Source organism: Pecten maximus, chromosome 12 (genome assembly GCF_902652985.1).
Source record: "Pecten maximus chromosome 12, xPecMax1.1, whole genome shotgun sequence".
Classification (NCBI taxonomy): Eukaryota; Metazoa; Mollusca; class Bivalvia; order Pectinida; family Pectinidae; genus Pecten; species Pecten maximus.
Genome location: NC_047026.1, coordinates 37272367 through 37416545, shown reverse-complemented (window position 1 = coordinate 37416545; position 144179 = coordinate 37272367). Strand labels below are relative to the sequence as shown.

Genomic DNA, 144179 nt, shown 5'->3' with positions numbered 1-144179 from the left:
AAAGACCACGTGGCTCAGAAATTTGTTCATGTGGGCTGCTTGGTAAATTGTAAAACTTCAGCATTAAATTGTAAATTAACTGGTGAAATCTCGAAGGAATTCCCAGTTTATCATAGTGAATGGAGGATTGGATGGTTTATTCTTAGTGCTGCTTGGTAAAATGTACAACTTCAGCATAAAATTCTAAATGAACTGGTGAAATCTCGAAGGAAATCCTAGTTTATCATAGTGAATGGAGGATTGGATGGTTTATTCTTAGTTTTGCCCTTTTGTACATAAACAGTCTAATAAGTCAAAGTTATGTAAAATATAAATACATGTAATTGTATCGCTTATATTTCCATTCCAAGATAACGACATCCAGGATGGATTATAACCGTCTGTAAACACGATTTATAGCCCTACCTCACTGATGCACACTGACGTTGACACACAGCAGGACACCCCACCCGGAAGGATTATGCTTATAACGGGCAAACTAGTCGTCCCGCTCCCACTAATGCTAAGTGCTAAGCAGTAGCAACTACCATTTTAAAAGACTCTGGTACAGTATGTCTCGGCCAGGGGACAGAATTCAAAGCCTTCCTCACAGAGGCGAACGCTCAATCAAAGGCCAAAGGTGAGACAATGTCAAGGGAGACACTAGGAAGATGATAGTTGTTTAAAAAAGGAGAGTAAAGATAAGATACCAAATTAGTCGCCTCTTACGATCATGCAATGGGGGCAGAATGTACAATTCTTACATCCTACCTACAAGGCAGCTATTTCCGGGTTTTGCTCTGTCATGGTTGTATGTCAGATAACAAGGTTAGGTTTGTTGTTTAATCAATTAGATTTCATTATTGCAGAATTAATGTCGTTCAGGTACATTCCCATCAGGAAATCATTCAACTATCTATATATGGTATAATATTTTTTCATCATCTAGAAAATGCTGTTTTGGGCAAATTACATGGGGATTTTGTGAAGGAAAATTTAATCAAATGTAGCAATGTTTTCTATCTTCCCTGACTATAAATCTTACTCCAAGTCCAGACATTTGTTTCCGCCATCTGGGGCTGAGAGGTGTTGGTCCAAAACAAAAACTGATTGGATGTTTAACACTATCAGTCTCCGTGGAGCTCAGGAGACGGAAGGCCAGCCAAACAAGTCACTGCTAACTAAATCAGATCTAGGAGACAGAGTATTGTCTCCAAAAACCCTTGTCACAATCGACAGACAAAATGGTTTACGGTCTCAGACGGATGGCATTGTCCATCAACCTCTCGGCAAAGTTCCGTTAAATCTTCTCCGAGATAGTATCTAAGGAATTGAACAACGACGAAAAACATCAGTTTGAGTGTCAAATTAAATCAGTTCGATTGTTTTAAACTGCGTGATAAACCACATTAATAATGAATTACCCAAAATACAGATGTTTTTCCCGGTGGATTGTGGCGTTGTCAGCTGTCACGAGAAACTCTGCCACATACTTTGATTATCAACAATTTAAAGACTATACTATGTCAGGTGTACTTTATTGCCATTATTACATTGGTCATAAAAGTTTAAATATATCCTACATTGTCGGTTGGCGCAGTGGTAAGGCAATCGTCCAGGTGAACTGGTTTCGATTCTTAGACAGGGCGTGACGAGACATGTCAGACCACGTGACTTTCCTCCAGGTACATGTATTCCGGTTTGTTCCACCAATTAATACTTACACGTCACCATCGCGTTATCGAAATATTGTTTGGTATTTATATCCGTACCCAATGTTCGTTAAATCAGATTCAAGGGCCTTATCATTGTGTTGAGATTTGATTGTCTGCAAAACAGTAGTTCTTGTTTCAACTCGATAAAATGATGAATAATAGCATGGGTAATACTAGACTAGATAGTCCGGAAAGGATAAGTGTCTTCTGTTTTACCTACAAATGTCGTCATGTACATCTAGTTAAAATCCACGATCTCAAAATGTGAATTGGGGCAGTGATATTGGAACCCTATCAAAATCTTCGCTCCCATGTGTATGTGACCTAATACCCCCTGTCGTTATGGTTTATGGATCAGTAGTCGATGGACCCAAGTAACGTCAATTAAAATGTTTCACTGACAGACATGTGTTTGTGAATGTTTGTGGTCAATGTTTTGGGTTAATGAAGTTTCGTATCAGGGTGATTATAAACACCTATCGAATCAACACTCTATTTCTATTTAATAATCGATTGTTTATGCCTCATCTTTGTTCCTCTTTGTGTAGGTGATATTTTGTTTCAATTAAATACAAAGGAACGACCATCTCGTACTTCGTGACTGATTTCATCTAATGATATAGCTGATTATGATATCGTAACAATATACATTTCCAGTTAAGTATTCATTAGTCTGTGTCCCTAGGGAACATACATCACATGCTCAACTCCCTATTGTTAAATATGTAGGAAGAACAATGGACGTCTATAACAATAACATGCTCAGGACGGGTAATTGTTGACTTCGTAAAAATACCAATACATCAGACACACAGCATCGGGTTGTATTAATGAAAAGCGATGTCCATATATATTGACAAAGAACCTCAGGGTCACGGGCAGGTTAGCCATTTCATTGTCGTCTCATTCTTTGGATGATTTCCAAAGATGTCAACAGTAGCGAATTTAAGACATGAATGGCCGGTCCCCAAGCATTTCTCATAGTTGCTGATATTTATTGTGGGATACTTGACAAACTGGCCATACCGCTGACTATTAATTGTCAAATCACATGTTTTATAAAAGAGCTATGAATAAAAAAATGTCTCATTTCATTAACCGAGAATTATTTCTTTAATTAAACCATGGAGTCAAACGCTGTTTTCACCCTTTAACTGTCATAGCTGCTGCTGACAATAGGTGAACTACAGAATTAGTGAACCAGGGAATTACGTTTATAGGACCATAAAAGCATTTGTTTAACATAGTAAGGCCCTTTTAGAGGGGTTATATACTAGTTCCTACAACAGCATCCTAGCTGTATCATATTCTACAAAGGGAATATTCGGAGCATATGTAAATACAAATTCCATAAGTTATGAAAGTTATAAAAACCACAAATAACAAACCAAGTAAAGCCTATACCTAACACTAATTATAGTGTGTAAATGCGTAGTTTGGTTTATTATTGTTTAACGTCCTTTCAACAGCAATAGCTAAGGTCATTTAGGGACGTCGTCCCGTGCATGCGACATGCATACCTGTGGTGAGTGCGCATGTGTTTTTTGGAGGATGCGGTATGTTTGTGTTATGTCTCCTTGTGATAGTCTGCAACTTTTGCCGATTAATAGTGCTACCTCACTGAAGCATACTGCCGAAGACACCCAGCAGGGCATCAAACCCGGTAACCTTATACTGACAATGGGCAAACCAGTCGTCTTAGCAAGAGTAGCGGCTACCATGTTATCCTAACAGCATCAGCTAAAAATACTTTCTCAGCGTCTGTCGTATGATATATAAGACATAGTGCGGAATTAAATAGATTAACAAGGTTATATAAGAACTTGCCAAAGTAGAGGAAACACGGCGAAAATGTAAACAAGAAAACAAAACCGAATAACACTACAAACTGACAATGCAATGAATTCTAGCGGATGATTTGATTAATATGTATTTGGTACAAATACTGCAGTCTTGTTAATGTGAAAAAAAAATAGTGCAAGGTTTCTTATGATCCTCTAAATAGATTTAGTTGATACGTACCTTCAACACGTTTTAAATCCGATTGAATAATAAGTGGTCATCGATAAAGGTTAAAGGTCAAAGGTCGCACTATGTACAAGATGTTTAATGAGTTTCCGAACATATTATTTTATATCCACACCACAACGTTACGTTCTACACCTGACTGAATTCATCGGTCAAAGGTCAAACGTCGCACTGTGAAAGAGATTCTCACGACCTCGAGGACATGTTACTGATGAGGAGGTGAGGTATGTGAGTCCTCGCTGGCTTTGGTTTTATTGAATAATGCCGGTGGTTATATCTTTTACAAAATTACAAAAACAATCCTGTTTAGGCTGGAACACATAATTGATGATAACATAATAGAATAAAATAACCAACAGATTCGTTGATATGTGTAGAGTACAGGGGTCCGGGGTAAGAATCCCGGTCTTAGTTTCTTGCTACTATTTGCAATGTTCCCAATCATATGCTTACCGTGTTATTTTAGTCCATTGGTGACCTACAAATTGGGACGGAGTTCTTTTAAAGTTTTTGTCCAAATCCTGTGCTTTTAAGATATGAAAAAAAAAAATTCTGAAATGAAAAATGTAACCAACCTCCGCCCATACTCCATATGTATAACGATGACTCTATGTACTGATGTACAGACGGACAATTGATAGTATCCCCCATTACCTGTTGGTATTCTTCTTTAATTACCACTCGTCACAGTTGATTATCTTGGATACGAAGACGCTTAACATTCTTGAACACCTTTTCACTGTGAACTTTGCAAATGATTTGTGTATAAATATGTCTTCATATTCTAACCCTCTTTTGTCGAGTTTGAGATCTAATTTCGATTTTCTTTACACGTTTGTTTCCCTATTATTAAAACTCATTCGATATGATTTTTCAGGGAACAAAATGGTATGGAGTGCCAAACAATTTGACGATTAGTATAATGTTTCTTGTCTAAAAAAAGCTTAAGTTAAACGGGGAGCATGTGGAAGTTACTAGACAATTTGATGTACCAATATCAGTAGAGTGATAAAATGTTCACATGACATGGAATTTACCGAAATACAGCGATCTCCAGGGACATGATTGGCTGAAAAGTAGCACGTGTATGTCAATATATGTCACTGATGATATCCACGTTGGCATTATATTGAATTTAAAGGCGGTAAACTTGAAATATAATTGTATTATATGTGATGACAACAGGGAGTGATAACTCGGGGTATTCTCGTATGTATTTCAGTGACAAGAACCACCGTCGGCGATTATATTACACTGTCCACAAATCACAATTCAGACACATCTATATTTAAACCTTATCGAGTTATACAATTTCTGCTGTAACAGCCACTGTCCATCTACGTATCTAATAATCATACTTCTGCAATGGCGACAATATAGCGACACTTTTCTGGTAACCATCTAGAGCATGGGCATTACTCTCTCTCTCCCCCCCCCCCCCCCCCCCCCCCCCCCCCCCCCCCCTTTTTTTTTTTATCAAATACGCAACGAACGCGCCGCCACATGATTTCTGTAGAATGTTACAACAATAATTTTGTTCCATGACCGGTCTGAATTTAATGATTACGCCATATATTCTCTTATACAAGTGTAAGATGTTGAAATTAACAGGAAATTATATTTCCACGGACTCCACATGTCTAAAGCGTATAAATCAATGCTGAAACTTAAAATCCCTGAATTAAAAGATTTGGTCAATATCATCAATGCGAACAATATCGTCAATATCATCAATATCACCAATATTCTCAATGTCATCGATGCTATCAGTATCGTCAATATCATCAGAGCTATCATTATCGTCAATATCATCAAAGCTATCAGTATCGTCAATATCATCAGAGCTATCATTATCGTCAATATCATCAAAGCTATCATTATCGTCAATATCATCAAAGCTATCATTATCGTCAATATCATCAAAGCTATCATTATCGTCAATATCATCAAACTATAATTATCGTCAATATCATCAAACTATAATTATCGTCAATATCATCAAACTATAATTATCGTCAATATCATCAAAGCTATCATTATCGTCAATATCATCAACGTCATCAATATCGTCAATCATCAATAATTTTCCATGTTAATTCCCAAAGGTTATCAGACACAGTTTTAGCCAAGCCTCTTATAATGTAACACTTAAAAGGGACGCGAATATGAAAAAGTTCGAACATGATGGACAGCTAATGGATTTTAAACATTGTACCTGGACGGCTCGTGCAAGGTAGTAAAATGTTCAAATACTGCCGTAACATTTAACTTGTTTTCCATTTAATTCATATGTGCTGACATTGATCCACGATAAGGGGTCGATACATCATGCACACAAATAAAATTAATAACGTCAGCCCCCGTCGTATCGAGCATAGGCAATACGTGTGATTCCTATCTCTCTATACAATTGTTTTGTGTATCTGTCTCCTGAAGGCAACCTATAAATACGCTACCATTTCCTGACGTATTAAAGCGTGCAAGGATATATTTGAAACACTGTTTACGAGGTAATGGCATTTACAAAGCTATTGAAATCGTTTTCCAAAAACAATCCTGTTTGTCTCATTTTGTCATATCCTTGCATAGTGCTTTATCTTTCCTCTCGGACGAAGATCCTATTAATAACATATATCGTCACGCTTTGTACCACCTTTATGTATACAGATGGTATTTTAGCTGTGCTGTTATTTATTGCACTGTCAACGTTTTGTGCACTTAGAATCCTTGTAAAGACATTTTGTAAAACAGGAGAACGAATATAAATCGCGTATTTCAATATAAATCACCATAAACTGAATGGTAAGTGTTATTGTCTGTACGGACTCCACATGTCTAATGCGGATAAATCAAAGCTGAAACACAAAATCCCTGAATTATTAGATTTCAATTTCGAACCGCAGTATATTTTAATAGAGAAACTTGCCTAGCCTCATATTGGGGCATAAACTGTGTGTAATTCTGTTTAATATGCTATTTGCATACACAACCTAAAATGGTTGTTGTTAAACCTGATATAGCCCGCTTATTAATAAATAATGAGATATAAAACTGCCAGCTTCACCATGATTAAATACTAGTCAGAAGCTCGAATGACTTTAACACAAGACATAATAGCTATTGGCACCTTGAAATATAAATTTAGTAGTAAATACACTATGTGCAAAAAATGATACAGTCACTATCCTAGCTCTCATTTAAGAATGGGACTTATCCCGGCTTTGATCTAGACGTGTATGGCTGTTGTCGATGAGACAGAAGATGTTTACCATTCGGAACACCCGGCCTTATACTCCTGAGACTTTTTGTCTTTGCTCGTAATTTTCAGACGTTTTATCGATTTTCAGTTTAGGTCTGATTCATATCATTTAATCATTTATCAAACATTAGCCCTAGTAATAGTTGGATCTAAGATGGACATCAGTGATCGAAAATTCATTCAATATATCCAAATATTCATGGAGGATTTTAATATTCCATTTAATCAAGCGATAGTATGCTCAAAGACTTTTAAAGAACGCGCAATACTCGAGCAGTTAAAAATGATTATAAGTAAATATTTTGGTGACAACATCAAACTTTGAAGCGATTTATGTGCCCTCCGACAGATTGTCTGAGGTAGCCCTCTATAGAACAATCTGTGTGAGATTATAATACATACAGGCGTTGTGGCCTACCCATTTGACCTAGGCTTTAAACATGATTGTAATCATGTAAAGGATGCCCGCATTTTTGTCATTGGTGTCTTGAATTTTGTAAAGCTATCTGATGCAAAGCAGGCAAACATCAGATGGAATTTGTTCCAGTAAGCGATGAAATTAGTCTCAAGTCTACCAAAAGCACTGACAGCAATTGAGAGTGTGATGCTATTTTCAGCAGTGGAAATTGCATTGTATTGTAATCTATGGCTCATAGACCATAATATACCACGTCCTTATTAGGTAACATTCAGCGAAAAGTTGAAATAGTCCTAAGAGAATCTTTCAATGTTATGCGCTAGGTCTACGATTCTTAAGAGGCGACAAAATTTGACTTCTTAGATTTTCTCTTCTTCCTTAACTTCGTTATGTTTCTTTTGACACTGCTTCAGTTATGGCCGTTACTTTAGCGTTCGCCCCTTTGAGGAAGGATTCCTTCTCCTGGTCGAATTTGAAGAGTGAAATCGGTAGTTGCTACTCCTGCTTAGTTCTCGGCATTTTGGGGGTAGCACGACTGGTTCGCTCGTTGCCGCTTGTATGTGCCCGTTTGGGTTGTCCTGATGGGTGTCTTCGACAGTAGGAACATCAGTTCCCCACTATCACAAGGAGACAACATATCGCAGCCTCCCAAACACACACATTTACCACACGCTTGCGTTTTGCACACAGTGGAGGCCGTCTTTAAATGACTATAACTATTGCTAGGACGTTTTGATAAGCAATACAAAACCAACTAAAACGTACCGGTGTCTGATACGGACATTGGAGACTAGCTTTGAAGACGTCAGCAAGAATTGGTCAAAACATATGTTGGACACCGAACGGATCAGGACAGTGTTGTTTGGCTCATCATGTCATTTAAGAAATATCGGAAGATACTAGAAAACCTCTTAAGGTAGATTAAGCATGTGTAAGACGTGATTTTCATGAGACAGCGTTCTTGACTGACGGTATTTAAATACATATAGACATCACCAGAGGAAGTTCAAACGCTGTGTACAGATAATTATATTTATTATTACACTTCTACCATCTTTTACAGAGAACTATATTCACACTTCTACCATTATTTACAGAGAACTACATTCACACTTTTACCATTATTTACAGAGAACTATATCCACACATTAACCATCTTTTACAGAGAATTATATTCACACTTCTACCACAATACGCTGTGTTATTCCACTCTCAAGCCATTGTATAAATGTGCCGATTGTTAGATATATATATATGTTATATACCACGAGTGGAATATGACCTTCCGGTCTTTTGATTAGTCAATAATTCGAACTTTGACCTGAGCTGCAATTGTTATTGACGTCATCAATAATCGAATGACTTGACATCACCGGGTTCTGGTCGTCATCTGTACACCTTATTTGCATACGCGAAGTAAGACTTGGCCACGTTTCCCTTTGATTAAAGCCGATATTGTTGTGGTGGAAGCAGGTCACACAACTCATGATTTTTGGATATGGAATTTATTTCACACTCGTAAGTTCTTTTTTAAAAGTTTCAAAAGCTCGTGTCTTAGTAACTTTAAAACAATAACTTACTCATGTGAAATAAATTCCATATCTAACAACCACTCATTGTGCAACCTCTATTTCTACCATCTTTTACATAGACTTATATTCACACTTCTACAATCATTTACAGAGAACTATATCCACACTTCTACCATTATTTACAGATTATTGTAATCACACTTCTACCACTTCTACCATTATTTATAAAGAATTATATTCACACTTTCACCATTATTTACAGTGAATTATATTCACACATCTACCATTATTTACAGTGAATTATATTCACACATCTACCATTATTTATAAAGAATTATATTCACACTTTCACCATTATTTACAGTGAATTATATTCACACATCTACCATTATTTACAGTGAATTATATTCACACTTCTACCATTATTTACAGAGAATTATATTCACACTTTCACCATTATTTACAGTGAATTATATTCACACTTTCACCATTATTTACAGTGAATTATATTCACACTTCTACCATTATTTACACAGAATTATATTCACACTTTCACCATTATTTACAGAGAACTATATTCACACATTTACCATCTTTTAGACAGAACTATATTCACACTCTAACAATCTGTTATAGATAGAGGAAATGACGATATTTTCACGGGTGCGAAACAGGAGTGGAAAGTATTGAAATAATCCGTCATTCGAGTAACGCATTTGTTACATTCAACGGAAACCATTCAATTGTCTTTTCATTGCACTTTCATGATAAAAAACAAAAACAAAAAAAAAAAAAAAAAACATCCGTATCATAATATTTCCCTGTAATGCAGGCTGTCGTTTCCTATCTTAGGGTGGGACATACATGTATATAAAACGCATTCCTTTTCGCTGAAGCTTGAGCACCCGCCTCAGTACATGGACCATTTACCGTTAAACAATTTGTTTGATTGCATTGATCTATACCATACAAGAGAAAGATTTTACAACAGCATATCAAATCTAAAAAAAGTTATAGGGTTTGTTCCAATGATATTCCAAAAAATGGCCTAGGGACTCTTCCAGTAATACTCCAAACAATGGCCTAGGAATTGTTCCAATGATGTTCCAAACAATGAACAAGAATCTGTTCAAGTGATATTTCAAACAGTAGCCTATGGACTGTTCCAGTAATACTCCAAACAATGGCAAAGGGACTGTTCCAAAATTATATCCCAAACAATGGCACAGATTCTGTTCCAATGATATTCCAAACAATGGCCTATGGACGATTTCCATAATACTCCAAACCATGACATAGGGACTGTTCCAGTGATATTCCAAATAGTGGCCTAGGGACTGTTCCAGTTATATTCCAAAAATAGCCAGGGGAGTGTTCAGATAACAGTGATATTCCAAAACAATGGCCTATGGACGGTTCCAATGATACTCCAAATAATAGCCTAGGGGGTCTTCCACACGAAACAATAGCTAAGGGACTGTTCAAATGATACCCCAAACAATAGCCTAGGGACTATTCAACTGACACACCAAACAAAAGCCGCCTAAGGAATTTTCCAATGTCTCATGAAACAATAGTCTAATGGACTGTTCTAATAACACGAAACATTAGTCTAGGGAAATTTCAATTGACACACAAAATAACAGCAGAGTGACTGTCCGATGAGACACTAAACAATAGTCTAGGGACTGTTCCTTCCTTAAGTAATATCGGTTACATTTCTATTGTAATACAGTGATTTCTACGTTTTTGCTTTATCAATAAATATATCAGGCAGTATCTATTACGACAGTAATCTGCTTACAAGAGATTATATTAGTAAAATAAAACTTATCCGAGGTCATTACTTTGTCGCCTGTAAAATTAAAAGGCTGATGTCAAAATATAATGTCTTACAAAAAGAAAAGCAGATTCCAGCTACTAAATCAAGCGCTCTGATTAAACTTCAAACATGGAACTGCCACCTTATTCTATAATAGCGCAAAATGATAATAATGGAGTTATTTTCACAGGCATTTTGTTGATAAAGAAAATTATCCGGGGTTTTAAGTGGAATTCCGAACACGGCTTTGCGTTCAAATAAGAGTTCTTGTTGACTCAACTACTTGACCCATATAGATATGTTATCAAAATATATTGTACCCGGAGCTTACAGAAGACTTTTTGGATCATGTGATAATTTTGTTAAGGCCAGGCGGTTTCCTTTAGCGTAGTTTTCCTCTACATATGGTCGAGTTAAATAATTTTTAAAATGAAAATTTAAAAAAATGTTTTGAAAATAATTTGATACGTTAAAAACAAAAGACCTTCATGATTCCATGGGTGTCAAGGTATCATTAAAGTCGCCTCTTCATTTTTGCCAGATCAGAATTCAATTATTGGTAATACAATATTGGTTATATTAACTTGATTACATGTATTTTTTAGTACATGTACATACAAGTGTGTTACTAAGTCTAATGTCGTCGCTGTTACTACAGTTTTGATAATATCACGGTGACGGTTTTTGTCAATGGAATACGGATGCCGATATTGAAGAGTATATTGAATCCTCCGTAATGGTTCGTGTCTCCCCATCTGGCAGAACCAATGCGTTGTAATACTTAAGTACGTGATATTGAAGTGAAAACAAGTATAAAATCGATAAATCGGTCCAAACTTGAAGGTAACTTTTTTGGTGTTTATTCGTTATAATGCTATTTATCGTCTTTAAAATAAAATGTTATCAAATGTTCTCACATATCAAATGTCTGGAATATGTAATAAGTTTTTTTCGATATCTGCATGAAAAATTCAAAACTCCCTTTCATAAATAATAAACATTTCAAAAATGAAACCACAAGATCTGCGCTTTCGTTATCAATCTAGGGGTTAATAAAACCTTACATTACATCCTGCCGAAATGCTTATTAAAGTATTAAAGCACTTCTATTCATTTAAGTAATTTTCACGGAACAGTCCGCATGTCTGTTACACAACGCATCTGCTTTGAGAATTGTCTGTACTTATGCGGAATTAAGTAGAAGTGAGTAGCTTCGCCATATTCGATTACATTCAATAGAGAAAATCTGCTGTCCGTAAGTAACCGGCCATTGTACATTCTTCCTTCTGGGAAATAACGACATGGGGAAATGCATGGTTGGTCAGACACGATCTTCGGATGTAGAATGTCTGCAGAAAGACAAGTGAAATTCTTAATAAATTGTTCTCTTGGAAAAAAAACCCTATTGTCTGTGTCTGAACGTTATAAATTCATCTGTATTATTTCCTGTGGATAGTTATAAGACAATGATTTAATTTTGAGCAGACAGGTCGTGACAGAGAAAGCCTAGTCTCGCGGCACCGACTCATCCCTCCGAGGACTGTGTGACATTACACCGAACGTGGAGACCTGGGTTGTATTATAAACACTTGTAATAACGTTTGGTGGTCTGGCGTGACCGAAGTGGTAGGTATTGGGAGGGTCGGATGTACTTATAACAACCATATGTTCTATTATATACACATATATAGCAATACTCGAATAATTACCTGTCATATTGCACTGTTCTCCAATCTGATTTGTTCCATTTTACGTTTATTACCGTTTTCATTTTTGATCAATGTTGAAAACAAAATATGCAGAATAATATGTTTTTTATCACTTTTTTTTTCTTTATTTCGTCCTTTTTAAAAACATCATGTATTTATTTTTTTCCCTGTAAGGACTTTAGCATTGACTCTTCTTCCCCTTGTTAATATCTTGACATATGTTTTTCTAAGTTTTGACTGCAGTATCTTCTGTGTATACAACCCAAGTAGTGTAGTTGAAAGTTGTTAAACGTTCTCGCTATACGCTGTTATTGAGTTGTGTCGATGTTAAGACATAGGGCTCATGTGCTTCGAAGAGAGCATCACATATTTTGTTTCTTCCATGAATAACAGGTGTTTTTGTCTCCTCCATCAAACCATAAAGAAAATTACAATTATACAGGGACACATACAAAAAAAGCCGTTGGTAGCATGCAATGGGATTCATCACGAGTAATGTTTAATTTAGAATTTTATAGGTTGGATCTAACCTGTATGCCAGTAATTCCTGGCACTTTATAGTACCCTTTTAGTTACCTTTAGATAGCAATTAAGTCCCGCTTTGTTGCCTAGCGTATACCTGTATAAAATAACACTCTGGATTAACTTTTACAACGATTATTTGTCAGCGATATCCATCTCCTGTGATTAATTACTCCGTAATATCATTTCTACAGCTTTCAGCTTCGCCTCATACCGTTATCGCTTTATGCATTCAATACATGAAGGCTGAAGTTCCCTGAAGACCCCTTATGGACAGGAATGGTGTCTTGAGCTCAAGAGTGTTGAAATTCCACGAGCTTTGTACTCGCCATTTTGACGCCAGGATGAAATGATAGAGATCCAATTACAAATGTGTTATGTTCGTTCAGCAGTGAATGTAGTATGTTAAATTCATAATCAAACTTAAGTAAATAAATATAAAAGTTATAAAAGCAGTATTTATACATTCTCGGATATCCCTTTGGGACTTTAATAATTGCATGATTATTTTAATCAAATCTTGTCCATATTAGAAATGCTAATAACTTGGTTTGTTATAGTTTAAATATCTTTGTTGACACCTATGATGTTAAAGCTAATTTAGCTCAGAAATTACATGTGTCAGTTAATCCCCTCCCACAAGATTTCGGAACAGATATTTATAGATAAATAATATAAAAAATGTCCAACAAGGCTGATAATCCATGTGTAAACCCAATTACACTGCATTTTTATTAGGACAGTGTAATACCGCTTAATATCAAGCATACCGTTAACAACCATACCAGGGTGATATGAGGCCTACTTTTTGTTATATTATCATGTAAATCAGAGACTACCGACACACAAACCGGAATTCTATCTCAAAATCAATAAAACAATAGCAAGGTAAGAACATAAATCCTTTTAAACACGTTCCGTATAGCGTATATTGTCACAGGGTTTGCTTGGTTTTAATTTTGAGTAGCATACTCTATTTGTAAATAACAGCAAAACAGAAACTCCAAAATTAATTCACATTATAAAACCGAATTTTAAAAGGTTTCAGAGAGTATCTAAATACTGGACTTTTTTATGCTGTGGTATTTCAATGTTGTCGTGTCGTGGAGCTATATTTTATGTTGCGATATACGATGGGTAGAACAATATGATTTGTAGAACAATATGATTTGTAGAACAATATGATTTGTAGAACAATGTCATTAAGTTGCAATCTAACGACGGGAATTTTAAATTGGTTAACATAAATATTGATGAAGGAAAGTGAACTTAATGCAAAATGACGGGAAGTTAACGTCGCGCAAAAAAAGTAATCACAAATAAAGTGAATTGCTAACTTTGGTTTGGTTTGTTTTGGTTTGTTTTTGTTTAACGTCCTATTAACAGCCAGGGTAATTTAAGGACGTGCCAGGTTTTGGAGGTGGAGGAAAGCCGGAGTACCCGGAGAAAAACCACCGGCCTACGGTCAGTACCTGACAACTGCCCCACGTAGGTTTCGAACTCGCAACCCAGAGGTGGAGGGCTAGTGATAAAGTGTCGGGACACCTTAACCACTCGGCCACCGCGGCCCCAAAATTGCTAACAGCATTGACAATTAATATAGAAAATACAATATATCGCAACTTATCGTATACCGTCCATGGTATTGTTGACAATAGAGTTAAAAGTAAAGATGTGATGCCGTAACGCTTTTACTATATATATGGTGGTGTGACTGGTTTGGTTGATGTTTAGTTTCCCTGGCCTTCAGACTGAAATAAATAAAACCATTTAATGCGTGTCATTTATCTTGTTTACCTCTGTAAGTAACATTAATGTCTTCTAATGCTGAGGTGTTTACACTGACCTTCCAAGACATTCGCAAACTTCTCCATCATATGCTAGCTTTGGATGAAGGTCGGACAACCACCTGCTAACCTTTAATAAATACCATATGTAAGCGTTTGTTTTGACACACAGTTAACACTTCACGAAAACAAAATCTCCTATAACCATTAGTGCAGCATTTCGGAAACGCAGCGTTATAAAAAGTGGTAAATGCTATCGTATATAAAGTTGCTGACCTGGAAGTAAATTCTGACTAGAAACCTTTTAAGAATGTATCCTTCAGAGGTGACAAGACTTTCAAATAAAGCGAACAAAGCATCTATGATGAAGAAGCAACAGAAACGATAAATCGTGGTTTTATTAAAGACGACGAACTGCCATCATGGACTTTTCGGTAAATGATATTAACAATTACTGTATGACATCAATGGGTTAATTTAATCCTAAACAGAAGACAAATACCCTTCCGGAACGGATGCTCTTATTCTCATTTTTTTTTTTTTTTCAATATCATTTTGTCCATGTTTTCTCTTCGTTTTATCGATTTCGAATGAAGAAATGCGGTTTTGTTAACATGAAGGCCTGCGTGTTGTCTTATTTTTGAAATACTTTCGTTTATACCCTCCAGAATTTAGAAAAATTAAAACTAACATTATGTTTATCGTTAAAATCTGTCTCCGGTAACCTTGCAAACGCTAATTGCTCGGACGAACATTCCTTATTACTTAATTACGACACTTCAACGTGTAATAGAATAATCATCAAGTACAGTATACAATACTAGGACGATTCTAATACATGCCGACATTTATTTGTTCCGGTTTATATAATACAGATATCACGGGCCGTCGATATCCAAAATATTAAAAGTTTAAATAGTGTATCGCCCAAAACATCGGGTTAAAAAAGGGTTTCATCTTTTATTGTCAAGCGCGACATTAGGAAGAAGAAAGTTGTTCAGAAAGAAGAGATCATGCAATGGGGGCAGCAAGTACAATTCTTACGGCTTATGCCTCACTTTTGGCCTTCAGTTGAGCGTTCGCCGCTGTGATGAAGGTTTTGGGTTCTGTCCCCCTAGCCGAGACATACTAGAGTCTTTAAAATGGTAGTTGCTACACCTGCTTAGAGCTCAGCATTTGGGAGTGGGACCACTGGTTTGCCCGGCATGTATGCTTCCGAGAGGCAGCACTATAAATCGGCAAAAGTTCCGGACTATCACAAGGAGACTTAACACGATCATACCGCAGCCTCACAACACATATACGCACGCATGTCGCACGCAACTTAGCTGTCGATGGGACGTTAAACAAATTAAACCAAATCAAATTAAACATATCTTATTGCTGAGTATAACTTTCCACTTTGTTATTTGCACAGTTTAAACCCCAAATTGTATTTGTTGATAAGTTTAACAATTTGATATATGTATTCAACAAATTCATTATCAGCAGAAACCTAGATATAATGCGAAGGAAACTAAAGATTAATTATATATAAGCATAACCGTATCTATGAACAGTGAACACTTTACTCACAGGCCCTTGGAAAGGTAATTGGCTTCTTCTTCACAAACGGTACAATGCAGGTACAACTTTGTTAGTAATGCTTCGTTCTCAAAGTTAGAACTATGGTGATGTCAACGAATCAACTTAGCGTGGCGAAATTATGGAATCAATATTCATGTCGTACTTAGATATAGGATATTTCAAAGGAATTTTTTATGGTGACCATACAATATGCTCGGTATTCATCAACATTCATATTTCACAGCCTGTTTTGTTAAGTTTGAGAAATCAGTATTGACATTTTCGCAGGAATTTCGTGAGGTGATTGATGACTACGTCTGGCGCAGTACTCTTCATTGGAGTGGTACTTTGCTTCCACTTATATTGGGAAGGTTTGACCTTGAATAGCTGTCTACTTAACCTTGAGAAATAGGCTGTTACATACAGACGATTTAATTGGGAGAGCGTTAGAAGAACACAACAGTATGCCACATTAGTTTTTCGCTAATGCTTTAGTATCTAAACGTTAAGAGCAATCTTACCATTAAAGTTATTTTACAGCAGCATAAATAAAGAAAACAATCCATTTTTTAAATCATTTATCTTGAGTTGTGACTGTGCTGAGAGTGGAAATCAAAATAGGTGTATCCCCAATGAGGTAATTTCCTTTTCTAATAGACCCATTACGTCGCCTATTGCGCTACTTTCATTTGAATTTACGAAAGTTGAAAATACTTCAAAGTAGTTCAAGTTTGACTAAAAGAAGGAGGGCGGGCATTTGCGTGCTTCGTCAAATTGGAAGCATATAGGTAGTCATTGATTACAAACCATGTAAAGTATTATGTTATAGAGTAACGGTATTATAGAGAGCAATGGTTTGAAATAAAGGTAGAGGCCTTTGTCACTTTCCTGCATCATACAGTCTTTAAAACATATGTCCCTACTCATTTTGTGTAATTTATATTTATACGATGTATTTTATAACATAGATTACATGGGGTGTTTACTATGTTAGAGCATTTATATATTACTTCAACTAATCTTGTATAAGTTGAAAGATAAATAATGATTTATATCAAACATTAACATAAACATACATTGTATTTCAACAACAAATCTGATAACAATAAAGCTGAATTGTGTATCTACTGCACATGGCCAATGGAACAATATGCCTCACAATTCTGTGGTTACAATCGTTCCATGTACCTCATCTGTCCATGGTTGATCCGTGTACCTCATCTGTCCATGGTTGATCCGTGTATCTCATCTTTCCATGGTTGATCCGTGTACCTCATCATTCTGTGGTTGATCCGCGTACCTCATCATTCTGTGGTTGATCCGTGTACCTCATCTTTCTATGGTTGATCCGTGTACCTCATCTTTCCATGGTTGATCCGTGTACCTCATCATCCCGTGGTTGATCCGTGTACCTCATCTTTCTATGGTTGATCCGTGTACCTCATCATTCCGTGGTTGATCCGTGTACCTCTTCTTTCCATGGTTGATCCGTGTACCTCATCTTTCCATGGTTGATCCGTGTACCTCATCTTTCCATGGTTGATCCGTGTACCTCATCTTTCCAAGGTTGATCCGTGTACCTCATCATTCTGTGGTTGATCCGTGTACCTCATCATTCTGTAGTTGATCCGTGTACCTCATCATTCTGTGGTTGATCCGTGTACCTCATCATTCTGTAGTTGATCCGTGTACCTCATCATTCTGTAGTTGATCCGTGTACCTCATCTTTCCATGGTTGATCCGTGTACCTCATCATTTCGTGGTTGATCCACGTACCTCATCATTCTGTAGTTGATCCGTGTACCTCATCTTTCCATGGCTGATCCGTGTACCTCATCTTTCCGTGGTTGATCCGTGTACCTCATCTTTCCATGGTTGATCCGTGTATCTCATCTTTCCGTGGTTGATTCGTGTACCTCATCCTTCTGTGGTTGATCCGTGTACCTCATCTTTCCAAGGTTGATCCGTGTACCTCATCATTCTGTGGTTGATCCGTGTACCTCATCATTCTGTGGTTGATCCGTGTATCTCATCTTTCCATGGTTGATCCGTGTACCTCATCATTCCGCGGTTGATCCGTGTACCTCACCATTCTGTGGTTGATCCGTGTACCTCATCTTTCCGTGGTTGATCCGTGTACCTCATCATTCCGTGGTTGATCCGTGTACCTCATCATTCTGTGGTTGATCCGTGTACCTCATCATTCCGCGGTTGATCCGTGTACCTCATCATTCTGTGGTTGATCCGTGTACCTCATCATTCCGTGGCTGATCCGTGTACCTCATCATTCTGTGGTTGGTCCGTGTACCTCATCTTTCTGTGGTTGGTCCGTGTACCTCATCATTCCATGGCTGATCCGTGTACCTCATCATTCCGTGGTTGATCCGTGTACCTCATCTTTCCGTTGTTGATCCGTGTACCTCATCTTTCCGTGGTTGATCCGTGTACCTCATCTTTCCATGGTTGATCCGTGTACCTCATCTGTCCGTTGTTGATCCGTGTACCTCATCTTTCCGTGGTTGATCCGTGTACCTCATCTTTCCATGGTTGATCCGTGTACCTCATCTGTCCATGGTTGATCCGTGTACCTCATCATTCTGTGGTTGATCCGTGTACCTCATCATTCTGTGGTTGATCCGTGTACCTCATCATTCTGTGGTTGATCCGTGTACCTCATCTTTCCATGGTTGATCCATGTACCTCATCTTTCTATGGTTGATCCGTGTACCTCATCATTACGTGGTTGATCCGTGTACCTCATCTTTCCATGGTTGATCCGTGTACCTCATCTTTCCATGGTTGATCCGTGTACCTCATCTGTCCATGGTCGATCCGTGTACCTCATCATTCTGTGGTTGATCCGTGTACCTCATCATTCCGTGGTTGATCCGTGTACCTCATCATTCCGTGGTTGATCCGTGTACCTCATCACTCCGTGGTTGATCCGTGTACCTCATCATTCCGCGGTTGATCCGTGTACCTCATCATTCTGTGGTTGATTCGTGTACCTCTTCATTCCGTGGTTGATCCGTGTACCTCATCTTTCCGTTGTTGATCCGTGTACCTCATCTTTCCGTTGTTGATCCGTGTACCTCATCTTTCCGTGAATGATCCGTGTACCTCATCTTTCCATGGTTGACCCGTGTACCTCATCATTCTGTAGTTGATCCGTGTACCTCATCTTTCTATGGTTGACCCGTGTACCTCATCATTCTGTGGTTGATCCGTGTACCTCATCATTCCATGGTTGATCCGCGTACCTCATCATTCTGTGGTTGATCCGTGTACCTCATCATTCTGTGGTTGATCCGTGTACCTCATCTTTCCATGGTTGATCCGTGTACCTCATCTGTCCATGGTTGATCCGTGTACCTCATCATTACGTGGTTGATTCGTGTACCTCATCATTCCGTGGTTGATCCGTGTACCTCATCTTTCCATGGTCGATCCGTGTACCTCATCTGTCCATGGTCGATCCGTGTACCTCATCATTCTGTGGTTGATCCGTGTACCTCATCATTCCGTGGTTGATCCGTGTACCTCATCTTTCGGTGGTTGATCCGTGTACCTCATCTTTCCATGGTTGGTCCGTGTACCTCATCTCTCCATGGTTGATCCGTGTACCTCATCTCTCCATGGTTGATCCGTGTACCTCATCTGTCCATGGTTGATCCGTGTACCTCATCATTCTGTGGTTGATCCGTGTACCTCATCATTCCGTGGTTGATCCGTGTACCTCATCATTCCGTGGTTGATCCGTGTACCTCATCATTCTGTCGTTGATCCGTGTACCTCATCATTCCGTGGTTACAATCGAGCCGTGTACCTCATCATTCCGTGGTTGATCCGTGTACCTCATCATTCTGTCGTTGATCCGTGTACCTCATCATTCTGTCGTTGATCCGTGTACCTCATCAGTCTGTGGTTACAATCGAGCCGTTGACCTATCATTATGTGGTTTCACGAATGTTTCTTAACTCAAATGATTGCATAGGAAAAGCCTTCTGTGGTTGTTTTTCATATTCTATAAATAAAAAAATAAAATCAAAGACTGCTACTGAATAAAAATCCTTTTGAAATTAGTTTTAATGTGTAACAATGCGAGAATGATTGAAGGAATGTGTAAGCATTCTAGTCAAGCGGATTTTAAACTAAATACCAAACCTTTATTTGTTTATGGCGAATTGCCATAATTATTACACTTAGTTGTTGTGAATTCGTTCGGAACTATCATAATTATGAAATGTAAAAATATTGTCAGTATATCCAGCAAACAATTTATTTTTTTACAAAACTTGCAAATACTTGTGCATTTCAAAGTTATTTTGAAATTAAACATTGAGGCTAAATGTGGTTGTATCAATAAAACTGGAAAACAAAGGAGACAAATTAATTGTCTCTGTATTCTTAGTATACACAGAAAGACAGCTGAAAACGAACTCCGAGAACATGTAATCAACGGAAATTCCATTACGTACATAATTCATATAAAATGATTTATCCATTACATGGTACCCCCAGACTGCTCAGAATTTGTCTATAACGGGAACGATATATATATATATATGACTACTGGGCCTATCTTTTATTTTGACAAAGCTTTCCTTGTAACCCTCAAGATACTCTTAAAACATAACATATTTGCATATTTTTTTCCATTTTATTTGAAGTTACCCTTGAAAACCGATATTAAATAAATGTTTGTGGCGTCCATTCTCGTAAGCTTAACAATGACTTGGATGATATAAGGGTGGATATTTCCCTGTTGGCAGACATAACGGGTAAAATACTAGTTATTAAATAACGCGGAAACGTTTATTTTTACATTTCAAAGGAACAGACAATCGCTATCATTTTTTTCTGGTATACATCATAAGATTTTGAAGCACACGACCGTAGTTATTATATACATAGTATATACAAAATTTTTATACGAACCTTCAAATCGAAACTTTATTTTTCGCTTCCAATGAATGAAAAAGGAGAATTAGATATTAAAGTTACGAGATAAGAAAACCTGTTTAACCAACCGTTCCAAGGGTAATAGCGTGTTTTAGAACTCTCACTATACTGTAGCAGACACTACTCTATCAGCAAATTACTTCATAAGAAAAAAAATCACATTATTCTGCGTTTGATTTGTCCGTTTAATTATCTAATCTATTAAACATAAATCATATCAATTTAAATTTTTCATTTATCTCGTCGTTCCATTCCATTACATATGTATATAATTATTCTGTAAGCGTTTGATGAATGACAACAAGTATGAATATTGGACATCTATTGATTTGTACTGGTTCGCGAGGCGCACGTACAAATGTATGCCTATATATATACCTCTCTAGTCCTAGGAGATTTGATTTGTACTGGTTTGCGAGGCGCACGTATGCCTATACCTCTCTAGTCCTAGGAGATTTGATTTGTACTGGTTCGCGAGGCGCACGTATGCCTATACCTCTCTAGTCCTAGGAGATTTGATTTGTACTGGTTCGCGAGGCGCACGTATGCCTATATATATACCTCTCTAGTCCTAGGAGATTTGATTTGTACTGGTTCGCGAGGCGCACGTATGCCTACTTCGAAATTCTCTAGTCCTAGGAGATACACCAATGTTTGCCTGACGCATGGTCCGCCTGAATACGTTCTACACTCTTTCTGTAGTACCTTAATACAACTGAAGTAGTATGATACCTAACCTAACATATGTATATTGTATCTATTATGTAATTAAACTCGCAATGTATATAGGTTATACATAATGAGTATAAACCGGTTCACCGTTGACAACCCTTTTATTATCCTTTATGCGATACATATCCCAACATTATCCAAATTATGATTTGTAGACAAATCAGCAATGATTTTCTTTATAAATATGTCTTAAGGTTATCATATTAAAAATTAAAAACATGAGTACAATAACTTGTTGTTTTCACCTCAACCATTTTATTGATATAGAGAGGAAGCATATACACATGTACAAGGTAAATATCTTGATGAGAGTGGATTTTCACCGAGTGATTTAAGTTAAAACGTGTTAGAATCGGTTTCTGACAATTTCCCTTTCCCATTTCGTATACAAATAAAGCTGTCTTGGTTCGAATATATCAATATTGAACTTATGTGCTCAATTACAAAAAAAAAACCTATTCACGGACAACTGAATGGCTTCTATCGTTAGCAAATCCTTGTGAAGACCGTGGGAGGGGTCACCTTAACCAATTAAATCCCTCATTAGGATTCATACCGAGACCTTCCTCATAAACGTGGTAGGTAAATAAATAAGTTTAATACATATGCGTACGTTACTGAGACAGGTGGTTTATAGACAAACCATGAAAAGTCCTGCCAATTAAAAAACATGTCAAAGAAAGACATTTTTATGGAAGTATGTTTACAATATCTATATATACTTAATATCCACGAAGATCATTAATGCAGATAACGGCACTGTGTGGCCTTCCTGTTAGTCAACATGTCTGCGCGCATCGACATTTCATAATTGTGTAAAAGGAAAGCCAACAACTTTATTTTATATATACGAATATTTTGTTATAGAAAATTGCATGGGATTGAATTTGCGCGTATTTCGATAAAATAATAACTGTTATGTTAAATAATGAATGTAGAGGGAAAAGAATACCGGTCAGTTTACAAAATGTTATTCTAACCAAAAGCGATAAAAAGCGGGGACATGTCAACAACTCCGAAAATAAGACCCGATGTGGCTTCTGTTTCACTGACGATGCCCAATCATTCTAACGATTATAAACTGTCATCTTCATTTACCTCGAAAACCGATATTGCAGATATGCAGGGATGTACTATTTGATACATTATCAACGGTAGTATATAAGCACCGTTTTCTGTTAGGGCTGGAATGTTACTCGCAATGGACAATTCACAAAGGCAGAATTGATTACAGCAGTTAGGAATTTCTATAAAAATAAAAATGATACAAAACACCTTAAACTATTGATAAATCAATCTCGTAAATACATGTTTGTTATACATTATTGTTAAGTCATCATTGGTCCTTACCTACTCGAGCATTGCTATCTATTCGTGTGGTTATAATATAATTTTATCACCGTGATCAGCATAATAACTATCACAAAAACGAGTTGGCTATTAAATATCCTGTCCGGGACACAAAACCAGTTACTCATAAAACACTTTATAAACTTTTAAAGTATTCAGATAATCTTAAACCGTTGAATTCGCATTGAATCGTCGTCACCTGTCAATTTATAAGTTAATTACTTTTTAAACTTTTGCATCTGCGTATTGCATATACATGAATAAATTTGCGTGTATTTGCATTTAATTCTTAGTGAAAAAGTAGCTCTGTTTAAATATAGAAGTAAATAAAACACCACAAACAAGAACTATCTTTAAAAAAGATAAACGGCAGAGTTTAATGCTGGTGGTTATAATGTAAAACTGCAGGTGTGTGATTTGAATAGATACATTCACTTATTCAGCTTGCATTCAATCTTAATTTTGTTTCGTTTTTAACTGCATATCTGCATTTTCCATTTACCGATACATTGACCAATCACATACTTCATCTTGACCAGTAACGCCACCTTTCGCGTCATATCCGGGGCAAAAAGAAAATTATACGGCTATGACGAAAAATATTAAAATATTAAAAGACATCAAAGCATATGATTAGATAGATGACATCCGGAAGTATCATGTTGTGCCGGATAAAGGGTTCAGATAAGTGGGAGAAGGCGGCCTGATAAAGGGTTCGGATTATTGGGAGAAGGCGGCCGGATAAAGGGTTCAGATTAGTGGGAGAAGGCGGCCGGATAAAGGGTTCAGATTAGTGGGAGAAGGTGGCCGGATAAAGGGTTCAGATTAGTGGAGAAGGCGGTCGGATAAAGGGTTCGGATTATTGGGAGAAGGCGGCCTGATAAAGGGTTCAGATTAGTGGAGAAGGCGGTCGGATAAAGGGTTCAGATAGGTGGGAGAAGGCGGCCTGATAAAGGGTTCAGATAGGTGGGAGAAGGCGGCCTGATAAAGGGTTCAGATTAGTGGGAGAAGGCGGCCTGATAAAGGGTTCAGATTAGTGGGAGAAGGCGGCCTGATAAAGGGTTCAGATTAGTGGAGAAGGCGGCCTGATAAAGGGTTCAGATAGGTGGGAGAATGCGGCCGGATAAAGGGTTCAGATTAGTGGGAGAAGGCGGCCTGATAAAGGGTTCAGATTAGTGGGAGAATGCGGTCGGATAAAGGGTTCAGATTAGTGGGAGAAGGCGGCCTGATAAAGGGTTCAGATTAGTGGGAGAATGCGGCCGGATAAAGGGTTCAGATAAGTGGGAGAAGGCGGCCGGATAAAGGGTTCAGATTAGTGGAGAAGGCGGCCTGATAAAGGGTTCAGATAAGTGGGAGAAGGCGGCCTGATAAAGGGTTCAGATTAGTGGGAGAAGGCGGCCTGATAAAGGGTTCAGATTAGTGGGAGAAGGCGGCCTGATAAAGGGTTCAGATTAGTGGGAGAAGGCGGCCTGATAAAGGGTTCAGATAGGTGGGAGAAGGCGGCCTGATAAAGGGTTCAGATTAGTGGGGAGAAGGCGGCCGGATAAAGGGTTCAGATAGGTGGGAGAAGGCGGCCTGATAAAGGGTTCAGATAGGTGGGAGAAGGCGGCCGGATAAAGGGTTCAGATTAGTGGGAGAAGGCGGCCGGATAAAGGGTTCAGATTAGTGGAGAAGGCGGCCTGATAAAGGGTTCAGATAGGTGGGAGAAGGCGGCCTGGATAAAGGGTTCAGATAGGTGGGAGAATGCGGCCTGATAAAGGGTTCAGATAGATGGGAGAAGGCGGCCTGATAAAGGGTTCAGATTAGTGGGATAAGGCGGCCGGATAAAGGGTTCGGATTAGGTGGAGAAAGGCGGCCGGATAAAGGGTTCAGATAGGTGGGAGAATGCGGCCGGATAAAGGGTTCAGATTAGTGGGAGAAGGCGGCCGGATAAAGGGTTCAGATAGGTGGGAGAATGCGGCCGGATAAAGGGTTCAGATTAGTGGAGAAGGCGGCCGGATAAAGGGTTCAGATAGGTGGGAGAATGCGGCCGGATAAAGGGTTCAGATTAGTGGGAGAAGGCGGCCGGATAAAGGGTTCAGATTAGTGGAGAAGGCGGCCGGATAAAGGGTTCGGATTATTGGGAGAAGGCGGCCGGATAAAGGGTTCAGATTAGTGGGAGAAGGCGGCCTGATAAAGGGTTCAGATAGGCGGGAGAATGCGGCCGGATAAAGGGTTCAGATTAGTGGGAAAAGGCGGCCGGATAAAGGGTTCAGATTAGTGGGAGAAGGCGGCCTGATAAAGGGTTCGGATTATTGGGAGAAGGCGGCCTGATAAAGGGTTCAGATTAGTGGAGAAGGCGGCCGGATAAAGGGTTCAGATTAGTGGGAGAAGGCGGCCGGATAAAGGGTTCAGATTAGTGGGAGAAGGCGGCCTGATAAAGGGTTCAGATAGGTGGGAGAATGCGGTCGGATAAAGGGTTCAGATTAGTTGGAGAAGGCGGCCGGATAAAGGGTTCAGATAGGTGGGAGAATGCGGCCTGATAAAGGGTTCAGATTAGTGGGAGAAGGCGGTCGGATAAAGGGTTCAGATTAGTGGGAGAAGGCGGCCGGATAAAGGGTTCAGATTAGTGGGAGAAGGCGGCCTGATAAAGGGTTCAGATAGGTGGGAGAATGCGGTCGGATAAAGGGTTCAGATTAGTGGGAGAAGGCGGCCGGATAAAGGGTTCAGATTATTGGGAGAAGGCGGCCTGATAAAGGGTTCGGATTATTGGGAGAAGGCGGCCGGATAAAGGGTTCAGATAGGTGGGAGAAGGCGGCCGGATAAAGGGTTCAGATTAGTGGGAGAAGGCGACCTGATAAAGAATACTGAAATATATCAAGGAGAAATAATTGTTGGGGAAAAATCTCCCTTAAAAAAAACACAACTGAATATTTGTATTTGTATTTGGTACTACTGGTGCAATAAAAAAAATGTATGCATGCACCAGTTGGAAATCCTATAGAATGTCGACCCCAAAAGCTGACAAAGATTCATGGTATTTTTTAGTTACTATGAACCTTTTCAAATACATTTAGGTTGGACACATCTCTAGGAAATCCACACAGAAGATTTTAGAGGGTCATTTATAACATTACCAATATGAAAAATCGATGACTTTCCATTCAGAGGGTAAGGGAACAAGAATGTTAATATATATTTTTATATCATAACTATCATATAACTTAGATGCAGTAATTATTATGTCATGACATTATCTTTACATTTGCTCCGCATTTCCCATTGACACAATGTTAAGAGGCAGTTGCCACCATATGCCTATAACTCCCAGTGCCTCAGGCTATAACACCTAGTGGGTCATGTGACGTTAAATGTCAAAAGTTTTGAAAAGAAAATTGTTCAGGTTGGGTAATACGTCAAGGTCATATAAAGTTTTATAGCGAATAGACGATTTTTTTTATCTCAGTTATCGTTTAATAATGCTGTTGGCTCAAGGTCATGTGAAAGTAAAAGTTCAAATTTTCCAAAAGGAAAACTTTTTTTTTTTCAAAATCCATTATTTGTTTTTTATATTTTATAAGTCAAGATAAATACTAGTATACAATTTGTATTTATAAATATGTGAACCTGTCTGTTACAAAACACACGTATTTAAAAAGTCAGCTGTTAATTAATCATATAGATCTACAGGTATACTGTAGTAATTGATAGCCATCAACGCTCGGCTCTTGGAATGTGATCATAGATTTTAGAATTTCATTTTGCAATTTAAACGTTAATGGTAAGTCATCATCATCATTGAGTTAAGCGAGAAAACATCTTTACACGTCCAATACAATACTTATTTTCATGACAAAAATCATCAGTCAGAATTTTAACAAAAATAATATTAGAGGAACAACAAGAGATATGCTATAAACAGTATAGAACGTTATAAAATGTTAACTTCTATTGTCTTGGTTTGTTCTGTGTTAACTTTCAACGTTTTGCTCTTTGTGTTCTGAAGTTCCAAAGAAAGTTTTTAATTTCACTACAGGTAATTTCTCCTCTCTTCCATCAAGACATATTTTAATGCCCTTTCACTAATTTCTTTAATGTGTGTAAGATCACGGCAAACTTCAACGTCAGTCCTCTCTTCAGTGGCAATAAACAGTGCATTCACGCCCAATCATTGAAGGTATTCCTCATCTGCATTTGGAATGATTTTAATGCTCTTTGTTCAGAAGCAGGTGTGATGTCATGTAAACCCTGTTTCTGATTAACATCTGTATTATATTTTTGCTCAAAGACCATATCCGACCTTCGCACAGAGAAGTCTCCAAGGTCAACATATCTCCTGTAAACATGTGGCTCAGTGCTCCGGGAGCATGGTCATCTCCTTCGGTTAAGAGATAGATATATTCAACATTTGTGGTGCCCTATAGCAATAATGTATGGAAGCATATTGCCTGCCTCTGCTAAGTACTGTAACCACTATCCGGAGCGTTATACATATAGGAGCAAAATCCCCCATCATATCTATGAAGGTGTCACACAAAATGTTAGTAGCAAAAAATCCCGATACTCAATACAGGCTCCACATCATGGAAAGGTTAGCTCATTTCATCTTCGTCTTTGCCATTGCTTGGTTTGGAGTCCCAAACTATTATATATACGTCCGGGAGGCTATTGGTGATGTGCACATACAGTTGATGTCATTTCCCTCATGTATGCACCATTCTTCAAAGACATCCCACTTAAGAGAAACCATGACATTCATAAGTATAGCAAGTGTCCGCAGTGTTTGGTAGCAATCACATTTGTCACCAAAGATTTCGTTTGTAGTTCCAGCCAAAACGATGTCTGATGCCTAGAGTATATCCCCTCCTCCTCTACCTCTTAGAACCATTGTGATTTACTTCAAGTAGTTACGGCATAGGTGGAAACCGCTGATAATCATTCAATAAAACTGACGTTGGTATTGTTCTCTGATTTCGTATGCAATTTCATATCTAGCGTCATCACACGTTATAACTATATGCTCCATTCCAATTTCTTAAGTCATGTTTAAGATTTAGTCCATTGTTGCTTTTACCCCGGATCTGTCGATGAGTAGGGAATGAGTGGCAGATATATTATAGCGTTGACTTCACCACTTTTGGATATGTTCGTGCAAAATGCTGTGAAACCGGGAAGGGCACTAATTTCTTCTACATAAACGTCTAATAATCGTGTCGGCATCATCCGTGGCAATTCTCAAAACAGAAGCAGATGTTCAACACTTGTTCTACCCTTCATCATAATTAATGAAACATTTTGTATTCCACCAAGGGACTGTGATGCCTTCCTGTCAGAAGGAGCAAGGCGACATCTTGACGCATATAGATGGTACTTCAGAGATTGTCCTATACCTAGTCCAATGGAAACATCCCTATTTTCCATCTTACTATTGCTTCTAGAATGTGTAAAATTGATCCCTTTAGCTGTAACAACCGGTGGGTTTTGCCTGGTTTGGTTTGGTTAATCATAGATTAACGTTCTATCAGCAAATGTCTTATAAGTACGGCCTCCCGTGTGTTGTGGGAGGCTGCGGTATGCTCGTGCTATGTATCCTTGTGATAATCCGGAACTTTTGCCGATTTATAGTGCTACCTCACTGAAGCATATTACCGAAGACACCAAGAAGGATACCCGACCTTGTCACATTATACTGACAACGGCAAACCAGTCGTCCCACTCCCAAAATGTTGAGCGCTAAGCAGGAGCAGCAACTACCATACATATATATGTATACGTACACTTTAGTATTTCTATATGTTATAAAAATGAACATAACGTCATTATGACAGTACACAATCTTTCTTGTACGTTATAAATAGACTAACATATATAGCAAATAAACAATTAAATGACGTTACTATGTTGTTTTGTCACTAAATAAAGGAATTCCCTAGCTTACTCAATTCAGAAACATTTTGAACACTTAATAATTGTATCAACTAAAAAACACTTGGTCTTCTATAATAATATAGCTTAATGTATGTACTTCGAATATTGTTATAAAAGTTACATTTGAGAATAAAATGATATTCATCTTCAATATCATTATCTTGACATAATGTACATATTCTTTACTATCTCTGCTGATTTCTGTATCTTCCTTGTAAGCGTGAAAGCATGTACTTGTAATAGTGTATTGTGTCATTCTATATTACATTGTATTGTGTCATACTATATTACATTGTTTTGTTTTGTAATGTCTTCTCTCGGATGTGTTGAAAAACACAAAGAAATTAAAGAATTCTGAATTTGAAAACTACCATTAACCGTGATTTCGGGATATATGTTTTGATACAATTGTGGTACGTGTTCAATGTATATAAACAAAGTAGATTGCGAGAGCTGTAATGTTAATACCAAGAAATGGACAATTCACAAAAGGAGAATTGAAAACAGCAGTAAGGAAGTATCTTCCAAAACGTTTCTTAATGCTTTGCATCTGTTCGAACATGATTGATAAAAAAATGCCATTTGAAGGCCTGAAATTATCGATGATAATTTAGAAAATTAATCTCGTAAATAAAGGTTTGTTATAATGCATTATTCATAGGTCATCATTGGTCCATATGTATTGATGCATTACAATTTGTTCGTGTGGTTTTAATATACTTTTATCACCATGATCAGCATAACAATCGCAAAAACGAGTTGGCTATTAAATATCCTGTCCGGGACACAAAACGAGTTACTCATGAAACTCCTTACAAAGTGTTTTATGAGTATGTCATAGATTTTAAGTATTTAGATAATCTTAAACCGTTCAATTTATATTGAATCGTCGTCACCAATCAATGAAGAAATTATTTACTTTATTAACTTTGCATCTGTGTATTGAATGCACATTGAATAAATCTGTGTATATTTGAATTTAATTCTAAATACAAAAGTAGCTCTGTTTAAATATAGAAATACATAAAGCACCACAAAACGATATGAATATGTAAAAGACATATAAGGATGTGATTAAGTAATTCACCTCTATAAATATATCAAGTTGAGACTAAACCACCCCGGCATATCTATGTGGGGGATACGGTTGCATGTTTGTACACAGGCCGCGTACTTCCTATCAAACATGACAGATTAAGGACCCCGTCTCCCACAAACCACATTGAAGTAAAGTGAATAATATAATTATAGAATGATAAATAAGGGATTATGCATTGAATTAGACATATACTTTTTTGGGATTAAAAGGAATATTAATTTTCACTATTAAAAGGAATTGTTTGCTGTGGTAATATTTTGTTCGTGGAAAACTTTTCGATATTTTAAGAATATGCCTGAGTGGTTTTTTTTCAAATTTAGGTTAGTTTCAGTTATCACGTCTCAAAGTGAGAGTGAAAGCAAGCATGAAATGTAGCCATTTTCAAATTCGAGGAGAAAGTCATATTTCCTAATCAGATCACCATGGCGACCAAAGTATGCACAAGTCAGAACATCTTAAGATCTGATATTGTAAGTTAGAAATATAACAAGAAAATAGAAAGATTCGGAAAATGACCTTAAATATCAGAGAATGCAACTGTTTTTATTAGATATTGTAGGTACGGGAAGTAGTTTTTGGTTACAGAAATGTATCTAATCAACGGACAAAAATATAAAACTAGATATATAATTAAAACTAAAAGCTTTCCGTACACGCAGTATAACTACGACAGTAAACAACTAAGTGGATAAGACCCCTCACTCCCCTCCACAATATGTGTGTTTGATGTTAACACCTGGGTACGAGTTGCACTTGATAACCTTCCTTATTTACCTATAAGATATTTAGCTGTAATGTCCATCTGATGAAGTCTAGAGAAATTTAACATATGTCGTATATAATCAATAGAAACACTCGTATCGTGTGTTTGATGATTTTGTCATGTTAAAGATTAATCTGTGAAGAGAATAATTTACAACTCACAAGAAAATATTACAGATAAAAGGCATTGTTCTTTAAACCATCTTATCTTTGGTGGTGATAAATGGTCTGTAGATTACATTTGTATGCTACAATGATAATAAATGATCAACAGACTTGGGATTATTCCCTAGTGTGAGCGGAATGTTCCCTCAACATCTCATTTTCACGAAATTTAGGGAAAACATTAATCAACACAGAAAATATTTGTTGAAAGGCTATTATTATCTATTGCATATATTTTATATATTATGTTCATTGCTTTTTTAAATATGTTATGTCCATGATTTTTTTCTTTGGTCAATTGTGATGTCATTAAAATCTCATTTGAGTCCGTCGAAGGAAGCTATCTAAAGTATTGGCACACAATGTATGAGATTGTCTGGTTTTCATGCTAATTCATTTAAGAAAGAAATATTGAATCACGTATACAGAAGAATGATATGTCGAGGGTTAGTTAAAATCATCTATTCATATATAACAAATGAAATTATCATGAAATGAAAATGTAAACATTTTGATTAAATATATATATTTTTTGTGGTGTTTTACGTTGTAGAATAATTGTTCATTTGATCATAACTAAAAGGACATGCAGATTTATACAACTTACCCTTAAATAATGTCAACTTCGAAAGCATTTATTGAGAAGTACAGGTGATACAGTATTTACAGGCGATACACACACTATTTACAGGTGATACATATAGTTTGGTTTGATTTGATTTGTTTAACGGTCTATTAACAGGTAAGGTCATTTAAGGACGGCCTCCCGTGCGTGCGACATTCATGCGTGTGGTGAGTGCGTATGTGTGTTTTGGGAGGCTGCAGTATGTTTGTGTGAAGTCTCCTTCAAATAGTCCGGAACTTTTGCCGATTTATAGTGCTACCTCACTGAGGCATACTGCCGAAGACACCCAGCAGGACACCCCATCCGGTCACATTATACTGACAACGGGTGAACCAGTCGTCCCACTCCTAATATGCTGAGCGCTAAGCAGGAGTAGAAACTACCATTTTAAAAAAGACTCCGGATTGTCTCGGCCAGAAGAAAATTGTTCAGAAAGAAGAGAAAAGATTATATCCAAAATTAAGTCGCCTCTTACGATCATTCAATGGAGATAGCCGGTACATTCTAGCGCCCTACCTGCAGGGTAACGGTATTTACAGGTAATCCATAGAGTATTACATGTGATACATCAGTATTAAGGTAGCAGTGTACAGTAAAAATGCCAAATTCTGAAAAATATGGCACATGCTTTAGATATGTAAACATTGCCAGTTAACCTTACATATAACCTCTAATAAAGTATATATATTTGAAATCTGTACAACATTTGCAATTTTAATAGAGCTCTGAAGGATAAGTAAACTGATATTTTCTGTGATTTTTAGAGCTGTGAATACCATGGTAACAGCTTAAAAAATTCTCAAAAATTGCAAAATATTATGATATTTGACCCAAAATGGCACAATTCTCTACACAATTTTTTTTCTGAAACCTATTTAAAATTAAATATCTCTATCCCAAAGACAGAATTAATCTTGTTTGGACATATGTTGTAAATTAAGTTTTTACGCTATCTTACCTTTTCTGTGGGCTTCCATTTTGCGCTGTAGGCCAAACTAAATTTCCTGTGTAAACACACGTTCGGAAAATCCGGATATTTAAAATCCGGAACCAATTTATTGATTTTTGTTTTGATAAATGTGAAGCCTGTATGTACTACTTCATACTGGATATACCAATTATAGTGTACATTTATTTTTTCATTTTTTATACATATCATAATACAGGAGTTATTTGCTTAACAAAAAAATTGCCCATGGCCAGGCTGTCTTACTGTGGTGTGCTACCTAAAGGTGATTGAATCAATATTATAGGAGATACATTGGTATAACAAGTAATACATAGAGTATGTGCAGGTGTAACATCAGTATCTCAGGTGTAACATCAGTATTTCAGGTGTAACATCAGTATTTCAGGTGTAACATCAGTATTTCAGGTGTAATATCAGTATTTCAGGTGTAACATCAGTATTTCAGGTGTAACATCAGTATGCCAGATGTAATATCAGTATTTCAGGTGCTACATAATGTATAAGTGATACATAGAGAATTTACAGACGATACATCGGTATCACAGGTGAAACCTACTTTTGCAGGTGTTACATATAGTATTACAGGTTCTACATTGGTTTGGTTTTTATTGTTTAACGTCCTTTCGACAACTAAGGTCATTTAAGGACTGCTTCACGTGTGTGGGACATACATGTGCGTGGTCGGTGCGTATGTGTGGTTTGAGAAGCTGCAGTGTGTTTGTGTTAAGTCTCCTTGCGATAGTCCGAAACTTTTTGCTGATTTGTATTGCTACCTCGCTGATACATGTACATACAGTATTACAGGTGATACATACAGTATTACAGGTGACACATACACTATTACAGGTGACACATACAGTATTACAGGTGATGCATACAGTATTACAGGTGATACAGTATTACAGGTGATACAGTATTACAGGTGATACACTATTACAGGTGATACAGTATTACAGGTGATACATACAGTATGACAGGTGATACATACAGTATTACAGGTGATACAAACAGTATTACAGGTGATACATACAGTGTTACAAGTGATTCATACAGTATTACATGTGATACATACAGTATTACAGGTGATACATACAGTGTTACAGGTGATACATACACTATTACAGGTGATACATACAGTATGACAGGTGATACCTACAGTATTACAGGTGATACAGTATTACAGGTGATACATACAGTATTACAGGTGATACATACAGTATTACAGGTGATACAGTATTACAGGTGATACATACAGTATGACAGGTGATACATACAGTATTACAGGTGATACATACAGTATTACAGGTGATACATACAGTATTACAGGTGATACATACAGTATGACAGGTGATACATACAGTATGACAGGTGATACATACAGTATTACAGGTGATACATACACTATTACAGGTGATACATACACTATTACAGGTGATACATACACTATTACAGGTGATACAGTATTACAGGTGTGATACATACAGTATGACAGGTAATACAGCATTACATGTGATACAGTATTACATGTGATACAGTATTACAGGTGATACAGTATGACAGGTGATACATACAGTGTTTTTAGCTGAAACATTCAATGTTACTGGCGATGCATAAATTATTACAGGTGATATAAACTGATAGGACAAAGTTACAAACCCATATACACAATCCAATGCACTTTTAAAGGCTTCTTAAGTTATACACACGCAGTTATAGTATCTACTATGAGTATTACGTAGTAAGAAATTAATAAAATACAAAGGAATCCCTGTACAATGCGACACATTTTCTATGACAGATATCCTGTCTCCCCGAGATACGCATGACATTTTGGAGTTATGGTGAAAAAACAGATTTCGTTATGACAAAACGTGATATAGATCCTATAGAGTGGATAGGATGTTATAGATAATTATAAAAATGGAAGACGAAATCTCAAGTATCGGGGGGAGGGGAGAGGAGGAGGAATACTGACATTAAGACGATACGTCGGTGTTCAGTCAAACAATGGAACCAAGAAAGCTGCAATAGAGAACTAATACATGACGAGTTGTGTAGAGTATGATAGGTCGTGTACGTGAGGGAGTTCACGTAACAAGGTGTTTTAACTTGCGAGGACATTTTGGCATCACATAAACAATTCACCACGAAACAAATAAACAGAAGTACAAAAATATATCTGCTTGGCACCCCGACAATTCCAGCCTAAACGATACAATGAGAAAGAAAATCAAGGAATCGTTAATGAACAAATAATTAACAACAAATTATGTGAATAGACATCAATACGGTGAAACTAATTAGAAAAAATCTACAAAAAAACAACTTGACGAATTATTCATTTTTAAACGGATAAAAGGCAACCTTTAAGCATTAATGACTGAGTTTGTCGTACAGACATCAAAGGGGAGACAACCAGAAACAAGCCAGTATGCACAAAAGGTCATCGCTGAGCATTAATGACGGAGATTGTCGTACAGACATCAAGGCACAAACAACCAGGAGCACGTCTGTATATATCAAAGGCCGATCGCTCGACCAGTGCTTCCTATCTCAAAAAATGTTATTTAATAAATAATCAAATGGCAAAACATCTCTTTCTCATGACTTGACCGACCAAAATAGTATCAACAATTAGCATTTTTTATTGTGGAGATATTACCACTTTAAAAGGCGTTTCCACATCTTGTAATAAACACCCTACTGTATGAACATAAAGTAGTCCCTTAGTCTCGTTCTTATAATGCTACTAAAACATGTTCTAGTGGAATAAATAACAAATACCCGCCCTCGCATCAATGGTGTCTGTATACTCCAAAACATGAAATCTGATGTTTCCAATTAATACATTGTACATCTATAATGTCCCCATAATTGAATTTCAATATTTACATTTTCCAAATATGATATATCCCTTACGCCTACTTTTAAATAGAAAATCTATATTCGAACATCTCAAACATTTATATTGTAATACAACCATTTTGAAGCATTTGTCGCCGACAAATTGGATCCAATTCCGTGCCTGGTCTATATAAAGCCATGTTTCCGCTAAATAAACATGGCGGACAGCATTCGTTCAATAATGGCCCTTCAATGTCCGCTCAAACTAGCTGGACTACTTGAGCTAAAACCGTCTATCGGTTTCGGAGTTATTAAATATTTACAGCTTTGAGTATAGTATTGGCCTGATCAAACATGCCGAATAACGATTACCTCCCCTGCCTTTTTATGAAATCAACTCCAAGCCACTTACGGTCGATCTGCTATGTGCTGGAACACCATTATTGGGTGGACGTTCAAGAGTTCTATATAGGAATTTTACACTTGCGACCGAAGCAATGTCATTTTCTTTTAATGCTGAGACTTAATAACGACAAATCGGATCATATCGGATTACATGAGGTAGTTCGCATGAAAATTCACAGATTATGAATATCATATAAAACAAAACAAACAAAAACAAATAAACAAACAAACAAAATAACTACTTTTTACAGATGGCTACCAGGTATTTGCCCCTTCAAACGCGTTTAATGTTAAATGTTTAATAGCAATCACTGCTTAATCCTTGGCGTTTGTGCCATACACATATGGCCAATGTATTACTGCATGGAAAAACAGCAGAGCGGCAATGTTTTAGTTCAGTCGAGTGTCAACTAATTCGCCTGCTTTCTTCTTTAGAAAACAAGAGATCGAAAATTAACTAATGCTCTGAAGTTTAAGGTCCGTCCGTTATACATGTTCAGCCTACACTGAGCAACCTTTTTGTCATTGTCTTTTCCTTCCCGCCGATAACTAATCAATGCTAGCAGACTGGACCAATCATTGACGTTCTGGCGAGATCACCCGGGGAATGGCGATCGGGCAAACCCTGCTCACCTTTATAGGAAGAGATTGTCCGATTTTTTGTACACTTCGTTTGGGGACCAACGAGGCATAACCATGCTTAATCATGCATGAGATAGCACAAGCAGACATAGACTAAACACAGTCAACTGTAACCAATAGAGCGCGAGGTTACGGAATATTGACAAAGTTTTATTCAATTAAGGCTATTGTTACGAATTAGCATGTACTTGTAAAGATACTCCTTTTTTAGACTTATTGAGTTTAACATTATCACGGCTGATGATGCTATTATTTATTTATATATTCACATCAACAATTAACACTCTTGTTGCTGAAGTTATAATGCTGAATTATTAATCAGATACTTAATTACATCCTTATCACACATTAAACGAGACACGCAATTAACATTGATTATATAATATACTAAAGCTACCCCTAATGATTTTTAATTAATTTTCAAATTTCGTAAAGCCTTGTTAGCACTACATCAGAGACTAAACAAATCGTGATATAACTGTAGCCTGGAAGACAGATCTACGTAACACGCATGTCATCACAACATACCGATGTGGAGATCAAATTTACCCCTCTCCATTACCAGCGCTCGGATTGCTTAAATTTATCGTTATGCTAACGCTTTCGTTGTATATCTTTGAACAAAAGTCTGTAGAGAGGTCGATAACTAACGGAGGATTTGGTGCTAACCCCTCTTAACACGTAACGTCTTCGTTAACGTAACCAGAGTGTTGAACAACCGGAAGTAAATTAAACCCTTATTACCAAAAGCCAGACACATACTTTAACGTCGTGTATGTAACCACGTGTTCCTTATGTTTTTGACGGCGCAATCGAAAGTCATAAAAAAAAACCTCTAATCATAGCACGCCACATGCTTGACCCCATGCTTGTAAACAGTTTTCAAAACTTCATTTTCGTCTTGACGGCATGGTTATTGTCTTTGATTAATACATTTATATGTCATGTATCAACAACTTCTCTGAATGGTAGGTCATGATGGTAGGGAATCTTAGAAGCATACAGCCTGAAACACCCTGCAGGACATCCCACCCGATCACATTATACTGACAACGGGAACACCAGTCGTCCCACTCCCTAAAATGCTAGTAGGAGTAGTGACTACCATTTTTCAAGAATCTGGTATGTCGGGAGACCTCAACGGTTACATCAATGGTAATCACAGCCCCAGCCTAACGCTCAGTATTTTGGGGAGTGGGACATGTGACCGGTCGGGGTGTTTTGCTAGGTGTATTCGGCTTATGCTTCAGTGAGGCAACACTACAAATTCGACATCAGTTTCGCGTTATCACAAGGAGACAAGCACGAACCTACCGCAGACTCCCATAATACACCGTCATACATGTACACTACACACATGCCGTTCTTAAACAATACGAACCAAACCATACTGGCATTATATTCCTTGATACCGTTTATTTTCCGTAATTTCTTGTATATTGTCCGCGGGCCATATGATTTTAAATATTAAGCAAATGTCTTCGAGGGGCTTTTTGACAAAATATTTTCCAAAAGACATAAAAACGAACTGCAGCAATACGATACTTGTTGTATCCATGTTATTAACTTTTTTGTGTTTTCTCTGGTGGACTATCAGGTGTCGACATTGCGTTTTCGTCCGATGTGAATATGAATTGTATGTTTAACTTTGCGAGGCCATATCAAGTAAAAACAACTCACAAGTACATCTAGAAATACGTTCATTGCCATTGTTCACACGTCAAGGTAGGCAATATAGGTCTCAACTTTGAGAGATAGACCCATAGCGAGGACTTTCCTTGATAATGGACACTTTTAAAAAAAACCAGGTAATTCCACATTCTCAAAATGAAAACTAATGCATAATACAACGACACCAACATGAATAGCCAAGTATCAATAACATCGATCTCCATATCGAGTATAAGGGGATATAATGTCGTGATGACAACATTACATCTAGCCCATAGTCTTCCCACAAAGTGCACTTCACACTTATCACCGACTGCTGATTTAGGATTGGCAGCTGTAGATGGCCGCTTTAACAGATACAAAATTGACCAACGGATAGGGTTATATGGCAATAATTAGCTCCAATACATCATCAATTTTCTGGATAAAAACCTCAATCTATCAGACTTAATTAGGTGGTGTAGAGCCAGCCGAGTGAACTGGCCTGGAGGGGAGGGGGGCGGATTAACGGGCTCGGACACACCCCATACTCCAGCCGACATCAGTTCTACGTGTAATCAACAACTGTCTGACCCCAGGAAAATAGAGCCATAAATAACACCTACACATCAATGCATTTATATCGGGCTCCCTGTATGTGGATTACCAATATATAAGTTAAACAGCTTAAAAAATGTTCATTAAATTGAAAGGACTAGTTTCATATAATTTGCTTCATTTTTTAAACAAATCAATAGTGAACATTGTTGAGTCATGTTGGCAGATGTAACTGACTCGCTCTTTATAGTGTGCACCTACTGAAATGTGAGGCAAAATTTCTACAATGGGACTTTTTCACTATTATAGTATCCCTTGGAAAGAATGATAACAATAAAGGATAAATGATTTAAGACGTCTTAGCGCATTCGTTGACGGAGCAAAAATCAGTTTAAGACTGGTCGGATAACTTCGGATGAAAATGTGACAATTTTTGTTTTCTGGTAGTGAAGATCTAACAGCACAATGGAAAGCTGATTGAAGCGCAAGTATCGAGTTTCTACAGTTTATAGCCACGAAAGCTAGTGGTCGATCGAAGCGTCCGTCTCTACTATATGAGGTACATTGTCTTTGACTATATCGAAGCGTCACCCTCGGGTTTCTTCAAAGCAGGTGCCGACAACCACAGAAGGACTCTATCACAGTCGTCGGTCGACTCCTCCCGTAAATGCAATCAAGCGACCTGCCACCACACCACCCCAGGACCAAAAAATACCATAACCTAGGGTACGGATTAATAGGCATCCTGCCGTCCTATCTCTCTGACTAGTTGTGAATGTAAAACTTAAGAACGAATGAACAAAAAGCTATGTTTGGTTTCTTGAGACAAACGATATGATACCACTTCTTCAAAGTGGTTTCAGAAAAATGACCATCTCATCAGACTCGATATATTCATTACAGAGGCTTTAGCCTAGAAGGAAACCTTGAAGCAGTGTTCTTCGACCTTGAGAAGGCCTATGATACAACCTGGCAGCATGGGACCATAAAGGGATCTTCATGACATTGGCGTTCGTGGAAACCTCCCCTGCTTTATATCTAATTACTTACCAGATAGACACTTCAAAGACCGTGTCGGCTCATCTTTTTCTGAAACGGCCAAACAGGAAATGGGAGTCTCACAGGGTCGAATCCTATTAATTTCCCTGTTTGGTCTCAAAATCAGCGATATAGTCAAATGTCTTGTTCAGCCAACTGAAGGGTTGTTATTCGTGAATGACTTCTTGATCTGTTACAGATCTAAGAACATTAACACAATAGAACAACTTTAACAGTATTTAAAGAAACTACAAAATTAGGCAGACGAAAACGGCTTCAAAATCTCAAAATCCAACATTAGTTGACTATATCGAAGTGTCAGCGTCTGGTTTCTATAGGTCAGAGGCACGAATGCTAGTGGAGGATCGTCCGTCTCGACTGAAATACATAATATATTTTTTTATGTTACAGAGTGGATTTTCATTCCACAAATAAGAAAAAATTCCTGCGTATAGTTTTGGACCATTTATTTATTGACGACATATGGAACTTTATCATCATCATACGATCAGATTAACAGATTACAATCAGAAGACCAGACACTACAAAACAGAATTAAAAATCACTATAAGTACAAATTACGTTAACAGATTAGCACAGTGTATGTTAACGTCTAACATTACTGACAGCACGACGCACTTAACGTTTTACTCTATAGCTACTAACACAATGACGATACAATATCTAGCATACGATAAATGTATAGAACTTGATATGACTCAGTAATAAGCAGACATCAATTAAGTTACACACGTATAAACATATAATCTCACAATACATATAAAATACATAGATGTGTCCAAGGTAAATTCTGACGTATACGTAATCAAGAGTATAGATCGATATTACAATTTCATGTATATACAGCATGAAGACAAAATTACATGTGTGTGGCACAAAATCTATGATTCACGTAAAAGGTTACATGTAAAGTCACAAATAAATAAAGATAATCGATAGCAGAACATAATCGACATTGACAAAAAAGATAACAAAATAAAAAAAATAAAAAAGAAGAAGAAAACCCGGACCAATCAAAATGTAAATACATTGATGAGGATGGTATGGTGGCGCCGGCTGTAGTGGTGGAGATTTCACCATTATTCACCGGACGTCATCCTCGTCTTCGCTAGAGGAAGATTCAGAAAAATCATGTGTTGTCTTTAAATTTCTTAAACGTATACTTCTAGGTCAAGGTACGGGTACAGGCTTCTCTAAACTGATGATAAAATTGATAGGAAGAAGGTTCTCGTAAAGTGTACTGTTTCTTCCTTCACCGTTCTCCTTCCTGACGAAAACTATGGGTACTTCTAGATCAAGTTGGTCGACGATCGTGCAAAGCTCTGTCTTCCACTTGTTGGACAAGTTTGGTCTGCCATCGAAGGAGACTATCTTCACCAAACTTGGGTCAACAACTTTTACTTTTGATCCTTTGAAGTTTTTGTCGTATTGCCCTTTCTTTCGGAATTGAGACATAGATGGCTGACCCAATCTCGTATGTTCGCTGGAAACTCTTGCTAAAGTCTTCCACGTACGACGTCAGGTCCTCGTATGTTTTTTCCTACGTCAATCCCGAATGCAAGATCAACCGAGAGTCATGCCAAACATGAGGTAGTATGGTGACTGCCCGGTAGAGTCTCTTGCACGGGTATTCGCATGAACGCGTGCGGGGAAATGCTTTTGAGGTTTTTTTTATTATTATTATTCTGTTCTCTCTCCAGCGTACTATGCAGGAGTTTCGTTACTGTTCGCAGAGCCCGTTTCCCATAGGATAAGGAGTTGCTTTTCACCAAGGCGGCAAGGGTTCTATTCTGGGTAGCCTTGACATCGAGTCAGCATCAGAAGTGTTTAGCCCCGTTCGGTACTTATTTCAAAATCCTATGCGGCTAGGGCGGCGACCCATCGTTGTAATATTGCGTCTAGTTTGGCAGATGCCAGTTCTTATGCTAATGGTTGTTAGTAACAGCGGTAAACTAGTGGCCGTACAGAGAGAGAGTTTTTTTTATCTTCTCTGTGACTACCCACTTTAAGGCAAGGAACTCCAACTGGTGGGCTGGGTATCGTTGAATTCACATCTTGCATACGCGATAACCGTCTTCCTGACTTCTTGTTCTTGGTAGAGGATAACACCGAGTTAAAATCTGGATGCATTGCTATGAAGGAAAGGGGGATTCTTAAATTCTGGGTGGCTAAGGATGAGTCAGACTTCAGCTTGTTGAAGTCTTGCTCCTGTTCCTCGTCCACGATCAACTTAGGCCTTCCGGTGTCACAATATTTCTGGTAGACTTCTTGATGGTCTTAGGTTGTTTTGGTGCCGATAGTAGCTTACGAATCCCGAAAACTTTCTCACATATTCTGGCCTTTCTAGGCGAGGCCATTGAAAAACAAGTTATGTTTTCGCCGGGTCTCGTGTAATGCCTTCTTCCTATACGACGTATCCAACATAAGCGATTTCCGACTTTCAGAAAAGAGCACTTGTCTTGAGAAAGTTTGAGACTCTGACTTTTCAGATGCTTGACAACTTGTTTCAGGCAAGATTTATTTTGATAAAAAAAACGGCACAATATCTAGTACACTGTATATCGTCAATATAAACAAATCATATCCTCGTATGCAGACCATGCAAACACTCCTCCGTCAGTCGTAGGTTAGTGACGGGCGCGTGGGCAAGTCTAAATATAACTCTACATTGCGAACGTAACAATACTAATTACAACTAGATATTTACGGGACACTTTCGATGCAAAAAATAAAACCGATCCCGATCCTGCCACACTAAGTTGGTTGACTACATTATATCGAAGTGTCAGTCTCAAATTTCTACAGTTCAGAGAGGCTTACAGGATGTAGCTGGTTGACTAAACTGAACTGTCCGTCTGGGAATTCCCTTCGCTCAAGTGTCTGGAGAAGAACCGTCAGGACCGATTTCCGTTTCCCTTGTGTCCCTTGAGTTACTTATGACGCGCTGAAAAAAAATAAGTAAATGTACATGTATTATTTATGCTTTCGAACGTGCGTCTGTCTGTTTGTTTATCTGTATATTATTGCAGATATTGCACAGCATATAATTATTAAACTTAGTTAATAAGTTGTAGTGACTCGGTATTAATGTGATTGTGGAGTTACCGCCCGTCTCTCAGTTACTATCAGTGTTCTGTATGCTTGTCATGAAATATGTATGACTGTTTCCATGTATACCTGTTGACATTTGAATATGTTTGCAGGTCGGGCGTAAACATTGTACCTGCTGAATTGCATGATCGTAAGAGGAAGGATTTGGGAATTGTCCCCTGGCCGAGACTAGCTAGTTTTTATAACAATGGCTACACCTGCTTGGCGCTTAGCCTTATGGAAGTGGGACGAAAGGTTCGCTTTTGTCAGACACAAAACCATCTGTTAACAGGAACATGTTCGCGCCGACAGAACACAGACTATATAATGTTCAAGTACAATGAGTAAGAGCGGGTCGCGATAGCTCAGTCGGTTAGAGTGCCGGCCACGTAACCTCAAGTGAGAGGGCCACGATTGCTCAGTCGGTTAGAGTGCCGGCCACGTAACCTCAAGTGAGGGGCCACGATAGCTCAGTCGGTTAGAGGGCCGGCCACGTAACCTCAAGTGAGGGGGCCGCGATACTTCAGTCGGTTAGAGTGCCGGCCACGTAACCTCAAGTGAGGGGGCCGCGATACTTCAGTCGGCTAGAGTGCCGGCCACGTAACCTCAAGTGAGGGGGCCACGATACTTCAGTCGGTTAGAGGGCCGGCCACGTAACCTCAAGTGAGCGGGTCGCGATAGCTCAGTCGGTTAGAGGGCCGGCCACGTAACCTCAAGTGAGGGGGCCGCGATAGCTCAGTCGGTTAGAGGGCCGGCCACGTAACCTCAAGTGAGGGGGCCACGATACTTCAGTCGGTTAGAGGGCCGGCCACGTAACCTCAAGTGAGGGGGCCACGATACTTCAGTCGGTTAGAGCGCCGGCCACGTAACCTCAAGTGAGGGGGCCACGATACTTCAGTCGGTTAGAGCGCCGGCCACGTAACCTCAAGTGAGGGGGCCACGATACTTCAGTCGGTTAGAGGGCCGGCCACGTAACCTCAAGTGAGGGGGCCACGATACTTCAGTCGGTTAGAGGGCCGGCCACGTAACCTCAAGTGAGGGGGCCGCGATAGCTCAGTCGGTTAGAGGGCCGGCCACGTAACCTCAAGTGAGGGGGCCACGGTACTTCAGTCGGTTAGAGGGCCGGCCACGTAACCTCAAGTGAGGGGGCCACGATACTTCAGTCGGTTAGAAGGCCGGCCACGTAACCTCAAGTGAGGGCGCTGCGATAGTTCAGTCTGTTAGAGCGCCAGTCATATAACCAAAACTGAGTGAATCGCGATAGCACAGTCGGTTACAGCGCCGGCCATTAACCTTAGGTGAGGGGTGGTTTGTGTTTCTCAGAAAGCTGCGAAACGGACCGGTGTGTGATGTTGTGGTTGTGTCCTTGGTAAGACACTTTACCCTAGTTACTCTGGGTGGCATTTGACGGCCCTCCCCTACGCTGTTCAGTGAGGTAGTCACTAACTACACTGTACTAAAAGTATACCCTTCCTCAAAATGACCCTGGCGGTTCACAGCGCGATAAACCAAACAAACAAGTAATGGGTAAAAAGAAATATTCTTGTATGGATATACATTGTGTACGTACGGAATTGAAAAACGAAGTAAAAATCGTCAAGGTTACAGGTAGAGCATGACTAACATCAAATGTCACATTTAGGTGATAATACAGCAGGAAAAGAGGTGTAATAGGGAAAATTGATATCTATATATGAAACTTCCTTTGTGTGGCGGCATGTACCGACGGATGAATGTAATGTGTACAGCAATGTGTGGACGCACCAGGACATTTCTCCTCTATACAAATATAGCTTGACGAGAGGGTCGAAACATGGTTATAACTCTAAACCGATTTAATCCTGTTTCAAACATTGAAATTAGAATTCAAAACTGGGTACAAGGAAGAACATTTTTTCTTCTAAACTAATCTAAAATTTTAAAAATTGAGGAAGTTGTTAATATCCGCCATAGCATTCATAAGCAGATCACATATTACGTGATGTAATTGAATAAGATTCAATATTTCAACAAGTTAGCGATAGAAAATATTACTTGAACGTTTGAAATCACGAATAACGTAAAGCTACATGTAAGAGAAACGTGGCCGTTGTTGTCATATGGTGTCATTTTTACCTGCCTGGTGATTAATTACATCACCTGTAATTTACATACTGCTCGACACTTGTCATTCAGTCTGATTTTTATCAGCAAGGACGATCTGCGGTATAGTACGAGGTACACACGGTTAATAGACCACAGCATTGTGTGGTGCATTGATTAGGTTTATTATGTTACCAAAACATGTAACGCGAACAATCAGAAATATAAGACATCCTACATGTTTATTTCAGCGAATAATTAATTGTACATATATTATACGTATATTAATCACTGGGAGACATTATCGTCAGTAAACAATGCATGGTAACATACGCTTAAGTGTTCCGAAATGATTAATTGACAGGGTTCCAAAATTTCATAGAATAAATGTAAAGAGCTGCAGGTATAACAAGTAATGCTGATATACAGTTATATAGCATTTTAAGGAGTTATCGTGGGTTATGTGTACTGTAAGTCAGTAGTATACATATACTATACATATATTATAGCTTTACACAATGTACATCCGAATGAACAGTGGACATTTTACTTATTAGTCGTTATTATTGGTTTGGTTTGGTTTGGTTTTGTTTTGTTTTGTCATATCAACAGCTAAGGTCATTTAAGGACGGCCTCCCGTGCGTGCGATATGCATGTGTGTGGTGAGTGCGTATGTGGGTTTTGGGAGGCCGCGGTATGTTCGAAGTCTCCTTGTGATAACCCTGAACTTTAGCCGATTCATAGTGCTACCTCACTGAAGCATACTGCCGAAGACACCCAGCAGGACACCCCACCCGATCACATTATACTGACAACGGGCGAACAAGCCGTCCCACTCCTATAATATGCTGAGCGCTAAGTAGTAGCACCAATTATTGGTGTGATTTTCATAAATATTATAATAGTGAGTATAGACATCATGATGGTTCCAGAGACGAGTGAGAATCGGCGGAATCCCCAGATCATCTCCAAATATTCATACTGGCCACTATATTTATATACACATTTATCAGAAGTGACCTGTCCTAAATTCCAGTCCAGCTTATTGATCTAATTATCGATAGTTGTGTGTAATAAATCATACACGGTATTTCACCACCGTAAGGCTATGAGCTCGGAACGTGTGAACGCCGATCAACAGTTCCAAACAGGATCGAACCCCTGGGCTTTCTTCCTTCTTATACACAAGGGCAAATTCCCCAGCGGTGTGACAACACTCGGAGATTTACTGAACAAATGAACACTGGTAATATAATCAAAACAATAACGTGGTTAATGCCACAGCGACATTGATCCCTGAGCAGACACCTCAGTTTCAAAATTGTCAAGTAAGTGGGCTTATCAGCGAACATAATTAAGTTATGTTCCCATGCCAGTAACCATTCAAGAAACAACGTATACATCGCTATACCTTATCGTACCAGTCAACAAGTCCGATTTGCCACTGTGGCTATCAGTTTGAACGTCATTATGTAGTCGGAGCTTCCTCTATAAACACAAAGCATGCAAGGGCGGCAAAAGAGTGCGTCCCCGGTTACTCGTCCTCGTAGGATATAGACCGTTGCGAGGACTAAACCCCAAACAAACCTACAAACAATGTTAATTCACGAACTATAGTGCCAACTCGACAATCCGGACCTTATCTCTAACCAATAATGCCGAGCGTTAGGCAATGAGCAGTAAGTCTCGGTCAGGATACGGATCACATTACCTTTCTCGCTTAAGCAAACGATCAACATGGAAGACCAAAGTGTCAGAAGGAAACGGTCCCGAACTTTAAATTGGGTGCAGCATGTACAGTACACTTTGGTCGCTACCGTGTCACAAGTAGAAGGACAAAAACAAATTCTAAATTATGCATGAAATTTTACAGCCTCCTCAAAATGTATTCTTGCAGGTTCACTCTGGACAAGTACCCATCTTCAATACTATTTGGTACAATGAAACATTTCATTTACTGTCTTGATACACTATCGGTAATGAGACCGGTTTCATACCCTGCGGGTTCGTTCTAGGAATACCAGTTTGCCTTAAAAATCAAATCATGTTGTCTGCCTCCTGATCTTCTCTCCTAGTTTGGTATGTACGTTACTAAAATGAATTTTCTGCAGAAGACACAGGGACTTGGTACGGATTCCCAAACCCACGGTTCATATAGAAATTGAACGGTGCTTTTATTGCGTTTACGGTGGTATGAACGCAATCGGATACAGACATATTCTATATAACGCAGCGCTTTATAGAATATATCTGCATTCCACTGCGTTAATACCCCCGGGGGGCCGCGGTGGCCGAGTGGTTAAGGTGTCCCGACACTTTATCACTTACCCCCCCCCCCCCCCCCCCCCCCCCCCCCCCCAACCCTCTGGGTTGCGAGTTCGAAACCTACGTGGGGCAGTTGTCAGGTACTGACCGTAGGCCGGTGGTTTTCTCTGGATACTCCGGCTTTCCTCCACCATGCATATATTTACATCAAACAAATTCGTTGAAATACCGTACGAAGAAAATAAAAGTCGTGATGTGTTGTGACGTCGGTAACTACGGCAGTCGTGGTTGCTAAGATAATTTAGTTCCAGTGAATCTACGTAAAGAAAACATAATTGTTTACAAAATTAAAAGAAACAACTCAAAAATATTGTTTAATACATTTTACGTTTTCAATTAGTTAATATTTTCACAATCCACAATTTCCGCCTCGCATGTTTGTCAAGCACAGCAAGTCTTGACACAGATTTAGTAGTGACGTGGTCGATTGTTCTATAGGAATTGTGCGCTTCAGTCATTTGTTGTTAGCTTACCTCGTGGAGAATTTTAATATTCACTCATTTCTGCAAACTTCAATTTAGTTGTCGATAAAACTCTCACTTGAGATTAGTCTTTTTTGTACAGAGATCATCGGGTAACAGGAGAAAACGCTAAGATTGCGTAGATCAGTCCTTTGAACATGGCGCCGTCTAGTTGACGTTCTGGTAACGTCACAAAGAGACGACGTCATGATTATGTTACGGATTCATGCGCTTATTAATCCGCTGAGCCTTTTTTCACTGTTTTACGCTAATTTTAACGCAGTCAGAGTTTACAAATCTGAAGAAGGGAGAGATGTTAATATATATAGATCATACTGGCCATGGGTAGGGAATTTTATATATTTACACCGTTTTCACAAAATGAGGTACAATCCTTAAGTCAATGGTAAAGGAACTGTACCAGGAGTGTGAAACGCAAGTTGAATATTTGTCTTTTTTATTATAGTTTTACGGTTCAATATCTTCATTCCCACAGTCCCCGCAGACAAGCCTTGCATTATTATTACATTAACGGTAGGGACGGCATTGTAACTGCTACTATATTGTAATAATCATTATGCATCTTCGGTCCTGTCACAGACAACAAAAACAATGTATAGATTGAAAATGGCCACCATACATGGCATATGGTGACATTTAATATGAATTCTAAACATATTACAATTCAATAATACAAAATTAACATAGCATAACACAATCATTAAAAACGTCTAAAAATAAACATCTCAAAATGCCAATGGTAGTCAATTACAACAAAAGCCTGTGTGGGGGGTTGCCAAACTCCGCCACAAAACCAGCGTTGACGGTAGGAACTATACATTTTTTTTTATATAACTAGCAACAAAGGGCGCCATTATATTTATCTGTCACCCAGATTGCATTTATATTGTCAATAAAAACAATCTAATAACCGTTTAATTGTTAAATATAAGCGTTTTCCAATAAGAGTTATTACATTAAGAGTTGTCATTCCAATAAGATTTGTCATTCCAATAAGAGTTATTACAGTAAGCACTGTTATAACAATAAAAGTTGTCATTCCAATAAGAGTTATTACAGTAAGCACTGTTATTACAATAAAAGTTGTAATTAAAATAAGAGTTATTACAGTAGGAGTTGTCATTCCTATACAGTTGTCATTACAATAAGAGTTATTACATTAAGCACTGTTATTACATTAAACGTTGATATTACATTAAGAGTTGCCATTACAATAAGAGTTATTACAGTAAGAGTTGTCATTACAATAAGAGTTATTACAGTAAGAGTTGCCATTACATTAAGAGTTGTTACATTAAGAGTTGTCATTACATTAAGAGTTGTTACATTAAGAGTTGTCATTACATTAAGAGTTGTTACATTAAGAGTTGTCATTACAATAACAGTTATTACAGTAAGAGTTGTCATTATAAAAAGGGTTGTCATTACATTAAGAGGTATTACAGTAAGAGTTGTCATTACATTAAGAGGTATTACAGTAAGAGTTGTCATTACATTAAGAGTTGTTACATTAAGAGTTGTCATTACATTAAGAGTTGTTACATTAAGAGTTGTCATTATAAAAAGGGTTGTCATTACATTTAGCGTTGTCATAACATCTACTCAAAAGTTCAGGAAGGCTTGATGTATTGATAGATATAACAAGACTGATTGATATCTATAATGTATGTGTGTGAGTTGCCATTGCAACGTCAAAATATAAAACCGTGATGTAAACAACAAAATTTGATTACTGTGCCTCACTCCATCGACTTCATTGTGAATTGAAGACAAGTCATCAGACTTAAGGAGTAGGCTGCTAGGTAATGGGCATGGCGCTACTCCATCTCTGGAATCTAAAGTCCCATTCCAGATGCTATGATGATACTATACACACATCATGTAACGTCGTCAAACTTAAATTGATATATCTGTTCAAGCCAAGAGAGATAACTGGAAGAAATTTACATGCAAGAAAGATGTCTGAGATGGTAACAGACACTGATATTACACCTCCTGAGAGAGGGCCGCGGTGGCCGAGTGGTTAAGGTGTACCGACACTTTATCACTAGCCCTCCACCACTGGGTTGCGAGTTCGAAACCTACGTGGGGCAGTTGCCTAGGCCGGTGGTTTTTCTCCGGGTACTCCGGCTTTAATCCTCCACCTCCAAAACCTGGCACGTCCTTAAATGACCCTGACTGTTAATAGGACGTTAAACAAAAACAAACAAACCAAACCTTCTGAGAGAGAATGTGCCGCTTTCAAGAATAACGTAATCAATTGTTTACGGGGCAATTACAGTTGTACTATCTCCTAATGATATTAACACGATCGTTCATATCACCGGGAACATAATAAAACTATGGTTTATTAGACGCCATTTCACCATTTAATCATTGTTTACTATATCAAAAACTCGAAAACTTTGCCAGTTATAAAAAAGAAACACATTTTTCTGACACATGCATAAACAAAAAGGTGAAAACAAGATTATTTATTCTTTTTTTTTCTTTTTTCATATCATTCTTTTTAATGATCAATTTGACTTTTTATACCTAGAAATCATTTTTTTATTTCATTTTTATACAAGTATTCAATTTTTTTTATATGTATAGAAAAAACACTGCTTTTTTATCAGAAAATAACGTCGATTTTTTTTATAAATCAGAACAAATATTTCTTGATGAGAAGAATTCAGTTATTTTTATGAAGAAATGACGATTAAACAGTATTATTTCAGAAAATTCAGAAATAATGGAAGTTATTTATACAACCCCCCACCCTGCCACCATACTATTGTGTGCATGAGATGATATTTTATACGTGTATTTCAATATGACATAAGTTAAACCTTAATTTCCCTTAAAAGTACCATGTTATGTGGAAACTTCTACCAAAACATTTAGCAATTAGATAAAAAAAAAACCCACAAAATCAAGAAAAAATACCCCAAAAAACCCAACATATTTCTGTTGTTCAATATCGTGGATTTAGCCAATCTGTGGTATGTGTGCATAATTTGAATATTGCTCAATATGGACTTTGAAACAGCTTCCAGTCAGCCTCTCAAGCCAATTTTGAACATTCATCAATTCTAATTTGTAAAAGTAAAACATTTGAGTACACAAAATCATGTTCATTAATCAATTCTAATTTGTGAAAGTAAAATATTTGAGTATACAAAATCATGTTTCAATGTATCAATGTCTCAATTGTAATGTATTTCTACAAAGACATATTGATACGGATTGATTCAATATTCTGTCTTACAACTGCAACAAAAGCTAATTCGTTCTTTAATTAAATGTTAATCAGTAATATTCAGTGTGGTATTTTCCAGTGCTGTTGTTTTTATTCTTCTTCTTCTTAAGCTAATTATTTACTGAGTAATTGCAAAACTTAATATTTATGCTGGTAAATATTAATGTTCCTTATTTTATATTTATTGGGAATACTATAACGTTCTCATATGTAATTATGGTGTGGTTATTTAACACTGATATTATGTGTCGGTGTACTGATGTACGGGTATTATGTGAACCATATTCATATAGTTTTCTAGTCTTCATATCTTTAAATGGTTGTTTCATCGCTTCATAGTTTTTAAATGTATCGTACGCTACAATGTGAATTGTCCATATGTAAATGTATTATTAGGCGAGTTCGTTTTGTATATTGTCTCGCGTGTGTTTTAAATTGTTACAGGGAAAATAAATTACTCAATGACTCCAGATACGGTTTTGGTATTTTTCTGTAAAAGAACCCAGACACCACATTCTTCTTATTATTTTAATCTGTACTGTACAATAATTGGTCTTGCAATACAATAAATTTCACCTATTCAATGTTACACAAGAGGTTGACGCCACTTCAACGCTATCCAGTACGCAATTATAGTGCTATTTCGGATGAAAAAAAAGTATTACCTCAACGATCGATTTTGGAGGCTTTCGCTCTGTTACACAGTATGTATCGATCTGTATGAAAATCTAACAGTACACTTATGTTGCAATCAGCTTGAGGTTAAACCACAAGATGACAATGTACTGGGCAGTTAGAGTGTTTGATGTCGTTTATATGCCTCGTCATTGCAATAGGCCTTCACTAAACCGTGTTAATTTACATTTAAAATATTCTCTTCTTTCCGCATAAACCAGATTTAAATCACATGTTCAGTAAAGAGTTTTTTTAACTATGTACTTGAAATAAACTTAACTTAAATTAATTGAAATGTAACCATTAGTCCTCAAAGCTTCAACCAAGTTTTCAACGACACAAAGTGTATCATCCGGATTATTGTATCGGTTGCCTTACTTGTTTATACTTTCAATTACATTTCCGGTGTAAACATGGCCGAAAGAGTCGACTTTGCCGAGGTAAACATTAGATATGAGAAGAGATATTATATGAGAGCTGTAACTGTTATAAAATCAATATGTTTGTTGAATATGTGGCAGTTCTTGTATGGTGTTTGACATACATCGCGCATGTTTTGGTACATAGCGTTTTCTTCTTTCGTTACATATACACGTCTCCAGTTTCGACGGATAACGTTCTGGTGTAATCGATCGTTACCACTGTATGTGTGGGCGTTTGGCAAATACAGTTGTTAGACTTAATACTTTCAATTTTTTTTTCACAGATTCAAGTTGCGGGAGATTATGGCTCTGAATTTGAATACGATAGTGAAGCTGACAGGCGAAGGTTTGTTTGTTACGCGTTTGACTTACCGAGTGTTTTCACAGGCGTTTGAAGTTCTGACTGTAAACTGAGATATAAATAAGGTTATTTTCTTTTTTTTATAGTAAATACCCTTATTTTTTATATGGTATTATATCACAATTTACAGTCAGAACTTCAAACGCCTGTGCTGGTTTATTTAATGGTGTGTAATAAAAATCTTCTTAGCATCATTAGTTTAATATATTGTTGTACAACGTTTTCAGACAACGAGATGATAATTTGATGAAGAAAAGGAAAAGGACTACAGATGGAAAACCTAAAAGACGAGAGGCTGAAAATGAATACAGCAGGTACATATGTATGAAATACAATATACAAGCTTCAAATTCAAAATGATCTTCTATTATTATTTCCATGGAAAATCAAGTTAAAGTTATTTAAAAGTAAAATGTTCATGTAGATCTGTATTTCAATTTACATTGTATGTACGGTACATGTTTTTTTAACTTAATAATTATATATTGTATATGTTCTTTGTAATCATACATGATTATCATTTATTTTGATTGACTTGAATGACAAAAATCAGCTGCAAGCATTTGAAATAATTGCATCTTTTTGTTTAAATTATGAATTACAAACACGATTTAATGTCTTCATTTTTTTATCGTGACTATCTGGATTAGGTTGTGGACACATTCCTATATATTCATGTTCACTTTTTCTGATTGTAGAGAGGAAGCGAAAGTGCAGAGATTTCACATTGTCAGCTTGGATGCTGTATCCTTCCGTAAAATATATCGATGTCAGATGAAGTCTTATCATCATTACAGCAACTTGTAGATTTATGAGTTATCCAACCTGTATAGTGTAATCATAACAATATTTTGTACAGTTACAACTGTTACATTAACTATAAATTATGTATTTTCAGTACATGACAATACCTGATACATAGACTTCTAAATATATGTTATTGAACTATTCAGTAGCCTGTCGGATCACACTTCAGAATTCAATAAAAAAAAAAAATAACAAAAATGTACAGCATCTAAAATTTTAAGTCAGTTGTATAAGAAAGTGATGGTATGAGTATACAGTTATGACACAGCTGTAAGAGTGGTCAAACTTCTAATTATTAGTAATAGTTAAATTTGAAACATTAATTTATTGATTGCAGGGACAATCATGTAGAGTTTATTACTGTACCAGGCACTTGCAGTTCATATATCTCTGACTCTTTGGAAAACCTCTGGTAGGAATGCAATTTGTAACTGTATGAACACAAGCTCTATTTTAAAAATATTTTGCTACCATTTCTTAACATTTGAAAATGTATATAGGTTTTATTGGATTCAAGAACCTCTTGATCATTAAGCAAACAGTTAATCATTATCAACAATATGACTGTGGTGTATGTTTTAATCTAGTTAGATTACTAGGAATATATTTTCAAAATTTGCAAACTCCCTGAAAAATTTTCAAACTCCCAAAAAGGCTGGCAACTCAAATCTTTTAAAGATAAAAAAAGTGTCAATATGTATCCCAGCTGTTTTGAATGTGAATTGAAAGTTCTTAGATATACATATGAACATGTATGTATTTTCCTGAGCTTTAATGATAGTTTTCAAGACATAAAAAGTTTGTTAATGACTACATGCTGTATTATGGAGGGAAGAAAGAAGACTTCAAACGGGACACGTAAGGTCACACTTTTACAAATTGAAAATATCTACTGATCAGAAATTGATCATGATTAAAAGATACAGTAATAGTTTTGCAGGTTATTGCATCATTTAAAGCACAATACATGTCCTTAATTTATAATTGTAGATTCAAATGAAACTTATAAAGAAAATTCTTTTATGATATAAAGTTTGTTTTCAGAAACATAAGTTTGCTATGAATATCACATGTATAAATGTACAGTCAAAAATTCTTCTATTGGAATATACCTACAATGTACAGGTATGCATGTCTCAATATCCTTAAATTGTTATATACTTATAGGTCCAGAGACAAGACAGATATTGATGTGATACGAGAGAACCACCAGTTCTTGTGGGATGAAGACGAAGGAGAAAATGATGATACTTGGTAATAAGGACATCTGTGTACAAATGGCACCCCATTAAAAATAAGACACATAACTCTAAAACCTTTAGATTGTTTTCCTCAACTGTTGATAACATATTTATCCCTTATAAGTCATTACTGCACCGACAACCAAAGGCTTAAGCTGTCAGTCATAATGTTTGAATGATTAAGATTTTGCAAGAAATTGAAGTATTCAATTACGTATTATAAGTAGTTATAAAAAAGTATTTCATTTATTATTTGATAAAATTTCTGAATTTCTTCATTATGAAGAAAAGATGTTTTTATCTACACAAACAGTGATAAACCTTTAGTAACTACTACATGATTTACAGACTTTTCTAGTATTCTCCAATCTTACCTCTCTTTAACCATATACATTTGTACATAAACGGTATATTTTCAGGGAAAGGCGATTGGCCAAGAAATATTTTGATAAACTTTTCAAAGAGTACTGCATTACAGATCTTAGCCGATACAAAGAGAACAAGGTGAGAAACTTAACAATGAAATGCTTTTTACCATCATATACTTTAATAATATAGTTCACTTCCCTTTATGACATTCTGTTTGTTATAAGCCGAATCCCTGTTTTCAATTAGATACAACAAACCCTGATCAGAGATTTCTTCGAACCTTTCTAACTTCAAATTAGCAGTCATCGCTAGGCATTGCTAGAGATACTGTTTACAAATCACTATCAGAAAGACGCTTCATCATAATCATTGGGTATTCGGGCATGTGTAGGTATTCCTTGTTAGTTAACAATAAAAAATATTGACCTGTCAATAATTTTTGAGCACTGTCAGGTTTGTTACGATTTTTTAGCATTTTTGCTGGAAAACAGTCGAAAATACTTAATTCAGGTTTACATAGAGTCGGGTAACAACATACTATCAGATTTGGATCACCTAAAAAGAGGCTAGCTGACATGCTATATATCTCACCGTTCCCTTCAAAGCCAGTGTTCAATTTTTTTATTCTTTAGTAGCAGTTTGAGGAAAACAAGTAATCCAACTTCTCAAACTAATTAACACAACTTGATGTCATGATTATACAGCCTACAAAGTTTCAAAGAAATTGATAAAACAAAACTGGAGAGGGAGATCACCAGACAAGATTAGAATACCAGAAACAAACAAAGGCTAATAACTTATGCAGATCTCTGGACAAAAATCAAATACTGAAATTGAAGAAAGGGCAATCAATCACTTTTGAAAAACTAATCAAATCAGAATTTTTTTAGGCAAACACAACATTGTATCATGATTATAATGTATACAAACTTTCAAAGAGATATGTCCAAAAATGAAGGGGATAATTATCACACAAACCGAAGTTATGCAGGATGAGTGGGTGAATGGACAGAGGGACAGACTGACAACACCATACCATAATGCTCCCGTCATGACGGGTGTATAAAGATAAAATATATGCGGTATTTTGTTGCATCAATCTGTATCGACATGTAAATCACATTTTGGAATATATAGTCATGTTTTTCTCCTGATCAAACTTCTGTTTTGTCACACAGGTCGCCATGAGGTGGCGTACAGAGCAAGAAGTTGTAGACGGCAAAGGTTTGTTTACATTCTTGTCCAAAGTTCTTGTTGTACCAGTATCTGTTTTAAATGTAACCATGGAATTTTCTATCATTAAAACGTAAATAGCTACTTTTAATAGAACAATTAGAAAATGTGTTTATATGTAAAACTGTTGATTTATTCCAGTTCATTAAATGTAAATCGAATGGCTCAATAACAATACACAACATAATGATCGATACTGTATACACTGCATTTGATGGGTTTTTGTTTCTTCTTGCATTGCATTGTCAAATGAGAATTTGTTCGCATGCAGCCTGCAGTTAACAATTAAAAGTGTAAAACTGAAAATCACACCAACAAATCTAGGGTACATAAAATCTAAGGCCATTTGGCCTGTCAACAAATAAAGTGATTTATGATCATTGTTTTTAAAATCAAGCAACAGTAGATCTAAATGACAATCACTTGTTTCAAATTTTTTAAACAAATGATTAGAAATTACAAAGGACACAAAATGGCTTGAAATGGAGGTGTAGACTACTGACCCTTGGTCAGCAAAGTCTAAACCTTTAACTGATCCTTCTCACTGATGTTATGAGTTTTCAGCTCACACTGGGAGTGAGTAAAATACACTTCCATGTAACATACATGTATCTAATTCTACTGATGTACAGGTCAGTTTATATGTGGCAGTAGAAAGTGTCCGGAGAAAGAAGCACTTAGGAGCTGGGAAGTGAACTTTGGATATCTAGAACATGGCACCAAGAAAAATGCACTTGTTAAATTAAGTAAGTACAGATAACAGCTTTAATTGGCATGTATAGATATATACCAGCACAGCTGGTAAACCTGAAACATTACTTTTATAGGGTTGAGTTAAAGGAGTATGTCAGTAGTGTTACCTGTACATTACCTAGAAATATTAGATACAGTCTACACTCTGTATATCACACACCAGATGGAGCACGCTTCTTTGGCTCAGTTGGTTTAGTCGTCGATTATCATGGCCAATTCTTTCACTGTTCTCTATATTGTTGATACCATACAACTTATCGTTATTGTTTTAGGGCTATGTCCAGACTGCTCCTACAAACTCAACTATCACCACAAGTAAGTATACACTGTATACAATGTGATTCAGTAGGATCTTGTACTTATTCAAAAGCTGCCATTTTATCGGAGAAAACAATTACTGATTGCGAAGCTCAACAGTGGCAGCTACTGCAATATGCACTATACAAACGTACCTATAATAATTATAGACATCAAATGAGACTGGTTTGGTATGTTTACTGAAGCTGATGGACTTTGAAGACTTTCAAAAACTTGGGTGGGGGGATGAAGGTTATACTTGAATCAGGGTGTTTCATGTCCCTCTACCTGAAGGCTCCATACTCTCTACACCAAATTTTACGGGACTTCGTACATTTATGGTGAATGTTATATTGAGGATTTCCCCCCCGACAGTGATGGGCCTTTTATGATACCAAAATGTAAATCTAATTATATTAGCTCTCACTCAAATTTTATGAAACTCGACACACAAATCTTCTGACAGTATCTAAAGTAGTTGATTGTTTCAAATTTATAGTTCTCTTACAGTTATGCCCCTTTAACTATTTTCCTTATAAAGTTTGATTTAGTCTGCAGCCTTAGGTTTACAATTCTAGTTCATTTTAAGTCAGACTCTGATCTGTTAAGTCAAAATGGGAAATATGTTCTACTTTTCACAAATCTGTTTTCACCACGTAATTTATACATAACGTAAAGAAGGTCATTGGCATGTTTAATTGTTCTCTGGTTGTTAGGAAAAAAGAAATTTTACCAAAAAAGAAAAAGAAGAAAGACAAAAACTCTGAAGAAAGTGACAAGGTCAAGAGACACAAGACAGACCATGATCATTCTGGAGTTGGTAAGAACAATATCTTAAATTATATTAACTCAGGGATGAGAGCAGCTGAATGTAAAGACGTCTGAAATCCCAATTTGTAGTGTGTTTTCTATGATGAAATATTAAAATTAACATTACGGCCAACATGAGAAAAAAGTCTGAAATCAAGATTTTTATCCGAAAATTCTCATGCCTGTTTTAGTGTTAATTAGTCTACTGTAAAATCATTTATTTTTGTTGGAGTAAAGTTTACACTTCAAGACTAATTTGTTGGTAGTATCTTTCATGGCTTGTTTGTTTCATATTTCCACACATCTTTTATATATTGTTATGTATGTCTCTTATATTCGATGGGTTGTATAAGAACTTGTATACTGTTAAAGCCACACAAAGTAATAGGAGTATGCCAGCTCTCAGAAGTATAGTATCTCCAAAATAAATGAAATTAATAGTAAATCCACAACAAAATTTCATGTTTTTACAGTATATAACTTTGATAGCCAGGGCCTATATAGCAAGTGAAAATCAAAGTCATCTCAACATTCAACCTGTTCAAATATTATTTTACTGAATTTGTTTTACTGGTTTAAAAAATGTTAGTATCATGTTTAATTTCCAGAAGTTGTTAAATAGCTGGACAGGTCAGTAATGAAATAAGGGAGCATCTTAAGTTAATGATATCTGACTGAATTATCTCTAAATGTTAGGGTCCAGAGTTGAAACATGAATTATCTCTAAATGATGTCTATGACAGGGTCAAGAGTTGATGCATGAATTATCTCTAAATGTTAGGGTCCCGATTTGATGCATGAATTATCTCTAAATGTTGTCTATGACAGGGTCCAGAGCTGATACAACAGAACCTCCAGGAGGGTCGGAAGAGCCAAGTCAGTCAATCTGGGCGGGACCGGCAAAAATCACAGAAGAGAAATCACGGTATGTGAAATTTTGATGTAACCAGGTATTAAATCTTCCTATTCAGTTCATAACATTAGACACATTGATGGACCGAGATATATTTGTCAAAAGAGACAGTCGAGAGCAAACTCTAGTTGATGTCTATGAAATAGCTTTGGTCAGAAAATATCTATACTTTAACTGTTATGTCCCGAAATGATATATTTTATTTTAAACTACAGCAATATCAATAATCTAAAACAACAAGATTATAAACAAAATTGTAATCTCTGGTAATTGTAGTTTAGAAATGTCCAGGTACCATAATTGTGTTCCTCGTAATCGGCCGCGATGGCTGAGTGGTTAAGGTGTCCCAACACTATCCCTCCACCTCTGGGTCTCTAGTTCGAAACCCAGGTGGAGCTGGTTCTCCTTCGGTTACTCCAGCTTTCCTCCACCTCCAAAACCTGGCACATTCTTAAATGACCCTGATTTTTAATAGGATATTAAACAAACCAAAACCAAGGTCATTCAAAAAATAAATTTAAAACAATAAGATCATTAATAAAATAATTGCTCAGTCGAAATATCTTAAATTTTTATTATTTTTTTTATTTTTATTTTTAAAATGTGTACAATGTTGAAGGATTGACATTCACTAATCCATATTTTACATCTGTTGTTTCAGAGAGGAAGAGTTTGATGATTACTTCAATGATATGTTCCTTTGACGACGAAGATCTCTTCAACAGAACTTCAATATCGCACTTTTTTTTTTATTATGAAGAACTATAGAGTATTAAATTTTTTTTGTTTATACACATGAAGTGTGTTGTTCTCAATAAAATGGGAAGATACAGATACAGTATACACAAAGTGAAAGGAGTGAAAATGAAAAAATAAATCTTGTGTTATCTTCTCATTAGTTCTTTATTCTTAAAATAAATAATATGGTACATTAAATACACTTGTTTGACATCAATTAAAATGTATTTTTATTTATTCTGGGCACCGTTAAAAGATTTGCACCTATAGACCTTGCCTCAGCACTACTTTGTTAGCACGACAGCTGTATTGATACATTACACTGCAGTGTTTCAATAGTTTTACCATCTTGGCATGTTTTACAGTTAAATTGTCTTCTCTAGACTCATTGTTAAAATTCAACTTTGTTTTGACTGAGGAACACAGCGGCAAGTAACTCATTGGGAGTTAAACATATGGGGAAATCTCCAGTAACAGAAATTCTCTAAGAACCAATGTCCTACTATTAAAGTTCATATGTGTGTTGTTGTACATGTACTAGACTCCAGGATCCCTAGTGGATACAGAGCCATCATAAAAACAGAGTAAACAATTAAAGCAAGAAGAGGGCCTCCTCAACTCCTGAAGCCATGTTCTAATTAGTATATTCTACTTTCTTCTATAGCTGGTTGACGACATGTTTCAGCTTTAGACAGGCCATCGTCAGGGCACAGGAGTTTGTTTCGTAGTGGTATGAGCGACATATCACAGGCCATCCTCAGGGCACAGGAGTTTGTTTCGTAGTGGTATGAGCGACATATCACAGGCCATCATCAGGGCACAGGAGTTTGTTTCGTAGTGGTATGAGCGACATATCACAGGCCATCGTCAGGGCACAGGAGTTTGTTTCGTAGTGGTATGCGCGACATATCACAGGCCATCGTCAGGGCACAGGAGTTTGTTTCGTAGTGGTATGCGCGACATATTACAGGCCATCGTCAGGACACAGGAGATTGTTTTGTAGTGGTATGCGCGACATATCACAGGCCATCGTCGGGGCACAGGAGTTTGTTTCGTAGTGGTATGAGCGACATATCACAGGCCATCGTCAGGACACAGGAGTTTGTTTTGTAGTGGTATGAGCGACATATTACAGGCCATCGTCAGGGCACAGGAGTTTGTTTCATAGTGGTATGAGCGACATATCACAGGCCATCATCAGGGCACAGGAGTTTGTTTCGTAGTGGTATGAGCGACATATTACAGGCCATCGTCAGGGCACAGGGGTTTGTTTCGTAGTGGTATGCGCGACATATTACACACTCGTGTGGATATTATAATGGTAGACCTTACCAAGCTTCAATAATACATGTATTTGATCAACTCTACATGACTTCACTATAAACACTTGAAGTTGCCAATACATCCACAGATTTTTGTGCGAAAGGATTTTAGGAATTCACAGCTTCAAATTGTTTGTCATCAAGCACCCTATAGACAATACATTTTTTCATTTAAAAATCTTAGTTTAGGAATAAAATCATAATTTAAGAAATTAATCTTAATTTTTTTTCTTGATATCCATCAGTTACTGCAGAAACTTTATGTTGGTACATAGTTCAGCATTTAAATTATATCATGATTGTGTGTCCATCATATTGTACCAAATCTGTAACACTAAGATATGACCTATTAAGAGTATCACATTAATTGATAATAACATTGCTCAGAGCAGTTCACAAATTAACTGTTTTATATCGGCCCAAGTCTGTTACATCAGGTTTCAATGATCCTGCCACAACTCTACCAATACGGCCATCACAGATATCAATATGGAGATCAAATTTTAGTTCCACTTCAAATGTTTTTTCTGAAGTCTGCAAGTTACACTCCAAATATCATTCTGAGGTCTGCAAGTTACACTCCAAATGTCATCCCGAGATCTGCAAGTTACACTCCAAATATCATTCTGAAGTCTGCAAGTTACACTCCAAATATCATTCTGAGATCTGCAAGTGTTAACTTTGTCTTGGACACACCAGATCTACAACAACAGAAAAGGTAGAAGTTGATGACATCAAATTACAAAGAAATCTCAGCGTGGAAGTTATTTTCCTTCTAAACATAAACAGCAGATATTGTTTATCTCATTATAAATGCACTTGCATTCCTAAATCTAACACAACGATCTAACAGAAATAAAAAGCTTGCTAGTAACTCAATCAATTACAAGTGCCATACAATATGTAGTTCATAAAAGAATGCGTGGTAATTACTAGTAATTTAAACAATACAGCAAGACATCTCAAGCCATACAAATCCTGTTTGTATTAAACATTGAGAAATACCCAACAAAAAAACATACAAATTATCTTATTTCAATGTCGCTCAGAAAAACACTGCTAAACATCATAACAAGAGACAATAGTTTTGAATAAGAGTTTCAAGTAACAACTATACATATACCATGATTACTAAAAATTGGCAGATCAAGGATGTCGAAAACCTATTTATAGTAAAAGTGACCTCATTTTGGATCCCAGGAACATAAAATTCAAATCAATTCAAGGGATCATGGTTTTGTAGCAAGTGTGTGACGATGATGAACATGATGTTGGGTAACTCTATGTTTTAGGACAATCACAATGTCTTATTATTAATGGAGTCATGATCAGTAGAGTGAGGATGTTCAACATCTATTTATAGTAACAATGGACTCCAATTTGACCCCATGTGGGCGAAATCTGAATTTGTACAAGAGATGTTGGTTGCGAGTAATTGCAAGAAGTTTCAGCGCAATAGGATAAATAATGCAATCTACTGAGCATGGACTTCAAAAATATATTTATAGTGACAGTAATTATAACCTCAATTTGATCCCAGGTGGTTGAAATGCAAATGTGCGCAAGAGATGATGGTTCTGAGTAAGTATATGAAGTTCTGAGTAAGTATATGATGGTTCTGAGTAAGTATATGATGGTTCTGAGTAAGTATATGAAGTTCTGAGTAAGTATATGAAGTTCTGAGTAAGTATATGAAGTTCTGAGTAAGTATATGAAGTTCTGAGTAAGTATATGAAGTTCTGAGTAAGTATATGATGGTTCTGAGTAAGTATATGATGGTTCTGAGTAAGTATATGAAGTTCTGAGTAAGTATATGAAGTTCTGAGTAAGTATATGAAGTTCTGAGTAAGTATATGAAGTTTCATGGCAATTGGATCATCTTTGAAATCGGTAGAGCAATAACGTCAAAATCTATAAGTATAACCTTAATTTTGACCCTGGTGGTTGAAACATTAACTTGTACAAAAACTGATGGCGGTGAGTAAACATATGAAGTTTCAGGAAAATAGGATCATTAATTACACAGGTAAGTCAGTAGAGCGAGGATGTTCAAAATTCATTTATAACAGTGACCTCATTTTTGACTCCAGGTGGTTGAAACGCTTAGGTCAAGAGATGAAGGTTGTGAATAAGTTTATGAATAAGCCCGCAGAGCAAGGATGACAAACCAAGATAAAGAATTATCTAGATAGTGATAGCTAGATACATACCCAGATAAAGAATTATCTAGATAGTATTACGATACATAGCCAGACAAGACATTATCTAGATAGTGATAGATACATACCCAGACAAGACATTATCTAGATAGTGTTAGATACATAGCCAGACAAGACTTTATCTAGACAGTGATGGATACATACCCAGACAAGACATTATCTAGATAGTGTTACGATACATAGCCAGACAAGACATTATATACATAGTGATAGATACCTAGACAAGACATTATCTAGATAGTGATAGATACATACCCAGACAAGACATCTAGATAGTGATAGATACATACCCAGACAAGACATCTAGATAGTGATAGATACATACCCAGACAAGACATCTAGATAGTGTTACGATACATAGCCAAACAAGACATTATCTAGACAGTGATACATGAAAGAATGTATATACATACCCAGACAAGACATTATCTAGATAGTGATACATACCCAGACAAGACATTATCTAGATAATGATAGATACATACCCAGACAAGACATTATCTAGATAGTGATAGATACATACCCAGACAAGACATTATCTAGATAGTGATAGATACATACCCAGACAAGACATTATCTAGATAGTGATAGATACATACCCAGACAAGACATTATCTAGACAGTGATAGATACATACCCAGACAAGACATTATATAGATAGTGATACATACATACCCAGACAAGACATTATCTAGATAGTGATAGATACATACAGTACCCAGACAAGACATTATCTAGATAGTGATAGATACATACCCAGACAAGACATTATCTAGATAGTGATAGATACATACCCAGACAAGACATTATCTAGATAGTGATAGATACATACCCAGACAAGACATTATCTAGACAGTGATAGATACATACCCAGACAAGACATTATATAGATAGTGATACATACATACCAAGACAAGACATTATCTAGATAGTGATAGATACATACAGTACCCAGACAAGACATTATATAGATAGTGATAGATACATACCCAGACAAGACATTATCTAGATAGTGATAGATACATACCCAGACAAGACATTATCTAGATAGTGATAGATACATACCCAGACAAGACATTATATAGATAGTGATACATACATACCCAGACAAGACAGTATCTAGATAGTGATAGATACATACCCAGACAAGACATTATCTAGATAGTGATATACATACCCAGACAAGACATTATCTAGATAGTGATATATACATACCCAGACAAGACATTATCTAGATAGTGATAGATACATACCCAGACAAGACATTATATAGATAGTGATATATACATACCCAGACAAGACATTATCTAGATAGTGATATATACATACCCAGACAAGACATTATCTAGAAAGTGATAGATACCCAGACAAGACATTATCTAGATAGTGATAGATACATACCCAGACAAGACATTATCTAGAAAGTGATAGATACCCAGACAAGACATTATCTAGATAGTGATAGATACATACCAAGACAAGACATTATCTAGATAGTGATAGATACATACCCAGACAAGACATTATCTAGATAGTGATAGATACATACCCAGACAAGACATTATCTAGATAGTGATAGATACATACCCAGACAAGACATTATCTAGATAGTGATAGATACATACCCAGACAAGACATTATCTAGAAAGTGATAGATACCCAGACAAGACATTATCTAGATAGTGATAGATACATACCCAGACAAGACATTATAAAGATAGTGATATATACATACCCAGACAAGACATTATCTAGATAGTGATAGGTACATACCCAGACAAGACATTATCTAGACAGTGATAGATACATACCAAGACAAGACATTATCTAGATAGTGATATATACATACCCAGACAAGACATTATCTAGATAGTGATATATACATATCCAGACAAGACATTATCTAGACAGTGATATATACATACCCAGACAAGACATTATCTAGACAGTGATAGATACATATCAAGACAAGACATTATCTAGATAGTGATAGATACATACCCAGACAAGACATTATATAGATAGTGATACATACATACCAAGACAAGACATTATCTAGATAGTGATATATACATACCCAGACAAGACATTATCTCGATAGTGATATATACATACCCAGACAAGACATTATCTAGATAGTGATATATACATACCCAGACAAGACATTATCTAGATAGTGATATATACATACCCAGACAAGACATTATATAGATAGTGATATATACATACCCAGACAAGACATTATCTAGATAGTGATAGATACATACCCAGACAAGACATTATCTAGATAGTGATAGATACATACCCAGACAAGACATTATATAGATAGTGATACATACATACCAAGACAAGACATTATCTAGATAGTGATAGATACATACAGTACCCAGACAAGACATTATCTAGATAGTGATAGATACATACCCAGACAAGACATTATCTAGATAGTGATAGATACATACCCAGACAAGACATTATCTAGATAGTGATATATACATACCCAGACAAGACATTATATAGACAGTGATATATACATACCCAGACAAGACATTATATAGATAGTGATATATACATACCCAGATAAAGAATTATCTAGATAGTGATATATACATACCCAGACAAGACATTATATAGATAGTGATATATACATACCCAGACAAGACATTATCTAGATAGTGATAGATACATACCCAGACAAGACATTATCTAGATAGTGATAGATACATACCCAGACAAGACATTATATAGATAGTGATACATACATACCAAGACAAGACATTATCTAGATAGTGATAGATACATACAGTACCCAGACAAGACATTATATAGATAGTGATAGATACATACCCAGACAAGACATTATCTAGATAGTGATAGATACATACCCAGACAAGACATTATCTAGATAGTGATATATACATACCCAGACAAGACATTATCTAGATAGTGATAGATACATACCCAGACAAGACATTATATAGATAGTGATAGATACATACCCAGACAAGACATTATCTAGATAGTGATAGATACATACCCAGACAAGACATTATCTAGATTGTGATAGATACATACCCAGACAAGACATTATCTAGATAGTGATAGATACATACCCAGACAAGACATTATCTAGATAGTGATAGATACATACCCAGACAAGACATTATCTAGATAGTGATATATACATACCCAGACAAGACATTATATAGACAGTGATAGATATATACTCAGACAAGACATTATCTAGATAGTGATATATACCCAGACAAGACATTATCTAGATAGTGATATATACATACCAAGACAAGACATTATCTAGATAGTGATAGATACATACCCAGACAAGACATTATATAGATAGTGATAGATACATACCCAGACAAGACATTATATAGATAGTGATATATACATACCCAGACAAGACATTATCTAGATAGTGATAGATACATACAGTACCCAGACAAGACATTATATAGATAGTGATAGATACATACCCAGACAAGACATTATCTAGATAGTGATAGATACGTATACATACCCAGACAAGACATTATCTAGATAGTGATAGATACATACCCAGACAAGACATTATCTAGATAGTGATATCTAGATAGTGATAGATACATACCCAGACAAGACATTATCTAGATAGTGATATATACATACCCAGACAAGACATTATCTAGATAGTGATATATACATACCCAGACAAGACATTATCTAGATAGTGATAGATACATACCCAGACAAGACATTATATAGATAGTGATAGATACATACCCAGACAAGACATTATCTAGATAGTGATAGATACATACCCAGACAAGACATTATATAGATAGTGATAGATACATACCCAGACAAGACATTATCTAGACAGTGATATATACATACCCAGACAAGACATTATCTAGATAGTGATATATACATACCCAGACAAGACATTATCTAGACAGTGATATATACATACCCAGACAAGACATTATCTAGACAGTGATATATACATACCCAGACAAGACATTATCTAGACAGTGATATATACATACCCAGACAAGACATTATATAGATAGTGATATATACATACCCAGACAAGACATTATATACAGATAGTGATAGATACATACCCAGACAAGACATTATATAGATAGTGATAGATACATACCCAGACAAGACATTATCTAGATAGTGATAGATACATACCCAGACAAGACATTATATAGATAGTGATAGATACATACCCAGACAAGACATTATATAGACAGTGATATATACATACCCAGACAAGACATTATCTAGATAGTGATAGATACATACCCAGACAAGACATTATCTAGATAGTGATATATACATACCCAGACAAGACATTATATAGACAGTGATATATACATACCCAGACAAGACATTATATAGATAGTGATATATACATACTCAGACAAGACATTATATAGATAGTGATATATACATACCCAGACAAGACATTATATACAGATAGTGATATATACATACCCAGACAAGACATTATCTAGACAGTGATATATACATACCCAGACAAGACATTATATAGATAGTGATAGATACATACCCAGACAAGACATTATCTAGATAGTGATAGATACATACCCAGACAAGACATTATCTAGATAGTGATAGATACATACCCAGACAAGACATTATCTAGATAGTGATATATACATACCCAGACAAGACATTATCTAGATAGTGATAGATACATACCCAGACAAGACATTATCTAGATAGTATTACGATACATACCCAGACAAGACATTATCTAGATAGTGTTAGATACATACCAAGACAAGACATTATCTAGATAGTGATAGATACATACCCAGACAAGACATTATCTAGATAGTGATACATACATACCAAGACAAGACATTATCTAGATAGTGATAGATACATACCAAGACAAGACATTATCTAGATAGTGATACATACATACCAAGACAAGACATTATCTAGATAGTGATATATACATACCCAGACAAGACATTATCTAGATAGTGATAGATACATACCCAGACAAGACATTATCTAGATAGTGATACATACAGTACCCAGACAAGACATTATCTAGATAGTGATATATACATACCCAGACAAGACATTATCTAGATAGTGATACATACATACCAAGACAAGACATTATCTAGATAGTGATACATACATACCAAGACAAGACATTATCTAGATAGTGATATATACATACCCAGACAAGACATTATCTAGATAGTGATATATACATACCCAGACAAGACATTATCTAGATAGTGTTACGATACATACCCAGACAAGACATTATATAGATAGTGATACATACATACCCAGACAAGACATTATATAGATAGTGATACATACATACCAAGACAAGACATTATCTAGATAGTGATAGATACATACAGTACCCAGACAAGACATTATCTAGATAGTGATATATACATACCCAGACAAGACATTATCTAGATAGTGATATATACATACCCAGACAAGACATTATCTAGATAGTGATAGATACATACCCAGACAAGACATTATATAGATAGTGATATATACATACCCAGACAAGACATTATCTAGATAGTGATATATACATACCCAGACAAGACATTATCTAGATAGTGATAGATACCCAGACAAGACATTATCTAGATAGTGATAGATACATACCCAGACAAGACATTATCTAGATAGTGATAGATACATACCAAGACAAGACATTATCTAGATAGTGATATATACATACCCAGACAAGACATTATCTAGATAGTGATAGATACATACCCAGACAAGACATTATCTAGATAGTGATAGATACATACCCTGACAAGACATTATATAGATAGTGATAGATACATACCCAGACAAGACATTATATAGATAGTGATATATACCCAGACAAGACATTATCTAGATAGTGATATATACCCAGACAAGACATTATCTAGATAGTGATATATACCCAGACAAGACATTATCTAGATAGTGATAGATACATACCCAGACAAGACATTATCTAGATAGTGATAGATACATACCCAGACAAGACATTATATAGATAGTGATAGATACATACCCAGACAAGACATTATCTAGACAGTGATAGATACATACCCAGACAAGACATTATCTAGATAGTGATAGATACCCAGACAAGACATTATCTAGATAGTAATAGATACATACCCAGACAAGACATTATCTAGATAGTATTACGATACATACCCAGACAAGACATTATCTAGATAGTGATGGATACATACCCAGACAAGACGTTATCTAGATAGTGATAGATACATACCCAGACAAGACATTATCTAGACAGTGATAAATACATACCCAAACAAGACATTATATAGATATTGATAGATACATACCCAGACAAGACATTATCTAGATAGTGATATATACATACCCAGACAAGACATTATATAGATAGTGATATATACATACCCAGACAAGACATTATATAGATAGTGATATATACATACCCAGACAAGACATTATATAGATATTGATAGATACATACCCAGACAAGACATTATATAGATATTGATAGATACATACCCAGACAAGACATTATCTAGATAGTGATAGATACATACCCAGACAAGACATTATCTAGATAGTGATAGATACATACCCAGACAAGACATTATATACAGATAGTGATATATACATACCCAGACAAGACATTATCTAGATAGTGATAGATACATACAGTACCCAGACAAGACATTATATAGATAGTGATAGATACATACCCAGACAAGACATTATCTAGATAGTGATAGATACATACCCAGACAAGACATTATATAGACAGTGATAGATACATACCCAGACAAGACATTATATAGATAGTGATAGATACATACCCAGACAAGACATTATCTAGACAGTGATATATACATACCCAGACAAGACATTATATAGATAGTGATATATACATACCCAGACAAGACATTATCTAGATAGTGATAGATACGTATACATACCCAGACAAGACATTATCTAGATAGTGATATATACATACCCAGACAAGACATCTAGATAGTGATATATACATACCCAGACAAGACATTATCTAGATAGTGATAGATACATACCCAGACAAGACATTATATAGACAGTGATATATACATACCCAGACAAGACATTATCTAGATAGTGATAGATACATACCCAGACAAGACATTATCTAGATAGTGATAGATACATACAGTACCCAGACAAGACATTATATAGATAGTGATAGATACATACCCAGACAAGACATTATCTAGATAGTGATAGATACATACCCAGACAAGACATTATCTAGACAGTGATAGATACATACCCAGACAAGACATTATCTAGACAGTGATAGATACATACCCAGACAAGACATTATCTAGATAGTGATAGATACATACCCAGACAAGACATTATCTAGATAGTGATAGATACATACCCAGACAAGACATTATCTAGATAGTGATAGATACATACCCAGACAAGACATTATCTAGATATTGATAGATACATACCCAGACAAGACATTATATAGACAGTGATATATACATACCCAGACAAGACATTATCTAGATAGCGATATATACATACCCAGACAAGACATTATCTAGATAGTGATAGATACATACCCAGACAAGACATTATCTAGATAGTGATATATACATACCCAGACAAGACATTATATAGACAGTGATATATACATACCCAGACAAGACATTATCTAGATAGTGATAGATACATACCCAGACAAGACATTATCTAGATATTGATAGATACATACCCAGACAAGACATTATCTAGATAGTGATATATATATACATACCCAGACAAGACATTATCTAGACAGTGATATATACATACCCAGACAAGACATTATATAGATATTGATAGATACATACCCAGACAAGACATTATATAGACAGTGATATATATATACATACCCAGACAAGACATTATATAGATAGTGATAGATACATACCCAGACAAGACATTATCTAGACAGTGATAGATACATACCCAGACAAGACATTATCTAGATAGTGATAGATACATACCCAGACAAGACATTATATAGACAGTGATATATACATACCCAGACAAGACATTATATAGATAGTGATAGATACATACCCAGACAAGACATTATATAGATAGTGATAGATACATACCCAGACAAGACATTATATAGATAGTGATAGATACATACCCAGACAAGACATTATCTAGATAGTGATAGATACATACCCAGACAAGACATTATATAGACAGTGATATATACATACCCAGACAAGACATTATATAGATAGTGATAGATACATACCCAGACAAGACATTATATAGATAGTGATAGATACATACCCAGACAAGACATTATATAGATAGTGATAGATACATACCCAGACAAGACATTATCTAGATAGTGATAGATACATACCCAGACAAGACATTATATAGACAGTGATATATACATACCCAGACAAGACATTATCTAGATAGTGATAGATACATACCCAGACAAGACATTATCTGCTATGGCTTGTTTCCGTTTCTGTAACTGTACAATCTTCTCTTCAACTGTGCCACGACACAAAAACCTGTAAATGTAAACAGACGTTAATTGATACTGTATACAGTCCTTTTCAGACTCTATTACCTTCTGCGAAAACCGCATGCAGAAATTTATAACCACAGTACTAGTGGTTTTCGCTCGGAAAGCGCCACTTTTTATTACTATTCATGATCATATAAACGCTTTACAATAACACGCTTATCAGACAAGTGTTACTGTGATCTGAATAATAATCTGCTAAAAACTGGGTTCCGAGTCTGAGGCAAGAATCCGGATTTTGCCTGCATTATTGACACAAGTATGAGTATTTTTCTTGCGTTATTTGCAAAGAATTGTGCTTAAATACGCATTCACGCAGGCTATCTGGAGCACTGAGTTAACTGTTTGTATCTCTTGCCTGTATATGATGCAAAACAGCATGTGACCTTGACCTTGTTCCAAAAACCAAATGAAAGTCTAATTTGTTGGATATATAATAGTCTTTTATCATGTGAAGTTTGATCAAAATCCTGCAAGGAATGAAGCCGCCGGCTGTGGAGCGCTGACAAACGTTATGTACATACAGACACTGAGGAAACCTAATTAAATAATAAAGCACCCCCATCTCTTGTAGTTTATTTATATACCACTGGCCAGTAGAGGGAAAATTATGTTGCCTAGAAGGCAAACATTTTCCTAAACTACACTGAATGGACATTGGTTCTTTGGGGATTTCCCCACTTTAATTTATATAGCTATGCTGCCTTGTGTTTATTATTTGAATAATTTAAAGTGAGTTCATACCTGTGTATGAAGACATCTTTCTTCTGTCCAACACGATGGATTCTATCACAGGCTTGTTCCTCCAGGGAAGGGTTCCTATAAAAATGTCAAAGAACAACGCTAATAGAAATCACTACCAATTAAATGTCAAACTACACTGCCACTAGAAATCACCACTAACACTGCTAGTAATGATTAAAACAAAGTTTAATCAATATCTGACAGGTTTTAGTTTGACACAAACATGATGATGGATGAAAACTGATTGCAAAAGGTCAATGAGTTTGGGTAATCTAAAATCAACAAGGATGGATAGTATTGCAACAGCAATACAAAGTCCCCTGCCTGAGCTAGAAGTGCACCTATTTATTTCCCTTTTTTTTTTAAAAATGTTTTGTCGTTTTTTGTTATACTGATCATGTATACCAAGTTTCGTTAAGATCGGAGTAGTACTTTAGAAGGAGTTGTCCGGACAACTGTTGCGTGACGGACAGACAAACGGACGGACGGAAGGACAGACGGACGGAGGGTAAACCTAAAGTCCCCCTGTTTTTCAAACGGAAGGGGACTAATAATCAGTGACCAATTAATGTTATTGAATTACATACATCACGATTGTCTACAAAGAAATACCCGTCAGAGTAAACATGTCTGTTTACAACAAATACCCATCAGAGTTAACAGCTGTGTCTGTTTACAACAAATATCCGTCAGAGTAAACAGCTGTGTCTGTTTACAACAAATACCCATCAGAGTAAACAGCTGTGTCTGTTTACAACAAATACCCATCAGAGTAAACAGCTGTGTCTGTTTACAACAAATACCCGTCAGAGTAAACAGCTGTCTGTTTACAACAAATACCCATCAGAGTAAACAGCTGTGTCTGTTTACAACAAATACCAGTCAGAGTAAACAGCTGTGTCTGTTTACAACAAATACCCGTCAGTAAACAGCTCTGTCTGTTTACAACAAATACCAGTCAGAGTAAACAGCTGTGTCTGTTTACAACAAATACCTGTCAGAGTAAACAACTGTCTGTTTACAACAAATACCAATCAGAGTAAACAGCTGTGTCTGTTTACCACAAATACCTGTCGGAGTAAACAGCTGTGTCTGTTTACAACAAATACTCGTCAGAGTAAACAGCTGTGTCTGTTTACCACAAATACCTGTCAGAGTATACAGCTGTGTCTGTTTTCAACAAATACTCGTCAGAGTAAACAGCTGTGTCTGTTTACCACAAATACCTGTCAGAGTAAACAGCTGTGTCTGTTTACAACAAATACCCGACAGAGTAAACAGCTGTCTGTTTACAACAAATATCCGTCAGAGTAAAAAGCTGTCTTTTTACAACAAATACCCATCAGAGTAAACAGCTGTGTCTGTTTACAACAAATACCCGTCAGTAAACAGCTCTGTCTGTTTACAACAAATACCAGTCAGAGTAAACAGCTGTGTCTGTTTACAACAAATACCCGTCAGTAAACAGCTCTGTCTGTTTACAACAAATACCAGTCAGAGTAAACAGCTGTGTCTGTTTACAACAAATACCTGTCAGAGTAAACAACTGTCTGTTTACAACAAATACCAATCAGAGTAAACAGCTGTGTCTGTTTACCACAAATACCTGTCAGAGTAAACAGCTGTGTCTGTTTACAACAAATACTCGTCAGAGTAAACAGCTGTGTCTGTTTACCACAAATACCTGTCAGAGTAAACAGCTGTGTCTGTTTACAACAAATACTCGTCAGAGTAAACAGCTGTGTCTGTTTACCACAAATACCTGTCAGAGTAAACAGCTGTGTCTGTTTACAACAAATACCCGACAGAGTAAACAGCTGTCTGTTTACAACAAATATCCGTCAGAGTAAAAAGCTGTCTTTTTACAACAAATACCCATCAGAGTAAACAGCTGTGTCTGTTTACAACAAATACCCGTCAGTAAACAGCTGTGTCTGTTTACACCAAATTCTAATAAATTCTGTAATACGTTAGCATATGTGGTTCCAAAACTCATAAATTCCTCAATTGATTTGTAATTAGGACTCTGTTTTTGGTGAAGTTCCAGACTGTATGCAAAGGTTATACTACAGAATACAATAGCTACAAGGATAATTAACAAATACACAAAAATCTCTGTATATAAGGCAGTACCTAGTCTTAGCTTTTAGACATAGGTACACCTTGACATACCAATGTTGATCCAATAAGAATAGGTGATTGCCTCCAATAAGGTTAAGTCCCACTCCTCCTGCACGTAGAGATACCAGCATCACCTCTGGGCCACCGCTGCTCGAATTAAAGGCATCCACTGCTTCTGTACGCTTCTTTGGGGGGATGTTACCTTTGATGATGCTGTATTTAATGTTGAGTTTGTCCAACTGAAGGCCGACGATCTCCAACATCTTCGTCCACTGGGACACAATTACACTGTGAACAGGACACGATGTTATCAAGTCACAATTACACTGTAAACAGGACACAATGTTATCAAGTCACAATTACACTGTGAACATCATTGAATGTTATCATGTCACAATTACACTGTGAACAGGACACAATGTTATCAAGTCACAATTACGCTGTAAACAGGACACAATGTTATCAAGTCACAATTACACTGTGAACAGGACACAATGTTATCAAGTCACAATTACACTGTGAACATGATACAATGTTATCAAGTCACAATTACACTGTAAACAGGATAGAGTTACTCCAGTAACATAACCTGTACACTTAGGAAGGCTGTTACAGTTCTACATCCTCTCAACACAAAAAAGTCATTTATGGTATGGAGAACAATAGAATTGTTAATAATAAACAAGTGTTGTCAGAAGATAACATAGCTTGCCGAGTTGGTTCAATTTCGGAATTAATTTCATAAAAGTAGGTCAAAGGTCACAGTCAAGGTCAGCAGGTCTGCAAATGTAGTACCAATGGAAACGTCTTGTCACAAGGAAAACATATCTGACAAATATGACAGCCCTATCTTGTAAGGTTAACATGTACACAGGCCAAGGTTCAAGTTTTTTAAAAGTAGGTCAAAAGTCACAGCGCAGGTCAGCAAATGTATGTAGTACTGTACTAATTGAAAGGTCATCTCACAAGGAATACACCTTCCACATACTTAAGTTGTATCCTCATTTGTATTGACACAACAGTGTTTTATAAAAGCATTAACCAGCTAGCTGTCTATCGATGCCGACCACGCTGACACTGGCATATAGCAGTTAGCTCCCCTTCACTTTGTCCTAGCATGCTTAAAATTATTAAAATGGTACATAAATCTATAATAAAATCTTTTAAGAGTAATTTATTTGTTGAATAATAAATCTCCTGATGATATAGATCAGAATATCCTTTTAGTATTTGTAAATGCCATTATCATTTATATTTAGTGCCAATGATTTCTGCATGCTCTCCGACATCTGTTGTTAGAAAATCTTGGCTACACTGAAATATAGAGGTTCCAGCATACAGCCAAATTTTCTTTTCTCTTGGAGACATGACTAGATTTACGACAGTAAGAGATAATTTGAAAATCTGATTGGCTAATTGTGTTATGTACTCTGGATGGTCTAAGAAAAGGGCCTAATTTCTCACAATTGAGGCTTACCTTTTTTGTTTTTGTGTTTTTCCTACTCTGATCTCTTTTAGCTTGTCTAATAAGAACTTCATCTACAAAATAATAAGAACTGATCATATCTGGGAATTTTTCTTATAAATCAAATGCCTGAGAATTTACACTCAAATAAAAAGGACTCTCAATACCAAACCAAATCTATACTATTGTAATGATTTCAGGTCAAATAACAACACATTGTACATATTATATCACAATTACATGATATAATGATAGTTCAAGTCTTACATAATATACATAACATATATAACATGTATCTATTACTTAGGAAATAGGTGTGATACATAGTCATACCGACAGCAAATCTATGTGAGAGTCAAACAGTATATATACTACCAGGGACTGACAGTAGGTCTACAGTATATACTACCTGGGACTGACAGTAAATCTACGTGAGAGTCAAACAGTATATATACTACCAGGGACTGACAGTATGTGTACAGTATATACTACCAGGGACTGACAGTATGTGTAGAGTATATACTACCAGGGAAAGACAGTATGTGTAGAGTATACCAGGGACAGACAGTAGGTCTACAGTATATACTACCAGGGACTGACAGTAAGTCTACAGTATATACTACCAGGGACTGACAGTAAGTCTACAGTATATACTACCAGGGACTGACAGTAGGTCTACAGTATATACTACCAGGGACTGACAATAAGTCTACAGTATATACTACCAGGGACTGACAGTAGGTCTACAGTATATACTACCAGGGACTGACAATAAGTCTACAGTATATACTACCAGGGACTGACAGTAAATCTACAGTATATACTACCAGGGACTGACAGTAGGTCTACAGTATATACTACCAGGGACTGACAGTAAGTCTATAGTATATACTACCAGGGACTGACAGTAAGTGTACAGTATATACTACCAGGGACTGACAGTAAGTGTACAGTATATACTACCAGGGACTGACAGTAAGTCTACAGTATATACTACCAGTGACTGACAGTAAGTCTACAGTATATACTACCAGGGACTGACAGTAAGTCTACAGTATATACTACCAGGGACTGACAGTAAGTCTACAGTATATACTACCAGGGACTGACAATAAGTCTACAGTATATACTACCAGGGACTGACAGTAAGTTTACAGTATATACTACCAGGGACTGACAGTAGGTCTACAGTATATACTACCAGGGACTGACAGTAGGTCTACAGTATATACTACCAGGGACTGACAGTAAGTCTACAGTATATACTACCAGGGACAGACAGTAGGTCTACAGTATATACTACCAGGGACTGATAGTAAGTCTACAGTATATACTACCAGGGACAGACAGTAGGTCTACAGTATATACTACCAGGGACTGACAGTAGGTCTACAGTATATACTACCAGGGACTGACAGTAAGTCTACAGTATATACTACCAGGGACAGACAGTAGGTCTACAGTATATACTACCAGGGACTGACAGTATGTGTACAGTATATACTACCAGGGACTGACAGTAAGTCTAAAGTGTATACTACCAGGGACTGACAGTAAGTCTACAGTATATACTACCAGGGACAGACAGTAGGTCTACAGTATATACTACCAGTGACTGACAGTAAGTCTAAAGTATATACTACCAGGGACTGACAGTAGGTCTACAGTATATACTACCAGGGACTGGCAGTAAATCTACAGTATATACTACCAGGGACTGACAGTAAGTCTACAGTATATACTACCAGGGACTGACAGTAAATCTACAGTATATACTACCAGTGACTGACAGTAAGTCTACAGTATATACTACCAGTGACTGACAGTAAAACTGTACAAATATTAAATGCATTCAATCGTCTACAAATATATTTAGCACGATATAAATTCTATGTGACATACTTTTGTGCTTAAGAACGACTGTTCAAACACTGGTGATGCTTTGGTGATCAGCTTGGGTTCCTCTGGTTTGCCTGGTTCTTCCAGCATTAGATCCCTCATTTGTTCAGCAATGTCTAATTCCAGTCCTTCAGACTCAGCTGTCTCCTCATCAAATGCCTAAAATATAGACATATTTTTGTGAGCCTCACAAAGACAAAAGCTTCAGAGATTCAGTTTTTTCTGTAAATGCCCAAAATTTGTCTGTATAGAGAATGTACAACCTATCCCAACAACTCCTCCTTTTTTGATCAGAGATGGAAGTATATTTTTGATAAACAAGATTTGACTGTTGACTGATTTCAACAGCTTAGCTTTTACAAATTAATCTTGACCAAAATTTATGTCAAAGAATTAAATATCTTTAAAATTGACTGAAAATCTGACAGGAAACAAACAGATTGATGACAGGAAACAAACAGATTGATGACAGGAAACAGAAAGATTGATGACAGGAAACAGAAAGATTGGTGACAGGAAACAAACAGAATATTATGATGACAGGACAAAGGAATAATATGATATCCCTCCTCTTTCACATAATTATACAACAGTTCAAACGAGAAAAAAAGTAAACTTCCACTTGTTAGTGAACAAAAGCTAGATAGTACTACTTACATCTCTCATAAGACTGAGGTGGCTGCAGCACTGTCTCAGCCTCAGCAGTAACACAAGAATCTGTTGAGCGCCAACCTTCTTGTTCTGGTGCGATGCTGCCCCATCACCTCGTCCATCATCCTCACGGTCTTTAAACGGATTTACATTCTCTTTAATGATGCCTTCTTTCTCATCTTGCCTTCTCAGATATTCCTTTAGTACAGACCTTTATAGACAAACCAAACAAAGCAAATATTTCACACTTCAATTTCTAACATACAAGTTAACTAATTAATTAACAATGCATATTTCTAACATCCAAGCTCACTTATTAATTGACAATGCATATTTCTAACATTCAAGCTAACTAATAATTAAAAATGCATATTTATATCATCAAAGTTATCTAATTAATTAACAATGCATATTTATAACATCCAACCTAACTAATTAATTAACCAGGCATATTTATTACAAGTAATTTATCATCTCCAACTCTGGTCCAACTTCTGTATCAAAATGTATAGAAGGTGGGGATCTGAGATCCAATATTAGTTTGTAAATTTCACTGTCCAAAAAGGTATCAGCTGATCACATTTTTTAATAAACAGACTCAATACAATTAATTGTGATTGTAGTTATTGAGCCATTTTAGGCTCCATTCTGTTACAGACGATCTATTAAAATTTCACAATGCACTAAAATGTAAGTGTGCTAGTTTTGTACACCTACAGCTGTGCAGCTAGGACTGGTATGGCATATTTGATTGAATCATGATCATGAATAATCATATTTATCATCATTTGCCAAAAATTGTTTTTCTTTTAATCAATTTACAGATTAAACAAGTTGTTTAAAACAGACTAGATATTCAAGATAAAAAACAATTGATTTAATAATAGAGTACAAATATTGAGTTGTCTTGAATTCCAATATCTACCATGCTTTCATGAAGTTGACATTTACCGAGACTGAGAAAACACTTTATCATAAACAGATCTCTCGCTCTCCGAAAGTTCCAACTCCCAGACCTGACTGGACTTGGCAGTCATGGCAACCTGGGAAACAAAAGACCACAGTTAAAAATCACTAAAGTATGTGTGTTTTATATTATCATTATTATGAATATGATAAGTCCAAATCTTATCAAAAATTACTAAAGCATGTGTGTTTTATATTATCATTATCATGAATATGATAACTTCAAATCTTATCAAAAATTACTAATTATAAAAAGTATGTGTGTTTTATATAATCATTATCATGAATATGATAAGTTCAAATCTGATCAAAAAGTAGTGATTTTTAATCTGATCTGTATGCAGTTATAGGTATCTTTTTTTAATAAATACAGATTAGAACTAAAATAAAATATATTTTGGTACGTACATGGTAATCAGATTAACACAACAAACTTAACATCCACATCACGTTTAACTTTCAAAACTCAAAACAAGGATTTGTCAATTAATATACATGTATTACTAACAGAAGATTATTTTGACAATTATATGAATTTTTATTAATCTTTCTCACTAACATATGCCTTACCAAGGGCTTCCCGGCCTTGTCTGTCTGCGTCTTTGTTCTCCGTAAGAGTAGTGATTTCACTAGAATGTTGAGTCGATTTTGTCCTGAAGCTGAAAGAAGAATCTGGTATTATTGGACAAAAATCATCTTTGAGAGATAATGATTAAACACATCCTTATAAAGTTTTGAGGCACTGGTCAAATATTGAGAAAGGAGACCATTCTTTAAATGTAGATTAATAGAATATATCATGGGTCTGTTCCGCGGACAGGGATATCTCAACCGGAGTGTAAGAGTTTGGCCAGTCAGCATGAGGCTTGCCGAGAGTTGAGATATCCTTGTTCGCGGAACAGATCCATGATTGATTATTTTTCTCACATACTTGCAACCAAACGTAAGTTTTTATGAAAGTTTTTCATCGCGCCGTCTTGAGTGCTCCTTGGAATGTGCGTCAAAATTTATGACGTCATCATTTACGACATGGAGACTCAACATAAAATGATGACGTTCCGTTATTGTGAGCAGCGTCATATAGCGCGTGCCGGCTGTCTTTACCCACCCTGTGTAAGATCGATTTATCTTTTCCCTAGCAACTGCCGGATAACCCTGTGAAGTATGGGAGAAATCGATAGTAATGATATCTTTATACATAGTAATCATAATTACACTAGTTTCTTACATCTTGGAATAAATTCTACTTAGAATTATAACTTACATTTTCCTGTATCTACTTGACGTTTCCAGACTTTGTACTCATCAAATGGGGAGCATCTCAAAAACCTTCAAGGGAAAAGGAATTGCTTTGGTATTGTTTAACATCCTATCAACAGCCATTTTAATGGATGGCCATCTTATACTGATTGTATTTGTTGGTGGACAAAATCTGAGTTCATTAAGAAAACCTATTCACTCGTAAAAGAGCTGGTTATGTCAAAATTTAACATAGATATATATATACATGAGGGAAAATAATTCTAAAACATTAATTCAATTACATGTATTAATAATGAAAACTTTCGCCACTGCCCATTTGATTGAGCAGGTGCTCCAAATACCTTATAAACAAGTGGAATCAGGGAAATGAATTTTAATCGCCATACCTCAACAGAGAGTACATGTCCAGGAGCTGATTCTGTATGGGAGTTCCAGTGATCGCCCATCTATGAGTTGCTCTCAAACGACACACAGCCATACATGTAAGGCTCTTATGATTCTTGATGTTATGGGCCTCATCCAGGATAATTCTATCCCACACGATTCTTAGCATATTACACTGCAGTACAGGATCTGAGCCCTGTAAAACAACACTTTATATAGTATACATTACACTGTAGTACAGGATCTGGGCCCTAAAACAACACTATATATAGTACAACTATACATTACACTGTAGTACAGGATCTGGGCCCTGTAAAACAACACTATATATAGTATACATTACACTGCAGTACAGGATCTGGGCCCTGTAAAACAACACTATATATAGTACAACTATACATTACACTGTAGTACAGGATCTGGGCCCTGTAAAACAACACTATATATAGTATACATTACACTGTAGTACAGGATCTGGGCCCTGTAAAACAACACTATATATAGTACAACTATACATTACACTGTAGTACAGGATCTGGGCCCTGTAAAACAACACTATATATAGTACAACTATACATTACACTGTAATACAGGATCTGGGCCCTATAAAACAACACTATATATAGTACAACTATACATTACACTGTAGTACAGGATCTGGGCCCTGTAAAACAACACTATATATAGTACAACTATACATTACACTGTAGTACAGGATCTGGGCCCTGTAAAACAACACTATATATAGTACAACTATACATTACACTGTAGTACAGGATCTGGGCCCTGTAAAACAACACTCTATATAGTATAACTATACATTACACTGTAGTACAGGATCTGGGCCCTGTAAAACAACACTATATATAGTACAACTATACATTACACTGTAGTACAGGATCTGGGCCCTGTAAAACAACACTATATATAGTACAACTATACATTACACTGTAGTGCAGGATCTGGGCCCTATAAAACAACACTATATATAGTACAACTATACATTACACTGTAGTGCAGGATCTGGGCCCTGTAAAACAACACTATATATAGTACAACTATACATTACACTGTAGTGCAGGATCTGGGCCCTGTAAAACAACACTATATATAGTACAACTATACATTACACTGTAGTACAGGATCTGGGCCCTGTAAAACAACACTATATATAGTACTACTATACATTACACTGTAGTACAGGATCTGGGCCCTGTAAAACAACACTATATATAGTATAACTACACATTACACTGTAGTACAGGATCTGAGCCCTGTAAAACAACACTATATATAGTATAACTATACATTACACTGTAGTACAGGATCTGGGCCCTGTTAAACAACACTATATATAGTATAACTATACATTACACTGTAGTACAGGATCTGGGCCCCATAAAACAACACTATATATAGTATAACTATACATTACACTGTAGTACAGGATCTGGGCCCTGTAAAACAACACTATACATAGTACAACTATACATTACACTGTAGTACAGGATCTGGGCCCTGTAAAACAACACTATATATAGTACAACTATACATTACACTGTAGTACAGGATCTGGGCCCTGTAAAACAACACTATATATAGTACAACTATACATTACACTGTAGTACAGGATCTGGGCCCTGTAAAACAACACTATATATAGTATAACTATACATTACACTGTAGTACAGGATCTGGGCCCTGTAAAACAACACTATATATAGTACAACTATACATTACACTGTAGTACAGGATCTGGGCCCTGTAAAACAACACTATATATAGTACAACTATACATTACACTGTAGTACAGGATCTGGGCCCTGTAAAACAACACTATATATAGTACAACTAAACATAACACTGTAGTACAGGATCTGGGCGCTGTAAAACAACACTATATATAGTACAACTATACATTACACTGTAGTACAGGATCTGGGCCCTGTAAAACAACACTATATATAGTACTACAGTAACTATACATTACACTGTAGTACAGGATCTGGGCCCTGTAAAACAACACTATATATAGTACAACTAAACATTACACTGTAGTACAGGATCTGGGCCCTGTAAAACAACACTATATATAGTACAACTATACATTACACTGTAGTACAGGATCTGGGCCCTATAAAACAACACTCTATATAGTATAACTATACATTACACTGTAGTACAGGATCTGGGCCCTGTAAAACAACACTATATATAGTACTACTATACATTACACTGTAGTACAGGATCTGAGCCCTGTAAAACAACACTCTAAATAGTACAACTATACATTACACTGTAGTACAGGATCTGGGCCCTGTAAAACAACACTATATATAGTATACATTACACTGTAGTACAGGATCTGAGCCCTGTAAAACAACACTCTATATAGTACAACTATACATTACACTGTAGTACAGGATCTGAGCCCTGTAAAACAACACTCTATATAGTACAACTATACATTACACTGTAGTACAGGATCTGGGCCCTGTAAAACAACACTATATATAGTACAACTATACATTACACTGTAGTACAGGATCTGAGCCCTGTAAAACAACACTATATATAGTATAACTATACATTACACTGTAGTACAGGATCTGGGCCCTGTAAAACAACACTATATATAGTATACATTACACTGTAGTACAGGATCTGAGCCCTGTTAAAAAACACTATAAACAGCATTACTATATAACCTTAGACTGTGGAACATTATCTAACTTTGGATTGTGGTATATGTATTTAAACATTATCTAATTTCGGACTTTGTGACGTATCTAAACATTATCTTACCCCGGACTGTGGTATATTAATCTTAACTTTATCTTACCTGGGACTGTGGTATGTTAATCTTACCTTTGTCTAACCTGGGACTGTGGTATATTAATCTTATTTTTATCTAACCTCGGACTGTGGTATATTAATCTTAACTTTATCTAACCTCAGACTGTGGTATATTAATCTTAACTTGATCTAACCTCAGACTGTGGTATATTAATCTTAACTTTATCTCACCTCGGACTGTGGTATATTAATCTTAACTTTATCTTACCTCGGACTGTGGTATATTAATCTTAACTTTATCTAACCTTGGACTGTGGTATATTAATCTGAACTTTATCTTACCTCGGACTGTGGTATATAAATCTTATTTTTATCTAACCTCGGACTGTGGTATATTAATCTTATTTTTATCTAACCTCAGACTGTGGTATATTAATCTTAACTTTATCTAACCTTGGACTGTGGTATATTAATCTGAACTTTATCTTACCTCGGACTGTGGTATATAAATCTTATTTTTATCTAACCTCGGACTGTGGTATATTAATCTTATTTTTATCTAACCTCAGACTGTGGTATATTAATCTGAACTTTATCTTACCTCGGACTGTGGTATATTAATCTTAACTTTATCTAACCTCAGACTGTGGTATATTAATCTTAACTTTATCTTACCTCGGACTGTGGTATATTAATCTTAACTTTATCTTACCTCGGACTGTGGTATATTAATCTTAACTTTATCTTACCTGGGACTGTGGTATATTAATCTTATTTTTATCTAACCTCGGACTGTGGTATATTAATCTTATTTTTATCTAACCTCAGACTGTGGTATATTAATCTTATTTTATCTAACCTCGGACTGTGGTATATTAATCTTAACTTTATCTAACCTCTGACTGTGGTATATTAATCTTATTTTTATCTAACCTCGGACTGTGGTATATTAATCTTAACTTTATCTAACCTCAGACTGTGGTATATTAATCTTAACTTTATCTAACCTCGGACTGTGGTAAATTAATATTAACTTTATCTCACCTCGGACTGTGGTATATTAATCTTATTTTTATCTAACCTGGGACTGTGGTATATTAATCTTAACTTTATCTAACCTCGGACTGTGGTAAATTAATATTAACTTTATCTCACCTCGGACTGTGGTATATTAATCTTATTTTTATCTAACCTGGGACTGTGGTATATTAATCTGAACTTCATCTCACCTCAGACTGTGGTATATTAATCTTAACTTTATCTAACCTGGGACTGTGGTATATTAATCTGAACTTCATCTCACCTCAGACTGTGGTATATTAATCTTAACTTTATCTAACCTGGGACTGTGGTATATTAATCTCAACTTTATCTTACCTCGGACTGTGGTATATTAATCTTATTTTTATCTTACCTCGGACTGTGGTATATTAATCTTATTTTTATCTTACCTCGGACTGTGGTATATTAATCTTATTTTTATCTAACCTCGGACTGTGGTATATTAATCTTAACTTGATCTAACCTCAGATTGTGGTATATTAATCTGAACTTCATCTCACCTCAGACTGTGGTATATTAATCTTAACTTTATCTAACCTGGGACTGTGGTATATTAATCTGAACTTCATCTCACCTCAGACTGTGGTATATTAATCTTAACTTTATCTAACCTGGGACTGTGGTATATTAATCTCAACTTTATCTTACCTCGGACTGTGGTATATTAATCTTATTTTTATCTTACCTCGGACTGTGGTATATTAATCTTATTTTTATCTTACCTCGGACTGTGGTATATTAATCTTATTTTTATCTAACCTCGGACTGTGGTATATTAATCTTAACTTGATCTAACCTCAGATTGTGGTATATTAATCTTAACTTTATCTAACCTCGGACTGTGGTATATTAATCTTATTTTTATCTTACCTCAGACTGTGGTATATTAATCTTAACTTTATCTAACCTCGGACTGTGGTATATTAATCTTAAATTTATCTAACCTCGGACTGTGGTATATTAATCTTAACTTTATCTAACCTCGGACTGTGGTATATTAATCTTAACTTTATCTAACCTCAGACTGTGGTATATTAATCTTATTTTTATCTTACCTCAGACTGTGGTATATTAATCTTAACTTTATCTAACCTCGGACTGTGGTATATTAATCTTAAATTTATCTAACCTGGGACTGTGGTATACTAATCTTATTTTTATCTAACCTTGGACTGTGGTATACAGTGGACCCTCGATAATCCGAACACCTTCGTTCCCAGTCCAAACCGTCCGGATTACGAGTTTTCCGGACTACTGAATTTCGTCTACCAGGTCTAAAAATTGTCGTGAAAGAGTTATCTCCCTTGATTATATACAATCCGGGACGTTTCATAAACACGTCTTATTGTCAGACTTTTTAACAATAAATATACTTATGTTTCTGATATGATTCTTGTTTTGTTTTGTAGAAAGTAAAAAATAAACTATGTTTTTAAAAGAACATGTAAAGTGAAAGTTGTTTTATTTATAGCTTGCATATGTGACCTACAAACAACACACGTGTGTCTCTTCCTGGAGGTTCACAAACAAGTAGAAATTACAAACGTTAAATACCTTAAATAAAAGACCCGGATTTTACAACTTACCGCCAGTCCATGTTTTTTTATGATTTGTACGTACCAGAAACCCCAAGCTATCTATTTCAAAGTACGCAACACCAGCGAGAACTACCCAAGATGTCCGATAATTATTTAACCCGTATTCACTTAGACAACTATTGACTAATTTGTGTGTAATCATCCCAGTTCTTGTGATCACTGCTTAATAAGTAAATGTGTATGTAATTAATAACATGCATCTTTCAATGAGTCGTCGTTTCAAGTAACGGTGTTACAAAGCCGATATGCGTGTTTACCCAATACAAGTGTTATGATGTTAATTACCGATCATAAATGTATTACATGTATTTGAGATTAATTAATTATCGTATCACGTACTGTATGTTTGTGCATAAATTCTGTAACATTTAGGCCGTAGAGAAAAAGCAATGTACCGTTATAAAAACAAAAGCTACACATTGTAACACAGGTAAACACCCGGGGCTATGACCTGGCAGCGGTCGCTGTGACTACGCACAGCGTCAAGCGATAGTCTGTACAGCTGTCGACATGGGTGACTTGCCCCAACATTTTTTTACTAATGAAAAGTACATTCCGTTCCCAAAATTGGCTTCCGGAATCGGAATCCGAATTTCCGGACTGGTGAGTACAAATAACGTTACGAAAATCCGTTCCCGTGCATTTCCGTCGGGACTGTGAGTTTTCCGGACTATCGGCGTCCGGATTATCGCGGGTCCACTGTATTAATCTTATTTTTATCTAACCTCGGACCGTGGTATATTAATCTTATTTTTATCTAACCTCAGACTGTGGTATATTAATCTTATTTTTATCTAACCTCAGACTGTGGTATATTAATCTTAACTTTATCTAACCTCGGACTGTGGTATATTAATCTTATTTTTATCTAACCTGGGACTGTGGTATATTAATCTTATTTTTATCTAACCTCGGACTGTGGTATATTAATCTGAACTTTATCTAACCTCGGACTGTGGTATATTAATCTTATTTTTATCTAACCTCAGACTGTGGTATATTAATCTTAACTTTATCTAACCTCAGACTGTGGTATATTAATCTTAACTTTATCTTACCTCGGACTGTGGTATATTAATCTTAACTTTATCTTACCTCGGAATGTGGTATATTAATCTTAACTTTATCTAACCTCGGACTGTGGTATATTAATTTTATTTTTATCTAACCTGGGACTGTGGTATATTTATCTTAACTTTATCTAACCTGGGACTGTGGTATATTAATTTTAACTTTATCTAACCTCAGACTGTGGTATATTAATCTTAACTTTATCTTACCTCGGACTGTGGACTTTCTGCTTCCTCATCATCCTTCACTGGTTCGTCTGCATTTGTTGTTGAGGATCCAACTTCTTTAGCCACAATATTATATGTGGTGATGACTACATCATGCTCAGCAAGTCTGTCAATATAAATCAAATACTTTAATCTGATCATCAAATAGGGAGCATCTCAAAAACCTTCAAGGGAAAAGGAATTGCTTTGGTATTGTTTAACATCCTATCAACAGCCATTTTAATGGATTGCCATCTTATACTGATTATATTTGTTGGTGGACAAAATCTGAGTTCCTTAAGAAAACCTATTCACTCGTAAAAGAGCTGGTTATGTCAAAATTTAACATAGATATATATATACATGAGGGAAAATAATTCTAAAACATTAATTCAATTACATGTATTAATTATGAAAACTTTCGCCACTGTCCATTTGATTGAGCAGGTGCTCCAAATACTTATCGCCATACGGCCATACCTCAACGTACGTACATACTTACGTAACGCTATATTCCCTCCCCGACTTTCGTCGCGAGGGGATAACAAATATTGTTGTATGTATTTATTGTTATATCATTGTTGTATAGGCTAACCATGAAAGTTTGCACCCTAAATTAACTTGAAAGCTCCAAACCACAAAAGAAAGTACAAACAAACATTTCAAAGCTTTTTCAATGTCTTAATTAAATATCCCAGACTCATTTTACCCCTTATCTAAGTCATCTTGAGAGGGAACAAGAGAACAAAGAAGTAACTTATAACTATCCACTTGATCAAAATACAGTTATGTGATCGCGCAACGTTCCACGATGTGCGCACAATGTCTGCACGATGTGCGCACGAAGTCCGTACGATGTGCGATATGGATCGTGCAGGAAAATGTGCGCACGATGGGCGATTGGAACGGTACATGTGCGATAGGTATCGTGGTAGATACAAGAGATCCCAGAGGGATCTTGGCGCCCACCATTGAATGATCTTCATAGGTTCCATGTCAGATTGATCTTTTCTCTACTTTTCCCTTCATTTTACTAATCTGTGCAAATTGAGACATCCCTCCAGTACTTTTCAAACAAGGGAATCCTAGCTATATAAGAAATTTGAGATTTAACGATAATGGCTGTTTGTTTGCCAGGTTGTTTTCAGGACAGACTGGTCCAAAAATGCAATACAAGGGACCAAGGAGATCCATTCAGTACTTTGAGAAATAGAGATAACAAACTTCAATTGTCAAAATCCAAGATGGCGGTCTGTCGGCCATATTGTTTTCCAATTGATCTCAAAATGCAATAGGCATAACGAGGCACCAATGGGAACCTCCATATGAAATTTGAGAAAGATCCCTTCAGTACTTTCTCAGAAATAGCGATAACAAACTTCAATTGTCAAAATCCAAGATGGCTGCCTGTCGGCCATGTTGTTTTCCGATTGGTCTTAAAACGCAATATGCATAACTAGGCACCAAGGGAAACTTACATATGAAATTTAAGAAAGATCCATTCAGTACATTCTCAGAAATAGCGATAACAAACTTCAATTGTCAAAATCCAAGATGGCTGCCTGTGGGCCATGTTGTTTTCCGATTGGTCTCAAAACGCAATATGCATAACTAGGCACCAAGGGAAACCTACATCTGAAATTTCAGAGAGATCCATTCAGTACTTTCTCAGAAATAGTGATAACAAACTTCAATTGTCAAAATCCAAGATGGCTGCCTGTCGGCCATGTTGTTTTCCGATTGGTCTCAAATCGCAATATGCATAACTAGGCACCAAGGGGAACCTACATATGAAATTTGAGAAAGATCCCTTCAGTACTTTCTCAGAAATAGCGATAACAAACTTCAATTGTCAAAATCCAAGATGGCTGCCTGTCGGCCATGTTGTTTTCGGATTGGTCTCAAAACGCAATATGCATAACTAGGCACCAAGGGGAACCTTCATATGAAATTTGAGAAAGATCCCTTCAGCACTTTCTCAGAAATAGCGATAACAAACTTCAAATGTCAAAATACAAGATGGCTGCCTGTCGGCCATGTTGTTTTCGGATTGGTCTCAAAACGCAATATGCATAACTAGGCACCAAGGGGAACCTTCACTTGAAATTTGAGAAAGATCCCTTCAGCACTTTCTCAGAAATAGCGATAACAAATTTCAAATGTCAAAATCCAAGATGGCTGCCTGTCGGCCATGTTGTTTTCCAATTGGTCTCAAAACGCAATATGCATAACTAGGCACCAAGGGGAACCTTCACTTGAAATTTGAGAAAGATCCCTTCAGCACTTTCTCAGAAATAGCGATAACAAATTTCAAATGTCAAAATCCAAGATGGCTGCCTGTCGGCCATGTTGTTTTCCAATTGGTCTCAAAACGCAATATGCATAACTAGGCACCAAGGGGAACCTTCATATGAAATTTGAGAAAGATCCCTTTAGTACTTTCTCAGAAATTGCGATAACAAACTTCAATTGTCAAAATCCAAGATGGCTGCCTGTCGGCCATGTTGTTTTCCGATTGGTCTCAAAACGCAATATGCATAACAAGGCACCAAGGGGAACCTACATATGAAATTTGAGAAAGATCCCTTCAGTACTTTCTGAGAAATAGCGATAACAAGAATTGTTTACGGACGGAGGGACGGACGACGGACCACGGACGCAGGGCGATTTGAATAGCCCACCATCTGATGATGGTGGGCTAATAAAATGAGGAATGCATCATCTAATGATTTAAACGTGTGGAATGACTGTAAAAGATATACAACGATTAACATTTGGCGAGACAGCTAATTACCATATTTTTGTTGAAATATATGCAATAATTGTTAGGAATGAAACTAAATACCGATGTATAATTAAATAATTATCTAAACTAGTTTTAAAGAACTTTATATAATTTGCTCGGACGTCGTCGAGAACACCTCTAGGCCTAGGAAAGTCGAAGAAATCTGTATTTGGCGAGAATATATACATATGGGATATTTTATACATGTAGAACTAAACAACAGTTAAAACTACTTATTTTGAATAGAAACATTCTGTATCTTTTTTGTTTCAAAATACGTATTATATGTAATTAATCTATTAAATATAATCGAAGTGGAGTCTGTCTACCATCCTATACATGTAGATGTACAATTGTATAATACGTACAAGTACACTATGTATCACCATGCAGGCCGTCGAAAACATCACGAATACTTGCAAGACAAAAGGACGGTATTTAATGGCAAAACATAACAGGTCATATGTGTTCCATGAATGAAAACAATTGTTATGCAGCACGTATATATATTAGCGACCATATCTTACATCATTATTTTTATTTTTTTCTTGTATGTTTTCGTATAACAAGTAATTTCGTAATATTTATAAACCTATCGTTAACTGTGCGGTTTACATCACACAGTTGTGCGGTTTGTATCGCACATTTGTGCGCACGATGTTTTTGGAACGTTGTGCAATCACACAACTGTACAACTTGACATGGCAACTGTTAAGGCTGTAAACCAATTTTCAATGTTTTTCAAGACCCAGAATTAAATTCAAGGCTTTTCAAGGCCCAAAGTGAAATTCAAGGCTTTCTCAAGGCCCGTGCTAACCCTGACTTGTGACTAGCACCATAATTATATAGGTCAATAAAGAATGCCCTGTTTTTAAATCTCTATTTGCTATATTTTAACAAAAGTAAGATTTGTATCACTATGAGATCATAACAATAACCATGATAAGACCATGTCATGCTGTTAGAAATAATTATCTAATTAAGTAAATAATTATTGTATTATCTGCGTTGAATAACAAGCAGATTGTTACACCCTGTGGAAATCTTGACTAACCTTTTAATATTTTGCTCCCTATTGGGTCCATGATAGAGGAGAACAGACAGAAGGTTTGACCGACACCTTCGCTCTATTTCTTTGTGCCACTGGTGGATGAGAGAAGCTGGACACACAACCAAGCTCGCTTTGGACTTCACCAGATTTTTTCCATCTACAATTATAAGACATAGTGTACATCTGATTTTTAAGTGCCAAGCTATTTCTTTTGAGCAATTGTACTTCCTAGGAGTATGTTTCTAAAGCAGATGTTCAATGTGTAGAGACTATTCCTGGAAACAGTTCCCAGATGTTCAATGTGTAGAGAATATTCCTGGAAACAGTTCCCAGATGTTCAATGTGTAGAGAATATTCCTGGAAACAGTTCCCAGATGTTCAATGTGTAGAGAATATTCCTGGAAACAGTTCCCAGATGTTCAATGTGTAGAGAATATTCCTGGAAACAGTTCCCAGATGTTCAATGTGTAGAGAATATTCCTGGAAACAGTTCCCAGATGTTCAATGTGTAGAGAATATTCCTGGAAACAGTTCCCAGAAATTAGAACAGTTCCTGAACAACAAAGATTTATGAGATAAAATTACAAACATTTGTTGGTCATGAAAATTCCCTGCTGTTCAGTACTTATAAATTTACATTGTTTACTATTTCCTGTAAAGTCAGTCCCCCCATCCCAACACATAACAAAGCAAATTTACCATTAAGTTGAAATTATTGTCCTTAAATTAAGAATTTACTGTTACATTGATTCCCTTCTATCTTTTCACAAATTTTTTCACTCATTCCATCAACAGACCATTACCTAGTTATGGGAATGGATTTTACTTTCAAAATAAATAATCGGAAACTCGAAATTGATCAATTATCAATTATAATTGGTTTTTCTAAATTTAGCACAAAATTAATAAATATTGCCCCTTTGTAGGAAATTTATGTACATCTCCTTGACAAGTACATTTATTACATATTTTAGCCTTTTTTATCAATATTTTTAATCCTGAACACAAACAAAGCATTTTGATAATTAATGGTTGAAAATGTATTTAAATCTCCTTTATCGCTTGTATCAAAACAACTAAATTAATAAATCGGTAAAATATAAGATCAACTACTTCTTGATTTGGTAACATTACAAAAATATGCAAAGCCGAAGATCTATGAACACTTCCAGAAATTTCCAATTTGCCTTCTCAAAAAATTCGGCATTCATGATCGCTTTTTCTCTCTTTTTTTTTTTTTTTTTTTTACTAATTTTCGATTATTTTCAATCATTTGTCCACCATGTACCCACCATAACCCTGCTCTATGACATCACAATAACTCACACTTTTTCATTTCCTTATCTTTGCTCTTCCATTCCTCCTCCTCTGGCTGCTCTGTATCTGTATCCAGCTGTGATTCCTTCTGCTTGGCTATCAGGGAGATCATTGTCAGTGTTTTGCCAAGTCCCATATCATCAGCTGGACAATAGATAGATATACAGATCTACGTTACAGTCCCATATCATCAGCTGGACAATAGGGAGAAATACAGATCAACATTACAGTCCCATATCATCAGCTGGACAATAGAGAGAAATACAGATCTACGTTACAGTCCCATATCATCAGCTGGACAATAGATAGAAATACAGATCAACATTACAGTCCCATATCATCAGCTGGACAATAGATAGATATACAGATCAACATTACAGTCCCATATCATCAGCTGGACAATAGATAGAAATACAGATCAATATTACAGACCCATATCATCAGCTGGACAATAGATAGAAATACAGATCAATATTACAGACCCATATCATCAGCTGGACAATAGAGAGAAATACAGATCAATATTACAGACCCATATCATCAGCTGGACAATAGAGAGAAATACAGATCAACATTACAGTCCCATATCATCAGCTGGACAATAGAGAAATACAGATCAACATTACAGTCCCATATCATCAGCTGGACAATAGAGAGAAATACAGATCAACATTACAGTCCCATATCATCAGCTGGACAATAGATAGAAATACAGATCAACATTACTGTCCGATATCATCAGCTGGACAATAGAGAGAAATACAGATCAACATTACAGTCCCATATCATCAGCTGGACAATAGAGAGAAATACAGATCAACGTTACAGTCCCACATCATCAGCTGGACAATAGAGAGAAATACAGATCAACATTACAGTTACATATCATCAGCTGGACAATAGAGATATACAGATCAACATTACAGTCCCATATCATCAGCTGGACAATACAGAAATACAGATCAACATTACAGTCCCATATCATCAGCTGGACAATAGAGAGAAATACAGATCAACATTACAGTTACATATCATCAGCTGGACAATAGAGAAATACAGATCAACATTACAGTCCCATATCATCAGCTGGACAATAGAGAAATACAGATCAACATTACAGTCCCATATCATCAGCTGGACAATACAGAAATACAGATCAACGTTACAGTCCCATATCATCAGCTGGACAATAGAGAGAAATACAGATCAACATTACAGTCCCATATCATCAGCTGGACAATAGAGAGAAATACAGATCAACATTACAGTCCCATATCATCAGCTGGACAATAGAGAGAAATACAGGTCAACATTACAGGCTATTATCACCAGCTGGACAATAGAGAGAAATACAGATCAACATTACAGTCCCATATCATCAGCTGGACAATAGATAGAAATACAGATCAACATTACAGTCCAATATCATCAGCTGGACAATAGAGAGAAATACAGATCAACATAACAGTCCCATATCATCAGCTGGACAATAGAGAGAAATACATATCAACATTACAGTCCCATATCATCAGCTGGACAATAGAGAGAGATACAGGTCAACATCACAGTCCCATATCATCAGCTTGACAATAGATAGAAATACAGATCAACGTTACAGTCCCACATCATCAGCTGGACAATAGATAGATATACATATCAACGTTACAGTCCCATATCATCAGCTGGACAATAGAGAGAAATACAGATCAACATTACAGACCCATATCATCAGCTGGACAATAGAGAGAAATACAGATCAACATTACGGTTACATATCATCAGCTGGACAATAGATAGAAATACATATCAACATTACAGTCCCATATCATCAGCTGGACAAAAGATAGATATACAGATCAACATTACGGTTACATATCATCAGCTGGACAATAGAGAGAAATACAGACCAACATTACAGTCCCATATCATCAGCTGGACAATAGAGAGATATACATATCAACGTTACAGTCCCATATCATCAGCTGGACAATAGATAGAAATACAGATCAACATTACAGTCCCATATCATCAGCTGGACAATAGATAGAAATACATATCAACATTACAGTCCCATATCATCAGCTGGACAATAGAGAAATACAGACCAACATTACAGTCCCACATCATCAGCTGGACAATAGATAGAAATACAGATCAACATTACAGTTACATATCATCAGCTGGACAATAGATAGAAATACAGATCAACATTACAGTCCCACATCATCAGCTGGACAATAGATAGAAATACAGATCAACATTACAGTTACATATCATCAGCTGGACAATAGAGAAATACAGATCAACATTACAGTCCCATATCATCAGCTGGACAATAGAGAAATACAGATCAACATTACAGTCCCATATCATCAGCTGGACAATAGAGAGAAATACAGATCAACATTACAGTCCCATATCATCAGCTGGACAATAGATAGAAATACAGATCAACATTACGGTTCCATATCATCAGCTGGACAATAGAGAAATACAGATCAACATAACAGTCCCATATCATCAGCTGGACAATAGAGAAATACAGATCAACATTACGGTCCCTTATCATCAGCTGGACAATAGAGAGAAATACAGATCAACATTACAGTCCCATATCATCAGCTGGACAATAGATAGAAATACAGATCAACATTACAGTCCCACATCATCAGCTGGACAATAGAGAGATATACAGATCAACATTACAGTCCCATATCATCAGCTGGACAATAGAGAGATATACAGATCAACATCACAGTTCCATATCATCAGCTGGACAATACATAGAAATACAGATCAATATTACAGTCCCATATCATCAGCTGGACAATAGAGAGAAATACAGATCAACACTACAGTCCCATATAATCAGCTGGACAATAGATAGAAATACAGATCAACATTACAGTCCCATACCATCAGCTGGACAATAGATAGAAATACAGATCAATATCACAGTCCCATATCACCAGCTGGACAATAGATAGAAATACAGATCAACATTACAGTCCCATATCATCAGCTGGACAATAGATAGAAATACAGATCAACATTACGGTTACATATCACCAGCTGGACAATAGAGAGAAATACAGATCAATGTTACAGTCCCATATCATCAGCTGGACAATAGATAGAAATACAGATCAACATTACAGTCCCATATCATCAGCTGGACAATAGATAGAAATACAGATCAACATTACGGTTACATATCACCAGCTGGACAATAGAGAGAAATACAGATCAATGTTACAGTCCCATATCATCAGCTGGACAATAGATAGAAATACAGATCAACATTACAGTCCCATATCATCAGCTGGACAATAGAGAGAAATACAGATCAACATCACAGTCCCATATCATCAGCTGGACAATAGAGAGAAATACAGATCAACATTACAGTCCCATATCATCAGCTGGACAATAGAGAGAAATACAGATCAATGTTACAGTCCCATATCATCAGCTGGACAATAGAGAGAAATACAGATCAACATTACAGTCCCATATCATCAACTGGACAAGAGAGAAATACAGATCAATATTACAGTCCCATATCATCAGCTGGACAATAGATAGAAATACAGATCAACATTACAGTCCCATATCATCAACTGGACAATAGAGAGAAATACAGATCAACATTACGGTTACATATCATCAGCTGGACAATAGATAGAAATACAGATCAACATTACGGTTACATATCATCAGCTGGACAATAGAGAGAAATACAGATCAACATTACAGTCCCATATCATCAGCTGGACAATAGAGAGAAATACAGATCAACGTTACAGTCCCATATCATCAACTGGACAATAGAGAGATATACAGATCAACATTACAGTCCCATATCATCAGCTGGACAATAGAGAGAAATACAGATCAACATCACAGTCCCTTATCATCAGCTGGACAATAGAGAGAAATACAGATCAACATTACAGGCCATTATCACCAGCCGTTCATGAGAAATCTTGTACAGTTATTTCGATGTATTTAAGCATTGGTGTCTTTTTTTTTTTAGTTTCATCGGGGTATGAAACAAATTTTGTTTGCAAACTGTATGAATCTTACAGAAGTTTGCAAACAAAATTTGTTTCATACCCCGATGTAACTAAAAAAAAATTGACATCAATGCTTATATTTAATTTTTGAAAATGATTTTCTAATTTAAAACATGTTATATGTACAATTTTACTTGTTTTAAATGGGATTCTTTTTCTCAAATCAATACGCAACGTCAATTGTCGTATTGTGACGTCACATTTTTCGCGCCATTCTCGGAATTTCTTTCATAGAAGAATGAAAAGAATTTTTCAACAATCACATTTGAGTATTTACCATAAAAACAAAGAAAAATTAACTATTCAAGTCTGACTGTTTATCTTTAAGTTTGGAACTTGTATGATAACCATGAACAGACTTTTTTATATTCCTGTCATTGGTCGCAGTTAAAGGGTCAAAGGTCATCTTTGACTCCTTCAGCACAGGGTACATTGTTGCATATGATTGGGGTCATTCATGTCTGACAGATATTTCATAGTTATACCGAGTATTCCACCCTGAGGTTGTTGTTTCTCTCTCCATGTCAGCCAGGCTAAAGCCCTTCGTTGGTGAGTCATCAGTGGAACAGCGAGTCCCTTGGGATCTGTAAGCTCGATCTCTTCTCCTGGACAGGTCTCCAGCTGTCTAAAAACAAAGATATGACTTAAAACTGTCCCCCTTACCTAAGTGGTAAAGTATCTACATGTATTCCACCCAATTCTCCATCTTTCTAAAACACAGATATTACCTAAACATTATTGTACTCTAAAGTGTTTGTGTGTACTTTCTTCCATGGTTTAGATTTTAAATTATTTCATGGGTACAAACTTTCTTGGTTAGCACATGCAACAAAAATAAAACAGTAATACATGCAATATTTGTTGTATTTATATCCATGGTTCCACAGCAACCACAAAAATAAAAGTTTATACACAACATCCATTTCATGGTATATACAGTATTTATGTTTCCCTCATTACTATGAATAATGCAGTAACCTACTTGTGTAGTTTTTCGATGGCTTCCTTCGTGATGCTGCCAACTTCCCTCAAACGAGCAGCCGTCATCCTCCCACCATAAAGCTGCATAGCCTGGGGATTAGCTAAACAAAGTTATTTTATTTTTAATATGATACAAAATTTTACTTGATAATATGTAAATGGTGACACATCATTGAGTGTGAATTATACAATACATAAATCAAAGTAATATCACACATTTAATAAGACACAAATCAATGTTTCTGTAATAATTATTATGTGATCACATGATCAAGTAGTTATCTTTAACATGCAGCAATATATATCATACTATGTAGTTATTATCTAAGATAGCAGACCAACAATCTCAAACACGACTAATGCTATTACCTTCCTTTGAGGCCACATGTAATACCAACATCAACAACCTGTTATTTCATGAGGTCTCTCTTTAGCAGAATTTACCTAGCAGTAAACTTGTGTTTGGAGTTACATGTTGCCAAGCCTTGTAAATGTCCAGACTGAATTCTTTTGTGTACATTATCAAGCATAAAAGTGTCACAGTATTGGAATAATTACCTGCATACAACTGCTGAAGGATGTGTGGTGGTAACTGGGCAGTGTGTTGCAAGATGCTGGTCTGACGGAGTCCGTCAGGATTGTGTGAGGTATGGGCACTCCCAGGCTGGGCAGGAAGTCGAATCACTTTGACACCTATTATAATTCCGGGTAAAATATAAACAATTCTTTTGGGTGAATTCAATATAGAGAAAAAAGGTCATGCATAACCAAATGACTGTACAGTCAATCTTCTAATTAAAAACCAGTTGACGTTTTTTCCCTCAATCATCACCTGTGTATCTACTTGGCTGTTCGGTCAAATTGAAAGTTGTTTGTAGATAGGTGCAGCCATGTAAAAAGAAAACATTTATATAAAATGTGATATTAAAGGAATATTCTGCACAAGTTGGAAAGTTTTTGCCTCTTCTGTACCTTTTAAGGCCTCTTTTCTAATGACTATTAAAATTATTGTAAGTATCAAAATATCTTTCCAGTAGTCAGTTAAGTAAGCAGAATTGGTGGAAATACCCCTCCCTGGCCTAAATATAATAGTGCATTGGGAAATCCAGAGCTGAATGGTCACTTGATCATAGATTTTATGTGAAGCATTTGGTGAATACACTTTAAAGTGTATAAAATGTTCACTTGTAAATTCTGCTGGGATCACTATTTACAGTCAAACCTCGATGATTCGAACTTCGTTGATTCGAATTTCTCGCTGTATCGAACTTTTTGCTTGGTCCCGAATTTTCTCACTATATAACACTACTAACGAAACTATGTATGATTCGAATTTTTATAAATCAAAGTTTTCGATGTATCGAACTTTTTTCAGGACCCGTTAGCTATGATATTATATGTAATTGACATCTCATGATTCGAACAAAAAATTTACCTGTACTGACCACTGGACAGGTGTTTGTCGTGACCCCTGCGGCAAGATTTCACACCTCTCCCCCAAATGCCCTGACTGACAATAGGGATAACGATAGCGTGTGTTGTCACTCCCGGTCATGGGGTTAATTAATAATCAGACCAAATTGATAGATAATAGGTGTATTTAGAAGCCATGACATTGAATCACTCCGGTAAAACATTTCGGTAGTCGTCTCTGATAATCTCCGCCGCCATTGAAATCAGCGGTCGGTGAGTAAATTTTACGGAACTGTAAAACAACCGGACCAATTTTAAACACAAACAATTAGCGATAGCTTCACTCATATTCAAAGTGTCACGTTTTAAACTTATACATAAATATCCAAGTCAATCGATTATTTGTCATTCAATCATGCATTCTCAAACCGATCGGCATTCCGTATTTTATATGCACATAACGTAAACGCACGTGTCTTTAGCAGAAAAGCCTAACGACTTACGTAAGCGTGCATTGTACTTCTTTTGCTCTATCTGTTAAACGCGATATACGTGTTTTGTAACCGATACATATTTTGTTTAATTAATAAAATGCTTAGGTATAATTAATGAAAAGAATTTTTATTTTGTTGTGTTTGAGGTATAAATTAACCGATGTGAGCATGACAGGCGACGATCAACACGAAAACACTGATGACATGTTACGTTAACAGATATGGTCATTATCAAGAAAACATCGATCTATTGTCAACCATGAATAATTCGAAGTCCCGCTGTTTCGAAGTTTTTCTGTTAGTCCCTTGAACTTCGAAACATCGAAGTTTGACTGTAATTGCTTCTTAAGACTTTTTTCATGTCAATTTTAAAACATACCGAAATATTTTCTAACACTCAACTGCATGGCTACGTGAACATTTGTGATTTGATTCTGCTTGATCGATATATAATTTCTACATATTAATAAATAATGTATGTGATATATGATTTTTATAAAAAAAACCTGGAATAGACATTATAATTAGAAAGGAATTTACCAGGTAATACAGTAACATCAATAATATACTATAGGGATTTACTGGGTTAACGTTATACAACTGAATTTATTATTTTATTTCAGATTGATCATGAATTATAAATATATACCCCCCGATAGCCATCACCATCACATGATGCTAGCATGTGTACCATGTTTTACCTGGGGGTAGCTGTTGGAGTTGTCCTGTTGTGTTCTGTGTGCCTCCTGGTTTAGCAGGTACCTTAATCACTTTGATTTCTGGATGTTTGACTGTACCTGAGTTTTAAATATAGAATCCAGAATTAATTAACAATAATACACAGTTGACCATTTTTTAGTAACCAACTCTTTTTTTTTTTTTTTTTTTTCAAAATGTAATATCAAATAAATGGGGGAGGGGGGGTTCTTATTTAGATTGTTTTCAAGCAAATGCACAATATATATCTGATTCTCAACACAAATTTAAGATGTGTACTCCTCTATTTACATGGATCTACATTTATTTAAAAGAGGGCTTCACATCTTTAAATTCAAGTATATGTAAAATGTATTCCACTGTCTCTAGGTATACTGCTCTCTGCTCCTTCTGCAGTAATACAAGAAACTCTGTCTGTACAACCAAACAGATGATATAACTCAGCTAGTCTGGCGACTGTAATGCTACAGATGTATGTACACCTGAATCTTTTTAATAACAATAAAAGACACAGTGTGTGAGAATCAAGGTCAATCTTTTTTTTTCAATTTAAAAATGCTTTTCAGGTGTATTGTTTTAGAAATCTATGTAGCGATTCAGTAGATGATACAGGGGAGGTAATCCAAACAAAGATTTATCACTGTAATCTAACTATTGATGAATAACCACATGCCACATTATCTTACCTGTGTTGTTCTTAGTACTGTGGTCAGCAATTTTTTTGTTGTAGATGGAAATGGCATTCTGAAGTTTCTGTACTTCCTCCATCAATTTTTTTCCACGGTCTGGAAGGGTTGACATTTTTACAGTCGCTATGATTTGCTAGAATGAATAAACAGCATTCATACAAAATTAAGTTTTTAAATGAAAAAAATTCACGTTTGGGAAAGAGTATGACTCATTATGATGCATTACATGTATACCTATCATCAATACTCTAGACAGAGGTATCACTTGTTTGAAAGCCTTGATTTCTAATTCAAAATAACAAAAATAAAATTTCAATTAATTGTATACACTGCATAATGATGCATTGCCATGGTTGTCAACGGATATGGTACTCAGTTTTAGTAGTTCTATCTGGTCCAATTAGAAAGGAGTAATTATATACAAGCGACTAGACTTTTGTTAAACACACCTTATGTATTAAAGCATTTGAGTAATCAGAACACCTCACTCAGATCTAGACCATACTTTTGATTTTTTGACTATCTCTTGTATTTTTTTTAAGGTAAAGATCAGAAATTTTGAATATCAATGAATATCAATATTACCTTCTGTTTTTGTAACTGTTTCAATAGGCTATCTCTTGCATCAATATCTTGCTTCAGACTAAACTGGCTTGCTGTTTGAAATCCTGTTGTACTGATATTTTGAGATGTGTGTTTGACTATTGGGTCTGGAACAGTGACCTTTGACTGCCCAGAGGTCATCGTCGGTTTTGCCTGTAATGAAACTTTCAAATTTCCAGAGAGTTGGGATGACTGCGGATCTTTGTCTTTGGACTGCAAAGGCATGGTAGGTTTACTAGTAATATGCGATGGATTTTCACTGTTGGACTGAGAAACTGTATTTTTTGGCACCGCAGATGTCATTTCTGCTGTTGTCCGTTCAGATGGAAGACAATTGTGTCTGGTTTCATTTGTCTTACTGATAACAGAAGCATGTGGACTTGTGTCAGATCTTTGAGTATTGTTAGAGTTTGTCGGCGACACTGAAGCCTGTGAATTAAGACTGATTACATCCGGATCAGTAAATAGGTCTGGATCGTCTAACCCTTCATCTTCATGTCCACTGTCACCATCACTACCACTGTCATTGTCACTTGTGAGGTCGATACAAGCTGCAGCAGACTCCCTGCGTCCACCCATCTTCAGATGATTTAAGGCAGATTTCTTCTCAGCACTGTAACCGCTATCGTCATTCACTGTGGAGCTCTTGGAGTTCTCCTGTCTGTTTTGTTGAGATAATGCTGCAAAACTGATATCTCCCGATGGTCCTGAAGCAGCTTGAATGTTTTTCTTGAGTTTTAATTTGTTAGTGTTTGTACTGTCTCTGTCCCCTTGTTCTTTCCTACCAGAGTGGAGATCAAGATTTTCCATTTTATTTGTGATCTGGTCAGAGGTAGCTGAGTTACCACATCTTTCATTACTTGACCTTCTACCAACCTTCTCCTGGCTTTGGTCTTGTTTTTCTTGAGGGCTTGTAAATTTCTCTGGAAATTGTGATGGATTGTTCTGAAAAAGGAAATGAATGACAATCTTTTAATACCTATGAATTTCTGTAAATCATTAAAATAATTTACATGCATTCTACAACAGATGTTTAAGATATTTCACAAGGGTCTGACCTATGCAAACACATACAAAATTGAAACCTTTCTAAGATATAAGGTAGATATATACTTTAAGCTAATCCCACATGAAGAGTAGAGATCAATTTGAAGATCAAGATGATCTGATATCGTTGTGCAATTTATATTGTATTAAAACCAGAAATTGTTTGTGTATCAAATTATAACCCCATTCCCTTTTGATGAAAATGGAGCTAAAATCAAATTCTTACCAAATTCAGTGAATATAGGCCACAGCGACCTAAAATATCAGAAGCTTTACCCTGTATTGTCTACATAATGTGATGTAAGCTCACCGGCAGCAGCAATCACACTATGTACTAATGTTTTATGTATGTATTTATATAAGCATGTCATTTTGAAATTGTATGTCACATAATATCACTCCTAGACCTCTAATGGATGTATAAACCAAATTAGAAGGGTGTGGACTAACAAGCTTTTTAAAAACTTACCCCAAAATCTTTAAAGTGTGTTTTGGTGCCAAAAAAGCTTAGTCCACAAAATGGTAAAATGCGAAAAAAATCACATTTTTTTTCTGCATGATTTTGCAATAGCTTCACTCCTAGACTTCTAATGAATGTATACACTAAATTAGAAGGTTGAGAGGTGTACATGTAGTACTTTTGGACTTCCAAAAACTTACCACAAAAACTTTAAAGTGGGGTGGGACGCCAACGCCGATGACGGGGGTACAGCATTAGCTCACGGTTACTCATAACCAGTGAGTTAAAATTAAGAGAAAGATTAGTGCTTTGGAAATTTGACGAATGTCTTTGTTTGCTGTCTGATTACTATTGATACAGCTGGTATAAGCTATGGGTGTTTTTGCATACACCACTACAGGTAAAACAGATCCTATCATTACCTTGTACATTCCACTACAGGTAAAACAGATCCTTACATTACCTTGTACAATCCACTACAGGTAAAACAGATCCTATCATTACCTTGTGCACTCCACTTCAGGTAAAACAGATCCTATCATTACCTTGTACACTCCACTACAGGTAAAACAGATCCTTACATTACCTTGTACACTCCACTACAGGTAAAACAGATCCTATCATTACCTTGTACATTCCACTACAGGTAAAACAGATCCTATCATTACCTTGTACATTCCACTACAGGTAAAACAGATCCTAACATTACCTTGTACACTCCACTACAGGTAAAACAGATCCTATCATTACCTTGTACACTCTACTACAGGTAAAACAGATCCTATCATTACCTTGTACACTCCACTACAGGTAAAACAGATCCTATCATTACCTTGTACACTCCACTACAGGTAAAACAGATCCTATCATTACCTTGTACACTCAACCACAGGTAAAACAGATCCTATCATTACCTTGTACACTCCACTACAGGTAAAACAGATCCTATCATTATACCTTGTACACTCCACTACAGGTAAAACAGATCCTATCATTACCTTGTACACTCCACTACAGGTAAAACATATCCTTACATTACCTTGTACACTCCACTACAGGTAAAACAGATCCTATCATTACCTTGTACATTCCACTACAGGTAAAACAGATCCTAACATTACCTTGTACACTCCACTACAGGTAAAACAGATCCTATCATTACCTTGTACATTCCATTACAGGTAAAACAGATCCCCATTACCTTGTACACTCCACTACAGGTAAAACATATCCTATCATTACCTTGTACACTCCACTACAGGTAAAACAGATCCTATCATTACCTTGTACACTCCACTACAGGTAAAACAGATCCTATCATTACCTTGTACATTCCATTACAGGTAAAACAGATCCTCATTACCTTGTACACTCCACTACAGGTAAAACAGATCCTATCATTACCTTGTACACTCCACTACAGGTAAAACAGATCCTATCATTACCTTGTACACTCTACTACAGGTAAAACAGATCCTCATTACCTTGTACACTCCACTACAGGTAAAACAGATCCTATCATTACCTTGTACACTCCACTACAGGTAAAACAGATCCTATCATTACCTTGTACATTCCACTACAGGTAAAACAGATCCTATCATTACCTTGTACACTCCACTACAGGTAAAACAGATCCTATCATTACCTTGTACACTCCACTACAGGTAAAACAGATCCTATCATTACCGTGTACACTCCACTACAGGTAAAACAGATCCTATCATTACCTTGTACACTCCACTACAGGTAAAACAGATCCTATCATTACCTTGTACATTCCACTACAGGTAAAACAGATCCTATCATTACCTTGTACACTCTACTACAGGTAAAACAGATCCTATCATTACCTTGTACACTCCACTACAGGTAAAACAGATCCTATCATTATACCTTGTACACTCCACTACAGGTAAAACAGATCCTATCATTACCTTGTACACTCCACTACAGGTAAAACAGATCCTATCATTACCTTGTACACTCTACTACAGGTAAAACAGATCCTATCATTACCTTGTACACTCCACTACAGGTAAAACAGATCCTATCATTACCTTGTACAATCCACTACAGGTAAAACAGATCCTATCATTACCTTGTACATTCCACTACAGGTAAAACAGATCCTATTATTACCTTGTACACTCCACTACAGGTAAAACAGATCCTATCATTACCTTGTACACTCTACTACAGGTAAAACAGATCCTATCATTACCTTGTACACTCTACTACAGGTAAAACAGATCCTATCATTACCTTGTACATTCCACTACAGGTAAAACAGATCCTAACAATTTACCTTATAATACACTCTACTACAGGTAAAACAGATCCTATCATTATACCTTGTACACTCCACTTCAGGTAAAACAGATCCTATCATTACCTTGTACACTCCACTACAGGTAAAACAGATCCTAACATTACCTTGTACATTCCACTACAGGTAAAACATATCCTTACATTACCTTGTACATTCCACTACAGGTAAAACATATCCTATCATTACCTTGTACACTCCACTACAGGTAAAACAGATCCTATCATTACCTTGTACATTCCATTACAGGTAAAACAGATCCTCATTACCTTGTACACTCTACTACAGGTAAAACAGATCCTATCATTACCTTGTACACTCTACTACAGGTAAAACAGATCCTATCATTACCTTGTACACTCCACTACAGGTAAAACAGATCCTATCATTACCTTGTACATTCCACTACAGGTAAAACAGATCCTAACATTACCTTGTACACTCCACTACAGGTAAAACAGATCCTAACATTACCTTTTACACTTTACTACAGGTAAAACAGATCCTATCATTACCTTGTACACTCTACTACAGGTAAAACAGATCCTATCATTATACCTTGTACACTCCACTACAGGTAAAACAGATCCTATCATTACTTTGTACATTCCACTACAGGTAAAACATATCCTATCATTACCTTGTACATTCCATTACAGGTAAAACAGATCCTCATTACCTTGTACACTCCACTACAGGTAAAACAGATCCTATCATTACCTTGTACATTCCACTACAGGTAAATCAGATCCTATCATTACCTTGTACACTCTACTACAGGTAAAACAGATCCTCATTACCTTGTACACTCCACTACAGGTAAAACAGATCCTATCATTACCTTGTACATTCCACTACAGGTAAAACAGATCCTATCATTACCTTGTACATTCCACTACAGGTAAAACAGATCCTATCATTACCTTGTACACTCCACTACAGGTAAAACAGATCCTATCATTACCTTGTACACTCCACTACAGGTAAAACAGATCCTATCATTACCTTGTACACTCCACTACAGGTAAAACAGATCCTATCATTACCTTGTACACTCCACTACAGGTAAAACATATCCTATCATTACCTTGTACACTCCACTACAGGTAAAACAGATCCTATCATTACCTTGTACACTCTACTACAGGTAAAACAGATCCTATCATTACCTTGTACACTCCACTACAGGTAAAACAGATCCTATCATTATACCTTGTACACTCCACTACAGGTAAAACAGATCCTATCATTACCTTGTACACTCCACTACAGGTAAAACAGATCCTATCATTACCTTGTACACTCTACTACAGGTAAAACAGATCCTATCATTACCTTGTACACTCCACTACAGGTAAAACAGATCCTATCATTACCTTGTACAATCCACTACAGGTAAAACAGATCCTATCATTACCTTGTACATTCCACTACAGGTAAAACAGATCCTATTATTACCTTGTACACTCCACTACAGGTAAAACAGATCCTATCATTACCTTGTACACTCTACTACAGGTAAAACAGATCCTATCATTACCTTGTACACTCTACTACAGGTAAAACAGATCCTATCATTACCTTGTACATTCCACTACAGGTAAAACAGATCCTAACAATTTACCTTATAATACACTCTACTACAGGTAAAACAGATCCTATCATTACCTTGTACACTCTACTACAGGTAAAACAGATCCTATCATTACCTTGTACACTCCACTACAGGTAAAACAGATCCTATCATTACCTTGTACATTCCACTACAGGTAAAACAGATCCTAACATTACCTTGTACACTCCACTACAGGTAAAACAGATCCTAACATTACCTTTTACACTTTACTACAGGTAAAACAGATCCTATCATTACCTTGTACACTCTACTACAGGTAAAACAGATCCTATCATTATACCTTGTACACTCCACTACAGGTAAAACAGATCCTATCATTACTTTGTACATTCCACTACAGGTAAAACATATCCTATCATTACCTTGTACATTCCATTACAGGTAAAACAGATCCTCATTACCTTGTACACTCCACTACAGGTAAAACAGATCCTATCATTACCTTGTACATTCCACTACAGGTAAATCAGATCCTATCATTACCTTGTACACTCTACTACAGGTAAAACAGATCCTCATTACCTTGTACACTCCACTACAGGTAAAACAGATCCTATCATTACCTTGTACACTCCACTACAGGTAAAACAGATCCTATCATTACCTTGTACATTCCACTACAGGTAAAACAGATCCTATCATTACCTTGTACACTCCACTACAGGTAAAACAGATCCTATCATTACCTTGTACACTCCACTACAGGTAAAACAGATCCTATCATTACCTTGTACACTCCACTACAGGTAAAACAGATCCTATCATTACCTTGTACACTCCACTACAGGTAAAACATATCCTATCATTACCTTGTACACTCCACTACAGGTAAAACAGATCCTATCATTACCTTGTACACTCTACTACAGGTAAAACAGATCCTATCATTACCTTGTACACTCCACTACAGGTAAAACAGATCCTATCATTATACCTTGTACACTCCACTACAGGTAAAACAGATCCTATCATTACCTTGTACACTCCACTACAGGTAAAACAGATCCTATCATTACCTTGTACACTCTACTACAGGTAAAACAGATCCTATCATTACCTTGTACACTCCACTACAGGTAAAACAGATCCTATCATTACCTTGTACATTCCACTACAGGTAAAACAGATCCTATCATTACCTTGTACATTCCACTACAGGTAAAACAGATCCTATTATTACCTTGTACACTCCACTACAGGTAAAACAGATCCTATCATTACCTTGTACACTCTACTACAGGTAAAACAGATCCTATCATTACCTTGTACACTCTACTACAGGTAAAACAGATCCTATCATTACCTTGTACATTCCACTACAGGTAAAACAGATCCTAACAATTTACCTTATAATACACTCTACTACAGGTAAAACAGATCCTATCATTATACCTTGTACACTCCACTTCAGGTAAAACAGATCCTATCATTACCTTGTACACTCCACTACAGGTAAAACAGATCCTATCATTACCTTGTACACTCCACTACAGGTAAAACAGATCCTATCATTACCTTGTACACTCTACTACAGGTAAAACATATCCTATCATTACCTTGTACACTCCACTACAGGTAAAACAGATCCTATCATTACCTTGTACATTCCATTACAGGTAAAACAGATCCTCATTACCTTGTACACTCTACTACAGGTAAAACAGATCCTATCATTACCTTGTACACTCTACTACAGGTAAAACAGATCCTATCATTACCTTGTACACTCCACTACAGGTAAAACAGATCCTATCATTACCTTGTACATTCCACTACAGGTAAAACAGATCCTAACATTACCTTGTACACTCCACTACAGGTAAAACAGATCCTAACATTACCTTGTACACTTTACTACAGGTAAAACAGATCCTATCATTACCTTGTACACTCTACTACAGGTAAAACAGATCCTATCATTATACCTTGTACACTCCACTACAGGTAAAACAGATCCTATCATTACTTTGTACATTCCACTACAGGTAAAACATATCCTTACATTACCTTGTACATTCCACTACAGGTAAAACAGATCCTATCATTACCTTGTACACTCCACTACAGGTAAAACAGATCCTATCATTACCTTGTACATTCCATTACAGGTAAAACAGATCCTCATTACCTTGTACACTCCACTACAGGTAAAACAGATCCTATCATTACCTTGTACATTCCACTACAGGTAAATCAGATCCTATCATTACCTTGTACACTCTACTACAGGTAAAACAGATCCTATCATTACCTTGTACACTCTACTACAGGTAAAACAGATCCTATCATTACCTTGTACACTCTACTACAGGTAAAACAGATCCTATCATTACCTTGTACACTCTACTACAGGTAAAACATATCCTAACAATTTACCTTGGAAGAAAAATAGCCACACCATGTTTGTGTTTCTGGTCGCCCCCGACAACGGAAATATCTCCTGAAAAGATAGCATGCATGGACAAATGAATGATTTACAAATGTATTTTTTCATATAAGAAATGCTTAAGATTGTCACAACGCATCAAATTTTCTGTGATTTGCTCATATTAGCATACAACAGTTCTATTGTTCTCCATTCTCAAATTTCTCCTGTTTTAGCCAGTCCTTGCTACTATAAATGATTAAACCAAAACACATCAGGGGAGACAACTCCAACTGACAATGTATTGATATGCAAAAATGTCAATATAAAAAATACAAGTACATGCACACGCAAGTCAGGAATTTGTGTTTAACTTATGTTTTAATTTACTGAAGAATATTCTAATAATAACAACAAGGAGCCCCAAAATATGTGCCCAGCTGTTGGTATAAAAACCCAAACATGATAAATATGCATCATTTCTATCTTGATATAGATTCTATGTGTGTTTCACTTGAATAGGCACAACTATATGGCACTAACCTAAAATATACTGAAATTTTGTGGAGTTGAATGGAAATATTTTGAAGTTGTAGCCCGGAAAGGACACAGTAATTTTGTGTTTTATACTATGTTTCCATGGTAACAAAAAAAATGTTAAAAACAAGATGTTGTCAATTTGAAGAGGCACAACTAGGGCACTATAACCTACAGGAAGTTTTGTGAAGTTGAGTAGAATAGTTTTGAAACTGTAGCCCGAAAAGGAAAGTATTAAAACAATAATTTTGTGTTTTTGAATTTGTTTCCATGGTAAGTTGGTAACAGAAAAAAATATAAAAAATAAAATGTCCTCAAGAGCAAAAGGCACAACTAGGGCACTAACCTAATATATAGGGAACGTTTTGTGATGTTAAGTTGAATGGTTTTGAAGTTACAGCCCAGAAAATCCCTTGGACTGACAGAGTCCAATTTAATATCCCCGCAAACATGTTCCGCAGGGATAATAATAATGAGCAGGCAATACAGAAATGTATGGTAAATGGTACGACTGACCAAACTACAGTTTAACAATGCTACATATCCTTACCTGTGTTCACCAGAAATCTTTCCATATGACAAAGACTGGAGTTCCACTGTAATACCTGGATGGTTGGGACAATCTTGTGAAGCTAGACTGAGAGACAAATATTAACAATTAGATTATTTTACTCAGTATATAAAAATGAATAACTTATATCAATTATATTAACACACAGACTTGGCACAAATTGTAAAATCTGTAAATATGTACTGTACTGGGTTGAGACTTTTTGCTAAGTCAGATCCCTGTGCCTTAATATTTCCATCATCTTAAATTGTTTTAAATTACTAATGCATAGATATATATGATTATACGTATACATATTTCATGAAATATTTCTGATTTTCGGATAAGTTACTGACAATGGCTCAGAATTGTATATTTAAAATAAGTAACAATTGAATGCGATATACCACATGGTCAAATAGGATATTTTCCTTCAACATGGTGTATTATACTAGTACTAGAGGTTAATCTAGGATTTTGGGAATACTATGTATACCCATTATGAAGTTTAAAGGAATGATCAGTCAGTGTCTTGAATTATTCTTTCAACTTTAACATTTTACAGCTATTTTTTGCTATAATTCTTACATATATTTTCATCAAAATTTGGGGGATTTCCCATTTTGGAGAATTTTCCCTTGTTTTATGGGATTTTTTCTTGATGGGGAATTTGTTTTTATTCAAAGGGGAAAACACCATCAGTGGGGAATACACTACCTAATTTCGGTAGTAAAAATGGTCTAGATCAACCTCTGAAGCTTGCCCACCTTCCTATAGGTGTTTACATTAACCTCTGAATACCCTTGCCCACCTTCCTATAGGTGTTTCAAAATATTTTGTTGTTATAATGCACAATATACAAGTATAAATTTAGTGATAACATAAACAGATTGACAAATGTATTTAGCAAAGGGATTTATAGAATTTCCTGTTTACTATATATATCTTTGTTATAATCTTTATAGAATGGTTATATAAGCCAAATTAATTCCTAAAGAACACTATCAAGGTACTTGTAAGAAAATCAAAATATCATATAACTTGCAATTGTCTGACAAAGCACTTACTTTGTCTTCTGTGCAAAGCCACAAGAGTCAGTTCTACTACATACATAGAAGCTCATTCCTTGAGTAGCACCAGGTTTAGTTCCAGTCTTCAGCATGCATGGTTGGCCTTTTGGATTGAACATAGAAAATAATAGAATATATATTGAAAGGAATTAAATGTGTGTGGTCTTGGATTTCAGGTCGGAGAGTGATCAAGTTTGCATGGAATGTTACATTTTCATGCGACAATATAGGCCCTAGAGTATATATATATAGGTCACCTTACTAGCTCAGTCTACAGTGGGACTTTGCATTTAGTCTTGTGTAAAATGTCTCCTCGGAGAGCGGCGAGGGGCCATTAATTAGTTTGACTGTTTGAGCACCAGGCAGAATAATTTATTTTCATTATGCTCATTCCTATTACGATGGATATATTTTTATAATGCAGATGTCATTCTGAAGTACGCCGAGGAAAATTTCTGACTCTAGGCCTATAGGACAAAAATGTTTCAATCACAGTATTCCTGTAACAAAAGAGGCAACTGGTCGGCTGATTTTTTTTTTATCTGAAGTTATTGTGGCGCCTATCATAAATTTCTCGTCGTGTAAACCTCTGGCATTGTTGGGAGGGTATTTGGACACCTCGGCCCTTGCGCATGTCGGTCGAGGCCGAGGTGACTAGACAATTTCTGCCTCGGTAAAAGTCAGCCTTACTCTATAATATACAGTGTACTGTATATGTATCCATGTACGTATATGTATTAAATGTGTGAAGAAGGTTCATTTTACAGGGGAAAATGTTATTAAATATCAATTTTGAAATATGTTTTGCCTTTGTTCGATTTTTTCTGAGACGTATAATGTGTTATGTTATACGTTTCTGATATATTGTTTTATTCTTACTTCATTCTTGAGTGCTGTTTTCTCGTATATATAATGATATTAAATTGGAAATATACCAATATCATTTGACTGTTATTTTAATTAAATTCTCTTCCTTTTCAGGAGTATATACCAACATCTCCGCCGACACTTTACTCCAGTGACGACAACATTAACACCAGTCGTAAAAAGGCCAGGCCAACTACACCCAGGCAGGTCACAAAAAAAAAAACAAAAAAACATTATGGTTCTTGAAAGAGGAGGCCTCCACGTGGCAAGAACTGGTAACGGTATACATCGTTTAAATGCATGCATATAAATGCGACGGAATGATTTATACCGACTGACATCCTCTTATAACTTTCCATATGCAATAAATTGTTACGGCAGTGGAAGTAACCGAAATACAATATATACATTTTAGTTCTTGCTAGTTATTTCCCCTATTAAAGCAGGAAGTGATTTCAAAACAATAAAATTATAAAATATTAGCTCAATTATTAATAGCATTGATGATTCATTACATGTTACAGTATAACCAGTCACACTATTAGCATATATACTATAGATAGAGGCCGATGTGTCCAGGCCGAGAAAGTATAGGGGCCGAGGTGTCTTAGACCGAGTACGGTACGGGGCCGAGGTGTCTCTAAATCGTTGGGAGTACCATTTCGGGAACTAAAACCCAGGAATGATCATATATTGTGGGATATTATACTTATTTCTAAAATCATATCAATATAGATTACAGGCATTTAACGACATTTGTTGATGTGTATCTAATTTGGACAGTCTCTGCTCAGAGACCTATATAGGTCTCTGCTCTGCTGTATCATGTTCCTTTTACTAAGAACTATTTTCAGATGTTTTTTTATTGAATATCAAGATACGAGAAACTTTATGTCAAATGTATGGCATCATTTATATTTAAAGAGAAACTTACCATGCGTCCGACAACGAATTTCTTCCATGATTAATATTAGCCTATTGCATATTGCAAACTTCCGGTAAAACAAAACATAGCGCGTAAAGTGAAATGAAATCTCTGAACCAATGAAAATGTTGGTCACAGACAAATTCACCAATCAAAACTCTTGTATTAAAGTAATGCAAATGATTCTCGCCTCTCGTTTTTTGCTATTCAGGTTCTCTCACAATTACTGTAATATTAGGTCGATGGAGACTACTGTATCTGTGTAGTTTTTCCAATTAACAAACTGAATGGATAATTTAATTTGATAAAAGGTGATACTTTTTAAAGTTAAATCTACAGGAAATGATTCACACCCGGATATTTTATAACGTCACCCATTTCCTGTGTTGTGAAAGACTGATAAGTGAAAACGGGAAAGTGGACGTGCCTCATCACTGTCGGTGAGTATTCCTTTTTAATCAGTTTGGTAATTAAGAAAAGAATGTTTCCGGATGGCTTTACAACTAAGACAGTTTTGTTTATTTTGCAGGACTTGTTTGAATCCAGATTTCTTTGATATGCCTATTCATCAATGAGCATTTGATAAAATCGTACCAAATGACCGGCTTGCAATCCAAGTCTAGATCTACTTTCTGTTTGATAGCTAGAGTCATATGTATAAAGGCATATCTGTATCTTTTAGAGCACTCCTATTCAGAAAACCTCTTTTTAGAGAGGTGACTGACTTATTAAAGTGGTATGTATGTCTCTGGTTAATTGTTTTGAAATTCTCTAACATTGTTGAAATGTAAAGTCCTATATATCTACTCAACTTACATGTTTATGCACAGGGACACGTTACAATAGTAATGTATGTATAATATTTTATACATATATACATTACTATTGTAACGTGTCCCTGTGGTTTATGCATGCTACAAAGTATCAGTTAAGGTTATACCACAGACACCTTATCTGGTAACTAACACCCAGTGCTTTAATTATCCTTGACATGTACTGTTTATATTACATGTCGAAGATATTTTTTAACTCTGGTGTTAATTACCAGATACAGGTCTGGTACCTATATATATATGGTTCCTATTCACTGCCTCAGCATTAGACAGGTCGGGGAGAAGTCCTGATTTCACTATTATAGTGGTATTCCACTATAATAGCTACATGTATATAGCTATATAAACAGTAGCAAATTGAAGCATTTCCGCCAGAATAGGCATACCTGACAAAAAGCGAGAGTTATGGTTTGTAGGTGCATGATCCATGTGCTTGGTTGTTACAATACCGACAATAAAATTAAAATTTCACCTGTGCATTTTTCTGTGAAATCGTCGTTTTTCAATCTCCATACTAACCGAATGGGAAAAGGGAAGTAACTCTAATAGATCAGAATGATTGTTGTCATCTCCAGAGTCGGGGGGAAAAAACAAAAAAAAATGTTGCGTTACTCCACTTCCGGTTGCAGCGACTCTGTTTAAATTGGGAAAATTACGGGAAAGTATATTCAGATTGTTGTGACGTTCAGATGAATTATATATCAAGAAATAAGCAAATGAAACAGAAATTGCAATTTCCCGTTACAAAAAAGATGATTTTACAGAAAAATGCACAGGTGAAATTTCAATTTTAACACAGTTATCGTAGCAACCAAGGACATGGATTATGTACCTACCGACCATAACTCTCGCTTTTTGTCAGGTATGCCTTTTCTGGCGGAAATGCTTCAATTTGCTACTGTTAGTGGAATACCACTATAATAGTGAAATCAGGACTTTTTGTTAGATGTGAGTTTGCTCAGGCTGCAGCTGTGTACCACATACCTCATGAACCACCGATCAATTTCCATCAAAGTTTCATAATATCAAAATAGATATTGTAATTTGAATATTTGCAGTTATAATTAGCATATAACTTAAAGAGGCTTACCCGCAGACGGACCGGTAAACGGCACATCTCCGATCACTAAATAAACTTCAGTACACGTTTCTATGTGACAAAATTAGAGGCTTTCCGACTTTATTTCTTGAAAACAATTACAGAATATGTATTTAAAAGACGTTTTAAAACTCAACCTGAGAGGGAAATGTATGGAATATAACGGCAAATCTTCTTTGTAAATCGCCGCTGCCTTTGAAGTTATCACTGTGCGGCACTGTGCACGTGCTTGTTTCTTTGATGTGTCAATCAAATTAGACTTATTGCGGGTTGCGATTAAATAAATAATATTTAAAAATGAGGTTTTAATATCACTTTTCAGCGTTTTATAAGGAAAATAAAATGAAAAACTCCACAATTCCAACAATCTGTGGCGATATTCAGTATCAATGTAATTTGTAACACTTGTGCAGAATTAAAAGTTCAGGCTGAGAGATAGACACATGGTAGGGCCCTCAGTGATTGTTGGTGTTTACGCTACTTGCTCCAATGCAAACACAAGTTGACAACCTAGGTTCTATCTTTGGCTCTAATGAAGCCTTGTAATCTCCTATAACTCATATAATTAAATGGCGTTGTCAATGACACCAACTATGTAATACATAGAAAAGGTTAATGAAAAACATCCTGCCCACACCGAGGAACACTACAATGTTTTGACCTCCTGTGTATGTTCTCCTATAATACATGTTCTCTGATTGGTGGCAGTGTTATAATTAGACTAATAAAATTTCTGCTAGCCTGAGCCATGGGCTGTTACCAGTACTCCCCACTTTTACAATTAACTTTAATGAGGTAAATGTTTGTTGTTATTCAACTAGATATGTTACATGTAAAAAATCTGGGGGTTTTTCTGGGTTTTTTTTTGGGCATGAATGGACTCCATTCTCAATCAAAATTATTTTGATTTTAAGCCCCATTCCCAAAATTGGCAATTTACTCCTGAAGAAAACTTTCCCAATTCATCAATTTTTTCCCAAAATGAAACAAAAATGTACCATCCCAAACCAGTGAGAAAAAGCCCTGAAAATGATGTATACGTACATAACTGTATTGGCCAACATTCAGAGGAAGGAATAATAGCTATAGAATCTTTCACCCCCTTGGGGGTGAGACAGGGGAATCTCAACCCGAGGGGAAAATTATTAAGTTGCCAAACACAAGGCTTGTTGAGTGTTTAGCAGCTTTATTATCTTACCCCGAGGGTTGAGATTCCCCTGTCTCACTTCCATGGGGGTGAATGATTATTTTCTTCTTACCCTGCAGTTTACCCTCTTATGTATCTAATATTGACATTACATCATGATCAATGCAAGGAAATGTTGATGTGACATGATTGAATTGTCGATGTGACGTCATTGTACTGTTGCCGTGACGTCATGGTATTGTTGACGTGATGAAATACAATGGTTGAGAACATGAAAAGAGTATGTGTAGCTTGTCTTTTCCTAGGGTGAGATAAGAAAATCTCACCCCTGTAAAACTGCGGATATCCCTGTCCAGGGTAAGAGAATACAACCTCTCCTTTATGTATAACGCAGTTTCTCGATTTGTACAGGTATTATATAATCATGCATTGATATTTTCTCTGCAGCTCCTGAGTAGTACTTTATGTTGGCTCCAATAAAAGTGAGGAAAGTCCAAGCCATCGTCAACAAGGAACATGAGTACAGGGACTGTTGATGGGCCCTGTCAGCCCCTCTCTCATGATGAGAATGAGGACCCAAACAAGGCAGATGAGGAGGTAGGAAGTGGTGCTCGGAAGAAAACAGGTCGGTCAAAGGCTCAAAAGGATGGAGCTACTGAAAATATTTACAGGAAAATTTCTGTAATCAATGGAGAGATCAACAAAATGGATAGAGAGCAGCTGAAGAATCGTCTCGCAGACTTAAAAATGGACACCAGGTATAATATATAGATTTCTGGTATTTATGTTGAAAATGTAAATGGTGTACATACCTTTTAAATGGAATCATACATGTAGTATTAAGAGTTAAAGACATCATACAGCTGTTTCGTCCTTCGAAGACCGCGATACTAGGGACATCATACAACTGTATTCGAGGACAATATGTTTGCTAATAAATTGTGTGAAACTTAAGTTCATGGCATGAAACAACAAAAGTTTAATACATGTACACCTGTGAAATATACCAATTACCATTTTTCAATTACCTCACAAAATTTGTGTGAATGTGTACTAGCTATATATAGTTGCCCCTACAATATTTAGATTATGCTATTACAACATTGAAATGAGTACAATGTACCTTTAGGTACAATGTACCTGTACATGATTAAAAAAATTACCCCATTGCATTCATTCATGTGTATAATGTATGGTGTCATGCATCAGTTGAAATATAATTTTACCCCTCATGTTCCAAAAATGCAAGCACAAGTACCTGCCAATCTTAACAATTATCTGAATCACTGTACATGTATATCACAACTTTTACATTGTGTCATGTGTTCATTAATTGATATTTCATGTGTTATTTGTTGTAAAATGTGCTAATTTTCAGTTTTTGTTTTCATGTATTCCAGTGCAGCATATATAAATAATATATAAATTGGCTTCAGTAAAACAAAAAACTTACTTTACCAGGGGTGTAAATGATGTGCTGAAGAAGAGACTGAAATCATACTACAGAAACAGAAAACTTATGAAGGCAAATGTCCGTGTGCCAAGCTCCAAACCGTTGTATGACTATCTACTGGTCATAGATTTCGAGGCAACCTGTGAAGCCGACACACCAGATTACCCACACGAAATTATAGAATTTCCCATCATCCTTGTAGATGTACATAAAAAGACTGTGGTAAGCAAACAAATCTAAAAAAAAAAAAAAAAAAATCTTACTTTTTTCCTTCATGCTAGCTATAGCTATAGCTATATCAAGTTTCAAGTTTGAATTCTTTTTTTACAGAATGGTAATTTGCATGTTCTCTCAGAGCTAGATTTAATTGTCCATACTGTAGAGCTAGATTTCAGTATCTACTGTAAATTTTGAATCCTAGCTAGATTTCAATGTCTGCTGTAAATTTTGATCCTAGCTAGATTTCAGTATCTACTGTAAATTTTGATCCTAGCTAGATTTCAGTATCTACTGTAAATTTTGATCATAGCTAGATTTCAGTATCTATTGTAAATTTTTAATCCTAGCTAGATTTCAATGTCTGCTGTAAATTTTGAATCCTAGCTAGATTTCATTGTTTACTGTAACTTTTAGAGCTTGATTTCAGTATCTACTGTAAAATGTTAAACTATAGCAACCATTATGGTTATAATTAGAAGTTACATGTATGGTTGTATGTATGCAGGGCTTTTTCTGAGGGCTTTAGGGGCTGATAAAGGGCCCAATTCCCAATTGAAATCATTTCATATTCTAACCAAATTCCCAAAATTTGTAGTTTAATCTTGAAAATTCCTTTCCCAATTCACCAATTTTCTTCCCGGAAATGAGGCAAAAATGGTCCCCTTCCCAAATCAGTGAAAAAAGGCCTGGTAATCCCCTATGTTACCAATATATAAGATTTTCATATTAATTGAGTTACAATTATGTAACATCAGATAATGATTGTGCCTATTTTCTAAACAAATATTGAACTGCTGCAGGTATGTGCAGTCTAGCAAACCCTACTGGAGATATATGATTTAACTGATGTTTTAATGAAATAAAACTGCTGACTTGAGGGTAGGACACCTATCAGGTATAGAAATGTTCCTGCTGAGTAATTGCTGAATAACCAGGTTATACCAGGTACTAAAATAATTTTTATTGAACAAACAATTGAGTCCTTGCAGAATCTGGAATTGTCTTCTTTGTCTTCTATTTGTGGACATTAAAGAGACCAAAATAGATCTTCTGTCCCCATTACAAATATTTCCTTTTTTTCCTCACTGCTCTGTCTTTTGGGCTTTGTTTTCTTAGTCTATGTTCTCCTTGAGACCCATCCTGGTATGACACTGGTTGTTATGGGGACATTAAACCCCCAAAATACAAGAAACAAAAACAGCAGTTTCTGAGATCAAAGAGTAGTAACTCTTCGTGTTATCATGTCAAGGGAGATAAATCTTTATTTCAGGTAGATGAGTTCCATTCCTTCTGTAAGCCTGTGTTGAATTCACAGTTGTCAGAATTTTGCACAGAACTGACAGGAATTACTCAGGTGAGTGAATGATTAAACAGCTACATAGGTAAATGTTATTCTACACATATCATATTTTGAAGCACTTAGCTATCTTTTTCAATCTTGATCAAATATCTTGTGTTAAACTATCATTCTTCACGAGTGGTAATTATCTCGTGGAGATGAAGTCCAGGGGAGCTATTGCTATACCCTACTATGGCTCGGCTGTAGACAGCTTGGATAAAGTTTTTATAAAACACTGTGGTGTCAATACCTACATGGATTAGAATACAGCTTAGGTATTTGGCATGTTTGTTCCTTTTGTCAAGACATTTTCATTGGAACAACATTGTAAACCTGCTGACCTTAACCATGACCTTGACCGTGACCTTTGACCTCCTTTAAAATGATATAACCTTGGCCACAGTATTTTATCTGTAGGAGATATGGCTTTCATATTTGACCTGTGTTCCAATTGTGACAAGGTCTTTCCATTGGTATTACATTTGTGGGCCTGCTGACTTTGACCATAACTTTTCACCTAATTTTAAAAAAGCTAATTCTGAATTTCAACCCATTCCGTGAGCTACCTCGGTATATATTGTCTTCTGTCAAACATGTAAGCGAAATCTATTCAGCACAAATGTTGATAGATGCTTATGTTATAGATGATTATTATTACTGTCATTATCAAAATAACTTTCTGTAAAATAATTCAGTTACATTCAATTAGAAACTACTGGCATATAAAATAAGTTGTTCTTGAAAGTCTACCCCAGAATTTTCGGGGGAAAAAAAAGAAAAAAAAACCTATCTCATATAGATACATACCCCCAACCCACCCCTAGTAATTGAAATCTGTTGATAGTTTTTAAAGACCTCTTTTCTTTTCTAGGCAGATGTAGATGCTTCTGAAACATTCCCTGCAGTTTTTCAGAAAGCAGAAGAATGGATGAGAGAAAAACACCTCGGGGATGGCAATAAGTTTACTATTGTTACAGATGGGTAATTATATAAAGATCTATTTATCAAGAATGTATTCAAGACATTTAAAATCTAGAGACTTGTTAAATAGGCTGCTAATAGTTTCAAAAACATAATTACATGTAGTAAGAAGTGAAAATTTAAGGATGGTAAATGATGTCACTTGATGGGTTAATATCAGTGTCAGTGACAGCAGGAGCTCACCAGCGAAACAGAATATTTAGTAACTGTGTAGATTAAACAGAATATTTAGTAACTGTGTAGATTAAACAGAACTACAATACTAATGTTACAGTTAAAAGATGTAGAAAATGTGAAAATAAGCCTAGAACTGCCTTGCTATAGTATATATAGTGGTTATAAATGACACAAACATGATATATAGTAGCACGTGATATTATATTTGCCTGCAGAGCTGTGTCATATATGTCGACTTTAAAACTTAAAGCCATAGCAAGCAAGTTCAACTGACAGATAAAGTTCATATTCACACCATAGTAACATAACAGTTATAAACCTGATTCTATTTTGGTACATGATCCTTAGTGAAGCATAAAGGGTCAAAGGTCATATTTTTCTACTTTAGAAAAATGTTTATCAGGTAATCATATATAATTTAAAGATCAATACATATACAATTTACACTTTCCTCATACAAGCAAGGAAGTATATACCAGGGTGTATTAATTTTCAAAGTAACAGAAGTCATTTTTTCCTTTGAAAACCTTGTACATTACATTTTGTAGTACAATTACGTATAAGAAAGTTTTTGTTTTCTGAACTAAACAATCTGTACCAAATTGTTGAACTTTGTACCTGTGATGCAAACACCTAGATGGTGTTGCATACTAATTTTGTTGTTTTGTTTTCTAAAGGCCCTGGGATATGAGCCGTTTTCTCTGCCTCCAATGTCAGCACTCGGACCAAGTGTTTCCCAGATGGGCGAAAAAATGGATCAACATCAGGAAAACATACGGATCATTTTATAAATGTCGCCGTAAAAAACTGGAAGATATGTTAATTTATCTGGGGATGAAATTTGAAGGCAAGCAACACAGAGGACGCGACGATTCAAGGAACATAGCAAGAATAGCTATTAGACTGATAGAGGATGGGTGTCGAGTCAAAGTCAATGAAATCATTCACAATTATCCTGGTGCCAAATATCTGAAATTTTCAAATATAGATGCAGAGTCCACAGACAGTGGTGATGAGGATGTAGATGATGAATGTACTGAAGAATCTAATGACAAGAAAAAGAAAGATGTCAAAGTTCAAGGCAGCACACATACAGATGACAGGGACATTACTAAAGCTATAGCCAGTCTGTGTATAGAGGATCGGGGAGAGAAGACTGAGGAGGATGTGTCTGATCTAATAGCCTATTATAAGCTGCAAAAATCTTGACCAGAGATATGTTTCATTTACACCAGTAGGAACTTTTGAATTAGGAATACATGTACTACAAAATATCCATATTTGGTTTTAAAGGTCATGACATATTAACCTCTTCTTCATGGGTTTAATAAAGTGTCATCACAGATTTCTGTCTGTCTGATTTGGATAAACAATCAACGATTTGATCAAAACAAAAAGCCCAAAATTATTTAGCTAAAAACCTGTGTTTGTCAAAAAGCCTACTCTGTTGTGTTGCTTACAAAGTCTGATAAGTCTGTACGATTGACAATGGCTGACCTGATAAGTCTGTACAATTTACAATGGCTGACCTGATAAGTCTGTACGATTGACAATGGCTCACCTGATTAAGTCTGTACAATTGACAATGGCTGACCTGATTAAGTCTGTACGATTGACAATGGCTGACCTGATTAAGTCTGTACGATTGACAATGGCTCACCTGATTAAGTCTGTACAATTGACAATGGCTGACCTGATTAAGTCTGTACGATTGACAATGGCTCACCTGATTAAGTCTGTACAATTGACAATGGCTGACCTGATTAAGTCTGTAAGATTGACAATGGCTCACCTGATTAAGTCTGTACGATTTACAATGGCTCACCTGATTAAGTCTAAGATTTACAATGGCTCACCTGGTTAAGTCTAAGATTTACAATGGCTGACCTGATTAAGTCTGTAGGATTGACAATGGCTGACCTGATTAAGTCTGTCAGATTTACAATGGCTGACCTGATTAAGTCTAATATTTACAATGGCTCACCTGATTAAGTCTGTAGGATTGACAATGGCTCACTGATTAAGTCTGTCCGGTTTACAATGGCTAACCTGATTAAGTCTAAGATTTACAATGGCTCACCTGATTAAGTCTGTAGGATTGACAATGGCTCACTGATTAAGTCTGTCCGGTTTACAATGGCTAACCTGATTAAGTCTAAGATTTACAATGGCTGGCCTGATTAAGTCTGTAAGAGTGCCCAACACTTAATATTAGTCTATGCCAGTGAAACCTGAAGCCGGGAGGTACTATAGCTTTCCTTCAAGTCTGTCTTGTACGTACTTAATGTATGTCATGCCAAAATTAGCGCGGTTTCATTCCTCGAGTGATTTTGATGAAACTTATTTCACAATGATATCTCGGACATGAATCAGTTTCAGGGTTTTTGGGTCAAAATGAAGGTCACTTTTACTAATTTTAGTGGGGTCCGGTAGGGGATATGCATTGCTTAAAAAGCAATATCCAGGAAGCTTGTTCTGATTCCGTTCAGTCTAGCTTCCTCTAATTAAAAGAACTTCATATAAATGATTCTTGTTCCTGTTAATAATTCAACTGAATGCATGGTAACTATATTATTATTTGACCTTAAACTTAGCAAATGTTATTGATACAAGACTGAAAGAGTTTCACCCTTTCAACGTACATTTGTTGTGAACAGCTTGAACTGTTTCCTGGCACATTTCTGACAGTTCAGATTAATATGAGTGAGTAAATCATTCAGAGTAGTATTGTTATTCGATCTGTCTATTATGCTCATCTCAGTGTCTTTGTATTTGGAGACCTGTCTATGTTATTTTAAATCACATTTTTGAATGATTTTATTATAAACCTCTTAAAATTCTGATTCCACAATAATTATAATTTCTTCTTTAAACCCCCACCTTGTTTCGGAAACAATACAATTTTTAATAAGTTTTGGTGTGTCATTATTTTTCAGCTCTCTAGTTTCGGAGAAGGAGTGCCCCTTTAAGAAGATATGTCTGTATTTATGATGTTCATGTACATGTATATGAAAAGGTTTTTTTAACTTTTAAAGAAAAACATCGAAAATTTCACTCTGTTTTTTCCTCTTCAAAACCATTAACTTCAAAACATAATTAATCAACCAACATTTTTAAGTGATAACAAAATTTTATGTGAACCCTAATATGAGCAATTAAAATTAGAAATAAAAAGTACTGGTAAGTGGTCAACAACCTTTTCTCTTTTTTTTTCACAACCTGATTAATGATTTTGAAAATTATAAACATCACATGATCAGAGGTATCGGCATACCAAATTATTGGCATCGGAAGTATGGGCATACCAAATTATTGACATCGGAAGTATGGGCATACCAAAATATTGACATCGGAATTATCGGTTTACCAAATTATTGACATCGGAAATATGGGAATACCAAATTATTGACATCGGAATTATCGGCATACCAAACTATTGACATCGGAATTAATTCCATAACAAATTATTGACATCGGAATTAATTCCATACCCAACTATTGACATCGGAATTAATTCCATACCAAACTATTGACATCGGAATTAATTCCATACCAAATTATTGACATAATCGCCGAACCGAATTGACACGGAAGTATTTGCAGTACAGAATTATCAACATCGGAATTATCACCGTACCGAAATATTGACATAGGTCGTCATCTTAAAAGCATTTAAACTTCTGAATTTGCTCCAGTGAGATTCAGCTCAAACAGGCCTGAAATGATCCTGAGATTGTTCTGACCAAGTGTTTTCTTGTCTGTTCGAAATCCAAGACGGTCGCCATCTTTTAAAAAAACAATATTTCACAACTTCTTCCCAATATTGCCTGAAAACTTCCTAGTTTTTTCCTAACCAATACATATACAATGAATATCTGATATTTTGCAAATCACATTTAAACAAAAATTGTCCAGCGTTTTCAAAACTCGTGTTAACAGAATATGTTTTACTTCATAGGTTCGTGCATCGCTATATATCCTAAACTCATATCGCTATTTATAAGAAGAAATCAGCGTTAAATGGGTATAAAATCTACAGTTATAGTCGCTTTAATAATGCATACAAAGTTGAGGTACAAACATAGTATTCCAGTCTTTTTAGAGTGAAGCTGACTGAGAACTCTGTCTGTCGAAATCCTTGTGAGAATGCCTAGATTTCACTTCTTTTTCATATGTCGTCGTCATAATAGTATAGATGATTAAAATCTGGACGTTGTTGTAATGAATTTAATGCTCTTAGGAAACGCAATATGCTGTCGGTATAGGTAAACACTACGTTTTTTTTAGGAATGTGCTAAAAGTACATTCATATAGCAAAAGGTTTGATCAATGTGACATTAACTCATAATACATGTATTTGTATCTGTTGTATTATTTCATTTATTGTATGAAAAATAGTTTTTCATTATGATCAGGAGTATATTTTTTTCTCGAGCTACTGTATATAAAACTGAGGAGACTGCCTTTGTAATGTTGGGATAACGTGTGCACAATCCGTTTGCTTCATTTATGCAATAAAATATCTTTGAATGATGAACACCTTTGACCTTGACCCACACAAATATTTAGTATTTACCCTTTGTAAGCAAGAAATCCATGATCAACATATGGGCTAGTGGCATGCTGGGCTGATGGTCCAATGGACCTCTTGTTATACATTATAATGATAAAAGTGTCGACCATGACGTGATGGGTTGCTATATCGGATACCAAAAGTTATCATTATAAGGGAAATAACTCTTACACAACTATAGCATTTCTGTACACAGTATACTGTACATAAATTAACTACATGTAAATTAAATTACATTCAATTTTTAGTACACCATCATCAGATGATGGGCTGTTCAAATCGTCTTGCATCCATGGTCCGTCAGTCGTCCGTCTGTCCGTCGGAAAACAATCCTTCTTATCTCTATTTCTTGAAAAGTGCTTGGGGACATTTCTCAAACTTCATGTACATTTTGTAGGTTCCCCTTGGTCCCTAGCTGAGTCATTTCAATTAAGATTTTTGGTCAGAAAAGTAGAATGGCCGACGGGCGGCCATCTTTGATTTTGAAAATCGAAGATTGTTTTCGCTATTTCTTGGGAAGTACTGGAGGGGTTATTCCTCAAACTTCATGTGTAGGTTCCCCATGGTCCCTAGTTGTGCCATCATAATTTAGATTTTTGGTAAGAAAAACAGAACTGCCGAATTGGTTAGTCGCTACCACAGGTCCTCGCTTCGTCAGTTCGTGTCACTACTTAGCGAGTTTCTCATTTGGAGTTTAGTGGAGCAAACATGCAGAAGTGGTCCTAATCATTGCAATGCAAATCTTTCTAAATAGGATGATAATATTCAAAATCAGCCTCGGAACGCTTCCTAGTGTTGTATGTATTTGCCCGGAATTAAAAGGGATATCGGGGCATGGCAGCGGAGATGTATGGCGCGCTGCCGATGTACATAAAATATATTGCGAAATATTTTATTCGAAATGCATTAATGCTTCATTCTAAATGGTTAAAAAATGGTACCAAAATATTGAATTAGAAATGCTTAATAAGGAATTCCGAAAGAAGTTCAGATGTACCGCCTTTCACTCCACTCCATATCACCCTTGAAGAATAAAGGTCGTTTGTTACGTTTATGCTGACCTAGACACACAGCAATGGAGAGCCACAGAACGGTTACGAAAACATTGCGTTTATGTAGTCAACCGATACCGAATGAAAAGTGAAATTGACATTTTACACTACCCACCCATGTATGTCTCTTGACGACGGTTTGTCTACATTTTACTTTGAACAGATACGGAGTAAATAATTATTTTACTCCTTTCTTATCCAACTGAATTTTTTTTTATCTCAACATTTTATTTTTAAATTATCTTTGAATTAGAAATACTTTTAATGTTGAAATATCTTTCAAATATGACAAAGGAAAATTGAAGAGCGACAACAAACATAACATAATCTAGAAAGAGATATCTTGGTGATTCGAACTCCGAACATTGAAGCTGTTTAGCGATGGCTCTACCAAATGAGCTAAGCAGAATAAAATTTAAGTTATGAATCATAGTCAGTCTAAAATGAAAATATTTCATCACTATTTATTAATTTGTCGATACTTGCACGCCAGAGGACCACTTTTTAGAAGTTAGAATGAAATAAGACATGGTAAAAGTTCGAACTCCGATGTGCTCTATGCCCTGTGCTCCCCCAAATCCCTCTCTCGAAATTAAGTTGCAAATGGCCCGACGATGCAACCTCTTTACGGTCAAATGATTGATGAAATATCAATTGCAATTAGCAAACACGTTGAATAAGAATATCTATATGTTAAAGGTCTCTGTTTAAAAACTCAGTTTTAGACATTTTTTTTCTATTTTGAAAACGTCACCTTTAGGTCGAAACATGCCGTTCCTCTTCATCAGTTAGAGTTACCTCCCCTCCTCGCATAACTAGAGTATACAGAATACTAGTATATCATTGAGTGTTTGAAAATATATATTGATCTGCAGCTTCGTTTTAGGTTATCTTACAAGTTGATATGAAGAAACATTATGATGAAGTTGAACTTCTTTACAGTTTACAATTTCACGAGGCCTTGGTACAATTGACTGATTACTTTTCATAAGTTATTTTTCGGCATAGCCGTATAATATTCTTTTGGCCCGGATATGACGCGACAGGTAGCGTTACTGGTCAAGATGAAGTATGTGATTGGTCAATGTAGCGGTCAATGCAAAATGCAGATATGCAGTTAAAAACGAAACAAAGTTTAGATTGAATGCAAGCTGAATTAGTGGATGTATCTTTTCAAATGACACATTAATACAATTATATTACTGATTCAAATGCAGTCTTAGTATCACCAAAAATGATTCAAACTGATATAATTTTGTTATCTGTGCTGAAACACATTAGCTCGTTCATTTATTTCACCAGCAGATTTATATTATAACCACAGGCATTAAAACTATGCCGTTTGTCTTGTTTAAAGATATTTCTTGTTATCTGTGATCTGGACCTTGCGTATCGCTGGTTTTCAAACGGGTATTTCAGTTGCTCCTTGTATCTGTGACCTTCGCATAGTGTGTGCATGTGACCTTCACATTGGGTGTGTATGTGACCTTCCTATAGGGTGCGGTAGTCCGAGTTTCCTCTTGCCCTGACACTAGACTTGGACATTCGGACAGGTAGATTTCTGGTATAGAACTGTCCAAATGTCTTAAGTCGGGTGTCAGGGCCAAAGGAAACTCGGGTTAACTGTGTGCATGACCTTCAGTTCGTTTGTTATCTATACAGATTGTAACTATATAGTAGGTGTATGTATGTCCTACGCCTTGCGGATCTGTGACCCTTTATTGTGTCATATGTACATTTGTATATGTACACTGTGTAATTAACATTCTCTATTGCAAGTTTTACATGTACTGCAGTCAGTTCTGTCATCCTCCCCACCCACCCCACCACCACCGGTAATAATTCCTTAATATCATCTTTTGTGCAGCTATTATTTTAAAAAAAGGAAAAAAAAAAAATTAAAAAAAAAAGAAAAAAAAAAAAAAAAAAAATGCCGTTAGTCATTGAAGAAAACAACAATTTGCATATTAAATAAATCAAAATTAATAGTGTCATGATATATTTTATATTCAAAATGTTCCATGTATTAATGATAAAAGTCTGATTATATAATCACGTATCGGGGGTTCTCACGAGACAATCAATTTCCATTATCTGTCTCTTGTAGACAAAGTTATTTTCATCATTTGAACCCCATTGTACTTAGTTGGCGACGCATAGAAAACAAATGACGCCTCTTCCATTTTCCATTTATATCCTAAATATCTACACGAAAAAAAATGAAGAAATATGTTATCATGTTTCCTAAAACTCTTTCTGTAAAGGTTAATGTAAAAAAGTCCTATCAACCAGGAACGCTATGTACATATTTCATATGCTTATTTAGTGAGGTTCAAATAAGAAAACATCACAAGCGCATGTGATTTATTTATAACGGTAATTGAAAATTTCTCAATATACGATCCATCTTTAAGGTTATGACTGCTCATATCGCTGGCATCATACATCACCATTAACGCTTGTAATAAAACTATGATATTGTAGTTCCTAGATAACCATACCGCCGAACGGATCCGTATGTTAGAAAGACTATGGCGGTTGGCAGTTGGCTAATATCCGTTCTTTTATTGTAGAGAAATTGCGTCGTTAAGAGATCAGTAGCAGTATGCGGAAAATAAATCAGGGATCATATTTGTAAACATGTCTAGCGCAGGCCTTAATATTGATGGAAACTATCAATATTAATGGCCTCAGCGCGATTCGTTTCCGTCCGTATCATCTGCCTTGTGCCACCCGCTCTCCAAGTGGTATGACAGCCTATTTATGCCTGCTAAATATTTTATAAACATCTTTTATTAATATTTATACGACATTACCTTCTAGGAATAAATTGATAAAGATTCACAACAGGGGGCGATCAATAAAATTGTACGGGTAATATTTTTGTAATACAGAAGGGGTAATTTTTGTGGCTATTCTGATCCCCTGGGGTTGGGAACGTGCAAGACGAATAGAAATGTATTGTGTTTGATAATGAGAGATCTTCGGAGGGGGTATAAAATATTGTCTGGAAAGGATCCTGCTTGATGAACATTTATATCTATAAAGAAAAATATGAGATTCCTATCCCAAATGCCTTTGTTCTGTCTGTCTTGAGATGTCATTAATAAAAGAAGATGGTGCCATGGTGGGACAAATCGTACTTATTTAAAAGACCGCCATAGTCTGATGTGGGGTCCGTTTGGGTCACAATTCATTCTTCACAGCAGAGGAGCTGGGGGCATTTAGAAATTAAATCAAGCACCACTATTTACTATTAGGTTATAAAAAAATAATGAAACAGTAAATAATGATAATAGTAAATAAATAAAATGCGAATTTGTATTTTTACCTCAAATGCTGAACCAAACGCTATTGCCTCCATAACGTCATTTTATATAAAACTGATCACTAGTTTTAGGATGTAGTTGCTTTTTATCCTGTAGAATAACTGTTTCAAGTTATGCATGATTTTTATAGATAAAGCAGATAGTTTTAAAAATATAGAAATATTTCTTCGGAAAAGAAAAGTAAAAAGGATTATTTCAAATATCAACATTATGTATAAAACATTTATTTACAATAATGCCACTAAATAAATGAGAAAGTCATTAGCTGTTTGAACGAGATGTATTCGCTGCTTCAGAAAAAAATAAGCGAAATGAAAAATGCATAAAACATTAACTTTAAAAAAAAAAAGTTGATATATTGTAAAACTGTTAATGATATGAAAATGATTGTTTTGAAATTTAACATCTTAGATTTAAATGAAATGAAAATTTTGTACATTAAAATGTGGGTATTAATTTAGCACGTGACCCGTGGGGGTCTCTGAAAATATGCCTCTCACCCCTTCCGTCTCTCCCACATGGATAATTTTGGAACAGTCCTGAGCGCCTGTAATAGAACCAACAATATTCATAGGAGTTTGTGCGAGTTGCAAATGCTTGTATGTATCCACGGTTTCTTTTGTTAGTATTTACATAAATCGACTAAATGTACATTTAGTTTCGCTACGACAACGACAAACACAAACAAATTATCGACTGTTTGAATCACTTGTCTTAATCCTAGTTATTTTTAGTTGATTTTAACATTTTTTTGCCAGAATTTAGTGAACGGGCCGGGCACAAAATATCACAACATTTACACAGATTGAGAAGTAACATAACTTGATCACAATGAATTTCACTTAAACAAGTATATTTAACCAGGGACATTACAGATATGTATGTACGTCCCGGGTATCATATGCATTACTCAGACATTTTGATGGATTTGTTGTAATTTTGCATATTTATGAAAAATGTAAATGTTATGTTAACTGACACGTCACACCATATATAAACACGATAAAGGCCAAGGTACCCGAAGGGGATTATGTTTTATAATGAACTTTGGAATAACAGAATAAGTTATCTCCCCTTACTCTATGGCTAAATCATGTAATCGATTTGTTCGGAACATACTCTTTATGTTTAAGAATTCGATATTAGATGCCTTTCATTAATAATGATACAGATTACGTTTATTGATATATAATCTGGAGTACAATTTCCCCAGCAAATTGTTGTAGACTGATAGCAAGTATCATCTTAATTGATGTATAAATTGATTAATTTATGCAGTCCACAATAGTTATCCAATTAACAGTCGATGTTTCCCGAAACGTTCCCCCCCTAAATAGGGACAAGCTAACAGCTGCCTAAGCAGAGTTGTTACAGGCCTTGTTAGCTTGAAAAGATTTGCGAGGGTATGCTATAAATACTACTCCTCCTACAAAACCTCTAGTTTGATAATTTCTAACAATTTTCGGGAATAAAATCATTGAATCGGGAACGAAGAATATGTTTAATGTTAGGAATATCAGAGAACAAATATAGTGTTAAGTTTCGGTAAAATGTTGGAACCTAACTAGGTCATCAGGATAAGGCGGGTGCTGGCTAAGGCAGTCGAAATACGTAGGTTACTTCAAAGACTACCGCTGACTTGACAGCTGCTCTCACGAAATTGACAACGGAAACTGCAATCGACAACGCCCGTCGTTTTATTTAATATTTTGGCAGGAAAATATTAAACATTCAATCCAAATTATATCCCATATTTCTCTGTCAGTCAAAGGTTATAATGGTCAAATAAATATCTATCATGCGAGGTGTTGAAAAATTAGCACTACATCTACAGAAAGTATATACAAACACGTGAATTGTATATGGTATCTTATCTAAGATGTAAACACTTATGTTTTCAGTCCTTCATACAGAAATTCTTAATCGTAATGAAAACCAATCGTATGTAGAGTATCATTCACAGTAAGTATGTTTTTATGTATAAAATGTATCACCATGGATACCAACATATATTATTACAAAGTAACACGATGTCCACTATAATATTTGTGTTTAAATCCTCTGTAACCTATATTTCACCAGGATAAACCTTTTTATTTTGATAAAAAAAAAATATCTATGATTTTAATTGGAATTAAATGTTTTAAAAATTGATATGTATTCTATCATTTTACTTGTACAATGTATATCGCACACTTACTTAAGGATTGAATCTTGATTTGGTCGTAGAAGCAGTTCATGTTGAATTTGTCTCAAGAGCAACTCAATTCATGACCCCATGATATCGACCAAATCAAGATTCAATCCTTATATTTCAATTGTTTTTTTCGAATAAAAAAGTTGGCCTAGACAGAGACCTATATTAATTTAGTATATAGGTCTCTGGTCTAGATATTAATGTCTCGAAGCTTGTGCAAGTCCAAATGAGGAAAAGCCCGAGGAGTTCCGGATTGTACATGTCTAGTCAGTCGAGTAAAATAATCCGCCATTTTAGGATTAAAAAACAGCATTATTTTGTCAAAAAAGAAGTATTTAGCATATCTGGTTTTTCCTCAAATACAAGAATACATAAATTTGATAATTTTAATAATTATTCCATGTTTATAATAACAATGTAGAAAAAGTTAAATCGTTCCGCGGAAGGATTTTGTCTCTACCCTTAACCATGTATTCATACGCCATGATCAGTGTTAATCTGGTCAAATTCATGAGCAAATGAAACAGATTAAGTTTGGTAGTTTCATTGAGTCCAACTTGAGTAGAAATTGAAATATTAGATATTGGTATACAACAATGTCAGGGTTCTACAGATATTGGTATACAACAATGTCAGGGTTCTATTAATATTGGTATACAACAATGTCAGGGTTCTATAAATATTGGTATACAACAATGTCAGGGTTGTATAGATATTGGTATACAACAATGTCAGGGTTGTATAAATATTGGTATACAACAATGTCAGGGTTGTATAGATATTGGTATACAACAATGTCAGGGTTCTATAAATATTGGTATACAACAATGTCAGGGTTGTATAGATATTGGTATACAACAATGTCAGGGTTGTATAGATATTGGTATACAACAATGTCAGGGTTGTATAGATATTGGTATACAACAATGTCAGGGTTGTATAGATATTGGTATACAACAATGTCAGGGTTCTATTAATATTGGTATACAACAATGTCAGGGTTGTATAGATATTGGTATACAACAATGTCAGGGTTGTATAGATATTGGTATACAACAATGTCAGGGTTGTATAAATTTTGATATGTTCATTACGCAACAATTCATTATGACTAGGTTTATCATCTAGAGCTTGAATCATAACAGTGAACAATATGGCGGCCATACTAGATTTGTTGTCATTGTCCAAACAATTGTGCAGTCTTTCAATTTATTTACATTTTGCGCGTTTGTTGACATTTCAGATATTCTGAGAGCATATTATGACGTCTTGTTGATACAAACGGTTTCTTTGTATTTCTAGTCAAATGATCAGATGCATATGAATGATGGATGCAAATCTATAATATGTTATCGGAGTAGACACGTTAGGTGTCGGTGTAATTGATATCAACACTACATCTATAGTGAAATGGCTGTCTATATCGCCTGATCCCTCTCTGTACCCTTTTGTTTGACTTTATTGCAATCCTCCAGAAATGAATTGATAATCAGCGTTTAACGATATTTTCGTTGAATTTCAATATGTTAAACAGCAAGAAAAGATAGTTCACGTCGAAAACCTCTCACTATGCTTTGAACAACACATATTTGATATGAGGAAACTTTTAATTGGTTGTTTTTGTGGTATGTAAATAAAATTACCGTATACATACACAAGTTATGCACCAGGATCAACCTGATCGGTGGTAATCACTCGTACAGTTAACCATAGTACAAACTATTAAAGAAAAGGCCTTTCTTCGTGGAACTAAACATGCGTATGCTGGCGAGAGCCCGTGTTGTACAAAACATGCGTGCTGGACGTTCTACCAATTGTCTCCCGGTTTATTGTATTACCGTGAAATTATTGGCCTTACCAACTCCAACACCAGCTATTCATAAGATAATTCAATAATGTAAGAAGCAAATTAATTGGTCAATGATGAACGCACACCAGGGACCTTTTCAGCTTTGAAGAGGATTGATTTCACCCTCTAACGGCTTAATTAGGTATCTGGATTTCAGTGTGAGTGTGTTCGTATCTGATATTCAAATAATGACAGCAGACTGTTCCCGGTGTAGGAGAAGTAGAGATGTGACGTAGCTCATAGCTACAAAGAACCAATTGTATTTCCTGAACTCCTATTATCACAATTAACAATTACATCACTTAATTTTAGAAACATAAGTTTATCTATATCAACATAAGGTGTACAAATATTTCGATCTTTAATGAATGTAAAGAAAAAAATATACATACATGATAGAGATAGTAGCATTCATTTACTTTATTGATTTCAGCGGGAACTCATTTTAAATGAATACAAAAAAGTTTAGTATCGGGAAATAAAAATGATTCAATACACACTGCATCTGTTTGCAGGATATATAAACTGACATTCCAAGGCTATTGGTTTTTGTGACACATGTGGTATTTCTCATCGAGAGATGTATTTATTACAATGTACATGTACATAGGCAAAATGTCGAGAGTCCGATTTTCGAGCCGATTGTATTCTCGCTATAAGTATACGGAGCTCCATGCCACCCTAATGTAATCTCGAGTAGTTATGTATACTGACAGTTCCACATACTTTGCCGCTCCCGAACATTATGGGAGAAGGAGGCGAATGGGTCTAATTTTTGTTGTATTTCTCGGTTGTCGATTCTGTTTTTGCTCTTTGTTAGTGACACTTTATTACAGATTTTATAACTTGATGAACCCCATTTTAAACAGAAGTCGTATTACTGTAAACATAGGAGGTATATCACCATGGTGTGTAGTTTCTTTGTTTTTACAGAATCTCGGTCAATCTGACAGCAGGCAAAGAAATAAAAACCAAGTAAACCGTCTTACTTGGGTAAAATTGACAGGATCAACCAAAGAAGAAACATAAGAAGACTTATATGAAAAAAACAAGATGATTCCAAAAAAGCAAGTAGACGATGACATGAAAGGATTGTTTGTTGTATCACCATTAATACTTGTCAATCTACAGGTAAGGCAAGGATGTCAGTCACCGACAGTATACCAGCAACACGACTATTACCAAACTTCCCATAGTAGAATCAGATTCCGACCAGGAAAAACAGTGATCGGAACAGAAGTGATACGGAATGCAAAATGGTTTATAAGGATAAGACTCGAAACTAGAAATGACATACATGATGAATTATAATTATAACGGTTATTCGCTTCCAGAGAAATGAAAGCCATTCACATATTTTTTCAGATATATATATATACCATCACTGCGCCATTGAAACGTTCTTTTTTAAGAGCTGCGGATTTCTAGCTAGGCGATTGGGTGTCGTAGATCGTGGGTTCGAGGCCCGGTCAGGGCACGAGTCAAAAAGTTGTCTTCCTTCATCATTTGTGTTGCTAAGTTATATACATATATACACAGTGACACATTGTAAAGCAATTTAAAGTTTAACTATTTAAATATATGTAAAATACCAAAACGGCTTTCATTTCTTTGTGTATATGCATTGTAATACCTGTTCTCATTGCTCATTATCATATTAAACATGATACAAAGTAGTATTAAAAAGAACGAGCGAAAATTGAAAGAAAATAAGGTATCAAAGAACGGCTTTAAATGCCCGGAATAAGCGTTCATTAAACTCTCACCGGGATTATGTGGATTTGTTACAGAACTATGTCACTTCTTGTGGACGTAATGAAGCAATAACGACATGAGGTTAAAATAAAGAGTTCATTATAGGGGGACACGGTTTCACATCCCGGCTGATGTCTACCGTGTGTATCGTGATAATAGGAAGTATATAACGGAATTTATCATCGATTGTTCTCATCTGCTTATCATCTAAACAGCGCAGCTTCTTAAACTAGAAATGACAACCATCTTCTATGATAACACATTCTGACATTAAGTCGTATTCAGAAGATGTTATTTCAACATCAATCAACGTTGTTAAGTTGTAGTAATAATCTTATGTGTTAATGCGGGAGCTCAGTCTACATCATAAGGACGTTCTCTTTATAGACAGTTATTGCACTGATTATCATTGTAAACACGTAAGTTTAGGAATTTTCTGGTGAGTGACGACACTTAAGTTCAGTGAGATAACACTTTACTATTGACGTCGAGTGGCTCCATCATCACACTGTTGCTATATAACTTAAGCTGTTTCGAGGATCCTTAACCGTAAATAAACAATCCCGATTCAGTGTGAGCTCCAGACTCAGTTTACCAGATCTAAGTATCCAGGCTTGCACGCGGATTTTCATTTTTTGGAACAGGAATTATTAACAACTGCGGATTCATATTCATACTCTAAAAACTAGACAATTACACGTCATGATTTCTCTCCTTACTCTCTCACAGTTTTTATACCTTCTTAGTTTTTATTTATTGGTCGTTATAGGTTTGAGTATTATTTAATTCCGGTAGTGTCGTTTTCACCTTTTTCGTATCTCTGAGGTTATTTCCAGTAGTGTCGTTATTTCACATTGTTTGTATCTCTGAAGTAAATTCCTGTAGTGTCGTTATTTCACATTGGTCGTATCTCTAAAGTAAATTCCTGTAGTGTCGCCATTTCACATTTGTCGTATCTCTGAAGTAAATTCCTGTAGTGTCGTTATTTCACTGTATCTCTGAAGTAAATTCCTGTAGTGTCGTTATTTCACATTGGTCGTATCTCTAAAGTAAATTCCTGTAGTGTCGTTATTTCACATTTGTCGTATCTCTGAAGTAAATTCCTGTAGTGTCGTTATTTCACATTGGTCGTATCTCTGAAGTAAATTCCTGTAGTGTCGTCATTTTTACCTTGTTTTTGGTGGGTTTTTTTTAAAGTTATGTATTGATTTCTGCCGGGTCCTTGCATAATATTTATGTTGTAGCTGTGAGTAAAAAACTAAATGATGATATATTTTGCAAAATATAGATGATGTTGTATAATTAACCCTATACCGAGGTTCATTGATGTTAAATAAATTAGCAAACAGTCAAGCTATGGACAATCATGACACCAATACAAAACGTCACTGAGAAAACAACAACATCCATAGACGTACAAGAATATAAATCCAAACTTAAATGTGTTCCTACTATAGAACAATGTATATGGAATTTTATACAATACATATTCGACATTAGCACATTCAGGCTAGCAATGTTAATCTTACTTTAAGTGATGGCTCAGAGAAGCTGCATACCTATAATCAAATTGCAGTGTTTCTTCTGCTTACACACTATGTCATTCAAATATGTTATCAACTACCTTTAACATCACCAATCGTGCATTTGTTCTCCAAGCCTAGCATGCATGCTATCAAGACTCAATATGTTATCAAGTTAAAATAAAGCCTACTAGTATTATTTAAGATGAAGTTGTTTAAAACAAGATAACATAAACTAACATCACATAAAACTTAAATTATAAAAGTAAAACACATTTGATTGATGTTTAATAGGCAGGTGCTCGATACAAAACAAAAGCTATTTCAATAACGTGATTCACAACACATTAGTCACTTAACACTAATTTTGTAATAATCTACATTTAAGCGATTTTACATTACCCTATAAAGACTAGTCTAAAATTGTTGTAGCCAGTTATTTGATTGGCTAATACTTTTTTCGCACAGAGCCATTTTTATTTGTCTTTAATTGCAGAAGGACCACTGCTCTTATAAAATAAACATACCGTCCCTTGGCCTCCTACAAAACCATTTAACTTGATTGACTAAAATGCGGTTTAAATCTTTTATCGCTTGTAGTACAAATTTGTTTTCAGAACGTGTAATAGTAGACACTGGCGGTTATGTACACGTCGCGGGGAGTGTTCAGTAATGCTATTGGGGCGACCAGGGGAATCCCCAGTCGGAAAAGTATAGGAAAAACCAACACACGTAAAACCAATCCCCCACTTAGACTAGGAGCATGACCATTAAACTAAAAGATCAGCATTATAATGATCTCGTTGAGTCTATAGTCACTTTACGTTGTCCTTGATCAAATTAATAAAGGAGGCTGGCCTATTATAATCCTAGGGCAGATATCTGATTAATATGATCAAACTATCGTTAAACATTTGGGACAAAGCACTGGAGTATCGCTTAGACCGGAATCAATTATAGTAGAAGTGAAGCGATATGGCTCTACTGTTCTCCGACAATATCCGGCCTTGCAATATTGCACTAATTTCTAGATGACAGATGGGAAAATATCCTGCTGTTAGAAGCGATGAAGAAAAGTTATCTCATCTTGAAGATAGGCTGTCTCCTCGGGTACTGCTTTAAATATTGATGAAGTATCGGAATTTAATATTGTTGGACGTCATCTAGATATTGTGGTAGTGGTATGTTTATTTAATTTACTTGGACACCGGAGATTTGCTGTGTTAATGCACAACGAAGGGCATGATGACTGAAATGGCAGAAAATTGGCTTTCGGTTTTCTTGGGAACGGCTAGGCATATCGAAATGTTGGCATCTTATCGACATTATTTACTGTCTGAAGATCATAAACGGTTTTAAAACACAATAAAATAATGATTTATAATGGGCCATGAACGACGTCCACTATACTCGGTGTATGGCTGAGTATCATTTTTCGTTACGACATAACGTACATCATTCGTGTTTTTCAGAACAATATCAATCTCTTGCTGTCTTGTTTAGTCGTGACAGGATCGTACTGATAATGGCCCGTGTCTACTAGTATTTAGTTCGTTACATAGCCCTATACCCTCGTCTGGGTTTATGTGATAAAAAAACCCGACCTTGTAAATTTTTCATACCGACACATCATAATGTAATATACACTGGCGCGTCCTAATCGCAAATGGTCATAGCCAGCAACTATCTGAAAGTATTAATCACGATAAAAACTCTGGACAATGGCAATGCAAACTTTAACATGTAATTTAATATGACAACTTTAACCTTGTGGGATCATTCACAGCAGAACTGAATACATTTAAAGTGTATTAGAAAACTAAATATATCTAATTTTACTTTCTAGCATGCACTTTCGACATATGTTTGAGTTTACGGTAATCACCGTTGTATTATACTCGCCAATATAAGTACAGTTATTAATTGCTGTAAATGAATAGTTTAATCTAACTTCATAATATTTATTTGTAAACTCATGTTTTTGTACAGTAGTGTGTCTTGGTTATGTAATATTTTCGTGATAAGAATAAAATTTTGTATATTTTCGGTTCGTACCAATAACCTCGTTTTATATGATATATTACATTTAAGTAACAATATGTTAAACCAACCCTTGGTTTCCTTATAAAGTTATATTTTTTTCAATTATGCAATTAAAAACCGCGAAAAAATGCAATTATTACTTTTAATACACCAACTATATATCTTTCTATATTTTCACGTATGTATTTCTGTGTTAACTTGTGACAATTTATCTTCGTGGATTTTATTAGTAAAGACATATAACTTCTTAACGAATGCCATAATACACTGTAATATGCCCTTTGCAATCTTTCTAAATTAAAGTAATATTTAATCGTTATATAGCTCTACATTGCCAGCCATACCGACCTGAATATTGTTTTTAATTGTTTACTGTTGTATATGTATCAGAAGTTTAGGGTAAAGTGTAAGATAAAACCCTACAGATACGTATATCTGTCTCATTTTGTTATTTTTCAAAATTTGGCGATATTGGTTTTACAGTTTGTAATGCTGCAGGAAACCTAGGCCCTTCCACCCCCATTATTAAACAATTCCTCTAGGTGACCAATGTGATTATGTAGTGAATTTACTAGTCCAAATTTTCAATAACATAATAATAAAATAGATATGATGGACAGATAAGTGTCCTTTTTAGGATCGATTTCAATATGTGATTAAGGGAGGATGATGTGGCTTTGGTTTTGCCAAGCACAAAACATATCTGACAATGCTGACACTGTTTATAATTTATTAGTAATAGTGTCGTACGGTCGGCCATTCTATAGACTGTGAAAGATGATGCGCAATGATAGCTTGCTGCTCGAGGGAGTCATGATTTAAAAAAGAAAGGTAGTAATTGATTTAAAATATCAATTTAGCTAATATGAGATTAAAACAATTGCAGACCTTCAAAATAATGACATTACGTTAAACCTTCATTTCTACAGAAGCACAATGGACCAGCCAATCCACTGAAAATAGGAAATGAAGGATATTGGCATGTAAAATAGAAAGTGCTCTTTGAAGTGAAATTGAAGTTTATTGATCTTAAGATATTATTTTCTAAAAAATTAGACCATATCATATATGTAAGGATACCGTCAGGAGAAAAGTAAAATAGTCGCGTGATGTAATTAGATTAAATTTGCTACTTACACTTACCGTGGAGAGTTTGACACAATGACTCGTGTGGGAACGCTTAATTGTGAAAGCACTCTTGCTCTAACATTTTCAGACGGAATGACCTCATTTAAAATATGTTAGGAAATCCGCTACACCTCATCATCAAGTCTGTGCGACTGTTTATGTTACCATTTTCATGATCATTTCAAACATTAAAAAGATCCATTTTTAGGAACTTCACAAATATGATTCTTTTAAAAGATTATCGTACCAAGCCGCTCTAGCCCCTTCATAATTTTGTACTCCATGGCATTATCAAAATGTTTATCTATGTTTTCAAATTTGAATATATTTCCTGAACTATTAAAAAAATATAATATAATAAACTACATATACGATACAATATAATTATGGCGTTTCCATTTGATAATAGGTATTGTTGTAAGGGACGTCTGGCGGATATATTCCTTAAAGTATGGTTACACACATGGCGCGAATATTTACTTTTCCTGTGGCATCAATCAGGCATAGGTCGATACGTAACTGAATATAATGGGTAATTGAAGGTAAAGCCAATGGTAATTTAATTATATAATTATTTGTATACAATGGCTGTTACACCGAATTACATTTCAATTACATTTAGACATTCATTCATTTATAGTTTTAAAAATCTTATACAGTGTAACCACTTATATAAACATTGTTTGAAAGCTACTTCAGTAAATTATATAATTGATAGTTTAAGAAAGTCTACAGTATGTGACCATTTAGTATTTATTGTAGATTCATTCATCAATACAGAATAATGATAACAATAAAAATATAGTTTTCTGCAGACAACCAATCACAACGCAGACATATTATATTAAACGTGCTATACTTAAGAAAATTTATGAAATTCCTTTGTCAAATGGCAAAACTTAGTAGTCATATAATACATTTTGTTGTTACATCTTGTTGTTACATCTTTTATTTCAAAGAATCATAATGCAGCATTTCATTCAGGATTCCGATTGCACTACCTAAATGTTCACATGCAATACTATAATAAGCAGGTGAAATAATAAGTAATTTAATTCATTAAAGTGTGATGATAATTCTAGAAACTAATTTGTATTTCTGGTAAAGGAGATGCCGTAATACCATGTAATTTAACATGACCTGTATAAATTAATAATTTGAATCCGACGTGTAAGGTAGCAGTGTACAGTAAAAATGCCCAATTCTGAAAAATAAGGCACACGTCTTAGATATGTAAACATAGCCAGTTAACTCTACATATTACCTCTAATAAAGTATATATATTTGTAATCTATATAACATTGTCAATTTCAATACAACTGTAAAGGATAAGAACACTTATTTTTTCAATGTTTTTCAGACCTGCAAATACCATGGTAACGACTTCAAAAAAACCTAAAAATAAATGCAAAATATTATGATATTTGACCCAAAATGACACTATTCTCTACATATTTTTTTTCTGAAACCTATTTGAAATTTAATATTTCTATCTCAAAGACAGAATTAATCTTGTTTTGACATATGTTATATATTAAGTTTGGAACCAATTTAATTATTTTAGTTTTAACAAATGTGAAGCCGGTATGTAATACTTCATAATGAATATACCAAATATAGTGTACATTTATTTTCTTTTTATCATTTTTATGCATATTATAATACAGGAGTTATTTGCTTAACAAAAAAATCCCCCATGGCCCGGCAGTCTTTCTGTAGTGTGATACCTTAGAAATAAGCACTTTCAAATGTTTTACCTTTCGAGGATTTTAGGACATTATATTTTACCTCTCGAGGATTTCGGGTTATTGTTGTTAACCTCTCGAGGATATAAGGACATTATATTTACCTCTCGAGGATTTTAGGACATTATATTTTACCTCTAGAGGATATTAGGACATTACATTTACCTCTAGAGGATATTAGGACATTATCTTTTACCTCTCGAGGATTTTAGGACATTATATTTAACCTCTCGAGGATATAAGGATATTATCTTTTACCTCTCGAGGATATTAGGACATTATATTAAACCTCTCGAGGATTTTAGGACATTATATTTTACTTCTCGAGGATTTTAGGACATTATCTTTTACCTCTCGAGGATTTTAGGACAATATCTTTTATCTCTCGAGGATTTTAGGACATCATATTTAACCTCTCGAGGATTTTATGACATTATATTTTACCTCTCAAGGATTTTAGGACATTATATTTTACCTCTCGAGGATTTTAGGACATTATCTTTTACTTCTCGAGGATTTTAGGACATTATCTTTTACTTCTCGAGGATATTAGGACATTATCTTTTCCCTCTCGAGGATATTAGGACATTATATTTTACCTCTCGAGAATATTAGGACATTATATTTTACCTCTCGAGGATTTTAGGACAATATCTTTTATCTCTCGAGGATTTTAGGACATTATATTTAACCTCTCGAGGATTTTATGACATTATATTTTACCTCTCAAGGATTTCAGGACATTATATTTTACCTCTCGAGGATTTTAGGACATTATCTTTTACTTCTCGAGGGTTTTAGGACAATATCTTTTACTTCTCGAGGATTTTAGGACAATATCTTTTACCTCTCGAGGATTTTAGGACATTATCTTTTACTTCTCGAGGATATTAGGACATTATCTTTTACTTCTCGAGGATATTAGGACATTATCTGTTACTTCTCGAGGATATTAGGACATTATCTACTTCTCGAGGATATTAGGACATTATCTACTTCTCGAGGATATTAGGACATTATATTTTACCTCTCGAGAATATTAGGACATTATATTTTACCTCTCGAGGATTTTAGGACATTATCTTTTACTTCTCGAGGGTTTTAGGAAATTATCTTTTACCTCTCGAGGGTTTTAGGACATTATATTTTACTTCTCGAGGATTTTAGGACAATATCTTTTACCTCTCGAGGATTTTAGGACAATATCTTTTATCTCTCGAGGATTTTAGGACATTATATTTAACCTCTCGAGGATTTTATGACATTATATTTTACCTCTCAAGGATTTTAGGACAATATCTTTTACTTCTCGAGGATTTTAGGACATTATCTTTTACTTCTCGAGGATTTAAGGACAATATCTTTTACCTCTCGAGGATTTTAGGACAATATCTTTTATCTCTCGAGGATTTTAGGACATTATATTTAACCTCTCGAGAATATTAGGACATTATATTTTACCTCTCGAGGATATTAGGACATTATATTTTACCTCTCGAGGATTTTAG

The 144179-nt window shown here is 35.9% G+C and overlaps 3 protein-coding genes across 5 annotated transcripts; 2 read left to right on the top strand and 1 right to left on the bottom strand.

The window, feature by feature from the left end:
• Window positions 1-52322: 52322 nt before the first annotated feature.
• Window positions 52323-60059, top strand: LOC117338814 (protein FRA10AC1 homolog). Its single transcript, XM_033900165.1, has 13 exons — window positions 52323-52402; window positions 52669-52730; window positions 52973-53059; window positions 53444-53489; window positions 54334-54410; window positions 54720-54806; window positions 55213-55297; window positions 56341-56386; window positions 57028-57141; window positions 57421-57463; window positions 58162-58265; window positions 59084-59180; window positions 59830-60059. The coding sequence occupies exons 1-13, from the start codon at window positions 52376-52378 to the stop codon at window positions 59870-59872; spliced, it is 918 nt and encodes a 305-aa protein (XP_033756056.1). The 5' UTR covers window positions 52323-52375; the 3' UTR covers window positions 59873-60059.
• On the bottom strand, window positions 60053-114331 carry LOC117338810 (transcription termination factor 2-like). 3 transcript variants are annotated; one of them, XM_033900162.1, is made up of 25 exons: window positions 114239-114331; window positions 112435-112540; window positions 111368-111454; window positions 110292-110355; window positions 102426-103388; window positions 101838-101973; window positions 101136-101231; window positions 99086-99220; window positions 98529-98628; window positions 98032-98171; window positions 93480-93614; window positions 92157-92310; window positions 88321-88444; window positions 81587-81780; window positions 81202-81266; window positions 80508-80596; window positions 79923-80014; window positions 78978-79182; window positions 78324-78479; window positions 76434-76495; window positions 75008-75244; window positions 72836-72910; window positions 71994-72077; window positions 61882-61929; window positions 60053-61815 (listed from the first exon to the last, which is right to left on the bottom strand). In XM_033900162.1, the coding sequence occupies exons 1-25, from the start codon at window positions 114264-114266 to the stop codon at window positions 61803-61805; spliced, it is 3588 nt and encodes a 1195-aa protein (XP_033756053.1). In that variant the 5' UTR covers window positions 114267-114331; the 3' UTR covers window positions 60053-61802. The 3 variants fall into 3 exon arrangements, with proteins under 3 accessions (XP_033756053.1, XP_033756054.1, XP_033756052.1); XM_033900163.1 differs by having other exon boundaries at window positions 60053-61793; window positions 61893-61929; XM_033900161.1 differs by having other exon boundaries at window positions 60053-61929.
• Window positions 114332-114441: 110 nt separating this feature from the next.
• Window positions 114442-124672, top strand: LOC117338813 (3'-5' exoribonuclease 1-like). Its single transcript, XM_033900164.1, has 6 exons — window positions 114442-114669; window positions 117756-118066; window positions 118770-118983; window positions 120251-120334; window positions 121191-121300; window positions 122155-124672. Exons 2-6 carry the CDS (start codon window positions 117825-117827, stop codon window positions 122684-122686), a joined length of 1182 nt encoding a protein of 393 aa, XP_033756055.1. The 5' UTR covers window positions 114442-114669; window positions 117756-117824; the 3' UTR covers window positions 122687-124672.
• The last annotated feature ends 19507 nt before the right edge of the window (window positions 124673-144179 follow it).

What these genes read in the sequence shown, in the direction of transcription:
- LOC117338814 (XM_033900165.1), top strand. Translation starts at nt 52,376, where the DNA reads ATGGCCGAAAGAGTCGACTTTGCCGAG. An exon ending in AAAGAGTCGACTTTGCCGAG is followed by an intron (nt 52,403 to 52,668) that starts GTAAACATTAGA and finishes TTTTTTTCACAG; the next exon opens with ATTCAAGTTGCGGGAGATTA. An exon ending in GCTGAAAATGAATACAGCAG is followed by an intron (nt 53,060 to 53,443) that starts GTACATATGTAT and finishes TTCTGATTGTAG; the next exon opens with AGAGGAAGCGAAAGTGCAGA.
- LOC117338813 (XM_033900164.1), top strand. Translation starts at nt 117,825, where the DNA reads ATGAGTACAGGGACTGTTGATGGGCCCTGTCAGCCCCTCTCTCATGAT. An exon ending in AACTGACAGGAATTACTCAG is followed by an intron (nt 120,335 to 121,190) that starts GTGAGTGAATGA and finishes TTTCTTTTCTAG; the next exon opens with GCAGATGTAGATGCTTCTGA. An exon ending in TTTACTATTGTTACAGATGG is followed by an intron (nt 121,301 to 122,154) that starts GTAATTATATAA and finishes TGTTTTCTAAAG; the next exon opens with GCCCTGGGATATGAGCCGTT.
- LOC117338810 (XM_033900161.1), bottom strand. Translation starts at nt 114,266, where the DNA reads ATGGAAGAAATTCGTTGTCGGACGCATG. An exon ending in AGATAAGGAAATGAAAAAGT is followed by an intron (nt 92,311 to 93,479) that starts GTGAGTTATTGT and finishes TTATAATTGTAG; the next exon opens with ATGGAAAAAATCTGGTGAAG. An exon ending in AAAACACAAAAACAAAAAAG is followed by an intron (nt 75,245 to 76,433) that starts GTAAGCCTCAAT and finishes TCCTGTTCACAG; the next exon opens with TGTAATTGTGTCCCAGTGGA.